General features: G+C 42.0%; 5 protein-coding genes and 2 long non-coding RNA genes across 12 annotated transcripts in view; 2 read left to right on the top strand and 5 right to left on the bottom strand.

Moving 5' to 3' along the window:
- Nucleotides 18,146-39,883, bottom strand: HSD17B2 (hydroxysteroid 17-beta dehydrogenase 2). Of its 3 annotated transcripts, none has more exons than XM_021408864.1 (6): nt 39,544-39,883; nt 29,717-29,870; nt 25,027-25,239; nt 24,683-24,868; nt 21,940-22,077; nt 18,146-20,846 (listed from the first exon to the last, which is right to left on the bottom strand). In XM_021408864.1, the coding sequence occupies exons 2-6, from the start codon at nt 29,796-29,798 to the stop codon at nt 20,488-20,490; spliced, it is 978 nt and encodes a 325-aa protein (XP_021264539.1). In that variant the 5' UTR covers nt 29,799-29,870; nt 39,544-39,883; the 3' UTR covers nt 18,146-20,487. The 3 variants fall into 3 exon arrangements, with proteins under 3 accessions (XP_021264539.1, XP_021264538.1, XP_021264537.1); XM_021408863.1 differs by lacking the exon at nt 39,544-39,883 and adding an exon at nt 30,650-30,732; XM_021408862.1 differs by lacking the exons at nt 29,717-29,870; nt 39,544-39,883 and adding an exon at nt 29,294-29,636 and having other exon boundaries at nt 18,149-20,846.
- SDR42E1 (short chain dehydrogenase/reductase family 42E, member 1) lies at nt 43,290-45,940 on the top strand. 2 transcript variants are annotated; one of them, XM_021408350.1, is made up of 3 exons: nt 43,290-43,416; nt 43,647-43,748; nt 44,348-45,940. In XM_021408350.1, exons 2-3 carry the CDS (start codon nt 43,681-43,683, stop codon nt 45,453-45,455), a joined length of 1,176 nt encoding a protein of 391 aa, XP_021264025.1. In that variant the 5' UTR covers nt 43,290-43,416; nt 43,647-43,680; the 3' UTR covers nt 45,456-45,940. The 2 variants fall into 2 exon arrangements, with proteins under 2 accessions (XP_021264025.1, XP_021264026.1); XM_021408351.1 differs by having other exon boundaries at nt 43,382-43,520.
- PLCG2 (phospholipase C gamma 2) lies at nt 47,777-107,708 on the bottom strand. Of its 2 annotated transcripts, none has more exons than XM_021408348.1 (33): nt 107,537-107,708; nt 103,725-103,966; nt 89,973-90,113; nt 87,488-87,581; nt 85,967-86,014; nt 81,858-81,942; nt 81,331-81,414; nt 79,943-79,986; nt 78,708-78,780; nt 77,480-77,581; nt 77,188-77,306; nt 76,504-76,589; nt 75,423-75,543; nt 73,969-74,137; nt 71,218-71,322; nt 70,948-71,037; nt 70,414-70,592; nt 69,415-69,615; nt 68,046-68,165; nt 66,923-67,103; nt 65,923-65,991; nt 64,857-64,966; nt 63,949-64,045; nt 63,434-63,500; nt 63,021-63,178; nt 60,938-61,040; nt 59,511-59,720; nt 58,756-58,901; nt 57,633-57,747; nt 56,189-56,356; nt 55,429-55,517; nt 52,175-52,359; nt 47,777-51,367 (listed from the first exon to the last, which is right to left on the bottom strand). In XM_021408348.1, exons 2-33 carry the CDS (start codon nt 103,918-103,920, stop codon nt 51,325-51,327), a joined length of 3,798 nt encoding a protein of 1,265 aa, XP_021264023.1. In that variant the 5' UTR covers nt 103,921-103,966; nt 107,537-107,708; the 3' UTR covers nt 47,777-51,324. The 2 variants fall into 2 exon arrangements, with proteins under 2 accessions (XP_021264023.1, XP_021264024.1); XM_021408349.1 differs by lacking the exon at nt 107,537-107,708 and adding an exon at nt 106,801-107,391.
- LOC110404528 (translation initiation factor IF-2-like) lies at nt 107,160-107,945 on the top strand. Its single transcript, XM_021408894.1, has one exon. The coding sequence runs from the start codon at nt 107,160-107,162 to the stop codon at nt 107,943-107,945; it is 786 nt and encodes a 261-aa protein (XP_021264569.1).
- Nucleotides 111,656-119,271, bottom strand: LOC110404263. The gene is made up of 4 exons (XR_002442130.1): nt 117,312-119,271; nt 112,653-112,734; nt 112,288-112,340; nt 111,656-112,176 (listed from the first exon to the last, which is right to left on the bottom strand). It is a non-coding gene; the product is annotated as an uncharacterized LOC110404263 (long non-coding RNA).
- Nucleotides 123,638-125,718, bottom strand: LOC110404259. The gene is made up of 3 exons (XR_002442129.1): nt 124,562-125,718; nt 124,347-124,453; nt 123,638-124,257 (listed from the first exon to the last, which is right to left on the bottom strand). It is a non-coding gene; the product is annotated as an uncharacterized LOC110404259 (long non-coding RNA).
- The window catches only part of CMIP (c-Maf inducing protein), a 125,642-nt gene continuing 121,985 nt past the window's right edge, over nt 128,301-131,957 (bottom strand). For both annotated transcript variants that reach the window (XM_021408345.1, XM_021408346.1), the window contains exon 21: nt 128,301-130,266. In XM_021408345.1, the coding sequence (XP_021264020.1) occupies nt 130,213-130,266 (54 nt within the window). In that variant the 3' untranslated portion in view covers nt 128,301-130,212. The remainder of the gene's footprint in view (nt 130,267-131,957) is intronic.

Here is a 131,957-nt window from a genome sequence, read left to right as displayed (position 1 = left end):
GATATGTCTACAGAAGCATCTTCCTGTTACCCTTAAAGATTTTTACAGGATGCGTTTCTTCCGAGTCAGTTCAAGCGCACACTCTCAGTTTCCCTAAGTTGTCACTCCTATGATTTCTGTGGCGTACACATCTTTCGCTAGATAGAATTTAAATGTTATAGGCCGCACTCCTGCATAGGCATGTGTGGGATTTTTTAATGGGAACTACCCACGCACTGACCATGTGTCTCTGTCTGCTGGTGCTACCCCAGGTCAGCAGGAGGATGCACTCACCCCACACACCGCGTCCCACCGGGGAACGCGCTGAAAGCAGGACTTCCAAGAAAAATCCATTCTCCAGAGCGCAACACGAAGGTTCCTGATGCAGGGCTGGTGGCTGAGCTGAGAAAGCAAAGCTCTTTGCTGGCATCTTTTGGTGAGCAAGGAGAAGGGAGCTGAGGGTTGGGGTGTCCCGGTTCCAGGACAACTCCACAGGCAGGGAAGGGGAGATTTTGCTTTTCTCTCACACAAATGCAGGAACAAAAAGGGGGAAAATTAGGGGGGGAAATCAGATCCTTCTGGATGAGGAATCACTGCCACAGCTGAAAATATTGGAGGGAATGAGCACTGGGCAGAGCAGCACAGAACGATGCACCAGCTTTTGTTGCTGCCTCTTTCACCTGTCCAACATTAATGCAGCATCTCGTTTGTGCTTGAATGCGTTACATTCTGCTATCAGCACTGTCTCACTTTCAATGAGCTTTTCTATTTGGGATTCATTATAACGAGCTTAAATGAGCAACGATGCTTCTGCTCAAGCACTTTATTTTTCTGTGTAGCCACCAGAGGAGCTTTGTTGATTCCCCCGAGGTCAAGCTCTTTTCATCTTCTCTGCCAGCCACAGCATAAAAACTCCTACATTTCCTTTGAATTCTGTTGATTATTTGGAACAACTGAGTGCTCTCTTTGGAAACTCTCCACTCCAAATCTATCCCACTATGATGCACCGTATTTTGCCTAATGAGTGAGAGCAACATACGAATCAGGAGCTAAAGAGATTTGAAAGTGCTGCCACTGAATTTAGAAAAATGTTAGGGCTATGCTGCTAATCCTGAAAATGAATGGGAACATTGCCCATACAACCATACCTGAGTTAGAGGGGCAGCAGGTAGGCAGAAGTAGCTCTGTGCTAATTAGAGACTTACTAGTTCTGGGTTAGAACTAATGCAGAGTCACCAGTGCTTTGCTTAGGGCAGGAGGAGAGGTTCTGAGGTGTGCTGGGGCAGCAGCCAAACCCTATCCCTATCCCTTGTTTACGCTTGTCAATACAACGCATTAGTGGGCATGGTGGTGACGGGTTGATGGTTGGACTAGACAAGCTTAGTGGTCTTTTCCAACCTTAATGATTCTATGATGCCAGCTCTCCCTTGGGGTTCCTCTACCAGGAACAGCGCTTTCATCAAGGTAATTGATAAAAATAGCGAGGAAGGATAGAGAAACCAAAGGGCTGAAGTGGCTGAGTAATGAAAATGACATCCTGGATCAGGTTTTGTATTTATAGCAGACATTCCTCAAGGTACTCAAACTCTTCTTAAGGAATTTTATGAATTTTCTTACTTGTTTTGAAGGGTTATAAATTATCTAGGAATCTGACTGTGCATACATAAAAAGTGTTGGAGCGGCTCAATTAAAGGTGGAACAACTTTAAGCCCCATTAAACACGGGCAGCTCCCTACTCATAAAATCTCTTGTCAGGCCACTGGCTTACTTCTGTGTAATTTGAGTCAATCGGGAATCCTTTCAGTATAACCCAACATAAGTAATTATCAATACTAAGTGAGAGACTGCCTATTAAGACCTTACACCCATTTCTTTTTACCAGTTGAAAAAAAACAAGTTAATATTTCATGGAACACAACTCAAAAGCAGACTGAAGCTATATGAAACATTCTTACATAGGCATTAGCGTAAATCATATTTTTTAAGCAGATTTAATTGCTGTTTACCCAGCAGTACCCCAGAAGACTAACTTAAACAATATAGTGCTATGAATTCATAGCACAGATTAGTTAAAGCAGATGGCGAGCCCGTGTGGATGCACTCCGTCAGAGAAAACACAGCCATAATTGGATTTATTTTAATTCACTTATCCTTCGACTACAGGAGAAATGCTAGTAAAGTCACTCACGCAGACAAGCCCTGAGGTTAGGGCTTTCATGGAGATACTGCTTTCCTTGCCCACCACGCTGCACTTCAGTGGTGGACTCCTTCCACCAAGAAGACGCAACGGAGCCTGCCTTACAGCTCCGACACCTCCGCACAGCTCACCCAACCAAGGAAGGCCCTTTGGAAGCCACCAAAGGATCCGAGACTGAAGGGACTGAAATAGCTCATCTCTGAACAGTCAGATGAATACTGAATAAAGTGGCAGCCAGAAAGACTCGCTGTCTCAAAGCCCCAGTTTCTCCCCCTGCCATAAGACCTGTCAGGCAAACTCTCCTCTGTTTCATCACAAACCAACATGCCTTTCCAAAAATTAATTTGCTTTTGCTTCTTCTGGTTGCAATCATTGCTTGTGTTCTTGAGAGTTTGCAAACATGCTTGAATTAAATTATGGGTCTGGTCACATAATTACATCCTGTACAGTTTTAATTCATTCTTTGCTCCATTTTAATGTCCTGGCTTTGTGCACAGCATGCTTAAACGTCCTGAGCCGTGGTATTCTCACCCCTTATGCCACTGTGAATTCCCAGCTGCCACTAGATGTCACCACGATTTTATTTGCTTTCTAGTCTTTACCCAGCCGGTAAAGTTAAGAACACAGGAAAATAATTACTTATTAATAACAACAACAACAAAACACCTATCATTATGAGCACTTTGCTTAGATAGAGGAAAAAGTGGCCTGGACTCCTGCTTTTGTGCATGCCATCTGTGAGAGTACCCATCCTGCACACAAGGATACGACTTTAATTTGTCTCTCGATGGAAAAAGGATAGTTTTATTTCTTGATGATCCAATTTCCCCAGCTAGACATGAAGCTAAAATTACTTTTTTTAATACGTTTACCAGAGCACTATGTAATTCTCCAGCCTCACTAGCTTTAAAATTATTCCCCCACTCAGTAATTCTGCCGACGCGAAGCAGCTGACAGCGAGCTGCATCACCTGGGTGGAAATGATCAAGGGAAGAGGTGGTGAGGAGATGAAGCAAACGGCTCCACCACACCAGTCATAATGTTTAGGATAAGGATTAGAAATTGCATGCATAACCCCATGAAGCTCCACTTTGTCTCACACCTCACATGCACAAAGTCACACAGATGCCATGCCGAGGTGGGATTGTGGGCCCAACAGGATGCTTGTGCATTCTCACCTCCTTAATCACCCAAATGTCCAGCAACATGAAAGTCCTTCAGAAGGGCCTGAGGCTAACAACTCGTCTCCTAGATTATGCAGTAATTTGTCAGATCGCTGTGAGACTGCTTGACTTTGGATAAGCCCTGAATGGCACAAATTAGTGCATTCCAAGAGGGACTCCTCATTTATATTTCCTTCAGGATTTCCCAAGTCAGCCCTTACCAGGAATGGCAGCGACCTTCCCTCTGCCCGCTCCATTTATGCCATTTCTTCTCCCAGAGCTAAAGGTAAACCCTCCCCCAGCAATAACGACTGGGGATGCCCGTGTTTGTTTGAAAGAATGTGTGCTGTTGGAAGCACAGAACGATCCTTTAATCTATAGTCCACTGTCTTCCAAGAAAAATGAAACAAAATGGACCTTACCATTCTCTCTTTGAGTCTAGGGTTATTTTCAGTCTTGCTTCAGGACACAAAATATATTTAATATAAGAAATAAGACTGGCTCAGAACTTCATCAAAGATGACAAGTCCAAAAAAGATCTCAGCATCGAAATATTAGTACCCAAGTTGTTCGTCTTAGGTCTGGTTTATGATTATTTCTTCCAGCAGTGCTGCCATACTTGGAATTAATTGCACCTCATGTACTTTCTGTAGAGAAAAGGATGAAACAGATTATGCATTTTATCAGTACTTCTTGCACAAATATATGCAGAGCAAAGGTTGCTTATTTTAATTTCTTACATGCAAGTATGTCTGTAACTGTCACTTTGTAACTTGCTATTGATTATAAAGTTGATGCAGGTTATCTTTAATTTCAGAGTTTTCCTTAGGAAGTAAGTAACCTTCTTCTAGGATTAAGAAATTAATTTAAATTTAAAATTACCTCTTTTGACAAAATATCTTCAGTTCGCTCTGATAGTAAAACACGTGCAATACTCAGTGGAACTGGCCAGATCTCACTTTGATAAGAAAGACAAAAAGAAGTGCTGATCTATGTAGGTCAAAGCCTTTCATGTCTCATTTCCTCTACTTCTCTCTTTTCTTGCTTCCCATAGCACCCTGCTCACAGATAAAAGATCCCCCTGGCAGACAGGGTAGATGGTCCTCTATCCACATACCTTATCCCTGGTAAGAGGTGATGGATGCTCCCTACAGCTCCCTGAAAGGAGGCTGCAGTGAGGTGGGGGTTGGTCTCTTCTCCCAGGTTACAGCAATATGGTGGAGGAAATGGCCTGAAGTTGCTCCAGGGGAGGTTCAGGTTGGATACTAGGAAACATTTCTTCTCAGAAGGAGTGGTGACACATTGGCACAGGCTGCCCAGAGAGGTGGGGGAGTCACCGTCCCAGTATTCAAGGACTGTGGAGATGTGGCACTGAGGGATATGGCCAGTGGTCATGGTGGGAGTAGGTTGACAGCTGGATTAGATGATTGTCGTGGTCTTTTCCGACCTTAATGATTTGATGCCTTCCTATATGCTGATCACACTGCTGGGAGAGAGGGGCTGTTGTTAAGCTAACCTCTGACCCAGGCAACACTGGAAACTCCAGGAGATGATCACCTCAGCAACCCGTTAGGAAGTCTTACTCACAGTCAGCACTTCAAAAAGAAACACAGATGCAATGACAACAAATGGGCATTTCCTTCTCCAGTAGATCCCCCCTGTCAAAATCTCAATGTCCCAATGCCAGGTAGATAAAGGATTTGAGAGTCCAACTTTCCATGAGAGCCCCCGAGCCTTGGATGCTTTGGCCTCCCCAAAACCAGTGCCAATGTGACCAATGGATGCTGCGGATGTAACTGGTGCAGAGGCACCACCACTGCCATGAATAATGCAATGGAGCAATGGCATCTTGCTATTTCTCAGCCTTGTTAGTTTAATATCGCTTATTTAATTTGTCTATTTGCATTAAGCCCAACACTTTAGATGCCCTGATCTGTTTTATGATACTTTCTTGCTTTTGCTTTTGATGGTCCTATTTGTGATTCTGTATACAGTACCCAAGTAATCAATATTCTGTCTGGTTGGGACATTTTATTTATCAACAGAGCCACCATATGAATTCAGTTGGTTTCCTGGAGGTCAAACATTTTTCATCTTCTCCATGAGCTAAAGAAAATTGAAAGATTTAAACTCCCTTTGAATTCCTTTGATTAACTCAGGGAAAATATCTCACTTTTTTTTTCCCCAACTCAGAAAGGGAAATGTGTTCTCTATAAATCTGCCTCATTCTGACACATTGATCTCTGCATAATGGGTAACACCAAGTGTTCAGACATAAACGAGAGGCAAAGGAAGCTATGGAAGAGGTATGAACGATGCTGTTATCTGCTCTCATCAGCACATACACACATTCTCTGAGATTTAAAGAAAAGTAAAATCAATAAGATCTGTATAATTAATTAGATGAGAGGAAATTTGGGAATTGCACCTTTGTGGCAAGAAAACATCTACACAGCATCAGTAAGTATTACACAGCATTATGTACTTACATCTGTATCACTCCCTCAGCTGGACTCAGTTCTGTCCCTACAAGTGTGTGCGATGCTGTCAGCTCCATCACGCCACTTTAAAAGCAAGAGGAAGCCCACTGCTTTCCAGACACAAGGAGGAAAAGAGCAGCTGAAAGCCAGATGTCAGCTCCTATGCTCCTCCCCTGCACAGCTCTGCAGTGCCCAGGCCTGCAGGGGCAGAGACAGCAGCAGAGAAACCCAATGACTAAACCAACAATTAATGAAAAGTATACCCTAGATCACCCTCACATTATGTTTTGCTGTTGAATCCTGTGAGGTTTTCTTCATTTGTAAAGTTTTAAAGTCACATTTTAAAAAAATGCTTACGATCCACATTGAGCTGCATCATTCAAAATAAAAGCATGTCATAAAGCCCATTTAGTTAAGCAGGGATATTCCCATACAGACACACTTGCATTTAGTGGTTTGTTCCTAGTTTTTGGATTTGATTCAGAACTGGTTTAAGATTAATTAAAGCAAGCCACTCTTTCAGTGCCTTGCAGTTTGCACTCGTTTAACTAAATTAACTCAACGTGGAAGGCAGAGTGAGGTTCAGACAGCACAGAGATTAAGAACGTCGTGAAGGGGTGGCAAGAGCAAAACCAGCTCCCAGTTTTCACACCTCCATTGCAACAGTGGCTTTGTGCTAGTCAGATAAGATGGCTGGCCTGCAATCAAGGAAAAAGCTAGAAAGGATCCGAGCTACTTGTGGGCGGTGGTGAGCGGCATCCTGGCAAGCAGAGCAAGGTGACCTTCATCTCGTAGTCTGAACGGCATTCTAGCAATATTTAGGAATGTTTTTCTTAAAGTACGGTCCTTCACCATGTTAAAATAAAGCCTTCCACTGAACCCCTAACAAACATCTCCTGGTGAGCTGACTCATGGCTCCGTGAATCATCGTACATTCAATCAATCAGCAACTGCTTTAAAAAAAAAAAAATAGCAATTGATGTTGTATGTTATTAGTTTCTTGGCACCTTTTACCAGGCTTTCATCAAAGCAAAATGCTGATGCAATTAGCAAAGGATATCAATTTATGCAGCAATTCACATTATCCCTCAAAGCTTCATTAGCCTCAGAAGCTAAGGCACTGGAGAGAAAATCTGGGGAAGTGCTCTGCTACCTTCTGCAGCTCAGCCCATCTGCACTGCTGCAGAGTGCATCCCGGTGGGGAAAGGAGAGCTGGCAGCACCCAGCTCCAAGCACCGGGGGGCAAGGGCGAGGACTGGGTCCTGTCCCATCCACCCCAGTTCAACCTACTCGTGTATTTTGCACGGGCCTGAGATTTTCTGTGGACCAGCCACAGTACACCCAGACTCAGAGCCACTGGGAGGGCTTTTCACAAGGAAAACAAGAAAAATCAAAATTTCTGTTCTAGAGACACCCCAGAGCCTCTGCCTGTGGGTAATGCTCTGCTGCCATCACGTTGTGCCCTGACCTCCTCATGCTTCTCCTCTTGTTCCCTACAAACACTCCTGAGGTCAACAAGGCATTGTAATTGCCCCGTTATTTCCAGGAAAAGCCAACAACGTCAGCAGATGCTGGTGGGATAAAAATCTCACTTAGCTGCCCTTTGCCAAGACAATAATGTGGTCTTTCCAACTCTGAACACAACCATCTCTTTATACCTGTCATATTTGGGCTCCAGATTTCTCTCTCTCTTTTTTCCTTTTTTTTATTTCTTACTTTCAGCTGAATAATTTTTATTATGTTGATCCACATAGGCATCTGCCTCTCCACAGCTCTGAATACAAGCCTTGCCCTTGACTGCACAGCGTAATGAAAGCCTTTAGGTCACAGCTTTTAGAACACTTGATATTGCTTTTTCTTTATGGAAAGAATAAATAATGTTAACCTCTCTGCTAGTGGAGAGCAGAAACAGAAAGGAAACAAAAGGCTATCGGCAGCTCCAGGTGCATGACAAACCAACTGGTATTGGACTTGGAGGACCCCAAGCCCATTGACAAGCTTGCACGACTTGACACAAAATTAACTCATCTCCCAATTAGCTGAATAACTAAAGTGCATCAGATCTTCAGATCTATCCTGCAAATAGATCTACTGGTGCAGCTGTGACTGGGTGAAAAACTGTTTTCCTTTGCCTCTGCTGGGGCTGGTCTGTACAAAATCCCACAGCTGCTGCCCCAGGCCTGGCTGGGGAGCATGGGTCAGTGTCATGGTTTCATAGGTCAGGCATGGCTTGCCTGCACTGGCAGCAGAACAGGTTTCCTCTCCTGGCATCTTCAGGAGCGCTAAATATGTTTGCGCCACATCCAATTCATTTGGCTCAACAAAAATGACCTGATATTTCAGTATCTAAAGGAGAGCTCCTTCCAGTAAATAAAGGGGCTGGAAGAAAGGAGGAGACAAACTCTTTAGCAGGGTCTGTTGTGATAGGACAAGAGGAAATGGTTTCAAATAAAAGAGGGGAGATTTAGACCGGATGTGAGGAAAAGGTTTTTTACAGTAAGGGTGGTGAGGCACTGGCACAGGTTGACCATAGAGGTGGTTGGTGGGGATTTCCCATCCCAGGACACATTCAAGGTCAGGCTGGACACGGCTCTGAGCTCCTGATGGAGCTGTAGGTGTCCCTGTTCATTGCAGGGGAGTTGGACCAGATGGCCTTTAAAGGTCCCTTCAAACTCAAACAATGCTATGCATCTATGATACTATGCCTATGCCAGCAGACCACATTGCACTACTTAGTGATCTACAGCAGATGTAATATCTATGGATTTATGGAAAATTGCAAGAAGGGATAGAATTGAAGTCACAGACTCATTCCTGTCTGGTATAAACACGGTACTGGGATGCAACAGAGAGAAACTTGGCTAAAGACAATTTTACACAGACCCAGTCCTAAGGATAACCACCAGTTCCTCATCTCCCACAATCATCTCACCCATACCATGAGTGCACAAACAGCCTGTGCCAGCCTGGCTCACTGTCTGTAATCACCCCTGGCCTCCTGAGCTAGGGTCATTTGCATTCTATACAAACTACTGTGCAGCTTTCTGCCTCAGCCCATGTGGCCAGGAGCTGGCCGCAACATTCATTAGAAGACCTTACTGAATGGGGAGGGGTGGTGAACGTGTGCCTCTGGAAAAGTGCCATCTCCTTTCCCATGGTCTGCAAGAGCATGGTCAACTTCTTGTGCCTTCCTAGGTTGATAAGTTCAATTCCCAGCTGGGAAAATCTGCAACAGTCCTTCTCAGAGCAAAATGAACAACAGAGAATAACTTTCCTGCCCACTATTTGAGAAGTGGCCCTCCGTCTCAACAGACCCAAGGGAAACAAAAAGAAAATGGTACATATGTTCCTACATATATATGATGTCTAATACCTCCCATTAAAAGAATGAATGTGTTCTGAGGCAAAGACCACCTCTAATTCATGACTCCCTTCCACATCCTTCCAACTTCTTGCAATTTTCCAAGAAGAGGTTAAAAATCATACAGTGCAATTAATTGTGCTATTTCACGTCTACCACAGCATGAATTATTGTCTCTCTAAAATTTTTTAGCAGCTTGTGAAACAGCAGGAATTAGCAGAGGGTTTTTTTGACTGAACCTTTCCATTTAAATGGACTGCTTTCTTCTGGCTTTGTGCTTGCAAATGCAGGCAAGACTAACTGCTAAAAAAAACACAATGTTATTGCCACACCGGAGGTGAGAACAGTGCGGTGGTGGCAGCATTAGCATGGGACTTTGAAGAAGCGCACTCAGTTCCAGCTCTCATGTTTTATGTGTGAGCTCAGGTACATCTCATACAGCCAAACTTGAGAAGCAGTTACATGCCTCAGTGTGAAGATCAGCATCCCGTGGGACTCATGGGCAGGAACTGGGAACTTGCCTCTCTGAATTGTAGGTTTCCAAATTATCTTAACTTATTTGAAATTTTTGGCATGTGCAGACCTTTAATTTATGTAGATCTTACATTTAATTAAGAGACTATTGTAGAAGAGCAAGCAAAAGGAGCACACACCCTGCTTCGGCAGAAAGAGTGGACTCCAAGATGCTCTAAGTTCTTTGCCATGGTCAGATCACCCCTTGGTTTCTGCTCAAAGTCCGCAAAAGAAAGTAAATCCCACTGTCAGCTCCTTGTAGGGGAACGATGGATCTTTTTCTGAATCTTCATAGTCAAGATATGTTTCATTAGCACTTGGATGGCCAGCCATCTCTCACTGACCACCATACGGCCATCCTCACAGGCACTCATCACTTTCCGACAACCACAATTCTACCTCACTGTAGCCAAGTGGTATTTCTGCAGGAAGAAGAGGATGCCAGGCATTGCAACGATGTGATCACGCTGTAATTCCCAGCCTAGCTGCCTTTTCAGCTATTTGTTCATGACAGATGGAAGATTGCAACACAATTGTAGCATCTCCTGTTTCGCTGCAGAACAACTTGCCCTTCTGCCTGCATAAACTCTGTCATTGTGCAAGCCCTCTACGGCAGCTGATGTGAAATCATGCAATATTAAGAGGCTGCCATTCATATTTCTCTGAATCTCTTCAGAATTGATAGAAATTGTATTTCTGGATAAGATCAAGCCTCTTGAAAGAGCAAAAGTCAGTGTTGGGTAACCAGGGAACCATAATGGCAATATCACGTCCTTGAGAGAAACTCAGTCTCCCCGGAGTGCTTAACGACTTTCCAACAAGAGGCTATATGTACAAGCACCTACAAGAAATGTATCTATTAATGACTGAACTCACACCAAAGTCCTGTGTAAAGGATAATTCTCATTCAAAAATACAAAAGAGCCTTCAAAGATGGGTATCTCGTAGGGGCAAGAAGGAAGATATGAGAGAAAAATCTTGGTCTGACGAAGACTCAAGAGAAAATGAAGTTATGCTTCATCTAATTAAGAAACATGACCAGGCAGTCACTATATAAGAAGCAAAAAAAGTTTCAAGGTAAAAAATTAAATCAATCTAGATGTACTTAAGTGAAGACATTGGCAAATCACAACTGAAGTGAGATACTTTAATCTTCTTTGAGGGAGATTTCTACACCAGCTGCATACAACCTGAGGGGTGTTATGGGCACAGTAGAAGGAAACTGCTGTCAAGAAAGGATTAGGGGAGAAAAAGGAGAAAGCTATCTCCATCTTAACCTTGGTGTCAGTGGGTTAGGACAAGTTCCTATTTCCTCACATCTTGGTCGTTGGTTGGTTTGGCTAGGACACTGATTTGGTTTGGTTACATTTATACTTATGTCATCTATTCAGACATTATGAACCAAGAGCTAGGGTCTACGGAGGAACTAAAGAGTTTCAAACCTCTTGTGTTTCCCAGGTGAACATCACATGACCACAAAAGAAGAGGCTTGCTGGTCCTGGGGCTTGGTTTCCTCCAAGTAAAATACTTTGTGGTTAGGATTAATGAACAAGGAGCCCTGGCGATGCTCTGGACCTCCATCTGCATGGCTTCATTTGCTTATCCTGGGAAGACTGCACAATATCTTCTGAACTGAATATGAAATGTGATTTCATTTGCAAATTCAAGCCCTGTAATTTTTTTTTCCCTTGGACTCCGCTGTTCACAAGGATCCAGATTTTAATCAGAACGTCCTGTGAGTCCCATTCTAAGAGTTTCTGGCAGTAAGCATTTATTCAGGGTGGGAATATTAGTTGCCTCAGCTCGTTGAATTCAGCTACAGGAGGGAAGGTTGGGTGGCTGTAAGTAGGTTACATGGTTGGCACTTCTTTCCTTAGCCTAGACAGAAAATTCACAGAGGTAATGCCTGTTGAAACTAATTAAAGTTTTAAGTTGGGACAGTGTGTACAGCTCACCTGATTGCAAACCACCTCCACAGCTCATTCATATTTGTTCCTGTTGCTTTTATCACTAGATTTATGTTCACTGAGTGAACAAGCACCAACTTTGTAAAAAAGAAGCCCAGACTTGTTTATTGCACACCACAACCTATAGACCTATTCAGACGGTGAAAATTAACTAGTGCTGGTCTGATTCTAATATCAGCAACTGGACACACAACCAGTTTCAAAAATGCATATGAAAGGGACAGTGCTGGCTGAACATAAGCCAGCAGTGTGGCCAAGAAGGCCAATGGCATCCTGACTTGTAAAAGAAATAGCGTAGCCAGCAGGACCAGGCAGGTGATCGTCCCCCTGTACTCAGCTGTGTTGAAGCTGCACCTCAGTGCTGTGTTCAGTTTTGGGCCCCTCACTACATGAAAGACATCAAGGCCCTGGAGCACATCCAGAGGCTCAGGGTGGATATTAGGAAACATTTCTTCCCAGGAAGAGTTGTGATGCATTGACACAAGCTGCCCAGGGAAGCGTTCAAGAACAGTGGAAATGTGACGCTGGGAGACATGGTTAGTGGGCATGATGGGGACAGGCTGGGGTTGGACTTGATGATCTTAGTGGCCTTTCCTGACCTCAGCGATTCTATGACTGCTACTTTTACAAGAACAGCAAATTAATCTTTCTACAAAATGCATGACACTAAAGCTGCCAAGACAGAGACCTCCGTCTTTTTTCTGGAGCCAGCAGATTACCTGGATCTTTGTCACCTGCTCATCTCCCGGTTAAGTAAGTCTTACAACAGCAGTACTCTCACAAAGACTATATAGCAGCATCAAAGGAGTTTGTGTTAGGTAAAACTGTGATTTTTTTTTTTTAAGGGATTCTGGAGATTTTTTTCCCATTATTCTGCAACTTTTTTCACTATCCAAAGAGTGTGAAAAGATTCTCTGCTAAAATCCAGGTGTAAATAGACTGTAAATATTTAGCAAAGTGTAGTTAAGTTGTCTAGTTAATATGCTGGCAAAGAACTGTTGGCTCTGATTTCTATCTAAACAGAGTTACCTAAGCAGCCCGAGCTGAGCAGGCAGGAGCATGTTCTGCTGTCTGAAGAGGGATTTTTGCTGATGAGTGTTTTCCAGGGCCCCCCAGGCCCCCCTGAACACTAAGGCAGTTTGGACCAATCTTAAGCTGCACATAAGAAGAAAACAGCAACTATCTCTGCTGCCTGAAGGGGATTGGATTGTCGGAGTCACCCTTGGTATGAGTAGGGAGCAAACAGTGCACAGGCATGGAGGAATCGCAGGAGCAAGCAACAGGTACTGAAGCTTCCTAAAAACACCAGTGATATTTGGCATGGAGAGTTCAAATCACTTATAGGACAACCTACGGGAATTCTAGTTTATCAGTGGAAAAATTTAGACAGTTGACAAATTCTTCAGTATTAAAACTGAACTGATGCACCAGAAATTCAGTACATGTAGAAACTTCCATTAAGAACCAGGTACAACCCAGGTTAGGTTCAAGAAGTCAATCAGGATCAGTCCTGAGGCGTTTCACCTCAGTGCACTGCAGCATGCCAAGGAGCAGAGGAGCAAGGACTTTTCCATATCCCCCAGAGCAAGACCAAGCAGAGGCTCTGGGGAACCAGTTCCCACAGTGCCATACGTGACCCGAGGAATTGGAGCCCATCAGACTTCAATGCACGAGCAACCAGAGACAAACCCTGTTTCATCAATGCTCTTTTCCTGCTTACCAGCACTACACACTGCCAGAACAGAACATCCCCTTGAACACATTGAGCAACAGGGAGTAAGAAGAGAAAACAGACAGCAATTCTTACGTCTGCTTCCAAAGTATACCAAAATTTGTGCAGTTGTTGACAAGGAAGATTAAGAGGCATCTGGCACTTCCAAACCAACTCCCCTGAAGCGATGGGACTGACCATTTTCTGCAGGCGCTGGCTATCTGCACTGCAGTCAGATGCACTGAAGGATGTACGAGCTGCCTCTCAGCTCATGTAGTCATCTCCCACAATCCTCTCCTCATGAACAAGATTCAACTCTCATCCATTAATCCCCTAAAAGAAGGATACTGGGGTTCTGACCCTACATATTGCAACTCAAAGGCTCAGAGAACTTCAGGGTGCACATCCACATTTCTTCCCTTCCACCTGGAAGAGATCTCTGACAACTTGCAATGCAAGGCTTTGAACAGGCTTCAAAACAAATCATAAATAAGAAGAAGAAAAAGAAAAAACAAAAACAAAACTATAAAAAAACACTCAGCACTGGTGAGACCACAACCTGCCCCAGAGCAGGAGCTGCATCTACCTCCATTGCACAAACCCAGCTTGCTAGGCTGTAAGCTCTGCCTTGTGCATGGCACATCCATCACATTGCCCTCAGTCATGCTCAGGCACCCTCTGCTGCTGGATGCTCGAGTTTTGCTGACGCAGTTGCCGTTGGGTTGCTGTGTTCTACCCCTTGGACACAGCCATTCATTATAGAGCACATGGATCTGTCACCACGTCCCATTTGCTCTCCGCACCATATGTTGAACCAGAATGCAGAGCAGAATCATTAATCTTCTTGGGTTCAGCACCTACCTTTTATTATTATCATCATCAGCCTTTTCCTGTCCGTGAGAATACTTGAAAAATGCAGAAGGAGCAATGGCATGGCCCAAAGCAACATTTTCAACTGATTGGGTGTCATTTTTCGGGTGTTTCTGCTTTTGTTTTTTCCTTCCAAGGACGGTGCGTTCTGTTCAAACCTCTAATGCAACTCATCTGCTATCAGAGTGACAACATCTGGAATGAAGGGATACATAAAGCACTACATTATTGCATGAACATGTAATTCTGAAGAGACCGTGAAAGAGCCAGCTCCCAACATGAACTTTTAATGCAATTTTTCTTGATAAAACATTTTTGAAAATGCCAAGTTTTTAAGCCTCTTATTCCCTTAATCTATGCCCAACGTGCAACATGATTACTTTGCTGTATATACATTAAAACACAATAATTATATCTTATTTGCTCTGCTTTTCCCCATTCATCTTTTTAATTAAATGAGCTCTTTAAGGATTTTGTCCTTCAGGCAGTGAATTGAGTTTGTTTGAGAAATTAAAGGCATTAAGATGCTTTCTGAGACATGCAGGGGCAATAACAGTGATTTCTTACTCCTGTTCTGGAAAGGTAAGATTCTCCCACACAACAATGGAATAAATCACCCTCGGGTCACTCTCAGTCACATGCACATCATCTTCTTTGTCTTGTTGGCTTTGCACTCTGTCATGCAAGCAACAGAGCTTTCCACATGTGCTCCTGGATTGGTGTCAGCACTTACTGCTGACAGTGCATGCCCATAGGAACCCTGGTACAGATGACTTCTACTCTCCCAGATTGCTGTAATGGAAATTACTATGGCTAAAGGGCAACACATTTTTTCCCCCCATTATGACAAGTACAGCGTGACTTTCTTTCCCCTAAACAGAGAGAGAGCAAATAAGCGAGCACTGCCAGCCTTGTGTGGGCTGATGTGCCTTGGCCCACAGCCAGCATCCCCTCCCTGCTCCAGGTATACAGGAACAAACAACAAGGTCTTCCTGTCACCACCCAAAGCCAACAGGAGCACGCTGAGCTGGGAACATCGCTGAGCCACTGCCCCATCCCTGCTGCCACCCCCAGCACCACAACAGTCACCTCTGTCCCAGGGTTTCACGGGATGAGATGCTGCAAGAGTCAGTAACACTAGAAGGGCTTTGAAATGGGTAATTTTATGACCATTCATTCACAGTCTCTTAAGTAGCACTTTTTAAAGTCAAGTGTTGAAGGAGGTGATGGAGAAGGTGGGTTAGAAAGTGGACAGGTTACCATGACCCAGAGCGTGGCATGCCAGCACAGCTAAGCCTGCTGAGACCCTTCTCCTCAGTATCACCATGCTTACTTCCCACACTCCTCTCGCTGCCATTGGTACTTTCTGCCCTCGTGTTTTCTTTAGATCTTTCTTTCTCACATCCCTTGATCTTGGTTTCATCTCTCATCTCCTGTTTTGAAATAGTTCAGCACTCTTTCCAAAGCCAAAGGCAACAAGACAGACAGGCATACAGACTTAGATTGTTTAACCTACATAACCCAGCATTAAACTTATGTGGACAATCTATATTACAGTAATTACTTTCACAAAGGTTGTTAATCCAGATTCATTACTTTAGGTTACGGTGACCTATACAACACGCTCAAAACCATCTATCCTATTTAAAACTTGTCTCCTGCCGTGAAACGTCAGCGATGTTTGATTTATGATGAGGGCATGCTTTAAAAATCAAAGTAATTACCTCTCCTACAATGGTAAAAGCCCACTGCCTCAAGGTTGCCACAACACTTGTATACGTGAATAGCAATAGCCCTAATCCTCCAGCCGGATGACGAATGCAGCGGCTATTGAAATACCACTGCCTGCGATGGTGCCTGCATACCAGAGAGCACTGCATCAGCTGACACGTTTCAGCAGGAATGATTACACCTCAGGCAGCTCAGGATTCAATGCGTTGGATGGCTCCTGGCAGTGCCATTACTTTCCATTTATTTATCCTAGTACTTTAAGCAATGGGAAAGAAAAGAAAAAAGACAAGAATAAACCTTCCTCTTAATCTCCATGTCACCTTGCAAGAGCCAAGAACTTTTGTCTGAACACTTTTCCCTTGAAGACTGCCTAAATCTATTTCAAAGTCTTTCTGAGCATTTCTGGAAGTGTTGATAACTCCATTGGTTGTTGCAACATTTCGGGAATCCAGCTGGCTTCCAAAACACAGCCATAAAAAGGCTAAATCAAGCAAAATTTTTACCAGAAAGGTTCCCTGAACCAGTCTCTCTGCCAAACTCATATTTTTGTCTCAAACATGCTGTAAGTTCCCAAGGACTCACATACACAGATGGGTGCTGATGGCCAGATGTAAACCAACTCAAGAGTGGGAAGCGTGAGCTATTTTAGTTCTGCTTCTGGTTTTAGATTATTTTGATATTACCAAGACCTGAGAGTCCCCTGGAAGCATCCTCTTGACAGAAAGCACATGTATAGTAGTCATTGTGACTTTTTTTAATGCAACTATAAGAAAAAACATCATCCAGCATGTCAGGCACTCATTCATAGGAACCTGGAAGTCATCCCCTCTCTTCCTAGGATAGCAGGGAGACAAACTGGCAAAATATGGAAATTCCTCTACTGTTCACATGTGCTTTCTGGTATGAAGTCATTCTACAAGTCACATATATCTTAAATCACTCAGTTTAGAAATAACTAAGCTTTTGATCACACACATTAAATGAGAAAAAGTAGCCTTCTCCCCCTCCCCCCCCATTCCTGTGTTTGGCCTCTACTAATGAAAAACTGGCTTTAGGATCATTATATAGAGATGGATGTTATACTTTATTTATGACTTTGGCATGAACTACAAAAGCCATGCAGAAACTTCACCAAGGTACCAGCATCAGATGGCCAGATGTAGAGCAGCAGGTCTGCTCGTCCTCTTATTCAACAGGGTATGTTGAGTAGTCCCCAGATTAATTCCCATTGCCACGTGAGCTAATAATAATCCCCAGCAATCCATAACTCTCCATTCTGGGGCGATAAACGACCAGTTTTACCTGACCCCAAATGCCTTTTCAGAGCCCTCATTTGAACACCGTAACTCCCAACACTTTGACAGCTGCCTTCCTCATCTCCAGGCACACAGACAGTCTCATGCATTAAAGCTCCTAGAGGTGCAGAGATGGCCCCTCAGCAGGTGGCCACCAAATCTCCCTCAACAGGGCTCTCTCCCATTACATAACAACAAAAACACCTGACATTTCACCGCTCTTCCCCAGCTTGCAGTGCAAGACTAGAAGCACGCATCAGACATGGCTGATGGGGGCCCGCAAAGGGAACCAGAATAAAGAAATTATTAAAAAAAAATACTTTATAACCCACCTTTTATTTCACCAAGGCTACATATCTTAAAATCAATTGCTCGCATTAACCAAGACAAGATGTGAGCCAGAGAAGTAAGTGCAGACTAGAAGAGTGGGAGCCAGAGGTGTGCCAGGTAGCATTTACTCCTCAGTCACAACCTGCATTCCAGAGGCTGGAGCTGAGGGAGATGTATAAAAACCTATTTTTTTAATCATGACTTCTGCCGCATATAGCCTCTTTTCAACTGTACACATATGGCTTTTAATATTTACTTACCTGATTAGTGAGTGACATTTTAGGGTATTATTTATTAATCCCACTGTCGGGCTGCAGCCACATTCTTCTGTTTTCTGATGCTTTTCATTAGACTTGTCTTTGAAAACAAGCCCAAGTTATGGTGGTTTATTTACTTAAATTAATGCTTCAATTTCCTCTTTTACCCTCCCACCCACAAAAAAGTTTAGTCTCTTAAGGAAGAGAAGGAGCAAAGCACCTGGACACTGGTTCTTGAGAGCAGGAGCTGCATCAGCTTTAATACAGACACCAGCACTTTGGCCAAACTCCCATAATTTATTCTCCTGTTCTCACAGCCATCAGCCATTTTCAGCTTGGATTATTCTGAAGTTAAGCCATTAACAACAACAACAACAAAAAAAAATCACCTTTAACGTTGCAACCTGTTAAATGATGAATAATTCAATAATATGTTACAATAAAATTATCTGTAAAAGACAAAGTAAGATCCCTATAGGAATGAAACACAAACAATCTTTGATACCCCAATCGTTTGGGACTCACTAAATCGTCTTCGTCATTAGGTGAAGAGGTGTAAAATTGCTATTTAGAATATAGTTTCCCGACAAATAGAAGTTAAAATAATTTAAAAATAACAATCAAATCTTCCACGTGAATGCCTAGTTTAATAGGTCTGCAACACACAAGGTAATACTCCTATTAAGGAAGTGAAGGAGAGAAAAATTTACATTTTATAACCACTGCCAAGTAACACAGCAGTGATTAAGGATTATTATGAAGATTGCCACATAAAACAGTGAACAGGCTGCCAAGGGGAACTGGGGTTGTATAATGTTTGTGAGCACCTAAGGGCTAAACTCCAGCCAATCCAAGTTACAGCTCAACTGGATGCAAAGTGGAAAACAACCACCTCCATCCAGGATCAAGACAAGACAGGGTGTCGGGCAGTTCCCTCACTCTGAAAGCAGCCAGGATTCAGCCTCGCTGGTTGTAGTGCTGGTTGCCAGTAGCGTACAAGGTCAAAACAGAACCAAAAAGTCAGAACAATCCATTTTATTATACATTTTTAGCATCAGGTTAAAAAGTTTTGTGACACAAATAAAAGGTAGAAATTGGTAGAGAGACTGAAACAGTCACAGACTTCCTGAGAGAGAGGAACATTTGTAATTGTATTTTCCTGAAAGGAGGGCATAAAAAAAAGTTTACAAGTGGGACTGATATAAACCCACAAGGAGGTAAGCCACCATAGAAAAAAAGCAATAATAACAACAGGATGTACAGGAAAGGAGGATTTCCAAACCATGACACAAATTGAAATAGCGAGCCACGTTTGCAGAGCATCCTCTGAGCACATAGAGTCTGGTATTTCTGTACAAGGTACACGACAGAAGTATTACAGACACAAATTTAATTGAATTTTGATCAGGACTATGTAATGCAAGTAGGATTATGACAGAAGATGAGAATGTCAGGATAGGAAAAATGCACCTATAGTGAAAGCCCAGAACATAACAGCATTCCATTTCCATCATGTGAAAGGAAGTTAAGCAAGACACAGATGGCAAGATCAGGGAACTTAGGGGATGGGGCTTGTTCCAGAACATCACAGCCTTACAAAGCCAAGTGGTGCTAAAAAGGGGACAAGGTAGGAAAAATAGGAGTACAGCTCCACTTCAGGTGTTAGCGGGGGTTCTGTGGAACACAGAGGAGGGGCAGGGAGGCACCTGGCACCACAAATGGAGGCAGGGGAGGAGTGACCAAGAGTACAAGACTCATAGGACAACAAGTGCAACCTTTAAGAAAACACAGGAAGAACAGGCAAGTGTTCAGGGGGGAAAAAAAAGATGAACAAAATCATCAATTCTTTGTTAACCACAAAACCAAATAAAGTACTGTCTAGAGAGAAGGTGTGAAATTAGTTTACTAATGATTACAGATAAAGCAGCACAAGCATATACAGGCAAAATAGAGCAACCAAGACAGCGACATGAAATTAGCAGCCAATTTCACTGTTTTTATTAATAGACTGTAGGAAAGAGATGGTTGGCTTATTGGTGAAGATCTTCACCCGTCTTTGTTCTTTCCTCTCACCCCCCATACTATTTATGTTGCTCAGTCCTGAGAGGATACATCATAAACATCAGAACAATACTTCACAGAACTTGGGGGAAAAAAAGTCAATCATTTCTCAGGTCCAACAGCGAGAGAACTAAAGAGAAAGGAATACTGAAGCTGCAGTGAAAAGGATGTGCATTAAACATTTATAAGTCTTTCTAGTGATGGGAATATGCAGCTTCTTCTAATGTTTAGAAAGGTCGTGAACTAAAAGATTTATTAAAAAACAGGTTAGATAGCTGTCCATGCGTTGGCAGTGCTTTTTGAAACAGACAGGCTATATAACTTCATGAGATAACTTACACCAAAGACAAAGAGGGAACCATTACAGTTACTCCAGAAAGACCACATCTGTGGAGTCTGCTATTTCTGTTCTGTTACCACTTTTCCTGAACACTGCTCTTAACACAAAGATTTCACTCCACTCACAAGGCAACACAAATTCAATATGGCAAAGGCAGTACAATAATCAGCAGCGTCCCAAAACAGAGTTCTTTCCACAGTGATCTCAAATCCGATAAATGCCAATGGATACCTTACAGGTCCTTGCCCTCAGCTTCTGATGTCCTCAGTGCCTGCGGGATGGACTCAAGACCCAGCGACTTACTAATTAAGAAGTCATAGAACCAGAGTGGGAAGTAGCAGAAGATGCAGAGCAGCAGGTAAGCCCCTTTGCCAGGGGTGTACAAGCCGTGCGGTCGCTTGGCGAGCAGCGCGTGCAGGATGGAGCTCAGCACCGGGGAGAGGTTGTCCTCACAGTATGTGGGGATGCGCAGCAGGTAGCTTTTCAGCCCCAGGAGGTAGTGCTTGCCATAGTCCTGCAGCACATCCACCGACAGGTGCTCCAACAGCTCCTTCTCCTGCTTTACCCACAGCTCGGGTGTGCCCTGGATACCTGCAGGAGCAACGCCATGGTTGAAAGTGAGTTCGGGGTTGATTAGAAAGAAGTTAAGCTGTGATCAGTAGGCAATAAGCTCTTCCCCACCAATGAGCCCTGATGCACAGTCATTTTGCTCTTTCTGCAGTTCAGAACATCTGGTTAGTTACAACTGCATGGTATTTATACACCATTCTGTTGCCAGCTCTACTCAAAAGAGTCAGTACCTTTTCCTTCCTTTGTCATTCTGTCCTTACTCTTTTTTTAAACAGGTATTTCTAATTAGTATTTATTAATAGGAGATTTCATTGAAAGAAAGAGGCAAACTAAGATGGGCAAGATTAAGTTGGGTTGGCCAAGTGCCTCTCTCATGGGTGAGGCTGGTATTTTAATAAGCTGTTTCATGAAGAATGAGACTTATTAGATTAAAAAACACTTCATTTTCATCACATGTAAGAATGAAAGCAATTGCTTTCCAATGTATTTATTGCCATGAATTAAGCACTAAAAATAAAGACAATCTTTAAATAAATATGTACATCTCCAGCACTGGGACTTGTTTTGACACGTGAAGTTTTCATCCAGGAGTCTGGCAATAGCACAACAGATTCCTGAAGGTGAAAGCCTGGGGATGCTGCCAGAGCACAGTGTCACACAGGAGGGGAGGCATTCAAGGGAGAGAGGTTTTATGAAAAGAATACATGTTTTGCTTTAGATAGGAATTCTCTATGAAGTCACCACAACTTTGGGTAGCACTGAGCATGCTTTTTTACTCCCCGACTAGAACAGAGGGAAGGTACAGAGTGGTTTTGAAGACAAACTGTGCCCTATCACCTGAAAGGTATAACAAGACTCCGGTATTCTTTAATGCAGACCTCTGCTCAAACACTGCCAAAGCAAACTGTTCTGCCTTGTGAACCAGGGCAGAGGAATGAGATGTGAGACCTGGAGGGGAGCAGCAGTCAAAGAAATGCACATCTTAATTTCTGCCATCAACATGAGAATTAGGAGACTGCCCAGAGTCATTCAGGGCTCTGCTTGAGGATGCAGGACTGCAGGGGAAAAAAAAAAAAAAAAGATGCAAGAACGATCCAAAGTGTCAAACACCAACCTGTTCTGAAGCCTGATGGATGAATTGCAGCAACTTTGATTCCCCATTTGGAAAGCTCCTGCCTCATTACTCCAGAAAACATGGACAGAGCTGCCTTTGATGCTCCATATGCAGCATACCTCGGTAGCGGAATGCCTCCTGCAGGAGCAATATAAACATGATAAAGCTTAACACTAGCTCTTTCCAGCCTTTATTTCAGTGATTTAGAAGGAAGATTATAGCACAGCCAGAATTACGTGGCTCTCACTGAGGTTAAAGACAAGTCAGTGAGGGAATCATTTCTTTCTGGAGGTTAAAAAAAGTGTGAGCTGTAAATTAGCAGTTGCTTTAGCATTTATGCTCAGTAACTCCTTATAAGATATCATCTATGGCAGAAAACATGAAGTGTAATTTGCAGCACTCTTTACCCTCAAATGCAATACAACTGCTGGTTTCCAAAACACAGATAATGCTTTACTTCATATAAACAGTGAAAGTATAGATTAATACTGCTATTCCTGTTGTCACTAGCACGAATTTCAATCTCCTATTATAAACTACAGTTACAACAGAGCAAATAATCTCAACTTCAGCCTTACAAAACCAACCCAAGTTCCAGTTCTTCCAGTTTGTGTCAGAAAGACCAGAGACAAGAGAAGAGTGAGGAAACGCTCTGTGGGGCAAACCCAAGCTGTAGCCATGCCCCAGGGTGACAGAATTCCCCATCACCTGCCATGGAAGCAGGTCTCCTACCTACAGTTACATACCAACTGCTTCAATGCCAGCAGCATTTGTTCAGATGGAAGAGGTAGAAAACATCTAGAATCGCAGGTGATTTAAAATAAATCCATGTTTACAAGCTTTTCCAGAAAATATACCTTCCAAATACAGATATTTTCTCCGTTCTAAAAATGACAGAAGACTGGTATTTCTCCACTTTCAGAAGAAATCAAAGCATCTTTGGATTTAGCTGCTTGCCAGCCTGCTCAGCCCCTTGCAGCACAAGGCTGGCATTATCACCAGAGCATCACAACCAAGGGACAAGGCACTGTATTCCCTTCTCCTCAGACACACCACTCCTGCTTGCATGGGGAGCCCAGTACAACCTCTAGGACAGCCTCCATTTCAGACACAACATTTTTGTCTCAATGTATTTGAAGCTCTTAAAAGAAAACACTTCAGTATAGGTGGATTTTCTAATAAGCCACTAGTGCCATTTGTTGGGTTTTGTACTGTGACAATCAAGATACCACAGGAGCTTCACATGTAGAATCATTCCTTTGAAGAAGTCAGGCCAATCATACGTTAATTTTTCTCCTGTATGCATCTGAAAAAAATGAGTTTCAATTGGTTTGAGCCAATTGAATCACATATGCTCTCCTTCTGAGGTCAGGGTAACCTCAAATCCAGTTAACGTAGCTCCCTGCAGGCAGGAATAGGCTCAGCACAATGAGACCTAACTAACTTTTCTGCTAATGTTTTACCAAAGGACCCTCAGACCCCATGTTAAGAGGAAGCTATTCACCCAAATCAGAACATCTGTGAACACCTATAGTTTAAGCAAGGTCATTATTAACTCCTCTAACAGCAAATTATTCAGCACAGGGAAGCGCTCTGTTTATCCCTGCAAGACAGCTTGGGGATTCATGCCAAGAATCAAGACATCTGCCTCAAAACACCTGAACTACAAGCTTCAATTGGGCACTCAGAAAACAGATCTGCCCTGATTCTGAGCTAGCAAGGGCTGGTGGACAGATTAGTACCAGAATGGTTCCTCATTAATAATTTTTTTTTTAATCACTTAATTGTTAGCAATGAACTGTAAAGATGGGTTTGTAGGCACAAAAACATCCCCGGAATTGAAAACAAGACGGAGGATGACAATGCCACATCCAGGCTGATGCCACATCCTGGAGGCAAGCCATGAGCACAAGGTAACACCTTGGCAGTACAGCAGGGCCCAAGTGGACACAAACTGCACAGAAGTGAGAGTCCAAGCAGACAAGGCAAAGGAAAATTTGGGAAGCAGGTGATACGGCAAATCCTTAAGAAGGTCATCAAGGACACCTTCCAGCATCATGACATCCTGCTTCTAGCAGGTCTCATTTTCAAAGGAGCATTCCTGCTCCTCAGCTGTTGGCTACCAGATACCGCTATTACTTCCACTCTTACATCCTAGACTCAGCTGTCAGCCTAGAATAGAAGGTTATGTTATAAAGGCATATTTAGTAAATATATGGAAAATATCATAAACTACCCAAAATTGCTTTCTACTCTAATTTTAACCCAATGTATGAAAAAATAGTTGAGTTAGGCTAGTTACAGCCAAAGGCTCAAGTGGAAGAATACTTGTTCTAGCCTAAGTCAGAAAACCTTTGCACATCGCCATGGTGTGATTCAAGGGTGCACAAACCAAGGTGTTGGCAGACTTCTACTAGAATGTGTTCTAGAAAAATTTGTGTTTTGTTACCCACCTTCCTGGAAGAAAATCAGAACTATCACTCACAGCACCTACAACACAAGATCAGAATTTTATAGTTCTATATAGCAGTGTATTTAGTTATACTGAACTCTCCTCCAAGGGCTCATTCCTGAAAACAGCCTACCCAACAGAAGGGAAACCTGCACTGATTACCTAAATACTAATTCCCTAGGCACGTTTACAAATGAGACCAACCAACATCTTCCTCAGCACTTATGCCAAGGAAGTGAATAGTTTTTCCTGTTGGACCAGACCCTCGCTTGGTGCTTTTGCTCAGCTCACCTGTCATGCTGGACATGTTAACCAGCCTCCCCTGGGATTTCCGAAGTAGTGGCAGGAAGGTCTTGGACACCTCCACAGCCCCAAAGAAGTTCACCTCCATGCACTGCCTGTATGTGCTCATGGGCAGCAGCTCACCATCAGCAAGGAAGCCCAGAATGCCTGCATTGTTCACAACTCCCCAGAGCCCTAGGAAGAGGAAAAAAACAAAAACAGAAATGCCTTGGCTGCCCACAGGCTTCAGGGTGGAAATAACCTACATACATAAGACATGATGAGGCCAACAGGTAAGAGATAGCTTCTAAATAAGTAGATTAGTATCCCATACAATGCCACAGAAGCTGTACCTGTATTTTGCACCTTCTCTGAGACTTGCAGGTAGGCTTCCTTGACCTGGGTGGGATTGGTTATGTCCAGCTGCAGGAGAGAGAGTCTCTGGGAACAGGTCCGCCTCAGCTCCTCAGCTCCAGGGCCATCCTTATTCAAGACCCCAGCAAACACAATGAACCCCAAGTTATCCAGGTATTTGGCCAGTGCGTGTCCAATCCCAGTGTCGCTTCCTGAAAGAATCCAAGAGACACTTCAAGTCTGTCAGTCCTAAGCCATCATCATCACTAACACAGAGGGAGGAGGTGCTCATTGGAATCGCACACAGATGTAACCAAAGGAAAGATGAAAGGAAACGACTGAAATGCATATGACAGCAGGAAGGGACGTTTCAGTGTCAAGGGGTGAGGAGCTGATCCTTTGTGTGTCCAGTAAACACCAGCAGAACATCTCCTCTTCACTCAGAGCTGAGGGCAACAGCTTATGCTGTCCCACAGAGATTCTAAGGCTCATCCCATACATACAGAAGAAATATAACCACAAGCTGATTTAATACAAGTACTCAAACTGAAACCTGATAATAAAGTACCTAGAAAAAAAAAAAGAAAATCCAGATTTTAAAGTGAAATCTCAGATGGACAAAGCAATTATAGAGCACTGCAGTTCAAGTAATCTGAGCTACATTTCTTAATTCAAGGAAGTTGTGCTGTTTTATTCAAATATCTACCACCTGGAACATTCTGATAAACACCTTTGGCCGCAGGCAAACACCAAGCTAAAGCTAGGCAACTTTGTCTTCAGCTGCAAAAGGACTCGCTGCTTTCAAGCCTTAAGGAAGCTCCAGAAGGGCATTTTTAGGCTAAACCAACATACACCAGCTATTTAATTTGTGCAAACTTGTATCAGAATTTCTTTTATCCTCTCTATCATCAGACTTATTCCCAAACTCTGTACTGTAAACACTTATATTTACATATAAAGCAACAAACTGCCAAATGCACCACTAACACATGTACACAGCAACAGTCAGACTCGTGCAGTTCCTCCCACTAAGTAAGCATGATGAACATTTAACAAAAGCCTATTGATTCACAAGTCTCCTCCATTTGATATAGTATTTTGCTGCTGCTATTTAAAGATTTCCTGCTGTAATTCTATTTTCCATTCTGCCCAAGCTCCTCAGCAAGGGAGGATGCATCTCATCTATCTGCCCACCAAGGCTTTCAGCAAAGCGACAGAGGACTCTGCGAGCAACAAGGAAGGAGTTTATAGGGACTGCTGCAAGGAATTTCACAAGGGATAAGATCAGGAGGGACATGAGGAGGTTAAGGAATTAACGCAATTCTCACATCGCTACGCAGGGATACCCCCAGGTCTCAGGTACCACGCTGCAACCTCCTCTGCTGCCCGCATGCTTCTGTGCAATAACATCTGAGCTATGCCAGGCCCCATCTACCTCCTGTAACAGCCATCTTCCTTGCTCAACTTCCAAACCCATTTGCAGCATGGGTGGAAACCTGCATGTGAGACAAAGGGATGGGACTCCTGTTGGCTTTTTGCCATTTCCTCATTTGCGAAGGTGCACAAGTCTTCCCATGTAACCTTACCAGAAAGGTATGAGGGTTTATCTCTGATTCCAGCACACAGAGGCAGGTATTACAGCCATTGATAATGGGCCAGCTCCTGCAGCCAAAATACTCAGTCAACGGAGTTTGACTGCCAAAGAGACTCATCTCAACTTGTGCTAGATCTGTTTCTGGGTTTTGCCTTCTAAATGAGACTTTAGTACTAAAGATGGAAAAAAAAAATTAATTCCAGGTGATGTGAAAGAAACATGTACTCAATGCCTGGATCAGTCATGTTGAAAGAAATTACTCGTGCCCTGTTTAATCCCTTCTTTAAAGAATGCTTTCTGGTGTTTTTGAAATCTGCCATTTGCTGACAATGCACCAGACCACGAAATCCATCATGTTTCACTTCTCACGACCCTGGTCTGGAAGAGAAGAGATGAACAGATCTACATTCCTGGAAATCCCTCGTAAACATAAGGAGGCCTGCAGATATCCCAATGACATGATGGATTTCTGGGTAAGCGGAGGTGTGGGGGTGTTCTGTCTCTCTTTTCTACTCAGAATCAGATTTCTGGCTCAAATCCCAACCCTTCCATCCTCCTCAGTAAGAACACAGACGCAGAACTGCATATTCCACAAGAAAAAGCCCTACAACACAGCTTTAACTGGGGAGGAGCAGAGGAATTAGAAATCTCCCCCATGAAGAAAATAGCCATTTATGAATCATTAGAAAACTTGTTTTAAGAGAGGGAGTCACTACAGACTGCAACAGAGTCATTACTAAGAATTTCTCTTCCACTCACCCTGAGCATCAGGAACACAGGGCACACACCAGGAATGAAAAGACCAAGTGAGCTGGAGAAGTTCATCCCACTCAACACAGAATAATCAAGGCAAGAATTTCACAGTCCTGCTACTCTGCATCTTCACAACAGCTCTGTTTTCAGTTGGGTCTATCAAACCCAGTTGTGCCCAGGGCCACAGTTGAGGACAACAAAGCACTCAGTCCCAGCATGAGGGTCAATGGAAATGTTTCATCAGCATTTCAGACTGCTCACACACCTGCAGCTACTCATGTTTAGGAGCATTTGGATAACGAGGCTGGCGAGTTGCTGGTGTAAGTTACACGTAGCAGCACACGATGACCATCAGAGAGGACCAGAACCATGCCTGAAAGCCCAGGGAGAAGCACTGAGGTCACTGTGTGCCCTGGCCAGAGGCAGCCATGGGCAATACAGGGCAGCTGCAGCACTCCACACAGGGCTGGAAGGTGCAGGGAAATCATTTCCCATGAAATGCCTGCCTCAGGTCTCTTCTAAATTGAAGAAAAGGACCCTAAAATTGATTTAAGGGCACCTTGCACCTGTGTGTGCTCCCACAGGGGGGTGAGGAGGGTGAGTGCTGCAGACAGGGCAACTGAGAATCGTGTTGAGTAAATCTTTCATTTTGATTGAGGGAGGGTCTGATTGATTGCATACCATCTGGATTCAAAGAGACCCAGAAGAGCTTCTGCAGCTGCCAGAGGTGTCTGAACTTGCATTTGTTTGCGACAGTTGCAGCACAGGTACAAAGAAAACACACGCTTGCTGCATCGTAACCCAGGGTTCTTCCCTGCCTGGTACTGCTCTAACTCCAGCTGTTTGGAGATAAACTCTGAAGTGCTTCCTAAAGAAGTGCTGATCTGCCAGCTCACAAAAGGCAGGGAGATGCCTGAGTGGCTGCGGGGCAGAGAGCAGCGCTGCCCCTTCCCATGCCCAGTGCCCCTCCTCATCCTGACTGAGGGAGGAGAAGAGGAGATCTCATGCTTGCCCTGTGCTCTCCAAATTCTGTATTTAATCCCCACAACAGTGCCTGTTGAGAAGCTCTAAATCATCTCCAGGAGTCCCTGTAAAGCAAAGTGAAATGCTGCAATAAATTGCTCAATCATCCAAAGCAACTTGACTCAGCTTTCCATAGGGAAAAATAGAAAAGTAATGCTTTTTTTTTTTTTAAAGTTAGTGCAAGAACGAGTAGGTGGGCATTCCAGTTCAGAAGTCTGATTAACACAGACAGCAACACTGAAAGTTTCAGAAGAAACACGAGTAGAACCACGAAACTATAAAGATGCCATCCCTGAAAACCAAAGGAGGTTCTCAGTAGCTCAGAATGTTAAAACAGAACAAACTCATTACCTCTGAGCTTCCCTTGCCAATGGGGCAAATCACTCACTCCCAAATGATTTCATACCTTGTTTCATACAGCACCAAAGCAATGCCTTGAAATAGAGGCACAGTGTACACAGCACATCAGAAGACAGCGGTACCTCAGTATTGAGTGCAGCAAATTGAAGTAAACAGAAGTAAGGCGTGAGTGGAGTGTTTTAAGGACTCCTAGAAATTAATGTCTCTCCTCAACAATTAGCCCATCATAAGTATTCTCATGGGCTTTTTTTTCCCCAACCAGTTATTTTCACAAGCATATCTTAAAAGCTACTTGTAAGGATTAAATGAAACACTTAAAAATAATGGTATCTATTAAGATGCTTTTCTACTTAAGTTCAGAATCGGGGGAGAAAGAAAAAGAAAAAAAGAAAACCTCTCCGGAAAAGCAAATAAAACAAGAAGGAAATAGAAGCATTGCCTAGAAGCATGCATTTCAGAGAATTCTAGCCTGAAGAACAGAAACTTTTCCAGCACATCTCCACGCAGAGCCAATCTTTGTGCCCCAAGCCCCTTACCTGTGATGAGCACGGCTTTGTCACCCACAGGCAGTGACCCCGCACCCAGGTACGCCAAGCAGCTGAGCCATGTGCTGCAGAACACCACGAGCCCCCAGCACGTGCCCAGCACAGCCACGCACAGCAGTCCCAGCAAGGCAGGCAGCACACTTTGGAGCAGCACGTGGGCTTTGCAGCTCCTCTTGGCCAAACAAAGCCCAAAAAGCACAATGATGGCCACACAGAGCCATCCCAAGGGGCTGCTGGGGAGAGCATCCATCATCTAGGCACTAGGCAGACAGGCAGGCAGGCACTGCTGGCTGCAGCCCGCTTATATAGGGGCAGGGTGAGGGGTGGGGCATGGAGAGGGGACTGTAAAGGTTTGACATAATCTCACTCACCCTTGGCATCTTTAACGAGCAGGAGCTTTCTGGCTTTTCTTACCTTCTATTCCTTCTGCCTTACAGCTCCACCTTCTGCATAATGTGCCGGCTGGGTAATGATTGACAGCAGTGGGAATGGACATGATGCAGCAAGCACTTGGCTTCGGGAAAAAAATCACAGCTATATGTTCTGTGTGTCCTTACAGTGAGTTTCCCTAGAGAGGTTAAAAAAGAAGAAGAAGAAGAAGAAGAAAATAAACTGCTTTCTTTATAGGAAAGGTCCTGTATGAAAACTTTGGGTGTAGTTTCCGAGGAGTTGGTTGTGATGGGGATGTCTCAGGGAAGGATGGCACAGGTGGTGCTGCCATCGAGGGCAGCTCGTTAAGCAATGACACGTGGCACACCTGTGGGGAGCTCTCAGCCCGGCTCCGTTAACCTTGATTAAGGCAAGAATCATCCCTTCCATACCCAAAGCAAACCAAAAACACACATGCAAACGATTCGCTGTATTTGAGAGATCGACACCTATCGTGGTGTACTCTGAAGGTTGTTTAAAGAAGAAAAGACAGTGCTGTAACAGTCACCCAGCTACAAGGCATGAAATGCAGTTCAGGCACATTTATCCCTTTAACAATCCCTGCTAACTGGTCTGAGATCACAACCAGCCCACAGGATGTAGCTATTTGCAGACAGCCCTACTTCAGACACTGGGAGGTGGGAGCACAGGGCGCAGCCCTAGCACGGGACACAGGCACGTTTCCATTCCGTTACTCCTCTGCGGTTTTATGGGATGGTAAATCTATTGACTATAACTTTTTACAGCCAGTAAAAATGTTTACATACCCCTATATGCAGTTTACATTAGAGATGAGGTCACTTTCTTAAAGGAACATTACCCCAGAGATCTGCTTGTCATTCCCTGCACTGTGAGCACTTATCCATTCATCCCTCCACTGCAACACTCGTGCACAAAGTGCAAGCTATTCTCACTCACCTCTGCCATTTGCTGCTTTTGCTTTTATTGGCATGGTGGTCCCTAAGTCAGCTCTAACCTACTCTCTTCATAAAGATTTCCTTGGAGAATTCTGTTTTTCCTTGCTGACTGGTCTTTACAGTGTGATTTAGGTGACCACTGCTGTGACAGCAGTTAAAGCATTGCTCTCATGTTGGAGGATACACGAGCTCAGGTTTTGGCATGGCATTGTGCTGTCACAACTCCTGTCTGCACCCACCGAGGTGCAGAATGAGTGGGGGATCTGTGTCTGAATTAATGCTGAATCTGTATTTTGAATGCAAGATATAAGCACTGAAGGCCTTGGGGCAACTTTTAATGAGGCTGGCCACGTGCTCACCCAGTAGTGGGGGAATCAAATTATACGTGAATGCATACGTGGTGCACATTGTGGGACAAGTCGCTACTGAAGTAAGGGAATGATCCAGAAATGGCTGAGAAATGTTAGCATGGAGTACCCATGTGAGGTACACTCAGCATGTTCTCTGACACCAGCAGAGGCAGATTGCTGCTTGAGGATTTCCCAGCACCATTTTTGCAATGAGATAAGTTTTATCATCTCATGCCTCCCGTCCATCTCAAGAAAGCATTCACTTTCCTCTCTTTGATTTCCGTATGTCTCTGCTCCTCACAGCTGTTCATTAACACAGGACTGCAACTGAGTTTGCATCATTTCCTATTTCTCTGTGCCGTGCCTTCTTACGCTGTGAATATTCGTCCTTATCTCCTCTCCTTCTTGACAGTTTTGCTGGAAAGGATGGGGCTCCATCTCACAAACTGGATGGATTTGGGCTAATTGATTTCAAGCTAAGCTTGACCTTCTTTCTTTGCCAGGATATTTATCTTTCTTCCCAGCCTTGCAGAGCCATCACACAATAGCTCAGTGTCCTGTCCCTTTGCGCCCCAGAACCCTACATATTCTGTGCTGAAGCCTGAACGCTGCTTCCACAGTCAGTCCATGCCGATGCCAAGCAGCAGAATAGAAGTGGGGCTCAAGCATGCCCACCATGCAAATCTTCATGTTAAGTGATCATTTTTGAAGGGCAATTAAGCGATGGCTAAAGAAGATGCCTTTCATGGAAAACAGTCCTTCCGTGCTAGTCTGCAACATGACTGGCCAGTAGTTACAGAATCTCTGGAGTTCAAATCCTGCTTGCTTTTCTCTGAACACTACAATCGTGGCATGTTTCACCCTGTGCATTATCACTGCAGAAGACTTCTCTCCAGGACAGAGCCAAGACACCTCTCCAGTTTGTGGGAACTTCATCATAGGCATCCACTCAATGACTCCATCTTATTTTTTAAGATCACTTCCTCTCTGATTTTAATGGACTTCCTTCCAGGTTGTTTAAGATTTTCTTTCACCATCTTCTGCTGGCGCTGTATTTTTCAGCATGATGGCACCAGCCTGTGTTTTTGATTTCTGTTCTTTCCATGAACCAATGCAAATGTTCATATTCACACATATCCATCAGCATTTTTCATTTCAGCACTTGCCCTTCATCCAGAGGTGCCAGGTGCTACATCCAGCATTTGTTTTCTGTTTATATTCTTCTGTCCCAGCTGCAATGTGAAATACATCATCTGCAAGCACCAACCCTTCTTCTCCATATCCAATCACTATGTTCCCTTTCTCTCTTCCAGCCACAGTACAGGCTGGAGTTTCCCACAGAAACCTTCTGTTTTCCATTTCATCTCAGAATCCTGTTCTACTTGGGTTGCTGATGCAGCCTTTTTGTTTTTCAGCTGTGCAGTGCCATGCCTGTCACTGCTGAGTGCCCTGCTTCGTGTGCTTTGTGCGCTTTTGTGGCTGCATTTCACATTCTGCAGGGCAGTTCTTGTCTGGAAAAAAATTTCAGTGGAAAATACTCAGGAATTTGTTTCACCAAATCAATCATTAACCAAGACAGGAAGGTGTTGCTCAGGAGTAAATATATATATGAGTAGCAATAATATGAAGTGATTTACTTTGATTGACTACAGCTTCAGCTTCTGAGACTGTACGTGTAACTTCATACATGTGGATTTCGGTGGTTTTGATGGCTATATGAGCACTTTCAGGCTTACAGTCTAGATATGGAAATTATTGAACTTTCCTACACAAAACTTATTTGGGCAAAAAGACTTTGTACTTACTAATACCATCAAACTCCTACATAAAGGCTGAGATAACCTTTTGCCTTCAGCAAGTTATCTGTCTCTTCATGCACTCAACTCAAAACACAGCACTTATCCCAGTAAAGAAAACAGAACTGTTCAACCGCCTAAAGCTAAGCAGTGTAGCCAAGTACCTTTGTGAATTAAGATCTCTGAAAGCACAGACATACTGAATAGTGCAAAAAAAAGGATTATGAGCATCTGGAAATAATGCTGTGTAAGCTCTCCTTTGTCGTCAAACTATTGGATTAATAGACCTTAGGGAAAATTATTCCTGTAGAATGAAGTATGTATCTATTAAGGAAAAGCAAGAAATACCTCTAAGTTACTGGAGATATTGTCTTTAGAAACACAGTAATTTTAATTGTAAAGACTGAGATAGGCGGTGATTCCTGAAGATCTTGTGGCAGTGAAGAAGCAGGTGTAGCTCATCAACAAAAGCTAATAATGCGAAAGCTAGTGATGATTATGATATTAATAATAACTACAACAACTTCCCCAGATAAATCTCCTGTTACTTTCTCAAGTATAAGACCCTCAGAGCAAACAACTTCTGTAGCCAGGACTTACAAACTCTTCTGGCAGGTACCCACACAATGCATACCTTAGCTTTATATGACCATCAAAAGAAGCAACTGCAGCCTGAATGAATTTCTGATGTGAATTCAGAGCCTGCAGCAGCTGTACCTGTGAAAAGGAGGCCATACAGCCATGGGCTATAAGTTCTGCTTTGCTATTAGCATGAACTCCATTCAACCTTCATAGATTTTCTGCAATAGACAAAACATCTTAAATCAGAGAAATAATTTGCAAAGAATGTTTTCTTCTGTTTCTTTCAAGAACAGTTCAAAGAGGATCGCACTCTTTCCAAAATAAGTCATTTTTATCAAAGAAAATGTTGCTATCTTCCCAAAAGAGGATGGAATAATAAAAAAAAAAGGCAATTGGGTATCTTCAGGGAGTCAGCCAGGAATCATCCCTACATTATCCACATGAGAAATGACACCTGCCTGCCTTTCTTCTGTCACCACTAACACAAAATGGCTTTCACTGAACCATCAGTGCTGAAGAAGAAAAGAATCAGTTTATCTCAGCCCACTTCTCTGACAGCAACAGAGTCTTCCCTAGAATCTCCTTTGGTACACTGCACAGCCCTGCCTAGGACAGCAGTGCCTCAGTGTAGGATGAGTAAAAACATAAGCTGTACTCTGCATTGGAAGATCAGTTTGTTTTCCCAACTAGATTTTTATTATATGAACTCTATTCCTTTCCCTTTCCTTATCACTGCCCTTATGAAGTTAATGGCAGAATCTGTGTGCCCAGAATGCAACAATTTCCACATTTCACACAGTCTGCTTGGTTTTTGTGCCAGTGCTTCCTGAAATGCAGCCACAATTTCCCTCACCTTACTTCTGGAGAGCTTCTTAACCATGGGTCATATAGACCCTATGAGCACTACATCAGCAAAAAATACTCTTTGCATCTCTTTTCTGAAACTTCTCCTCTTGCATGTCTCCAAACCCACATGTTGGGAGAAATATCTGTTTTACATCCAACCTTTTCCACACTTGTCAATAACAGTAGATGATAAAAACGCTTTCAAATATTTGGGTATTATCCACGCAAAAGACACATAACTTTTACCACAATTAAATTCATTAATGTGAGTAGGGAGGCACACAAAAAATCAGGCATACGTGATCATCAAAAGTCTGATTAAAGCAAGAGTGAACAAATGGAGTCGCTAAGATAGGTAACATTAGTGATGGAGTTGCAGACTTCAGCAGTCCCAGCAGAGCAGGGCCTCCAGTGATCACGGTAGATCATTAGTTCCCATTGGAATCTGGGCCCTACAGCATGGTTGAACTGCATGGTCTTGGTTGTCTTTCCAACCTTGATGATTCTGTGATCTGTGACACACCTTCCTTCCATCTGCATACTCCTGAAAACTTCTCAAAACAGAATTCACTCATTTTTAGCTTTTCCAGAGTTCTATCAGCTACTCCTTGAGATGCACACGGAAATGAAATGAGATGAAAAATGAAAGATGATTCAAAAAGCATTAAGTGATCAACCATGACAAAGTGCCACCTGCCCCAAATGCATTCTGTTTTCTGCCACTCGAAGGACGAGTCCCTCACTTTGGGAACACAAAGCCATGTATTTTTCCCGTTGAGGAAGCATGACCTCAGTCTGTGTTTAATCAATTACTTACATTGCTGCTTTGATTGAACGTGTTTGCTACACACCGAATGCCACCCATTTCTCCTTCAATGCTGCTGATCTGAAGGGCATTCCCATGGCTTTCCGGCAGTGCCTGTGCTGCTGGTGAACTGCATCCGTGTCTCAGTGCTGCTGACAAGACCAGCTCGCTGTCAGTGATGAATGTTCCTCCCTTGAAGCAGGGGACAGGCTAGATGACATCTCAAGGTCCTTTTCGGGGTCTGGGGGAGGTTTTGATGGATGTATGGCAAGCAGTATTTTAGCTAAATTTTATTTTTTCTTTAGACAAGTGGCTAACTATGGAAAATCTGTATAATCAGTGTCACTTTGTTTTGTTTTTCTTTTTTATACTCTCTGCCTTAGATAGTTTGTTTTGAGGAGGTTTTAAATCCTGACTCAAAAATCGTCTAGATGCAATTGTATCTCATCCCATTAAAATCACTGTGACTATCCACATACATACAATTAATCAGATGATTTAATAGCTTCCTGAACAAGGCTCCAAATACTTATTAGGTCTAAACATTTCCTGAGAACCCACACCCACAAACATTTATGTGCATTCTTAAAAATAAACATTGACGTCCATGCACAAGTAAATGGCATAAACGTTCATATGCACGTATCTAAATGTGCAAACCTGCAGAATTAGAGCCTGTCATAAAGACCTCCTCCACGCAGATCTGAGCCATGTGCATGCTGATCGATTCGTGCAGATGAACCCGCACCATCAAACTATTCCCTGCACTTTCTAGCTGAAACAATTTTCAAGTGCAACTTCTATGGACATCTCCATGTTTTGCAGTCAGTATTAAAACACAGCCAAGCCCCAGGAGGGGGACAGATTCTATGGGAGTAAGTACACGTGCACCAAACAAATCACCCCCTGCATGGGATTCATTCCTGAGCTCTGCATACTTTGTAATTTGTTTTATTAATACTGTAAACTGTCACATGGCTTTAAATTTTCAGTCCAAATCTGCTTTTAAAGAATGTATATGAAAGCCTTAGGGTGAGCCTCTCTTGCGGATGATCGCATGCAAACTTTGCTTGAATCACCAAGGGCTATGCACATGTAGCTTGAAAGGCAGATTTGGGACCTATAACTTTAATTCATCCACCAAATGGAGCTCCAGAATCCATTAAGGAAAAATAACTAGTAACCATCTGTCTTTATTCATCAGGCTGAAAGCAGTCAATCAACCCTAGTAGACATTTTTACTTTCTTCCATCTCTCTCAACAGCTTTGAACACAGATGCAGCCTTTCCATAATTAAGCTGAGCACAGCATTTCCTAGACAGATTAATTCTGGAGAGCTTGTCAAAAATGTCAGATGGCATACAGGTCCTGCATCTTGTCCCCAGAACATAGATATAGAAGATTCTGAATACTATTATTACAATTAACAGCAATCTATAACCCACGTCATTATCCTATCTCAATGACCACGGTGTTAGGAGAACCTGTTCTCCGTGATACGTCAGTTTGTTTTTTCCATTTGCTGCAACTCAGGACATCACCTCTACAGCGAACAAATGTCTCTGGGAAGGGAACTGAAATGCAGGATGCACACAGTGAGCAGAAGGCAGCAGCTTGCTGCTGAGCTGAGTTGTACTGCCGAACGGCAATAACCTCAGCAAAGTCACGGGCAGTTCTTGGAACATGCACAACCTGAGGGTGTTCCCAGCTACAGGATTTATATTCAAACAAGCTGGAATATAATTAGATAGTGCACACCTAACAGCTCTTCCAGATGTGTTTTTAGGGAAGTTTTCAGTCGTACGAGATGGTTTCCATTAAGTTCACAGTGATATGCACAGATATCGAAGGCAGCTTTTATATCTCGATTACTATTAATAATGAGCTCATACATGTTTTCAATTTTCTTTTTTTCTGAGTTATAACATTTTAAAGCAGAGAGTATCTCCAATTCTCAAGGATTTTATGTTACTTGTTAAATATTCTGTTTTTTCAATTTAACTTTATGATCCAATTTATAGACTGAAACCAGGATTTGCAAGTACCAGCCTATGAGCAATTTTTGCTTCCCTTAAACAGGGTTTTTATTTTATTTTTAAATAAAGCAAAAACTCGGGTCAAATCTATCTTGGTGCTGTTGAATTAGAATTCCAGTATCATGCAAAAGTGTAAAAGTTCTTGCCCTTTTATCCGGTGACAAAGAACTGATGATTACTACTGCTTTTGATTAAACGATTAAGTAAGTTGTACAAAATAAGGAGAGACTGTTCCAGAAGATGACTCTAGAAAAGAGAGAGGCATTGTGCTTTCAAAGTGGTCATGACAATGAGACCACAGGAAGGACTGACAGAAACTGGCAGATACTGGCCGAACTTTGGGATCCAAATTGTGCACGTGGAATCTGCTTGTGTATTTAGGAACATAATTTCGCTTCCATGTGTTTCATGGCTTATGTGTCATCTATCAGTCATTCATCCCCACAGATCTATTCCAACTGGCAAATGGAGATGAGGCACCCAAACGTACATGGAAAAGTGGGCAAGTATTAGATAACCTTAATACCATCTCTGGCAGGAATCTAAACATCATAAACGTGAGGCTCTTCTTTGGTTCTGAAGACAACACCCAAACCCTTATGGGAAAGGCAGAAGCAGCACAATTCCTTTGCAAACACAACACAAGGAGAGTTTGGCTGCACAGTGCACTCTTATTAACACAAACTCTGAGTCATTTCAGCAATTAAGGAAGGCATTTTCTCCATAAGCGGATAACACATGATGGAAGGTGGGATGATTCTGCCTGATAAGTTGTCACATGTGTTACTTACATGTGATTAATCACATGACAGGACAAAGCAGCCTGAGAAACACAAAGAGTGAAGTCCGTTTGGCTTTTCTATTAATGAAATGGGCACTCAATGGACTCTTGCTGGCCAGTCAAACTGCTTTCCCAGGATTTCCCAGAATATTTTTAAAAGGCAATGTCAGTGATAGACCTGGGGAACGATTCTTACTAGATAACGCCTTCTCTTAGAAAGTGCTAAAATGACAACTGCTGAAACAGACATTCTTATGATACTAATGATTGAGAGCTGTTAAAGCTGAAAATGTAAACTGATTAACCAATTTTGCTCTATGTATGTCATTTTATTCAGCTAGTGGATGACTCCTTGGCAGCACGATTTGAGTGTGTGCATGTGTAACTTCTAGATTGCATATTAGGCATGCAAAATTTGCATTATACAAGATTCAGTTACTAGGACATGTTGTTTTTCTAAGTCATTCAGTAGAACATTTCAATTTTTACAGCTTGTCCACAACATGTTTGATCCTTATACAAACATACCTGCAGCAAGCAATGAATTAAGCTATTGTATATTTTGGAATTAATCCAGGACAACTGGCAAGAATCACGTTTCAACTGGCTGAATACTCCTTAAAAGATAAAGAGTAAATACTATAAATGCAAAGCTTGGTCAGAATTCCTTTACTGCAAAAACTGAACAAAAAATCCTGTATTTGGGAACCCAAGTTATTCAGATTTTCCTTCTCTCACAAATGCAGAGAAGCCAAAATTTGTTTTAACCAGATGCTGCACCTACACTTCTGTTAATTATGAAAATTCACAGCAAGAATACCTTGCAGTCAGTTTCATTATTTCCACTCTTGCACGCTCCCAATGGAATAGCTCCCACTTTGAACATATCCTTCATGTTACTGTTCCAGGACAAAACATGTCCAAAAAAGACTTCTGCACAGAAGATAAATGCATTTTACAACTAGCTCATCTTTGTAACTTTTGTAAGTTTACCCCACCATAGAGATAGGGGATTAATCTTGCTTTGCCAAAGTATCTGTCTACACCCTTCAGCATTTTGGGTTCTGAACAAATCCATTTCAAAGGAAAACTCAGTTTGATGCCAGAACCACCTGGTTTGAAATGGTTCAGAATAAAGTCATACATCAGGCCATGATAAAATATTTACAAATTCTGAACTCTACAATCATTAATTCCACAGAACAGATAAAAAAAAACCTCACAAAAAGTTAAGAAAACAGTGTTACTCTAACTACAAAGATGCCATTAAGTAACCCTCAGAGAGGTTATCTCATTTAAACATGGTTGAAACAAGAAAGAGATTGCATCCCTTTTTGAAGCTGTTTTACTTTCCTTCACTTACATGTTCAAATTCTTGCTTAATCCTTCCTCTGCAAAATTAGGTCATTTTTGCAACGCTTTCAAGGTAATTACAGAACTAAAATGGGCAGAATCATTTTTAAGCCAGTGCCTGCTCTGCTGTCTTGATGTTGCAAGAGCCAGACAAGTGGAAGACCACTGCCTAGACCTTGAATACAGTCTCATGAAAATGAAAGCACCATAGAATCATAGAATCATTAAGGTTGTAAAAGAGCACTAAGATCACCTTGTCCAACCATCAACCCATCACTACCATGCTCACTAACCATGTCCCTCAGTGTGACATCTACTCTTTTCTTGAAAACCTCCAGGGACCTACCAGAAGTAGGTTTGAAGACGGATAACATTTCCTCAGCAAATGTTTCCTTTTCTCCTTAGCTTCCACTGAGAATCATAGAATCATAGAGTGCCACAGAAATGCTATGAGCTTATGCTTGGGAGTTCTTGCTGACACATCTCTTCTCACTCTCAGCACCAGTACCTGCAGAAAATTAGCACAGTACAAGAAACAGACTAAAGAACACATTTGCCTACAGTTTGTTCTACATATGGTATAGCACGATTATCTTGTGAAGCCAGAACATCCTTTAGATCCCTCCAGATGATCAAAGTGGTATCTCCAACCATCAGCTGGAGGTTCAGTGCCAATGATTCATAGCTGGCTGACATCATCTCGGTGTTGCTGGCTACGTGGTAAGATTTCTGCAAACCTATGGACAGTGAAATTAAATTATAAATTACTACACCAGGGAAGCCATATCAGCGTGGTAAATCAGGGCAGCTGGATGCACTTGAATCACGCTTGAAAACAAATCAGACAATTACTGAAACATAAGTGTATAATTCTGTTCCAAAGGAGTTGGCTATTTAACTTATGAGAAGTCTTGCTATAAGTGACTGAATTAAAGACATTCAGAACTGCATTCCAGAACCTGTCCTCCTCACTTTGAGAGTAAAAAACATCTGTGAAAATCTCTTCAAGAACACTTTGCTTGTCTTTTCATCAGATGTTTCTCAGTGTACTCACCTCTAAAGCATGTAACTTTTCAGGTAGGAAGGTGCTCAACACTTTAGCCCTTAGAGTCTCTGTGTTTACTCTGCATTACTGAAATCATTCACGAAGTAAAGCTACAAGACTGGCTAAAGCTTGGCTTTTTAACTACAACACTGAATGACAACTTTTAAAAAAAAAAAAGGTCCAGGCTTGAAGGAGCTTCAGATCAATATCTCTGGAGCAACCACTTGCTTCAGATACCTAGACTGAAATGCTTAGGAGCAGCTGTTAAGAGTCCCTCGAGACTCTGCTCATCTCCATGGAGGCTATGAAGATTAACAACCACTCATTCTGAAAACTGGGAGATATATGAGGACTGCAGAGTACACAGACATATGAAGAGAGCATAAACAGTTATTTTGTTGAAGAAGAAGTAAAGGAGATCACAGGTTATTCTCAGTCCCGAACTTGAAACATTTGCTCATCCTACAATACATAAACTTCCTTTCTTGTCTTCCTTTTAGGATAAAAAATGAAGTTTTATTTCTGAAAATATGATAATCTACATCTTATGAAGTACCTGATGAGGTAACATAATAAAAGAAGAATGAACTATCTCCTTACTCATTCTTTCTACCCTACATGGTTCACTACAGCTGCTTATTTAGCTCCAAGTAGTTCATGATTTAAGGAGTTTTATAGTCCATTTCAGTTTCATTTCAGCTCAGGTTGTGGCAGATAACACCTATTTACACTGCAAATGGTTCTATTGTGACATATCTTGCCCCAGCCTGCAATCGCACGTATCAGTACAAACTCCTCAAACAACAGCAACATAGTTTGATCCTCTGAGCACTGCGATATATGCAAAGCATGCTACTGCATGGCACAGGCTGTGAAACGTCTGGTTCTTTAAAGTGAAAATCGGTTGTGGAGACGTGTTCCATTATATTGAAAATATTTATTTATTTATTTATTTGATGGTAATACCCAATTCAGGATAGATTCACAAAGTCTGTAAAATCTTAGGGAAAACAGGGTCTCATAAGAAGTTAAAGAGATAACACGAACAAGTGGACTGTGCAAAATGTGACCTGAGAGTTTCCAGTTGTAGTCAAATCTGTCATTCTGAAATAAGGAATGACTGTTTCCTACCATGTTTTGATGACAAAAAAGAAAGACTATTCATTACAATGAAGGATGGAACTGAGAGTGGTTTAAGAGCAGAAGTTTTGTTTTAACTACAGCTTTCTTATATTCATAATATTTACACTAATTATGAGATAAACTGACACAATTCTTTCACTGTAGAAAACCAGGCAGAAAGTAAGAAAAAGCAGAAGGCAGACAAAGAGGTCTGAGTCCTGCAAACTGCCCTGCTTGGATGTATCGCAAAGTCCAGAGGATGAAACTACATACTAACGTTAGCCCATTGAAATGCAAGGATTTAGCAACATAAGATGGAGTGCAAGGTCGGAAACACAGTTCAGGAAGTACAAATCTCTTTGATCTACCAGAAGAAAGTGGCTAACGTGGAGTTTCCATCCTTGGATATATTGGATACCAACACAGTCCTCAGTAACCTGCTCTGTCTGACCCTGCTTTGTGCTTGGGGTTGGACTGAACAATCTCCAGCATTTCTACCCTTGCATCTCCAGTATTCCTCATCCCTGGAGACACTCAAGGTCAGGCTGGACCAAGCTCAGAGCACCCTGATTGAGCTGTAGATGTCCCTGTTCATGGCACGGAGTTGGACTAAATGTCTTTTAAAGGTCTCTTCTAACTCAAACGTTTCTATGATTCTACAACTTCCTACCAACCTCAAATATTCTGCAGTTCTGCAATATTCCATTGAAACACAATCTGTTTGCTCAGAGAACGGACATCGACTGGCATGACGGTGTATGCTCTGCTCATGTGCAGCATATGTTCTATGCCAGAGATTGCCATTTAAGAGCCATAGAGGTTCACTTGCAAGAAATAATTGCTAAAAATACATATATATATATTTAGTGCTCAGATAGCTTTTCTTAGAATCTGCTTCGTTTTCATTCTTGCCAGACATCAATCAAAATAAAACATGGCGTATTTTGTCTACTTCTCTCAAGGTTTTACAAAATGGAATCTCACATTTTAAGTAGTTTTGACAGATAATTCACTTTTTGTGTTTCCTGACACTCCCCAGGTGACTCACACTCCTCTGAAAGAAAAAGGGAAAATAACACAAAACAGACTTAGAGAGCATAATTCTCTGCTGTCTTCCTATTATTGCTCACGCAGGATGGCTGGTGCTCAAATCAGGAGCAACTCTGTTGAAGTCACTCACCATGATGTATTGCTTCCCCACTAGGAAAAACTTTTCAGCCTCCATGAGATTAACTCTTTCTTTAATGTGTTGTGCAACACAGATGGAGGGACACTAGAGCCATCACACAAAATAGCTATTGGTAATTATTCTTCGGGAGGAGGCTCAGGGCAGAACTTATCACTTCCTACAACTTCCCTAAAGGAGGTTGTGGAGAGGTGGGGGTCAGCCTCTTCTCCTGGGTTATAGCAATAGGATGAGAGGGAATGGCCTTTACTTGCACCAGGGGAGGCTCAGGTTGGGTATTAGGAAACATTTCTTCTCAGAAAGAGCGGTGATGCACTGGCACAGGCTGCACAGGGAGGTGGGGTAATCACCATCACTGGAGGTGTCCCAGAACCGTGGGGATGTGGCACTGAGGCATGTGGTCAGTGGGCAGTTGGGGGTGGGTTGGGCTGGACTTGGTGATCCTAGGGGACTTTTCCAACCTTATTCAGTGATTCTGTGATTTAGCTTTTGTGAAGCTTTGACACCGAGGGAAAAGGTCAGGCTTCAATGACAACTGGAGACTCCTCGTTTTTAAAGCACACTCACAGCAAAAAACAAGTTCTAACCGAGTCCTGCTGCAGAGGGAAAGGGGGAAGCAGCCCCTTCTGGGCACACAACCTGACACAGCCCAGCAACTCCACATCGCTGGTGTTCACTGAGACAACACTCACCATCCCCCGACCCGCCTCTGGCCCACCCCGCCTGCACCCCTGTGCCCGCCCCACCGCCGCCATCTTGCGGCTCCGCACCCCTCCTCCGTCCGTGGGCAACTCCATTCCCCGTGAAGCCCCGCGGCAGGGCGGTGCTCCGGGAAGGCGGGGCAGTGACTGCGAAGCAGCGAGCAGGTGCGGGCCGGGGTGGCCGGCTGCGGGGTCTGGGCTGTGCGGGGCAGTGCCCGCCCGAGGGCTGCACCACGCGGGGAGCCGGGTTCTACGTGCGCTCCTCGCGGGTCGGTTCTGACGGGGCCCAGGCAGCGCGGCCTCGGAGCCGGCTTTCCCCAGCTGTAATAGCTGGACGTGAGCGATATTAGAACTCAGATCGGTGCTAACGTGCGTTCTTACTGCGTCTTCTATAGGTCAGTCTTCTGAAAAAGCACCGAAGCAAAGAGGATGGAAGCAGGAAGCAGTGCCAAGGAAACAGTCCTGATTACGGGAGGAGGTGGCTATTTTGGCTTCCGGTTAGTGCACTAAATAGCTCTTACACACAGATAAATGGAGCAGAGAGCTGGCGGAGGGGCAGCGGACTGTGTCTGTACAAGAGAGATCTGCTTCACCCCATCCTCTGCCCGTTGGTCTTGAGGCTGGGTTTCAACAATCACATTGCTGTGTTCCTGAATGCTTTCAGCAAATATGTTATTCTGTTTCCAGGTGTCTGCAAGACAGCTCATCCATGACCTTTAACAGGTCTGGTCAGCTTTGTAATGGGAATTTAAGTTATCATACTCAAGCTACTGAAGATACCTAGGGGACAAAAGGAGAGAAGGAGAGCGTTCCTGTGAAAAGCGGGTGAAAACACCCACTGTTTTGTTCTGAGCTTTCCCTAATGGCAGTTTACCCACTGTGTTTTGCTTTCCTCAAAGCAAAGATGGAGCCTGAGGAAATGACTCCGTACCTTAAGCTGGGCAGTTGACTCATCTCCATAGTAGATGGCTGAATAGAGTCAAATTAGGAAATATATATATATAGTGAAATGGTTAATAGGCTTCTCTTACCTTCAATGAAGTGTTTTATGCATTCCATCTTATGTATATAACATACATTTTCTGTCCTGTTTTAGTTTAGGTTGTACCATATACAAAAAGGGAGTTGATGTGATTCTCTTTGATGTCATGAAGCCACTTCAACCTGTGCCAGAAGGGATAAAGTTTATGCAAGGGAACGTCTGTTGTCTGGCTGAAGTGGAAGAGGCTCTTAAAGATGTAATCTGCGTATTCCATATCGCTTCCTATGGAATGTCTGGCAGGGAGCAGCTGAACCGAAAACTTATAGAAGATGTTAACGTGAAAGGAACAGAAAATGTCATCCAAGCCTGCAAGAGCACAGGAGTGTCAAGTCTGGTTTATACAAGTACATATAATGTGATATTTGGAGGCCAGATTATAGAAAATGGGGATGAATCTCTGCCTTATCTACCTCTTCACCTCCATCCAGATCACTACTCCAGGACAAAATCTTTAGCTGAAATGAAGGTGCTGGAGGCAAATGGTACTGAGCTTGGAAATGGGAAAGGTGTACTGAGGACTTGTGCTCTCCGACCAGCAGGCATCTATGGGCCAGGAGAGCAAAGACATCTTCCAAGAATAGTTAGTTACATTGAGAGGGGACTGTTTAAATTTGTATACGGAGATCCTCTTAGTTTAGTAGAATTTGTACATGTTGATAATCTTGTTCAGGCTCACATTCTTGCTTTCGAGGCCCTCAAAGCCAACAGAAAGCACATAGCTGCAGGCCAGGCCTACTTTATTTCAGATGGCAGGCCAGTAAACAACTTTGAGTTTTTCCGACCACTAGTGGAAGGTTTGGGTTACAAGTTCCCAACCTGCCGCCTTCCTCTCTCACTTGTCTATTTTTTTGCATTTCTTACTGAAGTAGTCCATTTTCTTGTAGGCCATGTTTATAATTTTCAGCCTCTCCTCACTCGCACAGAAGTTTATAAAACTGGTGTCACACATTATTTTAGCATGGAGAAGGCCAGGAAAGAGCTGGGGTACGAGCCTCAGAAATACAGCCTGAATGAAGTGGTCGAGTGGTTTAGATCTCAGGGCTGTGGACCAAAGCCAAGGAAGTATACCATTACACATCTCCTTAGGGTTGGAGGAGTGCTCTTGCTGTTTATTGTTCTGCTGGTCTCATGGTTTCCATCTGCAATTACATTTTCACCCTGAACGATGAAAAACTGAGTACGGAGGAAAGAATTTAGTTATGTTGTGTACTCTTTGTTTTCACACCAAATAAAAAATATATATACATTTGTGCTTCTTGGGTAAATATCTTTAACAGTTCTATCCCCAAAGAATGGAACGGTTGGGTAAAAAGGTTTAATTTTTATAATGTAATTCCTCTTCAAAGTAAAATTGGTCAGATTACTAACAAGATGAAGTTGTACTACTGCAAGCAGCATGTTATTTTCTGGTATAATGGTACACTTAGACTGACCTTTTCTCCCTGATAGGATTATACTCTTGGTCTCCACCTTTTATTCCTAAGAAGTTTGTGCTATATGATCCAGAGGGGAAGAAACTGACTCTTTGATCACATTCCAAAACCAAGATCTGCTTTCCATCTTGAATGTATATAGGCCTAACCAAGAATTTGGCTTAGTTGCTAGATTAGCTGTTAGACAATAAATTATTATTCTTTCTTAAATGAATACATTGTGGTGTACTTTTCTGAATAAACTCTGTGTTATATCTAATGACACTTCTGGAAAATGCACAATTGTGAACTTAAGGTATAGCAAAGTGCTTGAAGCAGCACAGATTTGTAGATTGTCTAACTAAAATATTCCTGTTGAAGATGAATGAGTTAGCTAAAGTGCATTATGAAACAGCTGTGATTTTTCCCAGCATTACTGAATGGTTAAACAAACAATCTTGTCTAAAGGACACTTGTTAAGTGATTACACTCATGTTCCATTCCTTATAAAATCTTTTTAGCCTCTGATAACATTCCTTTAGTGCCTGATTTCATTAGAACTTCAACTTTATATAGCAGGATGGTAAACCAAAAGAAACTAAACAAAATAGTTGAGGGAAAGCTCAAGGCAGCACTCACTTTTATTTTCCCCCCCCATAAGGAGGAATAAATGGAGGCAATGTTTGCATCCTAGGAGTGTTGAACTCCTTTGTCAAGAGCTACTGTGCTTCCAACAGATAACATATCACTGTTCTACCATACTGACTGTAGAGGGTCACGTACCACAAGCCATTAATACGCATCATCATAGTTTGCAGGAAGATTAATCTTTCATTTTAATAAAAGATGGGGAAAAAAAAAAGTGACCTCACAAAAGCACTTGGGCCTGCTGTTCTCCTAGAGGGCCATGCTCTTCAGGTGAAAACCACTGGTTACTTCCTCCTCACACTGCTCTGGTTCCGACACAATGTTAGCAAAAGTAGACAAAGAGATTTTAATGCTGACAGAAGCAACAGAAAAAAGACAATGGACAAGAAATTGCAGGCGCCTGTTAGCTAGAACCATAACATTGGTATTTCACACTAAGCCTTGTAAAAAGCAGATCTTTTTAAGATGTGGAACAACACTCCTGTGCCTAGAGGATTTTTTTTCTATTTGCAATACTTTTTTTGCAAAAAAAAACCCAAACAGCTACTACCATGCATACTTATCTTGATGGTGGGCTTGATGAAAAAAAATTATGAAAGTGTCCCAAAGTAAAGTGTAAACACATGCTGTTAGTGCTGGCTGAGGTTAAAGTCTTGGGTAACTGATTATATACAAAGAAAACTCAGGATGGGTGGCAAAGACACAAATACCAAAACTGAAGCAGCTTAACCTCCCGCAGAAGCTGAGCACAACATGTGAAGCTCTTCATCTGTCTGGAGCCAAGGACAGAACTGTTCACTGATAACACAGCAAGAGGTCCTATTTTGCCCTAACGGCCCATGACTTATGCTTGAGCACAAGGTACTAATCAGCTCTAGTTGAGAGAAACAGGCAGGCACTTGGCAATGCCTACCCCAAATCAAACAGCAGTGTATTTGGCTCCATCTAGTAAACAAAGCAAGAGTCATGTTTACTCTTCAAGTAAACTACAGAAGAGGTGAAAGATATTTTCCCTTTTTTATGTTCCAAAACGAAAAGAAGAAATGTATGGTTTAAGGAGTTACTTTAAAATTACTCAGACTTATGAAAATTACTTGAGAATTATTTTTCTGTTATTACTGCTTTTATATGAGCGGCTGAGTAAATTAAGGTAATTCAACTGTTTTGTCTGTTTCAGAACTTTATCTATTATTGGTTTTCCAGAAAGTGAATTACCAGAAATACACCTAAAAACCTCAAAAAGCAGAAATGAAAACTTGCTAGTCCTCAGAATTATTTAACAATTGGTAAAAAGAATGGTGCTGGTGTTTTTAAAAATCTCTTGGCAGCTGCTTGATCTTGCATATGCAGCATATCAGCATAAAGCTAATGTCTGCCAGATGTACATGTGCAACTTATGATGTGTGTGTATATGTGTTTTATAAGTTTAAATGTCCATCATCCTTAAGTAGAATGTTTTTTTATAGCTTCACCTCCTCGGAGACTCAACCAAATTTTTCTTTCATTTCTATCGCTAATTTCCACGTACTTTCAGCAATATAGTGATACCTCAGCAGCATCGATGCTTCAAGTACTTCCGCAATGTAGATACCTCATATTGATTCCAGCTCAACATACATACATTTTTTATTAGAAGACTGAGAAAAACTTGATTCCCAAGAATCTCAACAAAACAAAAAATCACAATGTAAAGACACCATGCCTTCACCCAGCAACACTCATGTCCATCTGATTAAGACAACCTCGTTAGCAGAGTGTTAATACAATCTTACCATGAACTATGACTCCAAATTACTACAAATTTCAGCTCACCCTTCTTCAGACTTTATTGAGTTGATGCAAATCTGATGCTCACTACAGCTGAAGTTAGTATCTACCTGTTACTGGAAAAGGTCAGTTAGGAGTTGCATGTTAAATATGATCTTTGGCCTTTTCCTTCTGCAGTGCTCGTTTGTATCCAGATGAAGTGCAACAATAATGACTTTATGAAAACAATCATTAAGTCAGTTCATCTTAAAAAATACAGAAATGCCCTTCCTCCAACCTCTAGCACAACACACCGTAACATTCCAGCACACCGCTGTTCAGTAAGAACTCATGCATACTGCCTGGCCATTTTAAGTCACGAAATTCAATAAACGATGCTTAAACGAAGAAGCTTCTGGCATCACTTACATCACTGCTATCAAAACATATTTATTAAAATAAGTTATTTTAAGAATTTAAAATAGTTTCCGTAAGAATATGACAATTCAACAGATAACATACTCATAAATGATTTTCCTCCTAGATTATAAAATTAGCACGCACATTCAAACCTAGTTTCATATTAAAACTGCTGCAACTGTGAAGAAGTTGCTTGAGTCCACCTTGACAAAGAATTGAAAGGTGGGGCTTCTGAGTTAAAACAATGCAAGATATAAGAAAACAGTACATAGCCTTGCCCAGCACTCACAAGTCAACCAACCAGCCAAAGCAGTATTTTCCTTCTGAATATAACATGTTTATACTCAGAGAAAAAAAGACTTTCCGTAAAATGAAATGGATTTTCATAAATACCGAGGAGTAACTCTTACAACTTTTAACATGATGTCTGCACGGAGAATATACACACAACTTTCTGAAGAACTGTAAGATGTGCTAATTCTTAAACATTTGCACAGCAGCAGCACACAGAGCTCCTATGTTCATCATACAATGGCTGTTCTGTGTCAGGTATAAACATAAGGAAAGTAGTCAAGCCAAATAATCCGTGCGGGCAATTTGGCTTTGTCTGCTCTGGAACTGTGATAGAAATAGTAAAATTAAACCACAACAGCCTGGAGGTCTAGGATTTGGTCTCCCTGAGCATTAGCATCTTGTGGGCCCCTATTTTTTTCCATCAGTACAAGCCCAGCTGTTATTCAGCTGCCTAAAAATCCTGTTCCATCTGTAGCAACAGCTTCAGGACCTTCCAGACAGGGCTTTGGGCCACCTCATCTGATCAACACTGACAACACAGCGTTCTCAAAGCATTAAATGCGACACACACTGGCTGCTGAATGAAATATATAGCACAGGGACTGATCGTATGACACACTAAAATATGTCCTGGCAAACACTACAAAATGCATGTGCACCAAAGGTCCTCACCATCCAGGCACAGCAACTGGATCAGCCCATCATACATGGATACTGGAGATAAGGCCAGCTTTGTACAGTAGCCTAAGTTATTGCTGTACCTCTAAAATCCACAGCTGATGCAAATTTTCTTCTTCTTTTTTTTTGGCATCCATCTAATCCTTGAACGGACCAAGCAGAACTGGTGACTGAAGGGATTTCAGGCAGGAAGAAGAAAAGCCTAGAACTACCTTTAACTTTGTCCTCTTCTCTTTTTCAGATGGTTGATTGGTATTTAATTTCTTCATTAAAAATATCTAAAGAAGTCACCCCATTGTGGGATGCTATTATAGCATTTCCATCTCAAGATAAGTGAGACACGACTCTTTTCATAGTAACTAAAACCTCAGTGGACTTCCTCAAACCATCATCTGTGAATAAACAACGGCATGAATTAAGTGCATCTTGAAACAACAGAACAGCATGGGGAGCAAGAGAAACCAAAAATGGCTAAGGCATCTTCATCAGGCAAGGAATCCCAAATGCATGCAAGTTTTCTGTGATCAGAAGTACAGCATGACGTATACAACATTTCATGATTCAGACAGTCATTTAGACATAGCTTAGCTCCTGTGCACACCTGTGAAAGAAATTCATTTATACAGATAGCAAAACTCCGCCCATATAGAGAGAAAGCAACTAGGAATTTGAGAGTAGTAACATAGTGCTAGCACAAAGAACCATATGCCATCCAAGGACTCTCGTTCCACTCTTGCAGTAAAGCAGGCTTGCTAATCTATTGAGTTTTCACCTCTGTAGCTCAATGTTCTTCCCTTGATTAAAGACGTAAGACTAATATACCTCCATATTTGCGCATACTATCATTCTTGGACTAGACGTATTTTGGTAAAACAGTCTACATTTACAGAACACTATCATCCGATGCTATCATCTAAGTAGGACTGCAAGATTAAAAATGGACAGTTCATTAAAAAAATCATTTCTAAGCACATTAGCAGCTGAAAGGATTTGCAAAATGATGCTATATCAAAGTAAGTGCTTTTCAGAGTTGAAATGCCTTTCTGAAAAAAAAACAGCAAAAAAAAACCACCACAGATATTTCCTACCACATATTTACATTAAAACCTTCCCCTCCGATACCTTAATTTAGGAACAGAAGTTCAGAGGGGCACAAGTTCACACACTTCTCAAACCTTTCACAAGGAAACAACTACTGTCAAAGAGGTTATTTGGTTTCAACACAAGTAACATTATATGCTACTCAAAAAGGGCACAGAGAACATCTAACAAGAGACAATACAGTATGAGCTATTAGCTGCCCAAAATTCTTTATACAGTATCAGAAGTATAGTCCATGGCCTAAGGTAAGGTAATATACATTTAAAAAAAATGTTGGTGCAAAAGTGCTTTTACAGCATTTAATAAATTAAAAACTCACTACCAGTTAATCTTAAGGAGCCAGGCTGTTAAAGTGGTGCGATTCCATGCATGCAAATTGTTGTGAATATCTTATCTATAGCCTGGGTACACAAATACAACAGACAATTTAAAGTTGTACTTCAGGTATTGATAAGCAGTGAAGTCTATGCAACTACCCACCCTCAGATTCTTTACCATACAGAGATTCTGGCCCGCACAGAGGTATAGGCAAGACTTTGTACAGAATATAAATTATTAGCAATTAAACAGTTTTTCTTATAACAAGAAATTATTAAGAAAACCCATCTTCCCTCCTCTTCCTCCTCTTCTATCCGTTCAGCATGATGAGATCTTCACATAATAGAATGACCAGGATAAATTAATATCTCCACCTGAACTGCTCCATAAAGCATGCATCAAAGAATGATTGCTTTAAGAGTAGAATTTGCTGTTACTGACTTTCTTCTCCTTTAATCTTTAGGGAAAAGAAGAAAAAAAAAAGAAGTTAAGTCTCCTAGATAGTTCTCAGAGGGAAATGGTTTACTATGTTCATTTTACTTAGACATAAATGGTGAGTAATGTATCAGCAACAAGGATTGTAATTTTTTTCCTGCAATAAATGGGAATAAACCAGTGATTCATACAACTGTTCAACACACACACACACACAAAAAAAAAAAGGTAAAAAAAAGTATTTAAAGAAAAGCCTTCCTTCCATCTCATCTCAGAAAGGCACAAAGATCTACTCAGTACTTCCACCTGGTAGAGGAAGCCTCTGTCTTCCTCATACCCTACCCAAAGGTGGCAGCAAATGAGACATAGCCTTCCCTCAGCTTTGGATAGCATGCTGACACTTAACAGTTCTGTGGTCTTAACACTGTATTTAATCTTTTGCAGTATGTGTCTCTGGAAGCGTGTTTTGTTCCCACATTTAATATGCTAAGGACACCAGCAGGGACATAACTTAAACAATGTAGGACAGAGGTGGTTTATTTATTTGGGTATATAGAATGTATTTCCAAGCTCTTCTCCTAGAAAGCAGGAGAAACATGAACTCACAGGATTACATGTTTCACTGCGATTACCGAAACCAGGAGCTCACTGAGCAGGCATTTCACTGAGTCTGCTGACCTCTAGTGGTTTGCAGCCCCACCTCACTTAAGAAACGCTCATCCTACTCTGACTACTCTTAGATGCTTGTTTTACTAAATCTGAGATTTTCTTAACATTAAGCCAGACTTCGATGGAGCTACCTTGGGAAGAAGAATGATTATCGACCCACCTCCGGTTACATGTTTCTTGACACATCTGTAGTTTGTGTTCATTCACGTTGAATTCTCTTAATATAGCATCTCTGTTCGGATTCCTTAAATTCATATGGGTGTCATAAAGGAATAGCTGGTTATTAAGCTCCTCCTGGCGCTTCCGAAGTTGCCGACATGAAGAATAAAGCTCTTCTTCATGTTCCTTCAAGAGAATATTGGAAATCAATGTAAAACTGGTAATCAGTGAATGTCAGACATACCCAAAATGATACAGAATCAACAGAGTCTGGGGGGCTGTTCTGTTTTCCTAAAATTATTCCATTCATTTTATATCATGTTTTCTAAAATTAGTTTTGTACGATGATTCTGCAAAGTTTATGAAAATAACCTAAGTAACTAAAAAAACTGGGGGAGGGAAATATACTCTCAGCTCCACTAAATGAACAACCATCCTCTCTAGGGGGTATCAGGGTCATTCCAGAAGGGGCCACGAAGTGTGCATATCTGCAAACATTTTGGAAAACGCTCTCCCATGACAAAGCATGTCAGTGTGTTGAGCAAAGCACAGCAAATGGTGTATTACTGTGGGACACCAGATTATATGTTTTAAAACACTTCTTAATTTTTTTGTTCTTGTTTTTGACACCTCCATCATTTTTGTGTATTAGGTGGCATTAATAATCTTGGTGCTTTCCTGTTGAAATCTAGACAAGTAGAAATACTGATGAGTATATAGGATCCCTAATAGCAGCAAGTGCCAGATGACCATGGAAGGACAGATCCTTTGTTTCTAAGGAGCTACAGCAATTTCATACTTGCAGAGGAACAGGCTAAGTATCTGATGAATGATTTACAGGGCCTGAGTTTCTGCTGTTGTGCGTGGCCCACAGTAGAATGTCTCAAAATTCTCCTCAAGAATAAATAATCATTATGATTCCTTTCATGGCTTCAAATTATTTTAATACTTCAAAACTTTGGATGCACAAGCTGTCTCCTTTCTAGCGTTACTTGCGGGAAATAGTATTGGCAGCAACAAAGTCTTAATTTTCACATCAGCAGCAAAACAAGATACATATCCTAAAAGAAATGACATGCGATCAATAAATGTAACAAATCTAAATATTTTCAGAGATGGCATACTAATAAGAATGCCTCTTTTAGGACTCCATCCAGATCCAGGAAAATTGACAGGCTTAGCAGCATACCCATGGAGTTTCACGGTTAAAGGAACAAGATCCTTTCCTGACCTTTCTTTTTCCTCCCATAACATATTCCTGCAGTTCCCTGGTGTGGGATGAAGCAACTAAAAGCTAAAGAGATGCACACACTTTCCAATGCAAGCGAATCAATTTTCAAGCAAATCAGACATGCTTCTAAATGTAATAACAACTTCAGTGTAACAGAACTTCTGCAATATCAACAAGACTGGTTAACTTGAACAAAAACTGCATGAGGCCCCACGTAACAATTCACATATATGCATGCTTACATTTGCAGTATTCTTGCTACTCTATTCCTAAGGAAATTTCACAGCCATTGTAATTCCCCTTTATAACTTTGTATTTCATCTCCAAGAGATTACAGATGGAGTCCTGTATATAAACAGGTCTGTTATTAAATTATACCATTTTGTGAAGGGTCATTACACAAATAAAGAAAAAAAGGGCAGAAGAACAGATGGATACAGCCCTGATCATTCCTGATGCTTCTTGAATGATCTGGCAGAACTTCCAGAAGTTGATTAACCATGGCAAACCTTGATTTGCTGCAGACTGCCAGACGAAAGGAAAGTTCTTTGCACGTTCTCCTGCTATTGCATTACCACCCAGAAACATCAGACTGCAAAAATACAGAGCTATGCTGCATCTTCCTTTGGCCTAACATACAGAAGGCGTTTCAGGAGTGTGAAATGTGCTACTGTCAAAGGACTTAGTGATGACAAACTGGGAGACACACCGCTGCTATGAACAACAGTAAGAGATACACTTGCCCCAGGCAAAGAACGCTCTGAATTTCTGAAGAGGAACGAACAATATATCTACGCATCATTCCCATGCTCAACATTAAGCAACAGTGAGTTGTTAGCAGTTTTCTCAAAGGCAACAAGCCAAAAAATATATACATATCTAAGTTTATCTGGTGTCCTGGATCAGACTCATGTTCATGGAAGGCAAACACTTCAAATGTTATCTTCAAAGACCAGGCATCTCTTTTCTTTAAACATACACTCTTGGTCTCAGCTCCTAGCCTTCTCCTTCTCTCCTAACTCTTTACTAATCTACATTACATTGTGTGTTTATTAGGCGGCTTTGCAAAAATCTTAACAAGAATGTTTGAAAAAGGCTGCCACTCCCCCATGAAGAATGTGACAGAGAATTCAGTAATTTCCATTTCAGCGTACGTAACTGTAGGGACAAATCCCTCCAGAGATGTAATGTCTTACTGTTAGCAGAACCTGGTGTTTTAATCAGGAAAACTAACATACACTAGTGTGAACTACACCATCAGCCTAAAGGGGTGTGAACAACTACAGATGAGTTGCACGGTTTTTTTTTCCCTCCTCTGAATATGAAGGGTACTGGAAAGCACCCAGAAATCCTCACTTCCCAGAAGCACCGTAAAATTTCACTACTTGTTCTCTATGCCATTGTATTTAATAAGATATAATAAATAGGTTCATATATAGTTACAATTGAATATTTAGTTATATATAGTTATATTAATAAATAAAACATAGAGAATATTATTGACATATAGAGAGAGTCTGAGAATAAGCCTGCTTTAAATTAACATACAAAGGAGGACCTCTGCAGCACCAACAAATGCACTTCACAGACCAAGCATTTGAACGTGTGGTTTCATGAGCAAAGGATGCATCATCATCATTTTTCCTTGAATGTGTAAAAATACTAACTAGTATTTCTATCGGTGAAAAGCCTGAATTTCAGAGGTGAAAGCCTGAATTTAGCTAGCTTTGCATGGCATCAGTCAGTTAACAGAGGAAACACAACAACCACGCTGGTACAGCAAAAAACAGTGGAGGTAATTAGGCTTTGTTTGTGCATTATTTATTTTAACAAGTGAGTAATCTGTCTCCTCGGTGGGAGAGTAGCTCAATTTGCATTACTGGTCTTCCCTAATACCTAAAGAAGAAAAATCACACGATACCACCTCAGACACTGAACAAAAAAACTATATCCTCATTTCCTGGTTTCCACAAAGAACTGCTAACACATGCTGTAAGTGCACAAAACAAACCAAAGGTTCTCACCAGAACTTGCTGCATTTCACAGTGAATCAGAAGTGAGGCTAGCTCTATGTCTTCACTATAACCATTCTTGAGAGGAACTGATCTAAAACCTGAAAGAAAAACAAAAACAAAGGAAATACAAAGAAGTACTAGAGTCAAGGCAAAGAGTTATCTGCAACCACAAAAATGGTGCAAGCCGTCCTGAGGTCTAAAAGATCCTTCACTGCTCAATATGCTTCACATAACCCTGTTGCTGAAACGAAGTCCATGGTAAAGATAGTTAAAGACACAGGGGTCACATTAGTAAGGAGATAGAAATAATATGAAAACACTGACCTTGTTGCTTTCATCTGAAAAACAGCACAAAGTAGGAGAGGAAGGAAGAACTTTATTGGAATCTCCCACTTAAAGAACAAAGAAACCTCTGGGTCTACCCGTACACAAGAACTATGTTCAGCTTTCACAGAGACATGGCACACTATGAGTAGCAGTTCTAACATTGTCTCTGTTGTGATTTTTTGCCACTACAAAGTTTTCTACCCTATCTAAATAAAATTGAAAATGAATAAATAAATACATTCAGAAGGCAAGATGAGGATTATTTTAAATACCTCCACACTACACACCTAACATTATAATAAACAGCAAATTAAAGGAATTCAGGTCAAATAAGCACTCCTCATTTGGAGTGTTACAGCTGCCACTGCAGAGAGCAAAATCATAGCACAATAATTTTTAACACCATTCTGACTTAGCCCCTTATCACACCTCCTATTCTTACCTGATTTGATTCCTTTGATGGGAAAAGTGGCATGTGCTAAGAAATTGGGGTCACTGAACATGTCCTCCTCATAAACAACAAAGCGCAAGAATGCGAGATTTGGATCATAAATTTCAAATTTCACTTGCTCCGGACAGGGTGCCCAAACTGGATTAAGGCCGTTGTCATCTGTAATGAAAAGGAAGCATTTACAGTATGAAGCAATAAATTCTCTTCATTTATATATGGGTATGTATCCCAGGCCATTTTCCGGGCATACAAAGGCCCAGAAATCCTATTTACCATCTGTCTCATGTTGTAACCTCACTGCAGACAGTTTGTATTTGTTTATTTGTGAGGGGAGATAGGAGGAAACTTGGCAGGGATGGAAATCCATGAAGAAAGGCTATTATTCGTCTTTAAATATACAAAACCTCCGTGGGCCCTAATTCATTGCTCATATTCATGAGCCTCATGTTCCATATCAGAGGAAAAGCATGTACAATGTACAGTGCTAACGTACGATGGCCCAGTTCATTTGTGGAACACCGAGTCACTTGGCACGTGCAATGCAGCTAGGAATTCTGCTGTCTAAGGTCTTAGTCACTCCTGACAAAAATTCAAAATCATAATCCTCTTCTCTGAAGTACTGAAGAGCCACAATGTACATTCTGCTCCTAATTTTGTATTTATCTTCCACTGCTGTCTAAGCTGTAGGTTTCAGTGGCTTAGATAATTAGATTCAAAGCCTCTTGTCTACCACAGGAACACTGCCACATCCAGATATATTAAATTGTGAAAAGACAGCCAGTCAGTTTATTAAAGATTGTTCTGTGTTATCTTCTTACATTCAAAATTTCAATAATCAATTTTTCTTTGACAGCTGCTTAGATATTGTCCCATTTCAGTTGCTTAAATGAAGTTCATGTACACACAAACACACTCCTTATCTAGAATGCACCAGGAGTAAGCTTTGATCAAAATGTTACTGCATTGCAGGTTAAACAACTCTACAGCCATATCTACCCAAGCTGTCTCTGACGGGATGCCAGTCTTAGAACCCAAACAGAAATAAACACAGTCTGGATTTCACAACGCTAACTCCCCATTTCAGCCAGAATTTTGGCAACTGGCTAACTCTGTAGGAGGCACTTTCAAGACAGCGACCTTAAAAAACATGCAGATTACACAAAGTATTGCACGGGCAAAAACATAACGCAACTGCAACTTTTTAATGAACTCACAGTTCATGTTTTGTCCCTGAAAAATCTGATATACATTCAAGTTGTGCAAATTAACTCAGGAAAGCAGGAGAGCAGGAATGTGTAACTCGTTAGTTACCAAATTCCTCCCCATATAGGTTGCTGCCCAATTACAGACATTGTAAATTCATTACTGTCACCTACTTTAAGTGCACTCGAAGTATAACCATGTTCCCACTACACGGAAAACCGCAGATACTCACTCACAACTGTTGTCTTGAATTTGTTGTTATCGTACTCAGCCCCACATATTTCTACCTCTACAAAGGGACACGCAATGCTTCTACCAGGCTTAGGGAGATGACGAGCACCTAACACCTTCAAAAGAAACTCTAAGTTATAACCACGTCCAGAGGAAAACTCACATGGAAGGTGGCCTACAGAACTAAAAGAGAATGTCACTAGAGAAAAAAAATAAACCCAGAAGAATATAGAAAAATACACACTCCCTCTCTTGAATGTGTTTACATGCGTTAAGCACACTATATACGTCACTAATAACAATACTCCCCATTGTTTGGGTGACCCAGTGATTTTCATTGCAAGATATGATGGCTGACATTCATTACACACAGTATGCAGTTCAAGATCAAGTTTGTAGCATTATCTTTACTCAGCCTTTATTACCTTAAAACATTCCTGCTTATTTCACAACCCCTGTTTACCTCTTCTCTAAACTGCAGTGAGAAGCAGTTAATGTCTCTCTGCCTTCTCAAAACGCATATTTTTAAAGGACGTCTCTCTTACTGAATAGCAACTGAGAACAGAAACAAGCTCAATTCACATTTGGCACTAGAGGCCAACATGGTATAATTTTCAAATGATACATCCCATTTCTCCATGAAAATGAGACTGACATTCTGATTAAGTCACAGCATACTAAATAATATGATGAATGGGGAAAAAATAATCAGCTTATTATTTTTTCTGTTCAGTTTCTCTCCTTCATTATAAACATCTTTCATCCCCATACTGGAAATTTCTGAACTAGTTAATCTGCTGCTAACCGATCTCCAATAGGACATTTCTACTAAGAAGTTAGTAGGTTGGAAATGCAAGTTAGTACATTCGGAATTGTTATTAGCAATTACATAAAATTATCCCAGGATTGTGTTCTTAGTTCTATAGCATGTGCTTCACTAGCATGACAAAGATATGTATTTCCTATCAGGAACCAGCGAAACTAGTTTTATTCTCAAACACTCCGACATTTAAAAACAGTATTCTGACAATCTGTCAGGTCTTGCTCTGAAATATAATAGCTTTATTTATAGCTTTATAGATATTTATGACTTGTAAAAAACATGATTTGCAAAAGAGATTTACCCTCACTGTCATGATCATCTGCAATTTCCTTTTCGATTCATTTGGCATTGGGTCATATTCTTCATTTCTCATGCTTTCTGGCTGCAGAACATAGCCAGTGCGTCCATTAAGTGAAAACAAGGCATGGTTCAATTGCATGTATTTATCTAGGGAGAGAGTTAAACAGTCATAACAGAAAGATCCCCACCTGAATAAAAGGAAGTACCAGACTAATGGCTCCTCTCTGCAGTTCTTCCTGGTTGCCACTTTCACGGAAAGAGTTGGAAAGCTAAGTTGGAAGACTCAGTTCCCTTCAGTAACTGAACTTGACAAGCCATTTTTCACCAATTTTAATCCCAATAAACCCATCTCCATTCACAATTAGTTTTCTGTGAGTGTGTCATAAGCCAGCTTCCCTTACTGGGAAGTTGTGTAGAGCTTTCCCAGTGGGTGAACAACTGTTCATCCAACTGAACTTTACTGCAAATACCTCTGCTTGCTTATCATGAAGAAATCAAAGTGGAATAAACCTTTCAGAGGTAACAAATGGCCTAGTCTGGCTCAAAGATAGGGAGACTGATTTTTGTGGACCTGCTCTAACAGAGGATTCACACATTCACAAATTCTCATTCATAAATTCTCAAACTTTTGTTCTTTTATCTCCCTTCTTACTGTGAATTATAAATAAATACATCAGTCACAGTGACTAGAATGGCAGAGGCTCCATTAATGGTGAAACAGAACATGGACTAAATCCTTTTTAAAGGGAATATTACCTGGAGTCTGAAAGTTAAGAGCCACCATCTGAGAGCCACAAAGCCAGAGGCGAAATGGGTCATAGTTTGATGAGTCAACCCTCTGTCCTTTAGGATAGACACGTGTCAATCCCTTCAGGTTGTATTTCAGCAACTCAACTGGCTTTTGCTTAACGATATTTTCTGCCTTGGTTTCCACAAAGGAACGAATTTCTTTGAAATCAGGATTTTCTACACAAGGGAAAGAGAAAAAAAGGACTGTTATTACAGGAAGAAAGAAGTTGACATTTATGCTGTATTTCTACTAACATTTTGCTTTACTTTGGTTTGCTTTGTCGTTTAATGAAATAATTGGTACTGTTTTAATGCAGACACAATAAATTGGTTGAACGTCAGGTCTGAAAGTTAAAATTGCCTGCCTGCCACATGCTTTGCAACAGGGCAGATTGTAGCCATGCTCTTATCTCATCATTGCTAATAATGCACTTCTGACCACTGCAGGACACATTTAAATGAGACATCTTTTCTTGGGTTTAAATGGGGAGAAGAAAGGGTCAGCCAGGGTTACCCAATGCCTCAAACAATTACTGTAATTATAATGTCTCAGCCACGGTGACAGCTTATTAAAAGCATTTGCAAAGAAACTTAAGGAAGAAGGGCATATTTGCTGGCTTCTCTGGAATATGAAGTACATGTTTCAGTGTCAGATTCTATACGCACACTTACATAGATCTCATTTATATTACGCACACTTACATAGTTCTCATTTATATTACGGAACTATATCTCATTCCTATAGCTTACATATAAGGCAAAGGCACTACGAAACCATATTGAGAGTTCTCACAAACAAATGTCAAGTGTTCAGCCAGATTTTTTAATCTCAAAAAAGCCACCTGACATATAACTAGTGAACTTCCCCATTAAAGTTATATTAAGACGATGTCTCTAATCAGTTAGGTAAGAAATCTGGGACAGTTTCAAGATCTCTCTTCTTTCTAAGCCTCCTTTCTAAAGGAAATTCACCAAACCCAAGAAGCTTCCAAGTCTTTACTGTGATTTTACTGACTACAAAAACATGGTGTGGGAAATGAGAACAATGAGAAACTATCCAGGCTTTCATCTCCTCATTTATGGTCCCTTGTTTCTTTGTCTCATACCATTAATTAGTTCCACCTTTGGTCCCACACTTAAACCTTAACAGTTTGAGATATGTGCTCAAAACAATTTTGATAAATCTGGGTCTTTTACCTGATACCTTATAGTATGAATAGCCTCCAGCTCCCCTACTGTACAATTCAAATTGTCACTGAAAATCCTCCATGGGTGAGGCACAATATTCTCTAGTAGAGAAAGAATAGATTCTATCTTCATTTCCAGAATTTCAACTAACATTTGTACAGGTTAGTAGAAAAGTTAGAATTCAGATGTAATATTAAAGAAAATACCTAAATTGTCTTTGGTTTTGCTTGTTGGCTTGCAGTAGATTACCAGATCAGACAATTCAATAGCAATCAACTGATTCTTTTCCCAGTATTTCCTCCTGTTCTCCTGTAAAGTTTAACAAAGTTTCAGATTATGGACACACTAGGCAATATGGTACAGTAACTCCACACTAACACAATGACAAAGTTGATGCATTCCTTTTTGCCCAGATTCTTACTTGATACTTAAAACACTCGCGTAGATGTAATGTATCCAACCAGAGAATGGATTAACCACATGTTTGTTTTTTTAAAGCGTATGTATCAGAGCTACCCTTAATCAATCCTACTCAGAAGCCTGGCAACATTTTTTTTTTTAATTTAAGAAAATAGTATTTTGGTTCTACTCCATTTTCATTAGATTCCTGACTCTATATCTCATGTAAATGCAAATGTATGAAGGAAAAAATGCAGAATATAATGAAGTTTCTCTCTATTTACCACCTTAAGCTGGACCTAGGTCTTGTTAGTAACCCAACAGCTACATTCAATCTCTAAGAGCATCATCCCTATAATTTTCTATTTGCACATCAAACCAACAATGTTATTTATGGAAAATCACATGCAATCATGAAGGCCTCACCAATAATACGCCCACTATATACTTCCCTGCTTGTAAGCACCTGCTTTGTGGAAGCTGAGCCAAGGTCCTTGCAGCCACAGACTGGAAGCTACTGAAATCAGCAAGACTTGCCCTGAGCAGAGATGTTTTGGCTGGAGGCTTTTCAGACACAAGAAGCAATTACAGGACAGAAAATGTTAGAAGAACCCCATACCAAACAGCTATTTGGTACAAGAGGCTATGAAGCAGCAGCAATTAGGAAGTCTTCCAAAAGAATTCTCTCAACAAGATGAACTGAAGAGGAAAGAAAATCAGAGAAGCTGATGAGTTGCTAGAATGTTTAGCTGAACCAGAGATTACACACTGAAGTCTAAGAAAAGCAAGGAGGAATACAGCATTAAGAACTGAAATAGACTTGGAAAAAAAACCCAAACCTGTAAACACAAACATCATCGTACTTAGTGATTTACAGTTTCTCAGACATAGCTCAACAGCATGCAGTGCTCCATACAGCAGTGGAGCGCTTCCAGATGCCTTGAGCTCACTTTTAGACATAACACACTAGACATACCCAGCCAGGAGAGCTAGTAATGAACAAGGTACAGGATGCCTTTTTATATACAACTGGCAGAGCCCTAAAATAAACTGAAAACACGTCTGTATCATCATGCAGCGCTATACTTTTTCCTTCCCCAAAATTTAGACTGTTAATCGCACTGGCAAAGAAGGCCTTTCCTTGCCTTTTTCCTCTCCCCATGCTGCAAAGATTTCAAGAGGCTATACTGAGAAAAGCCTCCTGATTGACAGAAATGAGTTTAAAGCATCTTTGAATGCAGGCTGTTTAATACTTCCCTAACCGTACAGAGGGAGAGAAAACTGGCAAGCTCCTGAAGAGCCACTGATGTGCTATGAAAAACATCCCATTTAGAGACACTTCTTCTAGGTCAGGTTTCTCTTTTTCTCGTTTTTATTTCTAAACGAAAGCCTGACAAAAGAATCACATGTCTCCTCCCTCAACAACAGCTCCTGCTGTTTCTTCCCTTGCTGAATTTGCTGCCCCCTCTGCTTGAGGCGCCAACTTGCTTGCTATAAATGGGATTTTGATGACCCTCAGAACATTGCCACTCCAGATGAAAGATAAACAGCACAAGCCAACACGAAACTGAAAAATATTTTTCATCATTCATAATACCCACTCAATAATAAAGAGTAGAAACAGCAAAGGAAACAGTATTCTTAAGCACAGTCAACACAAGGACATTCTGGCCATGTCAAAGACTTCTAAAAAAGATGACAGGGAAGTAAATTAATACATCAGAGCAGGAAAAGGAATTCCTGAAGAATGTTTTTAAGTGGCAGTAGTAGTACAGCTACATAGATTAGGTACATAGCTTAACAAGATTTAGAGGTATAAAGACAAATCCTATTGCAAACTTACAGCAGTACATATTAAAAACCAATAAAGGGGTATATTTTTAACAATACCTCTTCTGCAGTTTTCCATGTGATTTCACGGACACTTTGATACCATTCAAACAGTTCTTCTACTTTATCAGTTGCAAATTCAACACACGGATCTTCCGGATTCTTAGGTTCCAAAATGAAGACATAAGGCTTTTTGTGTTTCCCTTGTGGCATTTTCACTGTTAGGGAAGTAGCAAAAAGTTCTATGCTGTCATTGTTGAATTGTTTCAACAGCTAGTGGCCAAGTCCTGGCCGCTGTAATAAATGCTCTTATGGGCCTGAACAATTAGTCTCATAACGTTTTATAATATTAATAGTATTTGCTATATTAATACAAATAGCTTTCAAAACCAAGTATTTTATGCTAAACACAAGGGATCCTCTTCAGCACAGAAAGTTCAGGAGTCAACATGTACAAATCAGAAAGTACATACCAACATTGTATGTATTCAGTACCAGTATGCCATGACACAGAGAGCCTAATGGATTGTCCTCAATAATCTGTGAAAAACATGAGATACAGCTGCCACTCAGCGTTCTTGAGTCAATATGCACAGAATATTAACAAATAATAAATACACACCACTAAATCTAATTACACTTTCACTGAAAGCATGTCCTCTGTAATATTTAAAAGGCAAACTAATTCTAAGTTTCAGGCACATTATTGCTTAGATAAGCTATCTGAAATAAAAATCCATACTGGTATAATACCCAGGAAAACATTATAACCTCCTAAAATCCAAGCAAATCAGTTATCTCCTGAAGTAGTTTTCCTTGATGGACATCCAGACAAAAATGCTTGACAGCACAGAGAACAGCGAAGAATGCATTCATTTCTTTATTCTGCATTCCCTTAAACACAGCATTCAAAGTCCATAAACCAGATTTCCACCTCCAGCAGGCAGCATGGTCTAGAGGAACACAGCAGACAAACCTTAAACCTCACCTGGCTTTCAAGCTCAGCAGAATTATCAGATGACAGGTCTTCAACATAATTAGATGGAAAATAGTGTTGGACTTTTTCTCCATAATCTCCCTTCCACCTGAATTTAAAAAGAAAAGCATACACAGAGAAAAAAAATAGTTTAAGTGTTTCAGCAGGCCATTAATGAAGAAATGATTCCATGATTCTATGGAATAATCCTCAAGAAATTGGTCATTAATACCCAACAATAGCTTCTCTAGTTGGCAATCACCAAAAATATAAGTGATGAAGTAGTTGCAAGCTCTAACAAAGTCATCATTAACTGTAGTAACAGATCATTTCAGAGGGATTACAGTTACTGTATACTGCAATTAATGACTTAAGAGGCATCTTCCCCCTCCAGTACTAAAAACACTATTATGTGGTTGATTGCCCTGCAGAAACTACAGGGAAATATTAGATTCCCAAGCAATTTGCAAGCCAGCTAAGAAACAAAACCACTTATGAAAGGAAACTATACAGACAACTAAATAAAATGGATTTCATTCCTGAGAAGTACTAAGCAGAGCAAAAGAAACACAGTAATGATGACAAAGGTAATAAGATACATGACTTCTCAGAACACACAAGTGTTAAGGAAGCATTAAAGTAGTAAAGGAAAGACAGGGGATACACTGGCATAATGAAGGTTCTGCAAGCTGAGGTTAGTTCTGTAGGGCCAAACAATGCAAAAACATGACAGGAGACTTGAATCTGAGGTTTTCTGTTTCATTTAGTATACTAGCATTAACATTTATAAGGCCACAGCCAATAAGCAGCTATCAGACAACATGCAAAGATTTTTTTACAACCTGCTACCCAAAGCTTAATCTTTCTCTCCCATCCAGTAAGTCACTAGAAGTTCTCTTATGAGGAATCTTTGTCCTTACCAGCCTCCAGTTTCCTTTGTGACATTATGAATTAGAGCTCCTCGACTGAAGCTCAATTCATCACTTCGTTTGGCTCTGTAGTCATACAAGGCTTTCACTGTTCTCTGAGGCTTTAAGAGAAACAAAGCAAACAGGTCATCTAGGGGGACAGGTCATAAAATGATCAATAATGCAATTTTATTTTTTTAAGAGGTGGAGGAGAGGGTGGAATTGGATCCTTTTTTTGTTATTGTTACGAAGTTCAGAAAACGCAATACTAAAGTTCCATAGTGACATCTATTGTTGGAAGCAAGTAATGCAACTTAACTGCTATTTCAAGTATCAGCTTGGGAAAAAAAAATGTTTGGTTTGGTTTTTGAAGAGCACTGCAACATAATTACTGTAGGGAAAAAAAAAGTGAAGTGTCAATCTTCTATCATCATTACACGTATCCATACGCAGCTGGAGCTTGTGGGCTTAGAAGTAGTCAGTCAGAGAGCTTCCACTTCCAAACCACATCAGCTATCCTGCTGCTCATGTTTCCTTTAGGAAGACATCTAGTTTCAGTAGGACAAAGAACTGCTTTATCTTGAATTTATTAAGTACTCAAATTATTCAGTAGCAATGTAAATTCATTAGCCAAAAAGACTAAAAGAAAATTATCGCCACTGAATTAACAAACGGGTGAACTTCTATGAGGATCTAAAAGTAGGAGACCCTAACAAGAATTAGAGGTAATGAAATTTTTGCAGTGCCACTTGTTACTAAATTTTGGGTCACACCCGAATAAGCACATGTGAAAAATCAAGCTACCTCCACAGCCTAAATAGCAAGAAGTGCCTGAATTCCCAATATGGGTGTATCAATACAGGATTTGCACAGAGAAATTGTGTCGGTACAAATTTTGAGGAGATACTAGAAAAAAGTCACACCATTCAAAAGCTCATCTGTCTAGTCCCCCATAAATCAAGCAGCCTAACATTTTCAGTTAACCTTTTCATTACATCTAACAGGAAATCAACAAAGAATTCTCATCATTTTCAGAAGTGTAAAAGAAACCGTGAAGGCCATCTCTCCTAAAGCATACCACTGTAGGGGTGATTTCACTGGGTTCCACGTACATCTTGACATCATAAAGAGAGTTTATATCTTTTTCCTAAAAAAAGAAAAAAGGTAAATTACAGTAATCAAAAACTAGAGAAATATCTTTCTGACAATATATACACAAACTGAAGATCATAATATAGGTGTCTGGCTTCCCTCCTCATTTCTACAGTTGAACACAGGTGAACAGCAACATTAACAAAAATCATGAGGTCTAAAATTCTTTCTGCTCCTTTTAGTCTCTCCAGAAGAAACAGAGAAAACAGACTTGAATTTCCTGAAAGATGGCAAATTTACTTTTTCCTGCAGCTTCTAATAGCCATACATTTGAAAACAGAAGAGATCATCTCAGGCTTTTCAAAAGTCAGTTACCTGTTTAAAGCACTCTTGTCATCAAGGACATCCATCCAGAAAGTAGGCATCTATCCTAAGCTAATTATCAGGTCTCCATTTCTAGCCAGTGAACAGACAGGTATCTCGTGGAAATTTTCTCACACTTATCTCAAAGAGTGAGTCTTCAGAGGTACCTCTCACTTTTTACCACAGAAAACAGCTGGACACCACCCTGGGACAGCCCCAAAGTGGTGAAGAAAATGCTACTGTCTGATGTGCTACAAGCACAGCAGAATCTTTCATCTCTTTCTGATCTTTAAGATCTCTGCCTACTCCGAAAGTAGAAGAGAGGGCCAACTGCAGGTGAGGCTATTATCAAAAACACAGCAATGATCTCCTACTTCATGGAGCCACTTTTCTAATCAAATCATGAGAAAAGCAGGAGCTGCTAAGTTAACAAAGATGAAGCGTTTTCCTTCACACGTCTCAAAAACTTTGTGAGAAGTTAGCCTAACTATCTTGATTTCAGACTGCTGAAGCTTTCCCAAAGGACATTTATCACAGCCAGAACCAAACCCAGGTCCACCAGACCTAGACTTGGGACTCCATCTGCTGAAGCACTTGGCACTCATACAAAGGGCATCACTTACTGTGCTGTAGCGCTCCAGCAGCTCCTCGGTCACAGGGTAACGCAATTTCATTTTCCTGTACAGAGGGTGCTTCTCATAGTATGTTACCAGCTCCACTAAACTCTCAAAGTAGGCCGATGTTCCAAGCACAAAATGGCGACCTTCTTGCTGAATTCGGAAGTGCTTCACCTTCCCCTCAGCTCTGTGAAACAAGAACAAGTGCTGTAAAAGGTACTGGTACTTGGCATAGTGAAAGCACCAGCGCTGCAAACTAGACCAAAATTGTTTTATGCATCTTAATCATGTGAAATAGTTTCTCCCTCTTCCAAAACATCTTTTATTCAAATAGAATTCCATTTGCCTGATTAGATTCACAGAAAGAAATTCTGACTTTTCTACAAAAAACAGGGCCTCGGGAAAAATCCATGTTTTTGCCTAGATTAAATTTCCCTATTTTGTTCCTCTACACAGGGGTATTCTGTCACTTTCAGACTAACATAAATGTCTTGAATCAGACTGAGAGTCCTGTCAGAATCCACTGCTGCTGATCTGCCGCTGTCCCTAAGCAATGAGTCAAACTCAGCTCAAACGCAATTTGATTTGAAGGCACAAAGGAAAATACCGTAATTCTATACATTTTATTAATGTTGTTATAGGCACCACGGTTTCAAAAATATTTTCCCTGGCAATAAAATCTTACAAATAGATAGAAAACAGTGTTGTTTTGACAGATACCGAACAGATTTTAGTCAGTTAGGTGACAGGGTGGAATTTCCAGAGGATAAGGACATAGAATTATTGCTGAACCAGCATCAGAAAGAAATTCAAAACAGCACTCTGTTGCAAGGAACATCAAGGAGTAAATAAGAGCCATGCACAGCTCTGTGCTGGAAAAAAGGAACAGTTAGTGCCCAAGTATTTTTGTAAAATCATAAAGGTTTATTCCATTGACAATTTGCTGTTGTACACATTCTCACATATTTTTGACCAAATATGGTCTACTAGACAAATCGATCACACCAATTACTCAAAATTTGACAGCATGACTTTATGACTCAAAAAAGCCCATTTTTTAATGAGAAAAAAAACAAAACTAGAACATTGTTGGCTACTAGATAATGTATTCATATCTGACTTCTCTTACCTGAAAGTCATGGCAAACGAATCAGGCTCATCTCTCTTTCTAATTAGAAAGGCTCCATCTCGAGGAATTCGCATCAGCATGTCTTCTGCCTCTCCTCGACTCAAGTTGCTATAGTACCAACTACAACAGTCAAAAATCAAAATGGACAAAGGATTACAGAGCTTGTCTGATGTAATTCAGTAACACTAACAGGTAGCGTTACTAACAAGGGAATCTCTAAAGCTACAAGAAAAATTATGCACTCAATTTTCCACACCTTGCCACCTACAACAGCGTCTTATTACAAAATACTTTAACACAACAGCTCGTTGTGGATTAAACCATCAAGAAGATAGCAGAACAACTTGCCTCCCTGCAATGATAAAACATAAATCAGCATTTCTTCCCACAACAAAGTCACTGGATTCTACTTCTCATCTGCCATTCAGTTTTCAGTAGCTACATTCATAGTTTCGACACAGTATTTTCCTTTATCTGTATTTGGACTTCTCCTTAAACCTACTAGGTATTTGTCTCTAAAAGGGAGAGACTTGGGATTTGACAGATGGACCACTCAGTGGATAAGGAATTGGCTCAATGATTGCATTTGAAGTGCTGCTTGATGTTCAAGCGGAGACCGGTGACAACTGGTATCCCTCAGGGGTCAGCACCAGGAATAGTGTTATTTCACACCATGGTTGGTGACGTGGACAGTGGGACTGAGAAGCTGAAAGTCATAGATCTATATTTCTCAAGCACAGGAGAATTCTCTTTTCTGACTGCAGAGAAAACAGATCAAAGGGCAGTGATGAGAGTGTTCTGCCATCAAACAAGAGCAAGCTCTGCTCAGGATTTATGTCAGGCAAATACCAGCTGGAAATAAACATCAAGCCACACGACTTCCAATCACCATGGGGCCAAGTCAGCCTAAACAACTCTGACAGGGGTCAGCTGGAAGTGAGGATTAGGGAAAGGTCACTCTGTTGGACTCGCTGCCCCAGTAATAAAGTTTCCAGATGGCACAGAACAGTTGCTATATTACAGTCAACTACTAAATATCTAACCCAACCCAACGAATACTATAAATCACTAAGCAAAGAAAGAAGGGATTACACACTTGTGCAGCAATACAATTCTCACTGATTTTTCTAGTTGTTGTAAGGAAAATTGCTTTCCCAGTGACTGCCCTGTTTTACCACGTTTTGACAAAGTCAGTGATCTTATTCACCACCTTTCAAGGTGGCTTACTCCTCGAACATCCATGAACAAGCAACACTCAGGAATGCTCTTGAATCTGGAGAATTTTCTAAGCAAAAATCCAAGTTCATACAAGAAATGCAAAATACTCTGTAACATAACAGCCCTGGTGCTTGCCTTCTGTTGTACATACTCTTTATTTTCATGAGGGCTGGGATTAGGCACGGCATCAGTCAGACGCAGCTCAAATTCAGCACATCTCAAGTGGACCTCCTTGTAGTGTTGAATGAGATCATAGATGCTATCAAAAGTGACATTGTCTGTCAGGTAGTATTTCACAGTGTCCCCATCACTTGAAGAACGGATACGGCAGTGCTGCACTCTACCTGATCTCCTGCAGAAGTAAAGAGGGGGATAAGAGGAAAAGAAAGGCACTGTAACAGCTTTTACTCTACCTAAGCGTTTCCTGACCCATTAATAGTTATCTACTTGGTAAACTTGCAAAAAAGCAAGAAATCTGCATTATCTCTTCAAATAACCAAAGTAGCAACAGCTACAACAATCCTGACAAGCGTTATCACAATCCCCAAAATACCATTTTTCAGTACACAGTGGTTCAAAATGTGGCAAACACTCTCTTCAAAATTTGCTCTGACAACTCTGATGGCTCAGAACTCCATCTGAAAGACTCTTCAGCAAAGTCAAAAAAAAAACCAAACCTATCATGGAGGATTATTTACTATTTTCCCTCAAGGGGATTCTTTCACTGAAAAGATAAATCTCTGCTAATAAAGGCCAGCAGTGTGGAAATGGCAGATCAGTGGGGAAGCTTGTATTTTATCCCAAAACTAAAAGATCAAGTTTTGGCCCATTCATGGAAGAAGTAACAAATCCTGCACCCTGACAGAGGACTAGAAATGTGAGAAAAGGAAAAAAATATCAAACCAGCCAGTCCCCTCTTGATAACTGCAACCCTTCAAGTAGAGTCTACTCTGCCATAAGGCACAATTCGGTGCATCAAAGTTCAACGTAGAAAATAGTCTCTCAATCCAATCAGTACCATTCTAATAAATAAAAATGACTTTTTCTTACTTCCTGTCAGATACAAATGCATATTTACAAGACACATATTTTTATGCAATGCGATATGATAAACAAAATTCATGTAAAGTTTTTATGACAATCACCATACCAGAATGACAAGGTGCAATCGTTAGGGAAAGCCTCACTTTCCCTAACTAGGAATGTCCCATCCTTGCCACCCATTTCAGCACAATATTCTTGGAGCAGCTTCTCAGCAGTTGTTCTCCCCTCTCTCATTTTCCCATGGAACCATTTCTCTTTTAAGTGCAGTTCAGTATGTTTTACCTCCTAGACCAGAAAATAAGAATTTTTATTGTCCACTTCCTATTAATAATACTTAGCCAAAGGCATATAAGAACTTCGACTGTCGGTAGACACATCAGTATTAACATTTAACTATCGAAATCACTTTTCATCGTCTTCATACTCATCACTGTATGTCCTCAATTAGCCAAGGGAAAAAAATACATATTTTATTAAAAATAGAGATAACTGAAGTACCTTGGCAAAGATCCCTTTTTAAAAATTTATTTGTAGATACATGTTCTAATTTCAATAATGCCAAAGTAAAAAATACACATCTGTAAATGATGAAATGAGAAATTAAAAAGAACACACTTAAGTAATAAAAAATAGCCTTCACCTTCGATGAATCTTCATCAGCATTCTGTTCAATAACATCACTGAATGAAAGCTTTCCATCAGCAATAGCACAGTAGTGCCGAGTCCATTGCTAAAAGTTGAGACAGATTAAAACTATTAATAAGAGTCAGACTCTAAATGACAAATTCCAACACTAAACAAACTTCCCCTTAATCACATGTCATGAACTGAGGATACAAATATTGAGAAAACTCTTGTACACCTCCTCCAGTGTTACACAACATAGCAGCAAACATCATATAAGGTATACCTGTTCTATTGCATCCCACATGTAAAGTTCTCCCTGCTGCTTTTTTTCTTCTTTCTTGTCTTCCAGGTTGACATCAATGTCTCCCTTTGGCCCCAGTTTTTTGTGCTAAAAAGAAATGGGAAAAAATAGTGTATAAATACAGTCATACAGAATTACATGTAAAATGGACCACACAACCTTAGTGAACTTAGTATCACTTGAAGTATCTCCCTCCTTTGCTCAGCTTTCTTCTAGTATTATCAGAACAGCAGCTGTTCCACATAGCTTCATGAAACAGCAATAGAATTGATCTTTAAGATTTAGATCTCAAAACAAGGATTTAAAAGATAATACAGGTATCATTCAAGCAATGAAGAAACAGTTTGATAAGCTTACAATTCCTTAGGGGACGCTTGCATAACATGAAATGAGGACAAGATAAGACAGATTCTGCATTGGTCAGGAAATAAGGAAAAAAATAAAAAGGGAAAAAAAGAAATTAAAATGAAGTACACTGTCCTAGAACAAAAATTATCAGAAGTGAAATATTTTATGGAAAGAGGATAAGTTCTACTTTCTTCTCCTCCTTGCTGCCTAAATCCTAGTCTATGGAACACACTACAACTCCAGTGCAGAAGGAGGTAAACCCAGCAAAGACCTGAGTAGTGCTACACAATTCAGCCCAAATCTAATTCACCAGAATGAAGGATACTAGATGGATGAATAAGAAAGTCAAGTTACTGCAAGGTCATCAAGGAACAACACCAGTGCTTGGGGTGGGGAGGATGGGAGGGGGAAGACAGCTCTCAAATCATAGCTACTAAAGTTCAGAGGGTTTTCATGCAGCACACAATTTGGCTGACAGAAAAGCACAAGCCAGTACCCTTGAGAAGTATTTCACATCTAACTCCTGCTATATACACACAGAAAAAAGTCCTCAGTTCCAATGAAAAATGATGGCATGACAATTTAGACAATCCCAATGCAGCAATGAAAAGCTTATGACAGGGCATGACGAGAAGAAAGCAATCAAATACAGCCCACAGAGCAAATCCTTGTAGAAAAGGTTGAAAAGATGAAATTGCAATAGCTGGACTATTCTGAAACAAAACTGTAAAAGAAGGAATAAGGTTGGCCACAGCAAGAAAAAGAAAAGAAAAAACATACGTATATATACACCCATAAAAGAACTGTTCTTGTTGTAACTTCTGTGATTTCATTCTTGTAAGACCATTCCTTCTCTAAAAGTACATTAGAAATGGTTGTAAGTGATCAGTGCGTTTTCATGTACGCTCTCGTTTAACTACAGGCTGAAACAATACAATGCAAGCTATGCTGAAGGGCAAGGCTCAGCAATACCTACCTTGAAAGGGCTCATGAAAAACAGCAGCTTAAGGGGCTAAAGATAATATCAAACACTTAAACTGCAGTTAATGACAGGATTAATCCTCTCATAGCTCGTAGTTCTCAAACACATTCAGTTTTGCAAACTCTACTACAGGAAGATTTCAATTTGACTGGCTTATCTGAAAAATCCCACAGGCCCTTACAGCAGGAATCGACTCTGTTTACTGACAACATTTTCCAGACAAAAGCCAAATAACACAACTAGCTTACTGACAGGTGCTGATCTATTTATAAAAATTCTTTAATGCTGTTTTAGAGAGGAAAGAATGATACCGCTGTTCTCGTGCAAAGTTTGAAATTCCCTTTAAATCAGATCTGCCACGTTATTTATTCATGTGCCTATACAATTCCCCTTCTATGCTTTGCGTGGAAATAAAAGACAGTTTAGAGAAGGAAAAATAAAAAGAAAAAAGAAAACTAAGCACATAAATTTAAGTTTTCTACTTCCTGTTCTTCTGCACCTCACAGTGGGGTGCTATCATTTCCAGTCCCACATTAAAGAACTGGATGTTTATATCCATCTACCCTTACTTCTTCTGTTCTGTAGTTCAATACATGTGATGTAGTACTGTGACAAGAGCTGGAAAACAAAAACATGGGCAAAAAGCGATTTTTATTTTACTGAAAAGATCAAGAGCAGCCTCCAGATCATCCATCTAATTTCTTCTTTCAAAAAGTTCTATTGCAGTTTCAATCCAAGACGACTTCTTTCAGTTATATGCATCATGTTGTTGCACAAGAGTACCAAGCAAACCATCTGTACTGCCTAGCAGGTAAGATACCCTCACAGTGACTGCCTTCCAGCAGAAGCACTGCAGCCTTTCAGAAGTGGCTCGCTGAATTGCATATGTAAATCAAACTGAGTTAGTAAACACCAATCAATTTTTGCAGTTTGCAAAGTTAGCAATCCTGACAGCTTATGTCAGCAGCCTGCAAGTGCTTTGGGTTTCATCTGAAGGTCAGGCATTCTTTGAAAAAACAGCTAACGTTGAGCCTACTTTTTATTCAAGAACATGCTCTTAATATTTTAAGCCCATCACTAATTGTTTAAAAAGTCTATAATGAGCCTCTGCAGCAATGAACTCTTGCTAAAATTTAACAGTGACATTTCAGAAGGTGGAAGACCTTTAGAAAAGAGCTGACATTCCATCTAGCACTTAAATTATCGATACTTATTGCAAAGAAAATTAATAGCAAGCACTTTAGCGTGCATTTTTACAGAACTCCACACAATATAGCAAACTGGAATGGGGTTTCTCGTCTCTCCAACAGAAACCAACAGTTAAGGTGTGAACTCAAAAGAAGTACTCTGGCTCCAGCTCTTGTCTTTCCTACTTTATGTACTAGCACAACGTACAAGCTTACCTTGATGATGATTTTTTCTTTCAACTGCGTTGGTGATGGTAGCTGATCTGCACTGGCTTCGACAGGTTTCATTAAAAGCTGATCCCCAAAAACCTCCTTGAACACTCTGGCCATGTGTCGTTGCTGTTCCACACTACAGTGCTCTTCAATTGACAGAATGACTGGGTATCTTTGAAGAAAACAAAGACGAATGAAGTCACTCTTCTTGCTTCAACTGACAAGGCAAGGCAAACACCACCCTATCTCAACTGTCAAATAAAGAAAATATTTAAAGCAAACAAGATGACAAAAGGAGGAGTTAGACACACACCAGATAAGGTCAGAAGGGACCTCTGGAAACCACCTAGTCCAAACCCCTTCTTTGGGAAGGCCCAATTCCTAAGTTAGATCAGGCTGCTCAAAACTTTGCTCAACCAAGTTTTGAATAGCTGCAAGGACAAATACTTCTTAAGTGCTGGAAGACAGCAACCAGTCTTTCTCATTAATCTCTTCTCCAAATTAAACAAACTTAGTTCTGTGAGCCTCCCCTTGGATGCCATGTGCTCTGACACTAGCTCTGAAAACTGAGGCAAAGAAGGCATAGAGCACTTCAATCATCTCTGCAAGTCTCCCATCCAAATCAGCAGAAGGCTCAGTTTTCTTAATCTTCCTTTTGTTGCAGTTCTACTTGTTCAAGTTTTTCTCATGCTTCACATTTCTCAGCGCTTTAATCTCCAGATGAGCTTTGGCTTTTCTAATTCTGTCCCTGCACATTCAGGAAATACTTTGATATTCCTCCTGAGAAGAGTATCCCTTAACTTATGCAGGGAAAGCATCACACCATACTACTGGTTTGATGAAACCAACTTGCACTATGGTTTTCATTAACACAAGTATGCCTGTCGTGTTTAAGAAAATAACCCTTGTCCTCTATGTCCAGTTGGTAAAGAGAAAAATCAGGAGACCAATAGCCCTATCTCATTCCCAAATGCTGGGTAATAATTCTCTTGTTAAGGACATCTCAGCACAAGGTTTAGAAGAAGGGCAGAGCAGAGGTGAAGATTTAAATTCATGTTGCCGGTTCAGGAAGCATTCTATGATATCTAAGATCTTCCCTACAACATGCATATCAACTCTATAGATCCGTAGCTTGTCACTTCTCATTTTATTGTTCTTTGTTTGTTTAAGACATACTATTCAGAACTTGAAGTTTCACATTTCAATTCAGTAAAAGAAGACCAAAGTAAGGAGATAGGGACCCCATTAAGGTATTCACTACCTTCTGCAACAGCAGTTACATAGCAGCACTTTTTCTCAAAACTGAATCTATAAAAAAATCTGTATTTGGCAATAATGAGGAAGACTAGGATTTCATTCTTTCCTTGTTTTTTTTTTTCTTTAAATCACAGGCGGAAAACGTTCAGGAAAGTCTAAGCACTCAAGAACAAGCTTAAGGAAAACAAATCAAAGCTTACTCAGACGTAACAAAGGCGTGATCTTTGATTGCCTGTACTACATCATCAAACTTGATCTTTGTTGTCCGCGTCCATCCATGGTAAATGATGGGTTTCCCATCAGGACCATCCCAGCAGTCCACTAGGGAAGACAAGCAGAGGAAAAATGAAGACACTAAGCAGCAGAAAGAATATAATGTACATCCAGTCCTTCAGAGTGTTTCACACATTGAGTCATACGTTGCGTTCCAATAAAATATTCTACCACACGTATTAGATGAATTTATCCTTCTCAGAGAGGAAATTAAGTTCACCTCAATAAGAGCGCTACTGAGAAAATAAAATACAATTTTTTCACAAAGCCTTATTATCTGGGAATCTGGAGAAAGGGTATTCAGGCAGCTAACCTCTCTTTTTACTAGATTACATTGATTTTCCATGGAGAAATACATCCCAACAAGCTAGGAGCATATCTGTTTTGCTGACTTTAACTCTGAAGCTCTAATTGGAGAGGTTTTTGTATTACACAAATTGAAGAGGGCCTCTTGTTAATTATTACAAACGTTGACCAGGAAATTAGCACATCAAGAAACTGCAGAAATAACATGAAATTCCAGTCAAACCTTTCAAAAGGATACACAAATACAGGGATGAAGAAGGATAGAGAGTTAGTGGAGAACAACACTAAGATATCAACTGCAAGCACATTAAACAGGATGACTAATAGTATCAAATTATGGGAGATTTAGGGGCATCTGCATTATGATGAAGTCAAGTAAACTTTGTATCCATCTACACTGAACAAGTAATCCAAATTTAAATCTTATGCTTCCATATTGCAGATCAAAGATTGAACTGCTTATATGAAATGAGATTTAGACAGATCTTCCTGGAATTCTAAGGGAAGAAGAACCAAGCAAGTAAACAGGGTGAGACATGACAAAAACAACTTAGGGAATGGTTGTTTGTCATGTGACTAACTTCAATTTAAAAAAAAAAACTAGTTCTTTATTTCAGTTCTTTTTTCTTTTTTTAGTAAACAAAAGAAACACTGCTTATAAGGAGAACGTGTTATAAACCACTCCACAAACTCATCACTTACACTCAATGCATCGGCATCCCATTCTAAGGCACCTGATGTAAGCTTCTGTGGAGGATTCACTTCGAAGCTGGTCTCCTGTCAGATATCTAAGGAATAAGAGAAAATTGCAAGAGTAGACAGGCAATTAATTTCAATCAGTTCCCACTCCTACTCACTCACTGGACAAAATATTTTCCCCTGTTTTGAAGGCAGTATGTTGATTTTATTGACTTCTTTTTTACAAAAACTTGCTACAGAAGAACTGGATCCTACTGAACCAGATGCCCTTCAGATCACAATAGGAGTATGGAATTTTTCCACAGGACAAGTGGGACGTTACAGCATTTTTAAGTTTAGGTACAAATCTTAACATGAGCTCAGAAAGGCTGTCAGTGCTTGGAAAAACTGAAGCTCCCTCAATATCTTTCATTTCTGGAACAGTTTGAGCTCAAGGCTTATTTTGTAACAGGATTCAGAGTTATTGCAGCAGAGCTCAATTATATCTCAAAACCTACATAAGATAATAAAAGAAAGGGAGAGAGGAATCCCAGAAGCTGTCTTTGACACATTTACATCACACTTTAGGAAGATCTCACACAACCAGACGGTATATTCCTGGATATCATAATTTAAAAGCTTTACTTCCTCCCAACATGTCCAAGTCTGCTTGAATGGGGACACACAGTGGGACTTTTGGTAACTTACGTGTTATGAGAGGAAGAAATCCAGTAGTGGGACAAAGGATTATTCATGTCCTGCACATCTATTGAGTCACATTTCTCATCCCAAATACTGTTTTCTTTTGCAAAAAGGTAAGAGAGGAACTAAAATACAAAGAAAGAGACAGATTTCAAATGTTTTGACCATAGAAGACTAAAAGAAATCCAACAGTGTAGCAGGAGCATCCTAGAGAATCTGCCAACTCATTAAGAAACCAAGAGCTAGCAGCAAAAGAAAAGTGTTCATAAGGAACTATTAGAAAGTATCATCATCTTACCTCATCAACAAAGAGGAAGGGTTCAGCAGTTTCTCTCATAGTGTCATCAACAAACTCAGTCATTCGTTCTCGGACTTTACTCAGATCTTGTGCCCAAGATTCCTTCAGATAATAAAGCAGAAAAAAACTTCAGATGTGGTGATACACTATAAAAAATCCAATAAATAACAGAGTGGCCTACAGGAAGATACCATTAACCACTCTCCCCCCTACCTTACTGCCAATACATTTTGTTTTATGCACATATCTTAGCGGTTTCCTCTATGATGCTTAATAGGGAAAAAAGTTCTCCAGCCAAGTGCCTTTATATAGATTGAAGGCCCACAAGATGCACCCTACATACATACATGCACACACAGGAAAAGGTGGCCTCCTTTGAGTATATGCCTTAACAATAACCTCTTTTCACTTCTAAGTGCAATCTGAACGCCCTTTAAACACAGTGAAAGAAGAGAAAAAGAAAGTAGCAACTTTATACAGGAAGTATAACTCTCACTTTTCAATCATATTTGCAAACCTGGAATTTTGCAGTACCTAGAAAATACCACACTATCTAAAAGGCATACTGATAGAGAACTGGAACGTGGACAGATTCCAACAGTAGTCTTAGACTCACTCCATCACATCCTTTTGTGAATGTCTAGCCTTAAAGATCAGCCTATATATTGAATTATTATTTTTCTTCCACGGTGTTTGTGCTAAATAAGATCACAGAAGACTATGAAGACAGCTCCAATCCCTGCCTCCATTGTTATCTGCTTGCTGGAATTGAACATCAGACTAGCCTCATTCAAAAGAAATTAACTTGAATGGAGGCAGTCAGCTCAGCTTTTTATTTAAGAGCTGACAAAATGGGGCCATGGACAAGGTAATACCCCAGATGTATCTCTGGTGACAGCTGTAACTAGGTCAGGCTATCATGCAGTGTTTATTTCCAAACTTTTCTGTTTATCTGCATGACTAAATGGAGACCTGCTAAAACCGCTGCCCTAATTTATCCTGCATCTTTTCCTCTAGTGCACCTTTAGAGTCTTCATATGGATAAATAATAGTTCTTGTGAAGTTCAGTAGCAACGAATAAGGAGAAATCTCTCCAAGACCTAGAGTTTGATTTATGCCAGCTGTAATACTATGACATAACTTTTTTGTGGTTTTTTTGTAAAGTCACATGTAATTCTGTGAGACAACTTCAAGAAAAAATAACTCACAACTTTTATAACTTTCCCACCTGCTGCTCATGTAGCAGAAACCTCTGAAAGTCATGGAGATGAACTGCTGAAGCGTCTGGACGGTCAGTATTTCTAACAAAAAGAAAAAAAAGAGAGTGAATAAGAAAGGAAAAGTGAAGCCAAAGAAACAATAAATAAAGTGTCTGTATAACATATGTTATAGCAGAAGATGACAGGGATTCGTATTTTGCATTTGCTGTATAAATGTGCAGCTAGCACTAAGAAACTTTTTATAACTGCAACGGAATTTAGATTAGGTTTGTAATGTTGTATAATGTAATCACTGTATTTTGAGCCTAAACCTCCTGGATTCTTGATATATTTTTGATAGTAATTCACTAGGAAAAGTACTGAATCTCTGTCCATTGTTTTGTAGCAAATGAACAGCATTCACTTCACATGCGTATTGTTAAGTTTATTCGAGGCATATGGAGAGATTGTTCTTTTGAATTATCACAGAGCCCCACTTCCATAAATAACTCTTTCCATGTATTATTCAGATGATCTACTGTGATAGACAAAAGTTTCTTGGAATAGGAGGCAAGATGCAACCACACTGACAGAAAGCAGCACAGAAGCTTTCTCTTTTGTAGGACACAAAAGTCGTATCATCTGGTACCCAGCCTTGAGATACCTGCGGCTTTAAGCAGTCTCACCAAGCTGAATTCACACAGCATGACCAAGGACTAAGGAAATACACAGTATAATTAGAGCAAGCTTTTAAAGCAACTTCCTTCTTGAGTTGGTGTAATACTCAAAGCTATGATAAACTGGTTTAAATCATGATCAAAATGCTAGTAGTACCTGAGAGCTCCCTTTCATACTGTACATATATTACTAAATTTTCCAAGTCCACCAAGAGAAAGTTGCAGAAACTGTTCATGTCAGCATTCTGCTTGAGTCCAGACAAAGCCTGTTCATCACACCTCCCCAAATTAAAGTTTTTCCATTAAATTGTCCTTTACAAGTTCCATTGTGGTTTTAATAAAACCTGAAGGTAGGACAATTTGCTTGTTCAAGTCCATGCCATTTTTCTAGCCAGAAGGTAAAAAGCATTTACCAAATAATATCCAGAATGTACTTGCATGATAAATTCACCTTTCTGAATACAATAAGATCTTTCCCTTTCACTTACTAAAGCATACGAACAAAAATAGTGACGTAATTAAAAAAAACCTTGCAGCACTGCAACCACATGTACACTGGGAGAAATAATACAAATGAGGAGTCTCACCCAAGAATGAACACAGAGGAATCCTTTTTGAATTCATCAAGAATCTTTAAAAAAAAAAAGGAGGGTGGGGAGAGAGAGGAAGTAAGGAGTTAAAAAATAAGAGAAATAAGAGAACATTCCATTTTCTATCTAATTCCATTCGATAATGACCATTGATTTGGGATGAGGAAGAAAACATGCATTTCCATTCTAGAGAAGATGCATGCATGATGGCAAGATAATTTTTGAATTAAACACATAGGAAAAAAACATACTGCCAAAGTGGACAAATGCACATCAGGCCTTTGTGAAAGCAGCAGAACACTTGCCATTCTCCAGCAGAAAACCTGTTATTGATAAAGAACCTTACACGCACAATCAGTCAATTTTCTGGGGAGCTTTTATTGCTCTATAACCCACGTAAAATTGAATTGCATATCTTCCATCATATTTGTTCATTTGAATGTAAAATCTATACTGCTTCCAGCATGGAGCAACCTAGTAAGAGATCACAGGAAATTTATCAACTGACTCGTAGCAGTTGTTGAGCGAACTGAGGAGTTTCTCTGAAACTATCCACAAGGGATGATAACAAGTCTAAGTCAGATGACCTCCTCAGTCTGTGTTTTACTATTCAGCTTTCTACTCAAGCTAATTAACTAGATTTTCATGACCAAAACCAAAACCCTGGCAGCAAACAGATTATTAATTCAAAATAATCTCAGCATCACTTTTAAGCAGCACAAGAAAGCACTGCTGCCAAAAGGAAACAGCACCAATTTTCACTGTTTCTGTTTTACCATATGTAAGTTGAATCAACAATATGCACATCATCAATAAAGATATGCATGCAAGTGATTTCAAATCATCTGTTGTCACGGAGTTACAAAGAGTTCCTAATTTTCAGAGGCACTAAATATATGCAGGTTTCACCAGCCTTATCAAACTATGCAATGAGCACAAGAAAACTACACTCAGGAAGTTGTTCCACTGCATTCACATTGCCCAAGCACTGACTGCAGCATGTCATGCTCTGCACTCATCGCTTGTAATTTCTGAGCATGCGACAACGAGAACAATAGCTATTATCTGATATTCAAGATACATCCCAGTGATTTACAGAATGCTGTGGTGCAAAATTAATAGAAGTATGAAAAATCATTGCATCTATCAGTAAAGAGGTTAACCAAACTCAATATGGAGACATTCTATTTACCAAAAAAATCTTACAAGAAAAGTTATTCCTAGAAATGCCATTCTGCATCTTCTTAAGCCAATTGCTGATGGTGATTGTTGCCTGTACATCAAGCAAAGTACTATATAGCTTTCTGCTGTTACAAGAATAGCATTCCCTCTTTATTCTGATCAATCAGTTTAACATTATGAAGACTACTTACTAAAAAACTTACCGATTTCTGTTGTTCAAACATGATCTTTTTGTAGAACAAATGAAATTGTTCAAAACTAAGCTCTTCCTTGTGAGCACCTATTTCCTACAACAGAAAGTTGCATGTAGTGAATTGAGAATTCCCTGAAATGCATTTACGCAGCATACAAGTTACTTCTGCTTCAGCTGCCATCCTCACACATATTCAATTCTATTCTGACTTCATTTGTTTTAAGCTTGGGGATTATTAGCTTTTAATACTGGGGGGATGAAGGGCAGTTGTTGTTTTTTGGCCTTTCTGTCTTGTACCCTGACATTTTGTTTTGTACCCTTACTGAGACTGAAGTAGTGTCTGCGAAGAGAGTGAAGTTATGTCTGTATTTTCTTAAAGCCTTACATACTGGCAAAGTCAAACTTAGAAATTACTGAATATAATGGAATTGTCTGCACACAGTAATAAAAAAATATATACAGAGTAACCTGAACAGAAATATCAACATCTATCAATGCTAGACAATACAAAACAGATTTAACTTAACAGGTTATTACCGCAAATTTATCCTTCAAGAACTTCACGCTGCTCACTTTGAAGTTTACTTGGGGAAGGACAGCTTTCAGCTCCCTCAGACTGATACTGGAAAAAAAGAAAATATAGCAACAGTAAATAAATAAATAAATAAATAAATAAAACAGTTATGTTGTATCTAGCCAGTGACCAAAATATTTTTATTAACACAAAAATGTTACCATCGAAACATTTTTGGTAGGACTCATCTCTTATAATTATAAACTCCTATAAACGTAACAGCTATATGGGAGCAAGCTAGACATTTTCTAGTTAGTGAGGAGAAACAGGCATTTCAACTATCAGGGCATCCACATGAGGATGAAAAGCATTTCCCTCCAACAATTAATTAGATCTAGATGATCAGCCCAAACATAGATGTTACATGTGGTCAGATGAATAAGTGGCCCTTCTTCCATTGCTCCAGTCCCACTGAAACTGGAATACAGACACAGAAAAATTTACACAAAGGATAAACCAACAGAATGAACAGAAACAAAACATAAAGAACCGGTTTTCATTAGTTTCATGCCATTTATCTCCAGCTGTGATTCCTTTGGATGGGAAAACGGATTCTTGCAGCAAGACTCTACTCTGTCTGAAACACCTGAACACGACCTCATCCTCTCCTCATAACCAGTTCTCCCCAGAGAGGACTTCCTTCAAGATCCATTCACACAGACTGCTGAACCTTTTCACAGTTTCAGGATGTCCAGTGATATACCAGTATCACTTTGAAATACAAAGTTTGCTAGATAACAGTGAGACCTTTGAAAGAAGACATGAAGCTTTTAAGCAACACAGCACTTACACACACAAAACTGTGAACAGTTCATTTTTTAAAACTCAGTTTCCTTCACATCTTCCCATTCTCTTATCGACCTCAGATTTTACTCCAGCCTCATACCTACCATTTCTATGGCCTTCTACAGTGCAGTCTCAAAACAGATCAAAACACTTGTACTTAACCTTACAGTGGAAATGGTAGGTAGGGCAATAGTATTATAACTCTAGGTTGAAGACAGGGAGCGTCGATTTCCAAAGAGGCTGGATGCCTAAACACCTTAAATGTGATGCTGGTACAGGTGAGTCAGTCTGACTGTACCCTGCCATTCCAAGAAGCCACCCTAACCCCTCTTGTTATGTTCCACTCTTTTGCTTCCATAGGCCAGCTCTGACACTCATCAAACCTTCAGCTAACGCGATTCAACTTGTTAGGGCAGCAAAAAATCTAAAGCTGCAGGGAGAACAAATCTTCAAATCTTCCACTGGCTTCACGAGCTCAGTCAGCTCACCTTGTGTCCATAGCAGCATCATAGCTGGAATAAGGAAAGAGTCTTGAGAGCCTGATTAGAAGGATGTGAAGATGATGGAGGAAAAGAAAAGACTGAGATTTCATCCACCCAGAAGCACCAAGCTGATACACCAGATAAGCCACCCCCTGCAGCTCCATTTCAGTGTCCTGTTACTTCATTTGTCTTTGGATAGCAAAGAACAGAAATTAGGTCTCATGTCTGAGTACAGAGTTTCGTACTCTGGGTAGGTACTGGTATGAGGCCTCAAGGAAGTCACAGCACTAAAATGGGACGTGCAAAGGCCACAAGGGCAAGTCCTAGACTGGAAGATGAAGCGAATAAAGATTCACAGCAGCAAATTGAAGCGGGGAAGAGATGGGAACACAAACACATCCATGGGTGCTATAGCCAATGCTCACAAGACATTAATGCAATACCAACAGTACCCAAGAAAATAAGGCTAAGGTGCCCTGCCTTGACCCCCGGTGCAATTCATAAGCCATTAACTCTATGCAAACACAGGATCAGAACAGTCACCTGAAAGAAACAAAAGCAAGTCGCATCTGGATGAAAGTAACACTTCTACTCCACAGTGTCCATGCAAGCAGCTGCCCTGTGAGAGATTCTCATCTCCATTGTGCAGAGAGGGAAAAGTGGCAAAGCAAGAAGAAACTTAGCCAAAATCTACACCAAAGGCAGATTAGAAGTCAGGAAATTCCAGGCTTTCTGCCCTGCCGCCAGATCTCTGGAAAAAAATACTCCTTTGAGGAGCAAGAATGAGCACACTGCTTACACCCCAAACACCAAGAACAAGCAGTTTCCTCTGGCTGAACAAGCACAAGCCAAAACAAAGAGCTGAGGCTTCATCACCACTGGCAAAAACTCAGCGCACTGAACAGGACTTGCCTGGAAGCCTAACCTTTACAATTAACCTCCCTAGAAACTGCAGCACTAAACAAAATGAACTCCTTTCCTGAAATTCTCTAAAAGCATGAATCATCTATCAGGAGAACAAAGAACTGCCCTCTCCACCTGCAAGCCCCTGTGATCCTCAGCAGACAGCCCTGTAGTGATGAAACAACCCTTAAGCACCAAGTGAAACCTCTTCAGCAGGTATGCTGTCAGTTACAGCTTCTGCACCTTAACACTTGCTTTTGTTTCATGATTCCCCCAAAACACCTCAACTGTGGGCTAGTTTTACAAAATGCATCAGGAGTTGTTAGCCAGCATCCAGTCAAGGCCCTTCATTGTTCTGGTACGTTTTGAAAACACCATTCCTCAAACTGTGTCTTAGTTCACACTGAAGCCAGCTGCACAACGCCACAGGCTGCCTGCAGAATGGTGTTATTTCCTGCACTAACAGTCTTGTTCACACAATGAAACATCACGCTTTGTTTTGTTTTAAGGAAAAGGTCTAAATGAGAGGAAATGCATGTTCTTTTCCAGACTTAGAAAAGAAATGAACATTACAAAGTGCAAAATCATGGTGATGTAATATACATGGGAGAAAAAGGGTTAACGTTCTTCCCAGTGTTCCACATTTGCTGGCAGCTCTAACCAGAAGCATGCAGCTGAATACATTTAGAAAGTCCCCTCTGTTGTGCAAAAGCTGCAAACCTACTGCACACACGGAGCTGAAACAAGGTACTGAAACTCAAACATATGAAGCAACACAGCACATGGGAACCTACAGCCCATGGGGCTTCTTTCACATGAGAAGCATCAGTGACTCTTTGGCTTTGGCCTATCTGAATATGTGGCAAAGACACAAACACAGGTAGCAGGCCCAACTGCACAAAAATTTCATTCAACACAGCAAGCCTTCAGAAAGCAAAACGAAATAACCCCCCAAAAACCAACACACAACCAAAGATTTTTGTCCTTATTCCAAACAATGAACTCAGTTTCTTTCTGTAGCTACCATCTAAAGTATCTTTGGTTTCCCACTGTTAAAGGAACGTTTTCCCACAATATTACCCTGTCATACCAACAGTGCTCCTCCTCCCCCCCCAGTACACTCATCAAGTATCTCTGTTATCTCTTCTTCCTCTACTGGGTTCTGCTCTTGTCACAGCTCTGACCCTCTGCAGGAAAGAATTCATGTCATTGCTGTGACAACCCTATCTTTGGATGTATCTGATTCTGCTGCCTTGACTATTTTCAAACCAGACACCACACACACTAGTCATGGTCTGAAACCTGGTAAGGCTAATCATTTAAACACTGACCCTGGATCTTTAGTAGCCCGTGCTGAATTCTGCTTACACAGTCTGATTGTTACAAGTGCCCAAGAAGGCTTTTAAAAGCTGGGTTTGATCTGTCTACAATAGATCACAGTCACTCCAACACTCCTAGCAGCAAATCTGCACAGGAAAGCTAACAGCAGGCTATGTAAACCATGCTGCTGGGGTCCACCTTGGCTATTAAAGGGTAAAGACCTCTGTAAAGCAAGCAACCTAACAAACCTGCACAGCTGAGCTCAATCTCTACAGAAAGAATGGGGGAAGGTGATAGCCTTTCCTTATTCTGGCAAAGTAATTCTAGACTAAAAGCAAAAGCATTTTTTTGTCATCATTTGTTTCCTCGTATCACATACATGAACTTATGTGAATATTATGAGTTGTTGCCTTAAGCAAAAGGCAAAACTCAAGTTGTTAAAGCAAGAGCAAATACCATTTCCAGGGGTGTCATACTTTTCATCTCCAGCAAAGAAACATTTATTTCTCTTCACTCTATGTTAGAGCCTGCAAAAAAAAGTTTATTAAAAACAAACTGAACATAAAGAGAGAGTTTCTTACCTATTTCTTCTAGTCTGGTCAACAGAATAGATCTGCTTTCTCAGCCAGCTTGGGGAAAAGGAGGAAAAATAGGGGAAAAATAGATTTAATCTGAGAATAATAAAGAAAATACAACAAATGAAATATGAAAATCTGGAGATGAAATTCAACAGAAGCATTTTTAAATCAGAAAATACGTGTGTTTTGATAAAGCAAAGATATTTTCAGCACAGCATCTAAGCTTTCAAACAGTTTTGTAACTGTATTTGTAAATATATGCTTTTTTACTACTTAATACTGCATATTAAAGCCAGATAAACAAGACAGGAAAGGGAAGGGTGTGCACAGCCCAAAAGAACGAACAAACAGAAACTATAAACATGTAATTTGCTACAGCGGGCCAAGACTTCAGCTAACCTAACCTAGAGTTGCTCGACCAAGTCAATGATTTATGCCAGCCGAGGCTCCTGACTCAAAGTTCTGTTAACATGCAGAAAAATTAAAAGCAGGGGGAAGGGAGGAAGAGCTTAGAGAATTTTTAAGAAAAGCCTCACTGCAATGCACGTTAGCTTTAGCTGCCCAGCAAAATGCTGTCAGCAGTACTAATAGTAAATATCTAAACACACAACTGATCTATAGGTTGCTCACAGCGTGTCAGTGTTAAGCTTATCCTCAGTTTTCTAAGGACATCACTTTGTCCACAAACAGGTTGAAACCTAATAGCACTTTGTATACCAGCTCTCTGCTATACTATACAATAGATAAAGGGAGGAAGAAGTGAATACTTTCTCCTCCACTGGAATTGCAAGCAAGTATAGACAACATCAACGTCAATGCGGCAATTTGGTTAGGGAGACTTTGAGGACAGAGCAAATCCGTAAAACAGGCAACAGTGATTCATTCTAAACAGAAAAGTCCGCAGTGATGAACAGCAATCAAGTGCAGAGACAGTGTTAGAAGCTTGTCAACAAAATTCGCATTCTGAACATAAGCACTTTCAAGCATGACATCTTCAGAAGCATTCAGGGTGCGATTTCACCATCATGTTGGTGGCTGCTAAAAGGTAAGTAAGCCTTTAAGATGTTCATCTTCAGCCCTTCTCCCCAAGTGAACTGAGCACAGTGCCACGTGATGCAATGGTGTCAATAGGAGAAATTATAAAAGTGCACGTGTGAATCACTGGGACACAGGAGCTGCAACACACTTCTACTAGATCAAGCCTATTGTAACTGCATAACGTGAATTTTCCAAGAACTTAGATCAGACGATCTTGAGATTTCATTCAGAGATTTTGTGAGTGTCTGTGGCACAAAGAACAAGGTAGACTGCAAGTCCGCAACAGCAATTCCAGAACACGTATATAGAAAAACAGGCATGGAGAATTCCCATTTGACCTTTTTGTATCATCAACTAACTGGAAAGTTGTTGTTTCTTAAGGTAACTGGCAAGCACCACTTGTGGCACCTTAAAAACGTCTTTCAGGTCTTCTTTAAATTCCAGAGAAATGTTAAGTCTCACAAAGTGAAAAAAATGTCTGCATACCTTTCCGTGATTGCAGGCGTGGGAGCTCTCATGACCTCTTGATACAAGATATTCAAGCCACACAACCATTTATCAGCATCATCTTTAGAATCAGCTGAAAAAAAAGTAATATACAGTGAGAAAATAGGACGTAACTTGTGAAATATCGCTAAACCCCAGTACACAGAGCCGCAGGTCAACCTTTCTTCTGGATAAATCTCATTGCATAGCTTCATGTTGCTAATTCTGGAACTAATAATATACAGCATAAATTTGGGGGTGACAGGGTTAATCCTAGCAGCTCTGTCTTTCAAAAGGAGAACAGTTCTCTACATCATTTAACATGACCACCTGGTAATGTTTCAACACAACACAAGTAAGATCATGGACTGCATTCTCGATTTTCAGCTTTCCCTGGCAAACACCAATGAAACTGAAATCAATTTTTTGGGCCTTGGATGAGATGCTATCTTTACAGCTTTCAGTTGGGCAAAGTCTAATTCTCTTTAGAATGCTGGTTCTGAGCCGTCATGATGGCATTCTTCAATTAAACCAGTTCTGACAAAACTGGGAGCTCTAATCTGAGCAAATTCTTTAACTGCCTTCAAAGTAAAACAGTGTCTCAAAATATGAAGATTAAGTTTTATCAAAACATTTTCAAACAATGCTTTATCCCTCGGGATGAAGCTAGATCCCAGCCTCAGCTCCCTATGGAAATGTTTTTCAATTAGTTACAATTTTGGAAATAACACCCACTAACAGTGACAAACCAGTTCCACTCCCAAGACAATTCTGGCCTTTATGACAGCCACCATTCCCTTCTAAGTAGCAACCATTCAATATTGTTTAAAGAAACCAAGACAAAGCCCTTTAGCAAGGAAATGGATTTCCCCTTTACTTGAAAGTTATATCAGTCATATTGTTTCACAGTTCAGCATCAGGACATTGTGCCTCAAGGTACTGAGTGCTTTCCAAGTCCTAGCAGAAACCTGGGTTTGAAAACTGCCATGGAGGAAGGCTGTGTGGAGTGTCAGAGGAAACCAATCCGAGGTGCCTGGCCTGGATGTACTTAAGCACAGCTGCTTAAGCTAACTTCTCAGACCTCATCCAACGATGGTAAGATGATCTGGAGTTAAATATCTGTTACACTGGGTTCATCACAAGCAGTCTTTACCTTCCAACACGTCAGATTGGAAAGGTTTCCAGAGCTGCGATCTGTAAGCATTTAATTCTCAAACACACATGAAAGCTCTGTTAGCTTACTTGGAGTATTTAGTTTCTATAATAAAAAATGATCATTAAATAAAAAGGAAGGTTCTGTTACTGTTACAGTGCTGAGAAAGCACTCCTCTTTTCTCCTGTTAAGATTTTGCAACAACTTTGATGAATGAAATGGACAGGCACGTTTCTGTACAGGAAGGACAGAGAGAACTACCACTGCAAACAAATTGTTGGTGTGATTCTGAAGTGAGCTCCATCACAAACTTTTTAAGAATAGAATCTCTTTGCAAACTCCATCAGTCAGAAACCATATTCAGCCTGCTCTATAAAAACTGATATCCTTTTTCATTTCTCAACCTTTAGTTTTGCCACCCTAAATAATCTCACCTGAAATAAGAGGTGCTCCAAGCCTTACCCAAGATACAGGATGCACCACTTCTTTATTTCCCATCAATCTCTTCACTTTAAATTTACAACCTTTATGGTTCCCTAATCCTTCTTTAGAAGAGGTGTAGTATTATCAAGCGACTTGCACTCACACAAACTAAACTAGAACTTCAAATTAGCTCATACTTGCTCATAAACAATAGGAAAGTTTCTGTGATACAGACTAATTCTAACTCTATGGCTATTCCTTCCAGAATCGTTTGGCCACATTGAAAATGCCAGGGCAATATTCTGGCCACAGTAGAGACAAGAGCAAATCCTTTGCTGACTTTAAAGAGGACATCATCGTCCCTGCTCTTCAGCACTGAACACCTTGCAAGGGAGACTTAACCAGCAAAAGGTTTCCTTGCTACAGATGGCTGAGCAAATCAGAAACTATGCTAAAAACCTCTAGTATATCTGTCAACGTGATCTTGGGAAGTGATATATTAATAGAAACATATACAAAGAGACACAATATTTATTAACACTTTAACAGTAGTTGTCTTCTGATGAACAGCTAGCACTAACACTCCTAAAACATGCAGAGGTGTTGGCCATTACAGTGCAAGACAGATTGTGGCAACCGACTCATGTACTACATCCACAAGTTACACAACTGTTCTGTTTAGACAATATAAGGAAAAGTCTCATACAATGCACTTCGACAGCACAACATTACAAATGCGTCAGTTTAGAGATGTTTAATAGACAAGTAAAAGGTTTCAGGTTTTAAGCATTTGGTGCACTCCTGAACTGCAGAAGTAAAAAAATCGTAACATTCTTTGCATGATTGTTCCATTAATGTATTTGGTTGTTCAGTAGTTGGGTTTAAAGAGGAAACAAAAAAAAAGTTTACCTGCTAAACTTAAGGTATTGAGGACAAACTGGGTACCATAAAAAATAGTGAAGCAGTGTTCTTCTCTGTCTTTTGCTTTGCATCGTTCGAAGTCCTTTGAATTCTTTCCTGGGCGAATTTCTTTTATTTCCATCAGATCCACTGAAAGGAAACAACAGTAAATCAGTTAGCAGAGCTGTGCTTACCTTCCATCAGAGCCTGAAACAACAAGACAAAAAACTCAAAACATTATATATATATATATATACACATATACTTATACTGTTATAGATGGTTATATGACAAGAAAGGTAAATTGCACCAGCTTGCAATCCACAAATGAATGACTCAGTGTATTAATGACCAGAAGACAACATTTGGGAAAGACCAAAAGAAGAAGAAAAATAACTTCTCCTGTTGTTATCATATGACTGTCACTGACTATCAATGGACAAAGCTTATTCATATAGTCCCTTTGGGGTGCAGAAGGCATGTTTTCACAAAGGGAATTTATACTGAACAAGAAATTTCCAACTGTTCAGAGACAGAAGAATGACACAGGTTCTAATTTACCAATCTAAAAAGTATGCATCACATCTTAGAAAGTCAGCTTGCTTCAGTACACTCGCTAGCTCTCGTAAGAATACATGAAACAGGTGTATCTGGCAGTCTCCAGAAAGCAAAGAGAAAATCCAGCCAAATAATTAAAGCATTTACGAGCCTTTTCCTGGCCATCTCCAAAAAGATATCTGTCATTCAACATAACCTGTTGTAGCACCTTCAATTTGCTTAGGGCATAGCCAAATGGAAACAATGCACAGGCATGCATTTTCTCAAGTCAGCTCCCTTTTTGTCAAACCCTTCTTATACTGCCTGCATAAGAGCAGCGAGACAGCACTGAAATAGAAATATGTGTAGTCTCAAGATAAGATACTTATTAAAAAACTGAGGAAGTGGTTTGTTCTGCCTGTGAAGTAGACAAACAAGTGGCTCTTCCCACTTCTGGACAGTCTTGAGTTATGAGCTGCAGTATGAAGAGTGAAGAAAAACATTTCATGGCTGTTCTTGAAATGTGTTTATCAGACCTAGCAAGATCCAAGGAAAATAACTGAGGGTTTCTGTTCATGCATTTAAGAACTCCATAATATAAAAAGCAAGTTTTAACTGAGTACCTCATCACAGTTATTAACACATAATGAAAAAGAAACCAGGCTGCCAACAGGGTGGGGGAGCTGAACACTAGATAAAGCTTTGGCCCACTATCACTGGGTTTCTATGAAGCCAGTATGAAAAGGAGGGGGACACAAGCAAGGACATCCATCAAGAGAATGCTGATAATGAAACATTCATTCATTAATACAATTTTTTATTCTTTACAAAGTATCCCAGGCCAAACTTCCCACCCAACACTCCTTATTCTTTGACATTAAACAAGTTATCTTGGGAAAACAGGACCTCAAATGTCAACCTAGATTATCTTTAAGACACAAGCACCTTTCTTGAACTTATTTTTCCTAGTGTAATTACCTTCAAGATGGAGGGCAGCTGACGTCTCAACCTCTGTTTTCAGTCACTCTTTCAAACTACTAGATCATCTCCTAATATCTGGATGGCCAAGAGCCTTAAGTTTAAGTGTAACCTTCTAAAATAAATTCATGACATAACCGTAAATGATCCCCAACCAGAAGCTCTTACTGAGGACTCAAGTCTTCTGACAGTCTCACTTAGACCCCCAGCAGTGTATCTGGACACACATCCCAAAATGCCAGCATCTGAAAAAGACAGGCTAAGCCCACCCAATCACATTCATTACTCAGGATGCAAAGGAAGGAAGTACCTTAGTGGCCACATATATATATACATATATAATATACAGCAAGGGACCGTACACCACACTGGCTCATGCTGATAATGGGCAAGAACAATGCCAGGTACATTTTCTTTCCCTTTGGCCAACAAATCTCTGCTGAGAAACACAGTTTTAACTTGAAAGCAAAGCGTACCTTTCATTTCTCGTTCCCATAAATCCATGCAGACAAAACACCGCACCACAAAGAGCCCCTCAAAGCATAAACTACGAGCAGTGATAGAACAGTTTCACAATCTGCACTGCTGTTGTCATTTCAAGCGGCTCTTACCTCATCCAGACCTCTGAAACAAACACACAGCCTTGCTTAACGTCTTCCCTCAGTTACACATGCACTCACTACACTCCTTTGCTTTGCATTACAACCTTCCGGCCCTACCATTCCATTCCCTCGTGTGAATGTATGTGCATATACACACGTGCACAGGGATATTTGCACACACAGCTTTCACAGTGCTACTGCTAATCTTACATTCTTCTATTCACACTGCTTTAAGGACTGGACTATGAGGATAGATGTTAACAATAGAAGAAAAAAAAAGTAAATTATTTTTTCTTGTAAGGGCTAGTAACCAATTTAGAGAAAACCACACCATCCTCTTTGTGTATAGTAATATTGAAGGGCTGGAATTTGTTCACATAATAAGGCCTTATAAGAACTACACTGATCTTATGGGATTTCTCATGTGTTCTTTAGAACAAGCTCAATTAACATGAACTAAATGTGTTATTGTTTCTCTGACTTGTCCTTGGAAAGGATTGCTAAGCCCCAAATACTAAACAGTAAAACAGTGGTTCAGTATGAGAACAAAATTTAAATTAAAAAAAGAGAGAAAATGTTATAACAAGACCACAGACTAAGAATTTTACATTCCAGTATTTTTCAGGTAACATATGCTGTATGTCCTACAAAACTCTAGCAAGATCATTACATTTATTTAAGTAATGTATGAAACAGAACCACAAAATTAAACAAGTTTTATTAAATACTCTTTCGATTTTTACAGAAGAAATAGTATAATTTCATGTTACAGTTTCAGAAAGTGACTAGAAACTACCTGTATGTATTCCAACTATACTTTACAAGTACGGTTTAATATGTATTATTTCATATTGGTGAAAGGAAAGCTAGGGGAAAAACTGGAGGGGTAAAGAGAGAGACATGCACAGAAAGGATATATTCGGGTCTCGGCCAAGCCCTGCTGTCCCCCCACGAGGGCTAGAGTTGCCAGCACCCTCCACCCAATGCCCATTGCATCCGGAATGGCCAATCCCAATGATCCAAGAAGGGAACAGCCAGGAAAAGCAGCAACATGTTTCAGACTCAGATTAGTAAACCAACTGTACCAAGTTGCCTGTTACTGTGAACTTATTATAGCACAAACTGTCACCCAACAATTAAAATATAACTTCTTGCCTATGTTACAACTAGCAGCACAGTGCCTTGGGCACTCCATCTTCTTACTGCCTTGATGCTCTGGAGCCTACCTTCTTCTCAATTCCACATGCAAATTGCAGAGTCATTTTCTGACCTGTCTTCATGGACAGATATTCCCGGGGCCTAATATGTCTGAAAAAAGCACAGACCTGGACATACGCAGCTTGCAAATTGTAAGATCAACTACAATAGGCTTGCAAGTGCAATTTCCAAGTAACTTTATAAGATTACTGGATTTCCCAAGGAAACGCAGCTCAAAATGTGTTCCATAAGAGGAGCTGACTCACACCCAGCAAGATAAGGAGGACACAGCCAATGCATTCTTTAAGATGCCAAAAAGTTAAGAAGCCTAGAGCCACTCAAAAGATCTACAATGCTAGCTTACATTTCATCCATTCTTCTATGTCATTTCTTTCACGGGTTAAAAGAATCTTCTTGGCAGTCTCATCAGTCCCCTATTGTTTCTGACAACTCCCTCAGGTGACTGTTTAACCAGACTGGACTTTGAGGCACCTTCAGTTCCCATTCTGTTTCAGGCTCCGATCTGGATATTCAGTTTTCACCACATTTGTGGCAGTTTAAAGCCTGAAGGAGCTGCACATCTGCTCTTGATGTTTGGTAAATGTGTCTGTTTGGCAAATCAGTTAATTCAATGGATCATTACACCATATATAGCAACTTTCCAAAGACTGCACAGATTAAAAGGCACTAAGCAACTAAGAGTGCCTGCAAGAGCTCTTTACAGCCACAAATTTAACAATAACCTTTTGATCCGTAACATCTGCACTGATCTTCATTGAGATAATTTGGCAGCAAAAATCACAAGTTGCTGTTACCTTTCTTTCAGCTACCCCAGGAGGCAGATGGGAAAACAGAACTTGGGTTCCACTATAGTAGGTGTAGGAATGATGCAAACAGAGCTGCAGAAAACATTACACTGTTGTATATGACAACACTGTGCTGATCATTCCAGGTACACTTTAAACAGGAACAAACCAGTACTGCTGTCCAAAGGGAACAGTTTGCCTCCTTCCAGCCCTAGTGCTCACACATCACTTGTTGCTTGCAGGAAGCACAACTGTTCAGTGGCCAAGCAGATAACTGTGTGAAGGAACTGTGCTTAAAATCAGCCAGTGCTAACAGCAGAACTGCAATACATTAGCTGGAAGTGACCATGTAAGGTCACATTAGGAAGGCATGCTTTAATACATTAAATGCATTATTTACTTTGTTAGGTATTTTCAACAGCAGTCCCCAGAAGTCTACAGGGAAACTACTAGCAATGTTTCAGAAGGGAAAATAAGGGACTCTGATCACCCAAGCAGTGTGGACCCAGACACAGGGGTGGGCACTCTCCATATGAATATCTTTGCATTTTTCTGAGTATACATAGTAATGTTCTGCACAAGCATTTTTAGAATCCACATCTTTTCAACAATTTGCATTACAAAATATTCTAAAGAAGGTTTCATTTCAGAGAGGCAGAAGCCACCTCCTGCGAGAAAGGCTATGTGCAAATGAGCCCCCACTGAATGAAGAAGGCCTTCAGTATCCTTTTGCAAATGGATTTCACTGCGGTTTGTGAGGACAATGACTTTGGTCTCAGTTTTACGGAATTAAAGTTTAACTATACAAGGTGTGTCTTCTGTTTTATTCAAAACAGCAGTGAAACACTGTGTGCAGCTCTAAAGAGAAAAAAGTGAGGCTTCTCTCACAGAAGGGCAAAGTCATATGAAGGAAGAAACCTGAAGCATGTGAGTACAGGAGCGGTATGCAAAGCGATTCAGCTCATACAAACAGTGGAATCGAATATGACATGCAGCAGCCCAAGGAATTACAGCTAAGTCACAGAAGTATCTGAAAACACAGTTTGCAAGGATGCAGCATGAGAAATGGCGTGGTGGGTCTTGGCACAGGACCTGAGCACCTTCCCAAGGGGTCCTCTGGGGCTGAGCTGTGTGACTGACAGAAGCCTTAGTGATGTGCACCATTTAAACCAACAGGCTTTTAAACAGCCATGTCCCACAGAGCCCTCACCTACAGAAACAACAAATTACCTTCTTACCAATGATAGCTACACCTTATAAATTAACAGCTCCTGACTGGACTGCTCAGCAGAGCAACAGCATGTTACAGCCCTTCTCAGTTTGATGGGCCCTGATTTCAAGGGGCCACAGCCTTCAAATGGCTTTTGGCTTCATACTGAAAAGAAAAAGGCACCTTCAGAAAATGAGAAAAACAAACATATGTGCCCATAAAAGTTGACAATCTACTCTCTCAAACAAAACAAAAAGCTTGCCATGTAAAACTTTGACTTTGGGAAAATATACTGGAGTATCTACATCTCCCACCCACTCTGATCAACCATATTAGCAGCGCTCTGGTCTGCAAAGATCACCAAGCTGGATCCCCGTTTCAGTGGCCAGCCACAACAGGAACTCTGGTCTGTGTAAGCTAGCATTAAACACTGCAAGAGTGAGTTGCTGAAGAATGATCTGAAAAGAGCTAAAGGCTAAAACACGTTCAGTTTTTTCATTTGACCACAGAAACCATGCTCTGAATTCTCAGTTGGAGGCTTACACAAAGATCCCCTGGGTAAGAACAGAAACACACCAGTTTCAAATTAGAAAAAGGTGAATTTTAATATTTCTTTGAAATGATACTCCACAAAGGGCAAGAAGTAGATTCACTTTTGCAATGACATTTTGTTCTTAACAGTTTATAGAATGCAAATTAGAAAGAAACGAAAGAACACGATCCTGGAGCATTCAGTGGGAGTTATGTTTGTTTCTCCTGTTTACTAATTACTACATGGCTGAAAAAGTACAGAAATTTAGACAGAAAAAAAAATGACAATGGAAAATTAGCAAGATGAAATCTAACCTTCAAGCCAAAAGAAGCATTTCACACTTCTCTGCAGAATATGTTGATATTCACTACTTCACCCAGAAAGGTGGAAGTGCTGTAAATGTTCATACCATCCTCTCCAAAGAGAAAGAAAGAAAGGTTTTCCACAACAGAGAAAGTTCTCGTAGACATTCAAATTTTACTAATTAGATGACTTAGCGATTTAACTTGGTGAAAAAAAAAAAAAAAAAAAAATCCCCCAACTTTGCTTAAGAATGTGAGCTACTTCTACAACCAGCCTCTTAGGTTCTTGCTAGTCTGACAGCTGACAGGGTGCTCAGAACCAAAACGCGTTCCCTTCAGATCATTTCAGCAGGAATATTAACGGCAAATTCAGCAAAATTTAATATCAGAGACAACATGCTGCAGGATAAAATCCACAAAATACAAGAATGAACATCTAAATAAATAAATATCTTGTTAGAACAGCACCATCTGTGGCAGCATACATAAGCTTGCCATTGTATTAGTTACACATCCCTGCATTTCAGCTCACCCTGTAAACTGCACTTGGCCTGATCTGCTCCAATTATCTACATGACTACATTATAGGTGCACTGCTGCTTCAGGGTGCATTGATCATTATCCAGGTGCAACATTCTGCAGAACTGTGGTTTCTACTTGGCAGTGTAACAAAACCTGAAAACAAACACAGCGCAATCCCACAGATCAGGAACAGAGCAGTACTCACAGGTTTAAATTCTACGTACAACATGAATTTACTGAGTTAGTTCTTTGTTTCTTTCACTCCCTTTCTTAATATATCCCTGAAATACGAAAATTCCGCTTATGAATTTTTAAGAGGACTAATTCTGTGAAATCTCCTTGTTTGAGTGGGAAGTAAAGCTCACGTGATTTTTAACAGTCTCTAACAATTCTATTTTCATATATTAGACAAATCATTAGTAACATTAAATGAATCTGAGCTGGTAAATGTATTAAAAAAGTGGGCCACAGTCATTTTGTTCTACAAACTCCGGAAAAAAAAAATAGAGAAAAAAGCAGGAGAAGAAAGATAACATGAAATTAGCAGCTCATGTTAATTCTAAAATAAAATGTTATTCACTGTGAGTCTTAGGTGTTAATTAAAAATGAAAAAGGTATGAGGTATTCCTGCTACATTAATATACATCTGGAATGAAGATATGTTAAACTGAAGTACATCATTAGCTTCCAAAGCCTCAGTTTCAACAGGCTTTATTCCTGTGCTTCACAATTTTGCCGTGGTGGTGTCAGGGACATCTCAGAGCATAAATTCTCCTGGCTATTAATCATCACTTCACACAAGCATTGATGGAGGAGCATGCAGAAACTCCCATGTTTTCCAGTGACTAATCAGACTCCAGCTGTCACAAACTTTCCCTTAACAGCTCTCCTTAAAGCACTTCCCATCTGATACAGAACAAAACACCCATTCCAGCTCACCTTTCAGAAGACCTGCAACTTGTCGAGTAATTGCTATACCAACTTAGATACCATAACTTCTTTGCGCCTTAGTTTATTCCTGTGCATCTAATTATGCATATCACAACACATAGAAACATTCGAAGCTTTATTTGGTAGCACTGAATGCACTCTAAGTCAGCAAATGCCAGGTGCAGGACCCCAAACATGTCTCTTGGCAGAACACTGCCTTCAGTAGATCCCACTCCTGCTCGCCCTTTCCTTCCTCTCTGCTTTTCACAGCTGCCAAGTAGTTCTCTGCACTGCTACCTCAGCTATGACAGTGCAGCTACTTTTGGGCCATCTGCTATCCTAGCAAAGACACAGAGCAGCAGGGTTGCTGAAACGGGGGCAGAAGTGACCCCAGAAACCACAGCAATGTCCAGCATATCTATTGTGTGGTCAGCCTGCAACAGCTTAAAGAGGATAGAGCTTGAAGAGCAGCACAGGTGTGACCGAGGGGCCACCACACAGCCCCATGCACTGCTGTAAAGGGCTTACATGCTACACAACCACACAGCAGAACTAGGGGAAGTGACGTGCTGAGCAGCGCACTGCAATATTGTCACAGCTTCACAGTCAAGCATACAGCATGCAGAAATTAGTGTTTGCCAGAAAAGAACCATTACAAATTGAATAAGCAAATCAATTCCCTCCATACCAGGAAACTGAAATATCCTTTTCTGATGTGTTGATAACACAAAAACTTGTTTAGCTCTTTTCTGGTCTCCAAGATCGGTACTTCTGAAACTACAAATCCATAAACTAATAGGCCACTAAAACCTACAGGTACACAATCCATGGACATGTCCTATTGGGTCCCATTCAAGGCAAATGTATTTATACCACATTGCAATACACAAAGCACAAGAAAAAAAGTAAATAAATAAAAGACTCGAGGGCAAAAACATTGTCATCAGAAGTTAAATCAATGCTCAGTCACCAATGGCCTGGTAACTTAGGATCGAGAGCTCTGAGATTCTGAGCCCCACAAGCAGTCCCATAGCCCGCCTAGCAAACATTATCTTTGTAGTTTAAAAGGATGGAGGACAATGCAGAATAAAAATAAATGCCTTTAGTAAGCAGAAGGCAGAAGAAAAAGCCCAGTCATTTTGTAGCCACTACCTACACATGTTTCCCCCCGATGACCTCAGAGCTATGAGGGCACCTAAAACGCCTCTCTGTACAGAACTACAGCAAGATGACCAAAAGAAGTCCAAGCATGGGGGAACATAGTCATATCTAGCACAGATCTGTTTCCCTCAGCTTTTTGCATAGCTCTCTGCAAACCCACATACGGAAGCACACGTCACTGGCATTCATTTTAATACATTAATGAAATCCTGCATGCCAAACATCTGTGATTACAACTCTTCTAAAAGATGCATTGCTCCCTTCTATCTATTTCAGTTTTGCTCAGTGGGTTCATTGGACCCAAGCGAATCCAGGAAAGGCATATGTAAGGTGACAAAGAACAGCAGCACTAGGAACCTTCACTAGGCCTCCACTACACCAAGAGAACTCCGGGTCAGGCAGCTGCACTCTTTCCATTGCTGATCCTTCCCCTTTCATTTAAAAGAAAACTTGATACTTCCAAAGAATGTAAAATATGGACAAATTGTATTTATTTTTGCTTGAAAGGTGCTCGGATATTAGTCTCTTCGAACACTGCAGGCTATAAGGAAGACACCTCAAGACACCTCACCTGATCTGCGTTTGGTCCTACAACGTGTTACACTTTCCAACAGCAGAATCACATAAACCCAAGAAAGACAAGTCTCACAAGAGGATCTGAGTTTCCATACATCGAGAAAAATCTACAGCAAGCCTGATTAGCTTGGACAAGCTCAACAGCTACGTTGCCCTCACGAAAACTGAGCCATCACCCAAGAACTCCCTTGGCTTGAGCAATTCTTGGCTGCACAGCTGTGCAGGACAGAAAGCCTGAGCATGCACAGGTTGTCCACACCACTAGGACAACTTGGAGGAAGAGTGTGTGCAACCACAAATGGGTAGCTCCTTCCCCTCCCTTGCAGGTGGGCAGGGAGGACTGACTCTGACAGAAGAAGTGGTACATGAGGCTCCTTCTCCCCTTCAAGGGAAACAGTGAGGTTACAGTGTGGTGTGTGTTGCACAGCATGATCTGTAAAGCTAGAACAAAGCACCAGCCGAAATAAGACCTTGTGCTTGCAAAATTAAGAAGCGATGTAGCACCATTCAGCACCAACACAACTCTCAAGCTGGAAAAAAAAAAGTTACCAAGACCCTCAGATGCTCTATTAAAGTAGGAGGACTTCCGTGACACGTATCACTTGAAAGTTTGGCTCCCTGATCTACTGTTGAAATAGCATATCCTTCTGAAAGGACACAGGTAACCTGCACTACTTCACGCAGGAAAAAATACGGAGATTTCTCACCAGTCCCTTTTTGTTAGAAGATCTCTTTAGTATATTGTGACCCAACTCCTTCAGACGGCCAGTGGAAAATCTCCAATACTCAGGCATTGCGCAGTCTAAGCCACATAGTGAAGATGAAGACTGCTTAAACCAGACTTCCTTATCTCTGCATATCATCACTTGTTACCACACCAAAGGCTTGGAACTAGGAGTTTTATAAAGAAGTGTAGTTCCATTTTTACGTACTCATCCAGAGTAACATATCTACACTGAGCAGGAAACAGCTATGATTTTAGCAACTCTTTCACAGAATCATAGAACGGTTTGAGTGGAAAGGGACCTTTAAAGGTCATCTAGTCCAACTCCCCTGCAATGAACAAGGACATCTACATATTCAGAATGGAGTAAAAGGCTGCTGTTTTTACTCCATTCTGAATATAAAGGCTGACAGCTTTCTACCAAAAGTGACCGTTCCGCAGGTAACGCAATTAAAAACACACAGAACTACCACACCGAGGGCCACGGGGCTGTCTAAACATTTCCTATCAGCACAGCTAATCCTACATCTCCCTTGCACAGATCTACTTAACCCAAATAAAAGTAGCTGCCTTACTGTTAGTGTGAGGCTTAACTTAAATCCCTTCCAAAACAACACTAACCAAACTGAAAAAAGTCCTTGTAAGAACCTAAGGGATCACCCACAACAAGCACTGAGCAGAATCACCTCCACTCATTTGTGCAGTTATTTCCAACATCCACTGGTTGGGACAAACATCCAGTACACAGTGACACATTAAATGATTATTGTATCTCTCTGTACCATGTTCTCCTGGACTGCTGAAGTTACTGTACCACTCTTACCCATAATGAATGCTAATTCTTGCTGGAGTGCAGCACATGGAAATAGCAGCCATTAAAATTCACATCACAAATACTGTTTACTGAAAAGCACCTCTCAATATTAAAGCACAGGATATTGAACAACAATCTAAAACTTGAGATCATAATTCCATGCCCTTTGCCACTAAACATACGTATATATTGCAAATGTGTAAAGTTTTTTTTTATTTCTCACAAAGTCAACACAATTCAACAGTGAATATTTGGGGTCATTCATATGTACATTTATATATACAAGTGGAAATAATTTTTCTCTTATCATAAAATTGTTTGTATCCTTTTAGCACAGCTCCAGAGAAATAAAAATTTTAATTCCCCTATCACTGGTATTCAAGAAGCCTATCCTTTAAATTACTAAGACGTAAAGTGCAAATCCAGAAATATTCCAATTTTCAAGCAAAAAGGAAGCCTGAGCCTCAGTCAGAAGAAGAAATAGCAAATTTATTTAAAAAAAAAAAAAAAAAGATTTCCTTCCTCTTCAGCAGAAACACAGCAAGTTAAAGCTGCAGTGACTTTCATTTCAAGTAGACAGAACCTTTCCAACAGTTCACATAATTTTCTGAAGCAATGCTTGCAAAGTAATTCTCAGGGTTAGGGAAGGTTCTTTGATTTTTAAGACGTATCAATAACATCGATTGACTGAGAATATGCAAATGGCATATTCTCAGTAGGGCATATTCTCAGATCTAAAGTTTCCATTGTTTTAAAGGTCACTTACATGTTGCTGAATTAAAATAACTGCTACAGCACGAGAACTTTCAGGCAGAAGCAGATGGCCTTTGGATAAATTGCAGGTCTACAGCGGAATTCCCTGTTCTGGTAACGAGTGCCAGCGTATCTGGAGGCAAGTCATTATCCTGCTGGATTACCCAGGTGTCAGAGTCAAACACAATATTCACCTTTTCTTTAAAGTGTCAACTTCTATGTGTAGAGCAAGCGATTTAATTAACAGGATGTAGTACTAGGCACACACCTCTTTAGGTCTGGCTGCTTTGTGCAAGTGGCTGCAGCAGTCTTGAACTCCACGATCCCACGTTATTTTTGTCAGAGGGCTCTAAGGCCTCATTCACCCACTACATGGGCATTTCCTATTTTGTCCTAATCCATGCATCACCCTAGTTTTTATTTACCAAGTACATTCAAGCCATGCTCTCATAACTGAATTACTCCTCCACACAGGACCCGGTCTTCAGCATGCCTCACTCAAGGATCTGAGCATATCAGAACTACTAAAGTACTTGCATTCACACTCATAATTATAGGAAGGGATAATTACCCTCATTTCACATGAGTTTTTCCCAGAACACTACATACAAGCACATTTTCACCACCAATGACAAAAAAAAATTCTCCAGACAACCAGCCTTTCGCTCCATTGCAATAGATTTCCTGTTGCAGATCCAGGCCCTGCAAGGAACAAGACAGGAACCAGCAGAAACAGGAGCAAGTAGGAATTTAATGCTTGTAAGTAGCATGAAGTTACACAGGCAATTCAAAAATCACGTACCTTCTCAGTGCTTGTCTTCACAGCCTTACAGATGGATGCATTTTTAGCTTACTGCGGATTTAGCAAAAAAAGAAGTTTCTAAAAATCCAAAAATCAATAGTCAAACTCCATTCTCCTTCTGCCCACTTTCTGTCACAGCACTTTGTAATTTTTGCCACACGCACGCCTCCATATCTATGACCTCTTCTCTCACCCCAGTTTAATTTAGTCTCAGTTTCCCTCATGTTCTTAACCTCTCTTCCTTCTCTCAGGCCTGGACCAACCTGTTTCTCATTGAGCACTGTCTCTTCTCATTAAGTTCTAGTCTTACCTCTGAGATTCCCTGTGCTATACTTAATTTCTTACTACAGTATATCTGTTCAGCCTTCACAGCTCTCCATCTCCAGACTCCAACTTCTTATCACAATTTCAATTCCTAAATTCAACTCCCAGCTTCTCATATTAGCTGAGGCTGACCAATAAATGATTCTGGCAACTCAGACAATTCAATCCCTTTACTGAAGGCAAACACCGTTTAGCAGTAATAGAATAACACAGTAAAATAAAACAGTTACCACGTGGTCATATGCAAACACTATAGTTACATTATAATAATGGGAACTGCAAGAATCCCCAAAATTGCAGGTTGAGCTTCGTTGACATCAGCCTTATTCAGTAATAACTGAAAATTAGTTTCGCTTTATTTTATACCATGGCTTTTGTAGTCCTACGTAGCTATAAATCCCACTTTTATTTCCCCACCTAATTATAGACAGTTTAGATAGCAACCAAAGAGGCACTGTCAACTCAGGACCTTCAAACCATCCCTCGTATTTCACGCCTCCATCCCCCTGAGTCATTGGTACTTTCCAGCAATGGTCCTAAAAAATTATTCCTATCCTGGTATGGCAAATTCCTCAAGAAAACAAATTTTAATTCAGTTTCCTTTCATTTGGAGCTTTTTCTTTTGGAGAAAGAGGTAAAGAAGTACTTATCATTTTAAGCTACAAGACCTCTTGATGCTTAATGATGGAAAATAGTTGTCACTCCTAACAGAGAACACAGGTAGTATCATACTCAAGGACAAAAACTTGGAGTGCAAGATTTAGGGAAAACGCATGTTAACCATATATAAGCACAGCATTATTCAACTAACTAATGAACTGCAGAAGATTTTTCAACAGCACTGCAACAATTCAGCATATTCTTGGCAAATTACCAAACTCTTTTCAGCCAAAAGCTTCATCATGTTAATAAAGGCTCAATAAATAAATACTTGACAATTACATTAATTTATAAGTAACTCCAAGTTCAGGGACACTTTGAAAATACTCACAGAAACCTTCGATCTTGTCAGCTGTCTTGCTCCAGGCTACCTGCCTGGTTTCCATTATAACTTGAATAGTCCTCCTTTCCAGACTACTCTTCTTAATACTGAATACTGTCATGACAGTTCCCAGCTCCAATGTCCTTTTGATCTGGCTTTTCTCATACTCCGGCAGCTCTCCATAATCTATACTCTTTCTGGGCATTTTTTTAGTTTTCTTTTTCAATCAAACCTTTATGGTTTTCACTGTGCTGAAAAGAAAAAAAGAAAGAAAGAAAACAGACCAAAAAAAATCAGTATTTAAAACAGTATTTTTATTCCTTTAAAACCATATTTATAAAAATTAAAGATACTGGTGGATCCACACGAACAGACTCCTTTAAACAAAGCTCAAACCCTGACTACATTTATCTTGATTTGATGACTTCAGGAGTCTCATAAGACATCAAAAAAGTATCACTTCAAGCTTAAGATCCTTTCAGGTATCAGATCAGTTTTTACTTACCATTTTATAGGGAGTAAAATACCATTAAGTCTTTGCTCATGGACATTTTTCTATTTGACAGAGAGAGAACTAGCTCTTTTCAGCCATTCCTATAAAAGTTTCTTCATTGTTTTAGGGTATTTGTAGACCTGCATGCCATAAAAACTTTGTGAGTTCTATGTTATGCTGGAAGTTAAATCTTCAGTTCTGGATTGAAACTGAGGGTAATTTAATTTCTGGAACTGTAAAAAATACCTGGAAATCGATTTTGTGCTTAGTATTAACAATCAAGATATCAATATGGAAAAAGATATTTGCAAGATTCACAGCACAATCAAAATCCTTTTCCTCTCCCCTACTTATATATATATATATATTCACAATACTAATTTCAGACAGCCAAAATGCTGTGCTCATGGTGAACGGCAGCAGGTTTGCTGTTCTCCTTGCCTCGTCTTACTACAGAAGCATTAATTTACTGCTTGAAGAGAATTCCAGAAACCTAATTACAGGCTTGATTACTCCTCAGCAGGATTATTTACAAACAGAAAGCCCTAGAACCTGCTCTATCATCCATGTACAAAGAAGGAAGTGATGCCATTTTTGCCCAAGCAGCGGGAGCTGCTGCCACACGGTTCCCAATGACTCCCTTTAATTTCACCCCTGGGCAGGACAGGTTTAAGTGTCCTGCTGGATTTCCCTCTGGCAGGCAGCAGCCACAGCATCCCCAGTGTTCTCCTCCTGTCTCCTCAGTCCACTACTCCGCATCACAGTTTCAGTTTCTGCACTGATAACTAATTTGTCCGTGCCACTTCTCGCTTCCCCTTGGTAACTTCTTCCAGCTCTCCTCCCCCTCACCCCATGTCAGTCTCCTGACCTGTGCTTCACTAAGGAGCTCTCTTTTCTGCTCTCTCATTAATACCACAAAGCTGTCTTTCAACCTTGTGTCTCTAACCACTTTCAGTCCCATCTGTCAGACTCTGAAGCGGTCCAGTGCAATCTTTCCAATCTCTTTTTAAATTCTACAACTTCAGAGAACACTGTGTTTTTTTAGGCTATCAGAGAAGCAAACAAGGCCCTTCTTACCCACAGAACGGCCTCTTCTGCTTTGCCTGCACTGAACCTGAGGTCCATCTAGTGTTTTGCAAAGAGTTACACAGATTATACAGTGTTTAATTAGCTAGTTACTGTGTAAGGAAGAGTACTCCATTGTCCTATTAGTACTAAAACTATATAAATATCTATGCCAATCCTACAACTGAGACCTTTGGACAACTTTTAAGTGTCATAAACAATGGCAGACTTCAGTCAGAATGTGGCTGATCCCTTCTGACTCCCTGGGACTAATCAGCTTAACATTGCAATCACCACCAGCTTGCATCTAACAATTTAGCCATAATCATCTAGCTACATTGACTTATAACAACAAAAATACAAGGAGAGCAAAAATAAAAGTCTTTGAAAAGCACATTGTTTTGGAGCTGAAAAATGAAACATGCCTTAAAGCAACATGAGAAGGAATTTCTAAACATAATAATTTTAATAAAAGGCAATGAAGCATTTTTTGAGAGATTAGTCCCTTAGTACAAAGGAACTGTCTCTTAGAGGTGGCTTCTAAAGCAGTTTCCGCTGAATATTATAGACTGGACTTCCTCTTTTAAAGTAGCTCTTTCTTTTAAAAAGAAAGTGAACACTGCTTTTAGCCTACCTACAATCTTAAACTATAAGCCAGGCTTTTAACTTACTCTGAAACAACACTGTAGCTGAGGACACCTACTTCATCAGTAAGAAGGCAGAAAAAACTTCACAGCACTTCATCAACCTAATCAACCATCCCTTTATTGTTTGTATACCTGTTCCAAAACTTAGAACAAACACCACTGAGAGCTTCCTAACTGTGAAACACACCAGACCTCCCAAAAGAACTAATGGAAGCACCTGATGCCAGACCTAACCTTTTCAGCATTAAGAGGCTTCCCAGGCACAAAAGTGTGTACCCTTCAGCCCTCTTACACCCTTCACTGCACAACTACGTGAATCTACAATATTTCTACCCATTCACCCAGCAGAACTCCATGATAACCCTCATCAACACAGCACCTGGTTGCCCCTAAATCAGTGGAGCATGAGCTACAAGGCACCGCGGTGCAAAGCAGAAGCATTACTGCCCTTCTATGGAAAAGTTCCTGAAGCCTAAAGCAGAAAGAAATGTCCAAATGATTCAACGAGCGATCTCGTAATCACATAACATATAAGATCTGGTTTAGGCACAGACACCAATGCGTGACTCTTTTCCTTCAATTGTAGGCACCACAGGAGCAAAATTTCAATGCCGTCCTGTATTAAATGCAGAATTGGGATTATTCATTACTTTTTGCGTTGCGACACAACAGTAATTTCTACACGGTCTTTAACTGAAGAGCCTGAACATTTTGTACCAAGAAGTCAGAAAGACTCACTGCAAAGAGCCAAGTGAACACAGACATGGAGAAAGATGTACTTGGCGCTATCCAAGAACCTGCATATTCAGTTTTACTTCATTGCAATACATCTCAATTTCAAAACCAAACCCTTATCTGAAGATCAGTCTACAATTCTTACCTTGCAGACATCTGATAAAACAAAGAGAGAAAAAGAACTGTAGAAAAGTGAATTTACAGAGAGAGCAAAGAACATTTGAGATGAGCACAGTAGAACTGCTCCTCAGTTACAGGACACCGCAGGTGCCTTCCCTGCGCACAAAGGTTGCTCAAAAAGCGGAATCAGAAGTTAGACTCGCCCCAATTTCTACATTTTCCCATGAGCTCCGGGTGCTGACGTCCCCATTCTGCACGCGTCGCTGCATCCTCTAACCCCAGCCCTGCGCCGGGCTGCACTTGGGACAACACCTCACCCAACCCGGCACAGCACCGCCAGCCCACCAGCAACACCACCTCATAGCAACTAATAACAATCAACAGATGGCTGTTTGCACGGAGCTGTGCAGCGCAGCTGCCAGCTGGAATCCAGCATCCTGCCGAGCAGGGGGAACCGAAGCGCTCGGCCGCGCAGAACACCTGCTAGGGACCAAACGCTGGCACAGGCTGCGGCCCTCAGCCCTGGGCCGACCCGTGCAGGGCGCTGGGCTTCTTCCTCCTCCAGCAGGCCGGCCCGCAGCGCGGACACCCAACCGCGAGGTGCCGGATGGCGCGGTCAAATCAGCGAGCCCCCAGAATCCTCACCCCTTCCCCGCGCCGCCCGCCGAGCACCAGCCCCTCGCGGGACCCTCCCTCCCCTGCCCGCCTCCTGCTGCCCACGACGCCCCGCGCGCAGCCGGCCGGCCGCCCCGCAGCCTCACCTCCGCCGGCCGCGAGGACGACGCGGCGCTGGGCGCTGCCGGTGTCAGCACGGCTGGGGGGGTGGTGATGGTGGTGGCGGCCGGTGGCGGTGTCGCCGCGCCCGGCCGCGTCTCTCCGGGGCACCCACTTCTGCTTCTGCCGTACCCGGGAAGGGGCGGGCCACGTGACCCCGGCGGCCACCTCCTGGTGCGCGGGGCGGGCGGCGCTGTCCGCGCGGGTTCCCCTCAGCCGGAGCCCCCGTCCGTTCAGCGCTCGTGGGGCGGGTGCCAGCCCACCTCCCTGCTGCCAGCTCACCCAGGGCACGGGGCGTTCTGCTGTCACCCTTCAGCCGCCCACAGAGCTGGGAGAGAGCCGCCGTGGCCCCCTGTGAAGCCCCTGTCAGGGATCATCAACCTAAGCGCTAAATAAATGATGACACAGTATCGTGAGAGTGTGGCTTTAGGTGAAAGGCTTAAAAACTGTGACAGGAATTATGTTTTCAAGTTAAAATTCACTGACTGTGATCCACAGCCATATACGTTACATCACAACAACCCCAGCTTATGGTCTAATAGTTTTTGATTAGTAATTTTACCCTCTGCATGCAGAAATTACTGAAACAGTATCGTATCCGAAATGAGATAGTGACAACAAGTCCTACAGGAAACACTAGGAGCAATGCTACCTTGCTGCTTAGGTCAGGAAGGGACGAAAATGTTCATTGTCTTCAGCAAAGCTAAGAGAAGCAATTTGGGAAACTCTTCCCAAAGGCATTTAGCAAACCCTTGTCATAGTTAAAAGCATCCACGGACATATCAGGACCAGAAGCATGACTTCTGAGTAGGGCTTCTCAGGACCAGAAACTGAGGAGTGCATGCAAAACACACCACCACAAAAGGAAGAAAGCCCAAAACCATGCACCTCTGCTCTCTGAATCCCAGCTGTCAATTCCAGTGTTAATGTGGATATACTGGCAGTGAATTGCAGCCCCTCCTGGTTCTGCTTCACGAGGCTCAGTACCAGCATGCTCCTCACTAGTCATATAGCATCGCTTCAGCACAGGAACTACCCTTGAGCAACCCACAAGCCACACAGGCACAGAGTTGACCATCTTTCTGATATGCAGCCTTAGATCTAGATGTAATTCAGTGTGGTTGGGCTTCAGTGTTGTCCTGCAAGGAAGATTAAACCTACCAGCTCCCAATATCTCACGTGCAACCTCAGGCTTCACTGATAAAACTCTCTTACAGTTGGAGAGCTGTGTAAAAGAAAATACACCTGTGGAAGAAAAACATAGCTTCAGTGGAGTTTGTAACACTGAATCCTGTAAATTGCTGGCTGTAACAGAACCTTAACCATATAGATGGGGTAAGCAATTCTTTAAAAAGACACAATAAAATAGTGACTTTTGGAAACATCAGCTATTGCTCAGCACATCCAGAAGCATGAGTACTTGGCTGCCCTCACAATCAGGACAGAAGATTAAAAGTCACTGTCATAATCAGCAGCTCCTGCCATCCGACTTTGAGTGACTTTTACACTTCAGTCATAAATATCTCAAAAAGGACATTGACACTGACACTTTTTAATTACAGTATTGAAAGGTTCAGCCCTATCTTATTCCCTTATTTGGTGCTGAAGTGTTGATTACTTCCTCTTACGAATAAGCAAGGCATCAAAGAAGATCACAGGCCTGGCCAAGCAGCCTCCTGCATGCAATAAATAATGGTCACAAAACTAGTGCTGTCTCCTCACAGGAGATACAAAGAAAATAAAGCTTTTGTGTAGAGGACAGAAGTTGAATAGTTTTATCCCATCGATTCCCGTTTGTAAGAAAAATTAAAGAGCCCTTAGCAGGAGGAACTTGGAGGATATTGTCCAGCTGTAGCTGCACAACTCAAGTAATGACCTTCCCGAGGAGCCACCTTCAAACCTGTTTGCTGTCTGACAGCTGCAACAGCCTCAGCACATCTCAGCTTCATGGAGTTTGGGCTCCTAGCAAAGTTCTTTTCTGTGAAAAGTGTTCTGGTGCTCACTTGGCTCCATTCTTGAAATATTTTCATTTTAACTTTGGTAAATTATTGTCACCATCACAATGCTGTAAATAATAAAGTAAATATTGATTTAAGGTAAACTGAAGTAGCTAGCAACAAGCTGACAGGAAGGAAGGGAGGCCATAGCTCTGGCTGGCTGGCCTGCTGCGCCGTCTGAGCCCTACGACGTTCAGCTGCTTCTCGGTTCACTGACCTTGCCCCTTGTTATTTGCAGGCTCTATGTTTAAAAGATCTGTTGAGAAATTACTGTTCTCTGTCCTCGTACACTTGATACAATTACATCCCTTAGCATTTCTGCAGCAGTTTTCATTTGTAGGGGTCAAAACGTTTTTAAAAAAGAGTAGAAATTATTTTTTCACCTTTCCAAAGGAACTGAGGCGTGGAGAAGGAGGTTTGCTGAGGTTCCCCAGCAGCAGCCACCCTGGGGCAGAGGACGTCCCCAGGCTTCACACCAGTGACCTGTACTAGCAATGACATTTCCTCACAGCAAAACTCTCTATTCCAGAAGAAAACTCTCATTTCTCAAAACCATGTTTTTTTTAAGTTCCAGTTTAGCAGAAACTCTGTCATATGATTTGGGCTGATCAATACAGACCTAAAAGCAGATGTGAGAACATGTGAACTAAGCGTGGGTTTTTTTACACACCTGCTAACTCCTTGCTCAGTGGCTTGAGCTGGTTTGGTTGGCTGCACAAAACAGCACTACACTTACAGGGCCAGCAATTATACCTTAATCTGAAACATGAGACACTGCAGACATTTCCTCCACAGCCCCAGTGCCAGCAGCTCTTCTCCAGCTCCATCAGCAGAAAGCGATTTAATGTCCGCAAGGCCTCAGCAGGACATGGAACCACTACAACTTTCCTCCTGTGATTTTTAAGCCACTGGCTGCTGGTCCTGATGGAGCACCGTGCTGCAGGAGGGACACTGAGAGCTTCCCATTTTCCTCTTATCCTGCTGAAGCCTTCTTAACACTGACTTTGCTGCTGCAGGTGGAAGTCCTTATGGGACCACTACAGAGACATAGCCCGGTTTGTTTTTTTTTTCCCTCTCTCCATGGCTGACTGCAGGGATTTACTATTGGCCAAGGCCTTCCCTCAGGGCACATAGGAAGGGAGGAGAAGTTTCTTGCATCAGTGCTCACACATGCTTTAATCTGTCCCACACTACACCAGAAAAGTTTAGAAGAGCTCTCCAAGACAACCAAAGCATCAGCATAAACTGAGGACAAAAAGAGCACATTGCTCCTATTTACAGATAGGCATGTAATCATGCAAAGCACACGTCAAAATCTCACTGAAATGAAAATATGATTGAAAAATTCATGAGGTACTTGAGTGATTTTTTTCTGAATAGGGGTAGGATGAGAGAAACTCTGCTGGGATATGCACTGCAGGCGTGCGTGCCTTGGAAAAGCATCCATCTGGTGTATCTCTAGGATCAGCATGGTTGTATAGAATGCAAATCATTATCGCAACTGCTGTTATCTTTATGCACTGTAGTTATAACTGGGTGAGTCACATAAAAGGGTCAAAACCTTCTGTTCTACTTGGGATGGTACGCATCTTCTTAACATACAGTGTTAGAGATCTGTACGTCAGCAGATCAAGGTGGGAGTTGGTACTGAGTGAGGAATGACAGACCCTGGCATGGGGGCCCAGTCTTATTAACATACTTGTTCACAATTTAAAAAAAGGAATAAATGAAGGAGAAAATATAGATAATATATCTACTAATGACTAAAAACCTGAATAAATTAGATATTCTAGCTTGTTAGGGTCTGCGGTGTGCTCTGCTCACTGGCAATGCAACCTGTGCAACTCCACCGGGGCTCATGTACCCATGCTGACTCAATTTAACTTTGTCTCTTCAGAAAAACCTCTGCAAAGGATCCACAGACACATATCATCCATTACATGACATGCTCCATTTCTCAAATCCATGTTTTCATATGTTGGTAGTCATATTATTTCACATGCATTAAAAACCGTATGTAAGAAGCTTCCTGCATCACCCAGCAGATTTTATTTGTTCTAAAAATTCAGATCCTTTGCAATACATCCGTAACTACTAACTATATCAATACCTTCTCAATCAGCAACATTTGACCAAATAATCTAAATGTATATGTTGTGTAAACTCTTTTAAGAGCAAACATTGTAATTGAACTTTTCCAACAGAGAGAAAAACATGGAAAACCGGCCTTCTTCCAGGAAAAAATTCTAACATTTCTAACATGTTGCTCATGTAACGGGACACAAATCTGGAATAAAATGTATTTTACATTTCCTTTATCACTAAGACAGTCCTTTTATTTGGGAGCTAAACTATAGAATACTTTATTTTACAGGAGGGAACACAAAAGCTAGAACACAGAGGGCTCTGCTGGGTAATTTGAACCCGACAATCTTCACTCCAGAGCCTTCCTGCCACACACCAGGAATTATTTGACCCCATTGCTGTGAAGGAGAGCTGCCCCGCTGAGTCTCAAAGGCAGCACTACAGAGCTCACCTTTAATCCAGCGCAGAGTAATGAGCGATGTACTGCTGAGATTAGCTAGGCAGTGTCAAATGGAGGTTTCTTCCTCTTTGTGCTCTGATTCCACCTGGGTAAAAGCATACTGTTAAGAGCCCTTAAGCATACAAAATCTCTAATGGTGTTTTCACTAGCCTGAGCCTTTTGTTAATACGAAATTTAATTTAAATAAACTTGTCACCTTTTATGACGCTCTCTCCTCCTCCAGGAGAACAGATTTTGTTATGGCTGTTACTAATAGAAAAAAAAAAAAAAAGGAAGTTATAAGAAGGAAAGTGGAACACATGCAGTATGTCACTTTTAACCAGCAGGACTCTCACCTCTATTACCATCTTCAAGGACTGAGCTCTTTCATGATATGTCACTAGCATCACACGTTAAAAACTCATTAATAATGCCCGACCTGAGGCAGGTGCAGCAATTGTGACAGGTTTCAGTTTGCCTTGGGCAAATTTTCAATTCTTTCTTTCTGGTTCGTAAGCCCTTGGAATGCCCCCTCTTCCTGTTTTTAAGATTTATCTGTCACCAAAAGGGGTCATAACTTACTTTTTTGACAAATGCTGAGAGTTTCGTGGGCTCTGCCAATGCCAGCAGCTGAGCTTGACGTAAAACATTTCGTATCTTTAATCTGCAGAAGAACACATGAAAATCGAAAGCACTCATTCCTGGTTTGAGGTATGTGTTCAGCAAGCAGCCTGCGTTCGGCCTCATGCGGTATGGAAACAAATGGCTTACACGTGGAAACTGGGGTTTTAAGGCTGTGCCAGAGGACACCTCCTAGCCTGTTGGCTCAGCTGGAAAGAGATTGAAAGAAGGAGGAAACCTGATAATTTTGACCAAAATTTGTTCCCATTGAATGTAATGAAAATGTTGAAGCTGAATAATGCTAGTTTTCTAGTGATTCGTACTCAAATAGCAATCATACATTATAGATTTATGAGTAAACAAATATACATAAGCATATTGGTAAATAAATATCAGCTTTTAAACAGATTAAAAACAAAATCCAGCGTCGCTCCTAGCATTGCAAGAGCAGTATTGTTGCAGAAAGGATAGATTTTGATAAGAAAATAGCCAAGTAAAAAATACAGCGTAAGGAAATCCCTATGAACAGAGGAAGAAAAACAAAAAGGTTTTCAGCCTCCTCCTACAGGGGACATCAGGGAGTACTTTGGTGGGGAGACCAGAAAAAGGAGCCAGGACAGACCCAGGCTGGAGAAGTGGATGTTCTTTAGCTTTCCAGCTTGTTAAGAGCAGGCTTGAAAATGAGAAGTGAGCTAAAGGGGAGAGCAAGGTGTTGCCAGATTATGGGTAATTTTTTCTGTGCTTTTTTTTTTTTCTCCTTTCTTTCTTTTTTCTTTTTTTTTTTTTTTTCAAAGAGAGGAAATAATGTGTGCAGAGCAGCAGTGGTTTATAGTGGGTCAGTCAGGAAGTCCGGGGCTGGGTATTTAAAAGGCAGATATTTTTATTATATGCTGTTTGCAGAAAACAAATGTGTGCAAGAAAACCATTTTCTTAGCTAAAAAAAACACGCAAAAATAGAATTCACCTTTCAATCTAAGCCATTCTATGGTTCTATGAGTGCAACTTGGAGTAGAACATTCACCCAGCACTTGTAATGGAAACGGGCAGTTCCTTCTGCTGCCGCCCTTGTCTGCAGCTCTGCCCTGGTCCCTGGTGCTGGCACAAGTGTGTGCCCCAAAACCAGCCTGATCTGCCACAACACAAACATGAAGCAAAGAGGGAAGCAGTTCAGGGTTGGCCCATGCAGATAAGAAGAGGACGAAGGTATCTGAAAGCACGAATTGAAAACTGGCATTAAAAGCACTGCAAGTAGTGGAAAAGAGAATTGGCTATGTGTCTTTAAATTATGAAGCAAATTTTAATTTGGCCTTTCATGATCATTACCTGTTAACCGCAAACTAGCTGATAATCTTTACTGCTGCAGATGCTCATGAAAAATTAATGCAATGAAAACACACAGAAGTGCCCAGCAATAGTCCTTGAGCAGCACAGTTGGCTGAAACACCTGGAACTTGACCTGCACATGGCACGGGTTGGTTACGTCTGACTTCTGATGAGGAAGCTGGAAAATTGACTTGGTCGTTAACCAAAGCAATGTGTGTTTCCAAATTTGACCAAGAAAGAAATCCACCCGGCTGGCAGAGGGCTGCTTCTTACAGTGGTGGAGGGATACAGAAAATCCATGTTGCTAAGACAGCTATGAATACCTTAAAAGAAATTAGGCCACATCACAACTGATTTAGAAGAAAAAAAAAAGGGGTGGGGGAGTAATTATCACTCTATCAAAAGTCAGGCTCTGCAAAAAAAGTTGCATCAGCTGAAGAGAAAACAAAATGCAATTGCTCCTCAGTGTGTGTGGAGCTCACAGTGTGTGTGGAGCTCACATGTCAGGCTGCTTTGACCTTTCCTTCTTTTCCTTTTTTCTGTTTGCAGCAAAGACAAATGTTTTGGGGACAGACTAGGTCTAGCAGGGCACGATGAGAATGTTCTCTAATCAGTCTTCTCTCGAGGTAGAGAAGGCCAGCAGTCATAGAATCACGGAATCCTCCTGGATGTGTTTTAGTTGAGAAAAGGCAAGGACAAAAGGGCTGTGCTTCTTGCTCAGAAGTGCTGGGCTGCTACGAGAGAAAAGAGATCTGCCAAGGCTACAGTACTAGTTTACTCACAGAGGAAGTTTTTATAGAAATTGTAGACACATTTTAGCAGCTGATTTGTTGTTCTGAAAACATACCCTCAACTCTCAAACACAACTACTCTGTCTCTGTAGGGTTTGCTAGGGGTCCTTGAGAACAACGGCTCAGTTTGTGCTGTGGTTTTGCAGCATCAGGTCAGACTGGGAACACTGCCAGATGAGCTGCCACTGCAGGACCACCATCAGGCCACTACTGCCCATGGACTGGCTCCTGCTGCAGGGCAGATGTCATTAGGTTCATTTTCTTTCCTCGCTTGAAACTAAATCTGAGAGAGTACAGCACTGAAGAAACCATCTGTAGTTCTGAGGCTAGTATGCCAGCTGTACTTAGCTATGCTTCTGGTTTCTCAGCCACCATATGATGGAATCATGTTGGCAAAAAAAAGAAATATGCTTAAAAACATTACTTGTTTATATCAACTTTAATGTTGTTTGCACTGGTTTCCTGAAGGCAAAGAATTATGCAATAAAAAGAAAGTCAATATTAAGCAGTGGGGTTTGAAATTACCGTGATAAATTGAGTTTTAAAATAATACTGGCCTTATCATGTTCTTACAGATAATAAAACATATCAGAGGGGATGATTTGCTGGTGCTGCCATTGAGAATATAACACAGAAGGAGGCTGCCCAAGCAGTGCTCCTATTCATCTATCTCCTAATACATTCATATGTCCCTTCCATTGCTTTTGCTAGGATGAGAAGTTATGGGCTATGTCCTGTCAGCCTGAAACAGCAGATGAGCTCCAGCCTGGTCCCCTCTTGCCCTCAGCAATCAGGTACAGCTCCTGGGACCATCTCTCACCACATTCCTTTCCTAGAGGAGCAGTGTTTGCTTTGTTACACTGGTATGAGTTCAGCTTTCTGAACGGAGGAAAGGAATGTAGGCAAAAAAAGAAAAAAATCATTGAAAAATGTCACTGTGCAAGTATTCTGCAACCAAGTCATTAAAGTCGAGATGCACAGATAAGTGCTATCCAAGACACCCCTCTGTGCTCCGGGCCAAAGTCCCTGTTTGTCTGTGTGAGCAGCACAGGTTTCCTTCCCTTGTAACCATTCTTTTAGCACCTTCTACAGCCATCCTCCCTTTTAATGCTAAACCAGTGAATCCAAACGCACCAGCTGATCATCATCGGGATCATAGAACCACTATGAAAGACCACTAAGATCATCAAATCCAACCCCAACCCACCCCCAGCTGCCCACTGACCAAGTCCCTCAGTGCCACATCCCCACGGTTCTTGAACACCTCCAGGGACGGTGATTCCCCCACCTCCCTGTGCAGCTGTGCCAGTACATCACCGCTCTTCCTGAGAAGAAATGTTTCCTACTGTCCAGCCTGAACCTTCCCTGGAGCAATCTGAGGTCATTCCCTCTCACCCTATCACTGTTACCTGGGAGAAGAGGCCAACCTCCACCTCTCCACCACCTCCTCCCAGGCAGTTGTAGAGAGTGATGAGGTCTCCCCTGAGCCTCCTCTTCTCCAGACTGAGCCATCCCAGCTCCCTCAGCTGCTCCTCATAAGACCTGTGCTCTAGACTCCTCACAGCTTCATTGTCCTTCTTCAGACACACTCATGACCTGTGCTGGGCATTTCTAAGAGCAACAAACAAGGCACAGAGCTCAGTTCACAGCAGGAGGTGCAGCTGCTTCTCTGCTCTGCCTCTGCTGTGCACAGTCACCACTGCTGTGCTGCTCCATCTGCAATACCATGGTGCCACTCGCTGCCTGCATCCAGTACTAGCAGACTTTCTGCTTGGAATTCCTCTAGTGTAAATGCTGCCACCTCAGCAGAAGTTTGCAAGTGCCTGGCTTGTCTTCTAAGCTCCATTCTTCATGCTTTCAGACTAGCTGCTTACATCATTTAGCAGCTAAGTGTAACTGCATCAGGAGTGCCACTTCCGAGCACCCAGCAGCCACCAGCACAGGGTCAGCTCCAGCCCTCCAGCAACTGGAAAACCTCACAGCAGCCAGCAAAACCAGCTCGTTCCTTCCATGCTGCACCCTCAGAAATGGAATTGCACAGCGTGATCACCTTCACCACTGACCTCTGCTCTTCCCAAGCGTCTTCTCTGGCTGCAGAGCAGAGGCAGCCAGGCCTGCATCCCAGTGCCTGCAACTGCTGAAAGATCCTCCCCAGCAGCTGGGTTTGTGTTAAGCCAATGCCTTCAGGTGGATAAGCCTCCCTCCTCTGGAGCCAGTTCAGGATCAAAGACCCACTTGCATTGCACCATTGCTTTCTAGTAGCTCAGTTTAAAATGAGATCTTCTGGGAAAAAACTGGAAACCTCAGACCACCCCAAGAGATGCTGAAGTATCTCCTTGTGCGAAAACAGCACAGCGGAAGCTGGAAAAAGAAAAAAAAAAACACAGAGAGAAGCAGGTTTCCCTTCTCCCTTGCTGTGAGCAGCCCTCCCTTTGTGCTGACAGAGCATTTGTACAGTGCACTGGACCAGGAACTAACCCAGATTAACAGCCAGTTTTTTGCTTACCTGGCACCAAGAAGCGAGGGCTGCCTTCCTTCTGCCTTGCAGTTTATACGGACATGCCAATATAGTGCTCTTTGAGCTTCAACATCTTGCCTTCCTTGGTTGCTCAGTGATTTGGCCTGCGTTTCTCATTTAACTCATGCACGCAGGCTGTGTAGTGCTTGCTGATCTTTCAAGATAGTTTACAGCAAAGATGGATTAAAGATCAGCTCAGCTATTAGCTCGGCTGCTCCAATCTGCAAGCTTGACTTTCTCTCAGAGATAGGCTGGGTTAGCAGCTTATCTCCTCAAATCTGCTCTTGCATATGTGACCTATATGTGAACGTGGCCCATATCCCATGATGACATTCAGATGGAGTAACGCAAGCAGGCCAGTTTCCTTCCCTGGTTGTGCCGTGCGAGGGCAGCAGAGATTGTGCTTGGCTATGTGCTGGCTGCCCGAGTACAGCCGCCAGTTTCGTGCTCCCACGCTGAACGGCAGCAGGTGGACAGGAAAATGGTAATGTCTGAAAATCTGTCTGAGAACAGATGCACACTGATTTCCCTCTCACCCTGTTCCCATGCGCCTGTTGATTTTTAGCAGAAAGTTTCTCTGAAACAAAGAACGAGCCTGCACACTTTCATTCTCCCTAGAACAGGCAGAAAAGTATTGATAAGTATGTGAAAACAATAAGCAAACAGGAAGGGATGGAAGGCTGTACCGTGGGGCAATGATACAGAGCAGCCAAATCCCGCGTGCAGCATCTGTGCCTTGGTCAGAGAGAGCTCAGCGCAGAGATTTCGGCTGCACCTGACCCGCTGTTCTCAGAGTCTGCTGGATGTGGTGGCACTCGGCGATTATTTTACATCGGAGGAAACGCTGCCACGCAGCATCTCACCAGGACGAACCACAGCTGGAGCTCTTCCCTTGCACATCGGAGCGGCTGCCGGGAGATGGAGCACTGCACCCGCTGCACATCGCCACTAAGCACCCACCGCCAGCTTCCAGCTCCTCTTCTCTCCGCTCCAGCCGGGCTGACCCTAAGCCTCCATCCACCCAAGGTCAGCTGCTTGCTGCCAACTGCCAGCAAATTAAGCAGAAGGCGCTAATGATGATGTTGCTCATTACTACCGCGTGATGCAGGTGATGCTGTGGAAGGGCTCTGTTTCCTGGCTGCAGGCATGGGCTGCGCTGCTCCAGCCAGAAGGTGACTGCAAGTGGTTTGGGAAGCTGCAGAAACTCTAGGGGCAAAGCAGCTGGATGTAAAGCCCGTACGTCTGATGGCAGCACCAGCAAAGATGGGCAGATGTTTTAAATTGGTCAGCACCAAGCGCTGTGATTTGGTTTCCTTTGGATCATTCTGCCTTGAAACCACTCTGATCCCGGCGTCGTCGGCTTACAGGAAAACTGAAAAACAGAAAATTTTCAGTTTGGCAGAAACAATATTTTCCACTTGAAAAACAACAAAGAAAGCAACCTAGGAAAATTCCCACGAAGGTCTAAACAAGAAGGCTGTAGCACTGACAAGCAAAACCCTGTGATTTGATGTCTTTCCACCCCCGTGGACTATTTAAGCTCCAAATCCCATCTGTTATGTGCAACGGAGGCTATTGAACATCCTGATAAGAGAGGTGAGATTGGGCTGTAAGTACAACATGCAATGATGGTTTTTAATATTTGGTGTAATAAAGCCTTCTCCTGCAAATATTGTCATCGGTTGCCTCACCAATGCGTAACTTGCTGTTGGCAAATCTTTCACAGGAAGGTTATAATAACATCACTCTTTGGCATCTCTGCCAGATACTCAGCTCTTTATTTTCTGTTCTGTCATATAAGCTGAGTAATTTATCCGCCTGTTCGATACAAAAGGTGGTTATTATATGTTTGAAGAAAGAGATTTGACAATACCTGCCTTGTAAGAAATACCAACGGAGTATAGAGTACAGAGTAAAGGCAAAGGAAAATGCTGTAAATCAGGAGGTGAAAAGGCAGTTTTCAGATGGAAGATTAGAACAGCGTTAAGGGTTCCACAAACAAACATGTTGAATTAAAGAGAAAGTCCTATTTTCTCGCATTTGTCCTCTGTTGTTGCAGCCCTTTTATGGACATGAATCCCACTGCAGTCAAACCACATCTATAAACTAAATTCCAAAATTAATCCATAAGTAGAATCTGTCACGAGTGCTTATTATTAGGTTGATTTGTACAAGATGTATAGATACGATTTCAAATAAAAGCAACATTATGGAAAAAATGACGTCAGCCGCCATTTTGTCTGAATAAGGAGCGCACAGCATGAATCCTGTCCTAAAATAACACGTCTGCGATGATGGAAGTGCAGCTCCGCTAGCATTCCCTGCACTGCATTTTCACACAGGTGATTCCAGGCAAGTGCTCACCCACCGCTCTGGGTCTCCCAGGCTGAGAAACATGGCTCTGCCCAGAAGGAGCAGGGATGGACCCTGGTGATGCAGCAAGACTGCAGCAGTGCCTTTCCGTGCTGGCTCCGCTGACCTACTTCTTGCACGCTGCTTTGGGCAGTTCTTAGTTTGGTGCTGAACACTCAAATGGTCGGGCAGGGGTTGCACCAACAGCTGCCACGTGGTGGTGAACACAATGGGAAGCACGGCTGTCCCGTGGCAGTGCCTCATGGGCAATACTCCACCACGGATGGGAGTGGGGCACACAACTAGAATCACAGAATCAGTCATAAAATCATAGCACCGTAGCGTCATAGAATGGCTTGGGATGGAAGGGGACCTCAAGGATCACCTAGTTCCAACCTAGCAGGAACACAGCCATTTCCTGCACCCAGCATCGCCATTCAGATTGGTTTATCCAGTTGTCGGTGTTGTTACGCACTGCACCTCACCACATGCGGAGGTTTTAAACACCATCACCCAAATAAAAAATGGAAGGTGTGTCCCAGCTGACAGGAGCACACCGCCTGCTGTACATCACCTACTGCTCTGCGAACCCTCGCTACCTTTATTCCACCCCATATTCCAGCCTATGCTCAGCTCAACCTGCCCTGAGCACTGCTGCTTCACGTTTGGATGTTCGTCACTTGCACACTGATGAGAAACAGATTAATGAGTTAAGCGCTCTTTTGGGCTTTTAATTAGTTTCTAGCGCCTGCAATAAATGACCAGCTACTGTTTCAGAAGTTGGGATTTGATACTATATTTGCTATATATAATTTGATTCTGTGCAGGATTTTTGTTCTTTTTGCACAGAATCCGGTTTCTTGATACCTTGGCCAACTCAGTGAATCAGCTATCACAAAACAACCCCAGTTATCAGCACGAAAACTGACCCTAGGAGTTGCAGCTAGAAAGCCAAAGGTCCTTTATCTCCTCTTTTCTCCCCAAATTAGAGCCTGGCACCCTAACTCCTGCGCAACACAGCCCATCTCCACTGCGAGTCGCAATCAAGTCATCTCTTTCTTTGCGGCACAAAGGAAATCACATTTCTTTGAAACACCGAGGAAATCTGAATGTGTGTTCCTGTTTAGCATGATTAAGGTGTCACATAGCACTCCCACGCACCCCGACACAGAGAACTTCTTGCCGGCTGCTGATGTCAAAGCAAATCAGCTGAAAACACCGAGGGCTTCTGAGAAGCACAAGTAGGACACGGCAGGCAGCTGACACGGAGCTGCACACCCCTACGGGCCGGGCAGCCTCAGGGACAGGGACAGCACAGTGGCATCCCACCCCAACAGGCTTCTGGAATATGCATCGAGCACGTCTTCACAGTGCAGATTTCTGCGTGCGAGATGCTTGTTCCTCTTGCATTTTCTCCAGCTCTTTCTCTTGTATATTTTTGCCTATGCGGTTTGTCCACTGTTAGCATTAATAATTTAGGGAATTGCTTTCTTTTGCTGAAATCGATTCCTGTGCTACTGCTGTTAAGTGCTGGGCCTGGGCCTGAGAAGTGCTGTGATGGGGCCCGAGTAAATCAAAGAAAATGAAAGCAGAGGAGAACAGAATCTCCATCCCCCACAGATTTAGGCGGGGATGCCTGAAGCCTACGGAGTACGAGCACCAAATCCCAGCCAAAATCCCTTACCCTTTTTGAAGCTCTCCCACGTGAGTGCTGTGGCCCAGCACCACAGTGGCAGCCCCACAACATCCACATCAGCCCCAAGGGAGAGCTATGTTGGTACAGGCAATGAACAACGCATCATTTTGTGCCTCTGCAGCGTTTACTTTATGGCTAAGGAAAAGTGTAATGGACCAGGTGCTGGTGTGAAGCAATGGATCCAAGCTGCTCTCTGTACTGTCACTCTTCCATCCCACCACCAGTGACCACCTCCAGGACTTGCACAACCTCAGCCAGAACATTTAGCTTTAAGTGTGCTCCCCATCTTAATGGAAACCTGCTTCCTTTGACTTACGGTTTTAGCCCGTTGGGATGATTTTCTCATTTCCTCACCAGCGTCACACTTAAACCACTGAGGGCCACAAAGGAGGAAATGTCAGTGCAGAGGTCATGGGCCTTACATGTCCTTTCCATAGCTCCAGCCATCGCAAATCACCGGTAGCACCCCGCAGGCAGGGGCGTGGGGATGTGTGTCCCTCACCCACAGGTTTTTGGAGCACTTGGACGCCGGGGAGGAATGCAGTGCCAAAAGAGTTGGGGCATGGAGAGAAGCCAGAGCAGTGCACCATCACCACGTAATTAAATAACAAGAAGGGATTAGGCAACCTCCGTGCTTCATGTCAACAAGTTTGAAAGGAAGAACAGAACATGTAATCAAATGAGGGGAGTTCTTTCTTGCTTTATTTTGAAAGAAAGGCCACATTACAGCGACGTACGATGTGGTAGAGCACGCACTCATTATGCTGCCCTGGCTATTTCTCTCGTGCAGGTTGGAGAAGAAGACTGAGACTGAAGCCCAAGGACTGGGGGAGCAGACATTCACTGGAATTAAGCACCCAGCTCATTTAACACTCTTTCACCCCCCTCTGCCCCTCTGTTTGGCTAACTGTATGCATCTCCACCTGCAGTGCCGACTTACTCTGGGAAGAGACGGATACCTGCACGGTGACCTTAATGACGGAGCGGGATGAATGGAAAGCGTGCACTCACACCCAGCTCCCAGCAGACACCGAGCGCTTCCCCTTTGCACGTTTCCTGCAGTGCTGTTCCTGCTGCGTCACCGAGCTCGCAGGGCCACGTGCCCACGGTGCTGCAGGAGCCCACCTGGGCAGAGTGGCACTTGGGACCTTCTTTGGCCAAAGCCACGAGTAAAGTCAGCGCAAAGAGACCATGGGGCGTTGTAGCCGCATTGCTTCACTGGCTGAGCAGGCAGCGAGCCCTCCCGCTCTCCATTTCCCAGACTCAGGGACGTAATTTGATGACTCACCAGCACTCAGGTACCAGCAATGACAGCAGGAATTTTTCCCCCAAACGACCAATTTTAGAAACACGACTCGTTTGGATCCTGTTAAAAAATCCGCTCTCGATTTTGGTCTCTATGGTGCTTAGGATACCAGTATCAAGTAACGCCTCCTGCAGCAGTGACCGGGGTTACCCTGCTTTTGGGAACCATCCAGACAAACGAGGCTCTTTGCTGTTTGAATCACCCTGCAGATAGAGCCTGAGAAGCGCCAGTCCCGCACTGCTAACAAACATCCTCAGGCTCCAGCAAACCTCTCTGAAGCGCAGTGACATCAGCTCAGCATCTTCACTTGGCACACGCAGGACCAAGCAGCGACCGCATCCCTCGCATGGGTGCAGCGAGGCATTCTGCCCTAGTTAGGAGATTGCTGGCTGCGTTACAGCTGCCGCTGTTTGCTGGTGGTGCCATTGCCCTGACACCTTCCCGCGCTGCGTGCGGCGCTGTCTTATTTATTCTCCCGGGGTGCCATGAATCAGAGTTGAAGAGTGCAGTGTGCCGGAGCGCTCCCACGGCGCGAGCGTGACTCACGCAGCGGGGAGATCCCGCCAGGGTCCCTCCTGGGCGACCCCACATTGCTCAGCGTGCTGGAAAATTCACGGATAAAAACAGCCGCGGTGACGCATGTGCAGCGCGAGGCCTCCCAGCCTTCTTGGGAAGCTCCCGAAACACCACCACCCGCTCGCCTTCAGGAACCAAACTGGCGGGGCTGGGCTCTGAGCGTTGCACAGCCACATGATTCCTTCTTGCTGCTGTTTCTCCCTGGGAAGGCAGCAGCCAGCACAGGGAGGGAAGGATTTCCCCTCCATTCCTATTTAAAATGAGCTCCCCTGTAATCATAGAATCGTTTGAGTTGGAAGAGACCCTTAAAGGTCATCTTGTCCATCTCCCTGCAATGAATGGAGACACCTACAGCTCCATCAGGCTGCTCAGAGCCTGGTAAGACCTTGCAGAGATGATGACGCACGTCATGAGAGTGCTTTTGGAGTAGTTCAGTTTGCCAGGGAAACCTGCAGTTAACACCTTCCTATCTGCAATAAATAACTCAACGTGCAATATGAGTCCCATCCCCAACCCCTCCATCCAATTTCCTTTTCCCTCCTATTCTCCTTTCTCCCTGTAATAAAGCCACTCATGGGGTTATCGCAGGGATTCCTGCTCCCTGACTGCTCAGGATGGGGCTTTCTGGCCTCAAAACCCATAGCTCAGCTGTCCCAGCGCTGATCGTGGCGGAGCATCCGCAGCCATCGCACTGAAGTCTCCGTTTTCCTCGAGGATGATTTCCATGCTATTGTCCTGACTCACACTACAAAGAAAAAGGCACTCACAGGAATATTTCCAGATAAAAATCTCATTAATTTCAACCACAGGCAGCCGTGAGTCACTTCCCCTTGGCTACGCTCATCTCTTGTGACCAGAAATCATGCAGTGGAGATCTGGTCCTATGTAAAATTCCTGATTTTAAAGGATATCAATAATTAGCCTCATAAATTTAGGCCTAAAAAAACCTTCTTTTTTCTATGGAGATCTGCCGTCCATTGATCGCCCTTGCCCCCACCACAGTTCTAGAATAAAAATGAATAATTTCAGTGTAAAACCATTGGATATTAATTTTAAAGCACATTCTGGAATTCAAGGAGAGGGTTGACTTAACCTGGATCTGCCTCTGAGTAAATCGTATCCTTTCCCCCACAGAGCAGTCAGTTTTAAGCCAATGCTGAAGTGATGCAGGGCACCATGAGCCACAACGAAGCACCTCTGCTGCTCAATGACCAATTAAAAAACAAAGAAACACAAATCCTCAGATGCTTAATAAATAACCACTCAGGCCGGCCTTAAAATAAGCTAAAAAAGGACGTTTTTCGGCACCTTTGGTGGCTTTGGCTTCTGCTCTTGGATATGAAGGCATAGCAGGACAGGGCCCTGGCCTACAGCCTCTGAACGTCCCCCGGGGTTGGATGGGCCTTTGGGATCCTCCCGGCCGCGCTGTGGCAGAGCCCCAGGAGCAGGAGACCTGGTGGGGATGGTGACGCTCGGCCAGGCCGTGGCTGAGCACGGGGCAGGGTGCCTGCCCTGCTCCCTTCCCTCCGGCCCACGGGTTCACCCTGTTGCCTGCTGACTGCTCCTGGCTGAGGGCAGCGGGTTACGGGGCAATAACCAGGAGGCAGAAGGCTGCAGCACTGCTGGCGTGGGGCAGGACGAGGAGGAGGAGGAGGAGGAGGAAGGCGGCAGGGCTGAGTGCGGGCTGCCTGGCGCTCGGCGGGTTTCCTTGGCAGCCGCAGGCTCGGGGCGCTCACCATACCTAAGTGAAGATTTTGTCACCATGGCAACATTGATGTCATCGGCTTTGCGGCGGAGAGCAGCACTAACCTCAAGCACAACTTCTTTTTTTCTCTTTTTTTTCTTTTTTTTTTTTTTTTGCTTCCCAGCTTGGAGTATCTCTTCATTTAATTCAGGGGGAGCTGAGGGCACGCTCCTGACCCTCTCCCTTTATACACAGCCCTCGTACCTGCACCATGGTGAATGTTCATTTCAGCTGTCGCTAAGCATCAGGGGGCTTATCCCCTCAACATATGCACCTATAAGAAAGCAATCTTCCAGTTGTCATCACCTTGCATAGCTCTGGGGATGCTCAGCCAGCCCCATCACTGTCCATCCCATCCCACCCCACCGCCACCCGCCAATCCAGCCCGACTGGAGAAAGCACTCCATGGGAGGGAGATGGGTGGGGAAATAGGATCAGAGAACCACATGAAATCTCAATAAACAGACCGGTTTTGCAATGTTTCTTCTCCCTTGTAAGTAAATAACAATGAAGTGGAACTCACCTCCTTCTAGCATTACCATGCTTAAACCCAGATTCAAAGCATTCCAGATAAATGTGTTCATTCGGCCTCCAAGGTTCACGCTGACTCTTAGCGCAGCAATGAACAACAAAACCTAGCTCCGAGATCTCAAAGCACCTGGCAAACGAGTCAGTAACATTAGTTATCCTTAATGCCTTCGTAATTGGTAAAATGTGGGAATAAAAGTATCCCCAAGCTGAGGTTTTGTATGTTAAATATGAGACGTACTGCGTACCAAAGACACCAGGAACAAAAGTGAGACGGTTAGCAGCTTTCTGACCCACATTCAAAGCAAAATTTTCTTTGGGGTTCTAGCTCCTTTTTTTTTTGCTGCCAAGAACTCCATGTAACCGTACAAAAGCACTTTTCAATAAAAGTATATGTAAGAATGGGAGTTCTGCGGGGGGATTTTAAAGCATCTCATTTACCTGCTGCAAACAACTCACTTCAAAGTGCAGGCTGTGATACAAATACAGGATTATTGCTTTGATATCCTGTGCAGTTGGAATGGGAATTAAAGAGAAGCTGCTTACTGTATCAACCGCTGGGTGTGTGAAGCAAACTCAACAGCCAGGGACATGGTTTAGTGGGGGAATATCGGCGGTAGGTGGAGGGCTGGACTGGATGACCTTGGAGGTCCTTCCCAACCTTGGTGGTTCTATGATGGTGAATGACGGTAATGAACTGGAAATGAGCTGTGAGCTATGCCCCGGAATGACAGTAGTTGTTCCACCTGACAGGTGCAAAGCAGAGAAGTGAGATCATCCAAAAAACAAAACCAGGTACTGGATCAGCAGGCAAAACACCCGCATATTTAATTCTGCTGGCAAAAGGGATATCCCAAGACCTGTTTTTAATAAGAACGGTTCATCTCAAATATTTCCTTAAGATATTCCCCAGTCAATAGGAAAGAGAATGGAAAAAAAATGGATGTTAACATCCACTTAAAACAAATATTTTGAAGCAAGTACTATACTTAGTTGGCAAAAATCATTAAAAATTCAAGGCGGCAATATAGCTGACTGATGTGTTCTAATAGGTGCATCTGGTTGGCTCCACCGAGCCTGGGAGAGGTCAGCACTGCCCGCAACACGAGAACGGTAGAAACTCTATGGCCTTTACTGCATATAGATGTGTGGAAGGTTTCCAGGAGCTCTTTTCCAGCTGAGATATATACATACGGGTCACCAGGGAGTGGCAATCCTAAGGACAAACTGCCCTGCTTGTTTGTCTGTCTCCATGGGGGCACACAGCATTGGGCAGACCCCAGGCCCTCAGGGTTTGGAGGGCTGGACTCGGCCTGGTGTAAAAGAACCGCACGCACGTGATGCACCGAGCTCTTACCTGGTAAAGCACGAGGCAGCTCTCCAAGTCACCAGCTGCTGGGATGCCTGCACTTCCCACCAAGCAAAGCAGCCACGAATTACCAGGATTTTAGGCTTCTGAGTGCCAAACCAGTATCCACCCAGCTAGGAAACTGGAAGCAACCAGTGCTCTGCGAGACTTGTCTCTGTGCTTGGCCTTCCAGAACTCCACACTTGGCTGAGAGCAGTGGGGGAAGCCATAGGAAGGCAGCAAAACTGCAGGTTTTTAATGAGGACGTGAGAAAATTGCCCCTGAAACAAAGTAGTGCTGCTGCTTTGTGCTCTTTGGACTTGCATCAAAGCCACCATGGCAGTTTGGGCTGAAAGTGAAAGCCCCGGTACTCGCAGTCCTCAGGAAGATGCGCTGCAGTAACCTCCCAAATGAAACTGGGCAGTTTTTAATGGCTCCTATTTTCAACAAGCTACAGCTGAAAGGAAGGCAGAAAGGCATCATTATCCAGGAGGAACTGCCAGGGCGCCCTACAAGCCCAGGCACTCTGCTATAGAACGCAGAAAAACCTTTCTGAGCACAAGCTGAGACACAGCACCTCCTATTATACCACCTCTAATACTCCCATTTTGTAACCGATACGAGAACCCCTCGTCCCATGCAATCATTAGAAATTTCTAATGATGTTGCTCAGTAATTGGTGCTGGCTGGATGCCAAAAGCACCTGGCAGGGCACAGCAATGATCACTTGCTAAGTGAAACAGATGCAGGCATCAGAGAACCACAGAATGGTTTGGGCAAACCCATCCAGTTCCAGCCTCGCGCCGTGGGCTGGCTGCCTCCACATCAGGCTGCCCAGGGCCCATCCAGCCCGGCCTCCAGTGCTTCCATGGATGGGGCATCCGTGAGCTGAACTCCCTCAACCTTTCTTCATAGGAGAGGTGCTCCAGCCTTAATCATGTTAACAGCAGAACGATCCTCTGCATCAACTGCCTGAGCTACGGCAGACCTGCATTTCAGTGGGGGAGGCTGAGCCACAGTTAATTATCAAGGGACACCTGGTCACTTCTTACCTTGTCTGGAAACACAAGAGATATGGACGAGAATATGGGCCACGTAACATAGGTTACTCTTGAAAAGCAGACCCAGAAGCTCTAACTGGAACCCAAGAGCTCAAAGAGGTTGCTAATTGTCCCAAGGACTGCAGCAGAGCTGTGACACTGCAGCTGGATTTTGTGCTGGCATCCAGCCCGCACACATCACTCCCAGCAGGCAGACACGAGCGCAGCACGTCACCCCGTGGGGACACTGTCCCCAAACACACCTCTGCAGTCCAAAAATACAGATCTCCCGCGATGCTGTCCTCGGGCTCCGGCCTCTGCCTCCCGCAGCATCCCCACGGCGCCGGGCTGGAGAGCTTCCTTCAAAGAAAGCACAAAGCACGCAGCTAAAAGATAGTCGCTTACAGTTTATTGTCGCCTGAAATTATTTCACATCTCTTTGTACACAGCTACAGAACAGTAGTAGTAAACCATGGGTAAAAGCAACAGTGCTAAGGAAAACGTTGGCGTCATTTTTCGTCCTTTTTCTATGTTTTGTTTCTTCTTTCTTCCCATACCGTATCTGCGTACAGTGTGGGATTTGAAGGGGAAAAAAGAAAACCTGGCACACTACGTGAGTTAAGACCCAACTTCTGTTTCATTTATTTAAAAAATGAAAAAAAGGGGAAAAAAAACCTTAATTTTGGGGGTAGGGGTCATCGTCTACATAGCAACAAAATTTAAAAAAAAGAAAAAAAAAAAAGCTTGGCTTCCATTGAATAAGATTAAATATATATATTTATATATAAAAAATTACATTGGCTGTATGTGAAACCTTGAGGTGCTGAAGAATAAAATAAAGGTGTGAAACAGAGAAAAAACTGTGTCTTGTATTTTTTTTTTCTTTTTTAAATAAGCAGCTCTGTACAACCAAGGCTCATTATGGAACAACAACAACAACAAAAAAAAACCAAACCAAAAGTCAACAGCGTAGTTATAAAAGAAACCACCATTTAAAAAATCATCTTCTAAGCAAGTGGAAGGAAATCTGAGAGATGTGGCAGCCCCATCTGCAGAGGGGTCGGAGCCGAGGGATGCGCACGGGGCGGTGATGGGGACGCGCAGAGCGGGGCGGGCGGGAGGAGAAGAGGGGAAAACATGGAAGCTGAAAGCTTCTGCACAAGGTGGAGGGAGGGCTTCCTGATCCTCGCTTTGAAATATGGGACGCAAACAGAAAACGAGAGTTCTGTAAAGTCAGACGGAGTTCTGTGATTAACCCAGTGGCAAAACGAGCGACGGAATTTCCTTGTCACCCATCTCTAAACCTGATGTGGTTGAAGAGACTAAAGAAAGCGGCCCGGACTTCGGAAGGAAATCTGACTTTATTCATCCCTGTGCCCCCTCCCAGCAGCATCCCCTGGTGGGCATCTTCCTTCCTGCTTGATAACATCGGAGGCATTTGGAAATCAAAAAGACAAGCGATGGATGCGTGACAGAGGGACTATAATACAGTCTGCGTTACTAAAAGGCAATTCTTCAAGGAGGACGCTTCCTTAAAAAAAAATAATAACAACAACAAGACAGCAAACTAGTTTATACAGTACTATACGCAAAAAAGGGTAAAAGAATTAACAATTCATAAATAAAAGACAGGTCCCAGACCTGTTATTTGTGAACCATTTTCTTAAATAGGTGCATTATGTAAATCTTATGTACAACAAAATTACTTTGCATAACAACTGCAAGGACACGGGGTGAAAATCAGATCGCTTTTGGTTTTCTTCTCTTGAGATTTTTGTTGAGTTTGATTTTCTGGAGCAGAATTGGTCAAAGAGGAGTTCGGGCCGGATGGGTGCCAGCCAAGGAAACCCAGGTAAGTAATGACAAATGAATATATATTTTTTTTCTCCACACGGCATAAAACACAAAGGCAAATAAAATCCACAAAGGTGTTTTTTTTTTTTTTTCCTCCTTATAATCCTCTTGCTGCTACGAAGTCCTTTTATTTTTTCTTTCTTTTTTTTTTTTTTAATTTTCTTTTGTTTGTTTTTTTTTTTTTCTTTAATTTTCTCCTTTTCAATTTAAATAATGTTGATTCCGAAATCACAAAGCTGCAAGGGTTCGGCCGGGTCCAGGCCTGCTCTGTCCCGACACACGCAACTCCTCCGCCTCACACCGCGACCTTCCCGCCACGTCCCAGCGCTCACTGCCCTACAGGCATTAGCCAAAAAGTTATTTCTCCGGTTTCTTTTCCTTTCGTTTGTTTTAAAAATCTTTTCCTTCCCCTCAGAAGCAAAAGAGAGTCGGAGGCGGGCAGGGTTCACCAGGCTTCGGTGTAACGAACGTCCACTTCTTTCAGGTTGGGCAGTTTGGCCTGTGCGGGGCAGGAGGAGAAAGTCAGAGTTAATAACGTGGGTTCAGGCTGTGCTACAACAGCGCAGCGAGCAGACCCCAGCCCGTATTTCTTCTCCCAGCACTCAGCTGCAGCCGTGACGGCAGCGGACTCGAAGCACGCAGCCAGCCTCCGTGCCACACCACTGCCTGATTCCTCTCTCTGTTCATGACGCGAACGCCAACAATTTTTGGTGCCACGGAATCACAGGATGGCTTAGGTTGGAAGAAGGGACCTTGAAGATCACCCAGTTCCATCCGCTGCCGTGGGCTGGTTGCCACCCACCAGCTCAGGCTGCCCAGGGCCCATCCACAGCCCTGGGCACCTCCAGGGATGGGCAACCACAGCTCTGGGCAGCAGTGCTGGCGCCTCGCTGCCCTGAGTAAAGAATGTCTTCCTAACACCTCACCTCGCTCTCCCCTCCCCCAGTTCAATGCTGTTCCCCCTCTTCCTATCGCTAGCAGACCGTGGTCTCCTTTCCACACCCCCAGTGCACTCGGGCTTATTGCTGGGTGGCAATCAGCTATTTGTTCTCCTCCTACGTGCCGGTGCCACTTCCTTGCTCCCTGTCCACAATCGTACCGCTAAACCTCCAAAACCAAACAAACACGTTTAATTAGGCTAGGGCATAATTGAGGAGTTGGAAGTTTCTAAGAGTCGTTATTACCTCACTCCTTGATTTATGTGCGCACATATTTTGATAAGAGCTAGTCATAATCCTACAGACACTGCCAGCAAATAATTTTTCAGTTAGGCAATAATGACTTCAGTGGTGGGTGTTTATTTATTGTCTGTTTCAGCCCGCCTGGTACATACGGGGGTGTCTGTGTGCGTGCAGCGTGTGTGGTGGGGCAGGGAGGAAATGGCAACCCCGGCTCGTTCCCCGGTGCTCTCACAGACCAAGGGGAGAAGAAGGGAAGATTTGTATCGAAAACGCGTTCTTTGAAGGCCAGCTTGTTCTCAACAGACCTGTAACCACACGGCCCGGGGAGAAAAGCTATTCCCCTCCCTCTGAGCATGCGCAGCACTCCCAATACCCACTAATATTAACCTCAGTTCAGAAGATGTGAGCTTCAGCCTCAAGTGAGCAGCAAAGGGGCTCAGAAGCAGGCTAGGGCTGGGGCAGCCTTCCCTTCAATAGACTTCGCTTCAGAGCCCTGGGCCAAACGCTGCATTGACCCCGATTGCCTGCAAAAGCTTGGCGCCCGATACAAGCTCCATTGTGTGAACCCATCTGCAAGCCAGCTGTTAATTCCAAGGATTTCTTTGCATATACGGTTGTGACATGAGTTTTGAAAACTTCATCTTGAAAAATCTGTGCTAGCAACGTTGCAACTGAGTCTCTGGGGAAGACTGGGCTCCACAGCCAGAACTGAAGATATACATTTGCAGTGGATTTTGAAAGCAGAGCAGTTTCAGGACTTGCCACAAGTCTGAAGCTCGACCCAAGGCTGTGACCTTTTTGAGTAAACCTGGCACAACCTCAGGTTTCAACACCCAAGACAATATAATGTAGAGTTTCATCTTGAGCACTCAGGTTGGTAAGGTAAGACTCTGGGAGATGTGACTCACGCAACACCAGAGTGAAGAAAAAGTCCATGGGAAGTCACGAAAGCCAGCACATCTCAGTCAGTCTTTGCCTGAAACCACCTGGGGCCGTTCCCCTCCCACAG

This window comes from Numida meleagris, chromosome 10, assembly GCF_002078875.1.
Source record: "Numida meleagris isolate 19003 breed g44 Domestic line chromosome 10, NumMel1.0, whole genome shotgun sequence".
Taxonomy (NCBI): domain Eukaryota; kingdom Metazoa; phylum Chordata; class Aves; order Galliformes; family Numididae; genus Numida; species Numida meleagris.
The sequence above is the reverse complement of the archived record's forward strand: the minus strand, read 5'-3'. Positions and strand labels throughout refer to the sequence as shown.

What these genes read in the sequence shown, in the direction of transcription:
- HSD17B2 (XM_021408862.1), bottom strand. Translation starts at nt 29,555, where the DNA reads ATGATGGATGCTCTCCCCAGCAGCCCCTTGGGATGGCTCTGTGTGGCC. An exon ending in TAACATGTCCAGCATGACAG is followed by an intron (nt 22,078 to 24,682) that starts GTGAGCTGAGCA and finishes TTGCTCCTGCAG; the next exon opens with GAGGCATTCCGCTACCGAGG. An exon ending in TCCATCAGGCTTCAGAACAG is followed by an intron (nt 20,847 to 21,939) that starts GTTGGTGTTTGA and finishes TTGCTCCTGCAG; the next exon opens with GTATCCAGGGCACACCCGAG.
- SDR42E1 (XM_021408350.1), top strand. Translation starts at nt 43,681, where the DNA reads ATGGAAGCAGGAAGCAGTGCCAAGGAAACAGTCCTGATTACGGGAGGA. An exon ending in GGTGGCTATTTTGGCTTCCG is followed by an intron (nt 43,749 to 44,347) that starts GTTAGTGCACTA and finishes GTCCTGTTTTAG; the next exon opens with TTTAGGTTGTACCATATACA.
- PLCG2 (XM_021408348.1), bottom strand. Translation starts at nt 103,920, where the DNA reads ATGCCCAGAAAGAGTATAGATTATGGAGAGCTGCCGGAGTATGAGAAA. An exon ending in GGGATGCCGATGCATTGAGT is followed by an intron (nt 75,544 to 76,503) that starts GTAAGTGATGAG and finishes TGTCTTCCCTAG; the next exon opens with TGGACTGCTGGGATGGTCCT. An exon ending in GTGAAATGCAGCAAGTTCTG is followed by an intron (nt 52,360 to 55,428) that starts GTGAGAACCTTT and finishes ATTCTCTTGAAG; the next exon opens with GAACATGAAGAAGAGCTTTA.
- LOC110404528 (XM_021408894.1), top strand. Translation starts at nt 107,160, where the DNA reads ATGGCTGTTTGCACGGAGCTGTGCAGCGCAGCTGCCAGCTGGAATCCA.